The sequence below is a fragment of the Vidua chalybeata genome, chromosome 4 (genome assembly GCF_026979565.1).
Source record: "Vidua chalybeata isolate OUT-0048 chromosome 4, bVidCha1 merged haplotype, whole genome shotgun sequence".
NCBI classification, from domain to species: Eukaryota; Metazoa; Chordata; class Aves; order Passeriformes; family Viduidae; genus Vidua; species Vidua chalybeata.
This window is the reverse complement of record NC_071533.1, coordinates 29963290-30107468: the sequence shown is the minus strand read 5'-3', so window position 1 is coordinate 30107468 and position 144179 is coordinate 29963290. Positions and strand designations below refer to the sequence as shown.

At 40.8% G+C, this 144179-nt stretch overlaps 3 protein-coding genes across 9 annotated transcripts; all 3 read right to left on the bottom strand.

Annotated features, from left to right (window-relative positions):
• Positions 1 to 32546: 32546 nt before the first annotated feature.
• On the bottom strand, positions 32547 to 34898 carry LOC128786927 (toll-like receptor 2 type-2). Its single transcript, XM_053940667.1, has one exon. It carries the CDS (start codon positions 34896 to 34898, stop codon positions 32547 to 32549), a length of 2352 nt encoding a protein of 783 aa, XP_053796642.1.
• Positions 34899 to 39809: 4911 nt separating this feature from the next.
• On the bottom strand, positions 39810 to 59388 carry LOC128787432 (toll-like receptor 2 type-1). 2 transcript variants are annotated; one of them, XM_053941565.1, is made up of 4 exons: positions 59209 to 59388; positions 47849 to 48131; positions 45078 to 45147; positions 39810 to 42623 (listed from the first exon to the last, which is right to left on the bottom strand). In XM_053941565.1, exons 3-4 carry the CDS (start codon positions 45089 to 45091, stop codon positions 40238 to 40240), a joined length of 2400 nt encoding a protein of 799 aa, XP_053797540.1. In that variant the 5' UTR covers positions 45092 to 45147; positions 47849 to 48131; positions 59209 to 59388; the 3' UTR covers positions 39810 to 40237. The 2 variants fall into 2 exon arrangements, with proteins under 2 accessions (XP_053797540.1, XP_053797541.1); XM_053941566.1 differs by lacking the exon at positions 59209 to 59388 and adding an exon at positions 48271 to 48294.
• A 3898-nt stretch (positions 59389 to 63286) lies between these two features.
• TMEM131L (transmembrane 131 like) lies at positions 63287 to 142764 on the bottom strand. Of its 6 annotated transcripts, none has more exons than XM_053940143.1 (35): positions 142636 to 142764; positions 142253 to 142323; positions 135021 to 135064; positions 108436 to 108507; positions 107390 to 107513; positions 106226 to 106342; positions 104300 to 104410; positions 98461 to 98538; positions 96442 to 96595; positions 94527 to 94585; positions 94062 to 94170; positions 92990 to 93095; positions 92196 to 92349; positions 91402 to 91572; positions 91021 to 91090; positions 88945 to 89062; positions 88246 to 88387; positions 87157 to 87266; positions 85471 to 85543; positions 83300 to 83442; positions 82543 to 82685; positions 82030 to 82216; positions 80755 to 80940; positions 79737 to 79886; positions 78584 to 79197; positions 76339 to 76493; positions 74941 to 75065; positions 73227 to 73384; positions 72221 to 72406; positions 71087 to 71165; positions 69967 to 70052; positions 68510 to 68630; positions 66340 to 66428; positions 65376 to 65518; positions 63287 to 63699 (listed from the first exon to the last, which is right to left on the bottom strand). In XM_053940143.1, the coding sequence occupies exons 1-35, from the start codon at positions 142757 to 142759 to the stop codon at positions 63421 to 63423; spliced, it is 4851 nt and encodes a 1616-aa protein (XP_053796118.1). In that variant the 5' UTR covers positions 142760 to 142764; the 3' UTR covers positions 63287 to 63420. The 6 variants fall into 6 exon arrangements, with proteins under 6 accessions (XP_053796118.1, XP_053796119.1, XP_053796120.1 ...); XM_053940144.1 differs by having other exon boundaries at positions 69967 to 70049; XM_053940145.1 differs by having other exon boundaries at positions 88246 to 88384.
• Positions 142765 to 144179: the final 1415 nt, after the last annotated feature.

The following is a 144179-nucleotide window of genomic DNA, read 5'->3' as shown; positions in this document are numbered from 1 at the left end:
GTCATTCCACCCTAAGTGGCCAGTAGAAAAGCACAAGGAAGCCTCTAGTGCTGCAATCAGAAAATCTGTAGCGAACCTCGTTTCCCCAGAGATGAGTCCACAAGACACAGGACTGAGGTTCAGTCAGCTCATTTTAATATGTGTCTGTTGAGCTCTAGGAGATGAGGCTCCTTTTCTGTGGCTCCTTTGTTCAACTGCCTGCATTTTCTCGTCTTCTCAGAGGGCTTTCCTGACATGGAATTGCAATGAGACCACTGTCTTAAAAATTAAATCCATCTTTCCATTTCTTTAAAAAGACATATTAAGGAGAAAAATGTCATTTGCAACTTGCAATTCAGAATAATGGTAGAGCAAGGCATTTTTCTGTGTGTATGTACACTCACTATTCTTATTGAGAAAGAAAATAAAAGATACCTAATAGTATAACTAAATGAATGTTTTTCAGCATTTTTCTTAGAAATGTTTTGTGATGAAGAGTATTACCTGAATTTTATTGTACTTACCCTGAAAAACAGTCTTGCTTCCCAATGCTGTTACACATAGAAAATTCTTAGCTTCACTGACAGGATGAACAGTCCCATATTCCCAAGAACAACATTTTATATTAACTCTTCACTGACAGAATAAAAATACACCACTAGACTTTTCTGTAAAGTAAAAAAATCACATTATTTTCATAAATTTAGTGTTATTTTTCATCATCAGGATCAAAAGATGAAAAGGAAAGATCCAGCAGGTACATTGTTTCAGAAAAATTAGTTATTTGCTCTCTCCCACAGTCTTAATTCATTCACTACAGCTGGTGTAAACAGTGGTAGGATGCTGACCATGCAAGAAAAAAACAAACCTCATAAATGTCCTCAGAAGTACAAGATATTTTTAAAAATTTACAAACGGAAAAAAGTAACCAATCACTAAATAAAATCCCCATTTCAAACCGGCTCTTAATTATTTTGTGAAATGGTATCTGTATTTAAAGGCTAATACCTTGCTGAAATGTCATTAAAACCATTTTTCTGAATGAACCTGACTTACCAGGAAACAGATTTGACTCTTTTCATGTTATGGTGTAATTATTTTAACAGCAGCACTCTGTCCATCATCTCACAGAGCCATTTGCATTCAGGCGTTTTATCACTCTACCTATTCTGCTCAGCATATGATGTAATGCCTGTGCCTGAACAGCCTTGGGTTTAGAGGGAGCAAACTCACAGATACAGAGGAGCTGTCTGAAGATGAACCTGGGGAAAACAGGCATGTGAGCCCCATGGAGGAAAGCGCTTTGAAGAGGCGGTTGTTGCCATGCAGTCACTGGGGACTGAAAATGAACAGCCAGGACTGTTGCACACAGCCTGCCTTACAGATACTAAGTTGTCCTACAGCAGCCATAAAATTATCTTAATTGGGCTGTCCTAGAAGGCAGCAGTACTAAGGCTGATGAGGATAGGCAGGTCACAAGTTACTCGCTCTGGGGTCATGTTAAGGCCAAGACCATATAACAGACTTTTGCCAAATTACTTAAATGTATAAAGACGTACCACCTATGATCAACAGTGCCCTGTCTTAAAGAAAAACCTCATACCACATTCCCCTTCACAACATAAACACAGTTACACCAGCAAAATCCTGTTCATATCAGGACAAATTCAGGAGAAGAAAAACAAACGAAACTGGCAAACATTCAATTTCGCTAGTATAATCAGCGTCCTGGATGAAGAGCACCCTGCCATACAGATGCCCTACTGATAAAGCCTCCTGCATATGGCCCTTGGCTGAATCACTGGGACTGTCCACTCTCAAGGTGAATTGATAGGGGTAGGATTACCTTTCAGATAAACAGGATTTAGGCAAATGTGAAAAGTAATGGGATTCACCTTTTCACAAAGTTCCATTACCTTGTTCTAACACTATTGTATTTAAAGATGCGTCATATCCGCCTCACCAAGAAGTGACAATGTTTGTTGCACAGCTTCTAGTGGTGTAAAAACCAGACATTGCAAACTACTTAACTGAAAATTAGGATTTTAAAGTCACAGCCTGAGGAAACTTCACCTCTCATATACTGGCAAAGAAGTAAACACATAAATTTTTACTCTTACTTGCTCAAAAATAACTGAAAATCTTTGTGCCAGGTAAGCAGTGAGCTAAACATATAACAAAAATGATCAGTGCCTGTTACTTCTCATAACTGTGTCACATATACTTCAGAGTAACTTTATTACCTGGTATCGTCCACTCCTAACGAAGTTTTTTTTTTTTTGCAATTGATGAAAAAAGGCAACCCTTTTTTTGCTGCATTTTTTAGACACTTTTTGTCTTTTTCTAAATAAAACAACATTTTTATGCAGCCAATTATGTAGCTTCCATTGTATTTGCTTTCATAAAAACTATAAAAGCAGCTGACTACAATGGATTAGTTTCAGAACAATAATAATGACACTTGACATTTATACAGAAGTTTCCATTTAGTTTCTCAGACTGCCTTCACAAAAATAGGCGTTAATATCCTTTTGCAGATCAGGAAAATGAGGCACAGTGAAGTGAAATAACTCATTCAAAACCACCCAGCAAGTCTTTTACAGTCAAGAGAAACAGAGTATTTTTTTTCTCCAAGTTTTATGCTCTAATCACTTGCCTACAGCAATCAGAATGATGTATAATCAAGGCAGCACTTAGATTATAATTTGAAAGCATAACAGCAACCAAGTCTCCCTCCAACTTCTTCCCATCGCGTGTGTAAAAAAAAAGTCTGCCCAAATTCAAATTTAAAACCCATCAGCAATATTCCTCAGTATTTTCCTTTCTTTCTTATTGATAGTTCTCTTTATCCTTTAACTATTTCTTAATCCTTTGTTTTCTCCCTCACCTCATTCACTTCAGACACCCACAGAGAAGCCACCCAGCCCCTCTCTTACCCTCTCATACAGACCCTTTTGCCCTCAGAATGGTTTACTAAAGAACTCATGCAGTATTACTACACACAAGCCACAAAAATCCTAATGACCTTATGGCTCAAAACTTAAAAAGACCCATGCAGAAAATCCAGCAAGAGACATGTAAATTTAATTAATTATTTTCTCTGAGGACAGGAGGGCAGTTAGATGCCACAAGGAGCATCACAGACACATGCTGGTCAGTCAGGCCACTAGACCTATTCTGCAGCAGGAGAAAATAAAGATACTTAAGGAACATGTGAGCAAAAATGAAGAATAAACAGGTAGAACACACATTCCCTTGGTTCCAGGTCTCCACATCTCCCTGTTGTTATAACCCTTTGTTCTCCAATCTTGGGCCATGAAGCACCTCTCTCAGCCCTTTTTCAGATGTCTCTACCTCTCTTCAGCCATCAAGGGTATTAACCCAGAGCAGAGCCACCAAGACTCAGAAAAGGACCACCACATTGTCCCCTAGGTGCCTGCTAGGACAAGAACGGCCCCCACTGCAGCCAGCAGAGCAGCTTGGCTTTGGCTGCTTTGGCAGCCCACCGCTCTCCTCACCAAACCTACCATCTCTGACAGCCTTTGGGATGTAGTCACAGTTGGCAGTGCCACAGGAAGGGCGATGGATTGATTGCTACCAGAGCAGTAGGCAGCCTTCCTTAGGCTGGGCAGCCAGGCTTTTGTTATTGGAGCCAGAAGTTCTTTTTCTAGGCTTCAGAGACCTGCCTCTATGATTTATCTAGAAGTTACTTTCTTATCAGCAGATGTAGTTTTAGCACAGCCTGACTGTCTGGTGAAACAACCACAGGAATGGATCTTGTTTGCCTCTGTACGAAGAGAAGAGTGCAAGATATTCACATCACAGGAATCCAAGACCCCAAGCTCTCTTGCAAACATAAATTAGCCCCCACTATATCCCTTCGGGTGAGTTTAATAGAGTAACATTTTCCAAATGCATCAACTGCTTTCAGGGTGAGCCATGGGCTCCTAAATCACCTAGATGCCTTGGAAAATATTAGCAGCTATCCCCCACTGGAGTTAAAGCCAGTTGGCCGGGGTCAGCCAGCAAGCCTGTCACCCAGCCAGGAGGAACACCTCAGCAATCAGCCAGCCAGCCCATTGCTCTCACAACTGATCAAAATAACCAACCAACACAGAAAGCTGCACTGTGGAGCAGCTGATGGAGCAAATTTCAAAACCAATCACCACACACACAGAGCAGCTGTCCGGCCAGAAGGACCAGCACAAGTCAGAGGTATGCACAGTGTCTTACAGGACAGACACAAAAAAGAACTTATATACCTTCTAAGACTCACAATAAGGCAATACTATTCATGCAGCTCTTTTAAAATCCAGATGCTGCAGATCATCCTTTTGGAGTAATTTTCAGACCACAAAATGATGCTGGAGTTGTGGAGAATTTTCTGTTTGGACACAACAGATTGCCATTAGAGGCACAGCCAAAACTAGCAGCAACTGGCAGATTTAGGACTGATCTAAGAAGGCAGCAGAAATGCTAATTTAAGAACACTTTTAGCTTTCCAGATCTTTGTTTTCAGAGCTTAACCCTGACAGTCTTCATTAGACATAAAACCTTCAATATGGAGCTGCTATGGAAGAACAATTAAAAAGTTTTCCAGTGATACCTGTTTTTATCAGGCAAGAGATAACTAATCCTTCCCTTGCAATTTCCCTGCATTGTTAGTTAAATTCAAATCCCTAACATTGTCTAATTGCCTTTTTTGTTATGTGAATCTCCAGCCACGCACCATAGGGAACCCAGGCGGGTTACACACTGAGACAGGTGCTTTAGTGGCTGCAGGGCTCACATCATTAGGCACACACAGAGCTATTAATCATTTCAGTTTACTCTGAGGCACAAACCTGAATTAAGCCAGGCCACTTTCCTAAGAAAAACAATAGCTTAATTGTAACAGGTAAGGCAAAAGCGTTTTGAGAGGTAGAATTTCAGGAACTAGGGCAACTCCCCCAGAAAAAGAATCAGGAAATACAAGAAAATACACAGTATTTAAGAATTAGGAAGTTTAATCATTTGTTTTCAGCAAGGGAAGAAAAATAATTTGAAGATAATCTATTCGCCTCACACAGCCTGTTACCTTCAGATGTTGAATTCCTTGATATGGGAAAAGTTGTCACATTTACATTCTGTGATCTGTAGCACTGCAATCATCCCAGTGATATGAATGGCGGGTTGTTTGGGGTTTTTTTTCACACAATGAGGAGTTTTAAATAGAGATGGATTTTCAAAAGCATCTACTAAAGCACAAGTTCAAAGATTTCAAAAGTATTCTTAGGTTTTGATTTTTAAAGTAACACAACAGAGGGAGAAAAAAAAATAACTTTGTTGGAAACAACGTAAGAAGGCATTTAAAATCCTGTTAGATGCCTACAGATGCTTATCTGTTTTGTGAGGTACCCACATATATTTAAAAATCTGGCTGCAAGACATCCTTAGAGAGTTTAATGTACCCGGGACACCCAGAGATTTTGGAAATGGGACCTAGACTGCTGAAAATATTAGCAAGTAGTGGTATTATAATCTATCCAACACATGTGAAATGATAAATTTGTCTTTACTCTTTGGTTTCAACATTTGACTAGAATATGATATTTACTTGAAGAGCTGAAATAAGACATCTTTGCTTCCCCACAGAAACCGACTTTGTAAATTCATCAGGTACCTCTGGAATTCTAAAGCTAGCTCTGCCTTCACAAGAAAACACTGCATGGAAATCAGTCCCTCAATTCAGAACTAAGCTTTAGAAACCTTGCTAGAAAGATTAGCATCCTTCTCAACTTTGTACTGCTACATTAAGTAGATGAACAAGAAAAGATTTGTATTAAATACTTCTGTCTACAACACAATACAGCTGAAAGCTACGTTAACTGTTAAGACTTGCCTTGCAACTGCTACAACTCACTAGTACATAGCAAGGAGTAGTATAAAAGTCAGAAGTATAGTTAGGGTACACAGAATCACAGAATATTTTGAGTTGGAAGGGACCCACAAGGATCATCAATTCTGACTCTTAAGTGAATGCCTCATACAGGAATGAGACCAGTGAACTTGACATTATTAGCACCATGCTCCAACCAGCTGAGCTGATCTCAAAATGGATGAAAGAGATGCATTTCCTCGTATGTGAAACTCAAAAGGATCACCGGAGACATCTAGAACGTGGGTTACAATATAGCATATCTATGCTGGTAATGTGCCACAACCTACCTTAGGGTGAAGTTCACCCAGCAGCAATTGCACTTATTGTTTACATATTGTATCCAAATGTGAGCTGCTCCATAGAGCAAACATTTTCTGCACCCCACTGCCAACGGTGTGCTCCCACCATCTTCCTAGGTCACACAAGGCAGACAGTGTGTGGGCTCAGCTCTTTTACCCAGCCCCAGATGAGCCCTGAATGAAAACAGCTAGATACCGTGAGTGGCTTATGATGAGTTTGGCAGCTGAACAGGGGACCTACCTAGTTCCATAGCTGCACCATCTCCATGTCTGCATGGGGACCAAGCGATGCAGGCAGGTCACATAAAGTGCACCTCAAAAGCAGGCCCTCAGCCCAGACATTTGCAAAGAAACAAGAATATTACAGCAGGCTCAGTCTTGATTTGCTGCTGTGGCTTCCCCAGTACCAAGGTAAGTTGGTTAGGGCAGCTGAAGTATAATTTGCAGTATCAACTTCATCTTGGTATAGCCTGTCTCTGGAGCACATTAAAGGGTCCCCCAGGGACCTTCCCTTCATGACAAGGAGCCAGGGCTGGGGTGCTGTTCCAGCCCTTGAGCTCCCACAAACCAGGAGAGCAGCAGGCAGGAGATGCCAGTCGAATGACTATCTGCAGGGCAGGGCTCAGCACACCTGAGTCTTGGAGATGAAAAATATAGCTTTTCAGTCTTATGGTAGTCTTGATAAGGCTGAGCACCTCGAGGCCCAGGCTTGCAGCATTTGGCAGCTGAACTCTCCTCCTGCTTGTCTGTCTCTCACACTCATTCTATCTTTGATCCTCTCAAGGAGAAAAAGGATCTAGAAGAATTTGTGGAAAACTTTACACACAGCAGTACTCAAAAAAAAGAGATAAGAAGGAGGTGCTGGTGAATACTGTAATGGCATAATCTACTTCAGTGGGAGATTCTCGTCTGGCTGATGCATTTCATTTCTGACACATTATTGAAAGGATAGTGCAGAGACAGAGGTTTAAAAAAAAAAAAAAAGGGCAAAATTTGCCCAGGAATTTGGTACCAACACATATTCTAGGTGGACTTAATGAAGTGTGAAATGATGGCCTAGAGCTGGTCCTAGGGAAATAAGCAGTAAAATTCCATATACATTAATAGAAACAGAGGTACCAGCATTGACTATTTTGAAGTCTGACTGTTCAACAGCAAGAGAATCTATTTTCTAATTTTCGTGGTATGCATAAGTCAAGGACACCAAGGATTCAGAAGAGCCACTCCTACTCAAACTCCAAGTAGAAGAGAAGCATTGTGAGTAGATTTAATGGAGCCCTACTGAAACCACTGCTCTAATATAGCTGATAGCTAAAATGCAATAGCTCACTGAGTCTGAATAAAACATGTATTTATATACAAATGCAATAACAAAAGCTATTGGGAAGAAAAAACATCAACCCTGATTGTCATTGTGTGGGCATATAACGACGTGGAGAAGTAACTGTGGTCAGGATAAAGTCATTCTCATAGTATAGTGTCAGGCAACTGGCTAAGTGCAAAGCTGCCCTAAGTTCAGTGAAGTCAGCCTGGTGACATGTGGAGCAGATGCTGAAAGCCTGACAGCTGGAAATGTTGGAAGCACTTGTCATCAAAAGGTGGCAGGAAGCTTATGTCAGCTGGAAAAGAGCCTGGATGCTTGTTGCTAGGGCAGCAGAGAGGGTTTTGACAGATAAAAGTGTTGGTGAGCAACGACTAGAGATAAGAGTGCAGATCCCTGGGAAGGCGGAGGAGGGCTGGTTCTTCACGTTTATCTTTAGTGATAAGGATACAAAAGATCACTGCAAACCCCCAATTTGGGGCAAGGCCTTGCATGGTCCTCAAAGTCATCTGCCACTACCTTAACCCTAGAAGGGAATTGTTAGTGTGACATTTCATGCTCATTCTCAGTGTTGTGGTATAAACGCTACAGCTAGCAGGGAGGATGCAGATAGGAAAGAAAGCAAGGGGTGTGGGGAAGAAAGTATTCGTCTTTGGGAAGAGTTAGATTTGTTAGACTTGACCTTGAGAACCTGAATGACAAAAGTTCTGTCCGTGCCTGGCAAAGCGCCTTCTTTTTGTATTTTACTCTCCTCTAGACACATTCAGGGTAAAGCAACAAAGACATAGCAGACCTGTCCTCAAGTAAATCTTTTTTGGTCCTGTAAAAAATAGAGGAGAAAAAAGACATGAAAGTTCTTTACTGGCCTATCTAAATCACAAGTATGTTAAAGAACAGGAAGAAAACCCAAGGTCTATCAAAAAATGCTGGTTTCAGTCCAGATCCAGTAAAAAAAATAGAAAACAACAAAAAATAGAAATCCTTTTGCAAGTCTTTTTTAAACAAGTTTTCCCAAATGTACAGTATTGCTCAGAGATTTTCCAGAGCAAAAGCCTCTTCAAAAAACATAATAAAAGTTATAGTATTGATAGCAATTTCAGATGAATGGAGCACCCAAGGTCTTCATCAATTTTCACACTATGAGAAGTTTCATTAATCAAGTACAGCTGGCTGGACATTTTTTTCATTATATGGTTTACTGGTTTGGATGACTGAAATAAATTGGGGAAATTCGCCTAGTGCTGTTTCCCTTTCATTTTGAAGGTTGGCAGTGGACATTTCTGAAACTATATTCCAGTTTTGGTAACAGATGTGCACACTGTCATTAGCTATACTCATTCATGCACACCCAAAGAGATAAGGAAGACAAGATGGCAAACATTTGTCCAGGCTGTGGGAGACCCTGGTTCAAATCTGTCCTCTCTGCCCCTCTGTGTTCCTTGTTTCAGTTCACATTGAAACCTTAACCAGTAACCAGAGAATTTGGTAACTACACATTCAAATGGGGAGTATACTCCAAATTATATGAAATTATAGAACAAATTGGCTGTGTTACTCACTTTGCACAGCGGTGAGAGGACATGAAGTAGAAGGGTCAGAGCTCCTCTCTGATCCTTAGTCTCTCTCTTGCCCCTGTAGATGATGTGTTCTATGGTCTCACAACAGAGAAGATTCAGCACAAGAAACCTGACCCACAAATTCTGATTTACTTACTTGATCCATTTGGATTATTTTTTTAAATCTAGATATCCTAGGAAAGAAACAGAGCTCCACCTCAGAATACTTTATTTCCAGCATTAAGACTTTCATCCAAGTGTTAGGCAAACACTTTAGTAAAAAGTTTGAAGTGTTTTGGAGTCTTGAATTTAAGTTGTTAACATCCCAGGTAAATTGCCCTACTCGCTCAAGCAGCAGATAAAATGGGAGAGCTGGGACTACTTCCCTCTCATGTTTATGATCCAATCCTTTTCTTTTATTAAATGTACATGAAAACCAAATGAAACAGTTTGCCAGGTGTTAAAAAATGTTTCTATAACCTCAAATCAATCTTTGTGCTGTGCTAACAATTCTAAAGAAATTAAGTTTCCATTCAGTTCATAACATTTTCTTTGCAGCTCAGCTGCCAAAATACTTTAAATCCAGTAACTATTTGCACAGCCCTATAAATTAGGTTTACTAAAGGAAACAATTAGCAAGCCTGTAGCTTACAGGAATTTCAGTTGGTAGTGCTACAGTGCATTGTTTAAGTAATTAGAAAATTATTCCAACTATTGTAAGTATTTGCAGCACAAATCTGGTGTGCATAGATGCTGTCCTATTAATAATGGAAGTTATAAAAAGCTTGAAAAGCTAGTCTGCAGAGGAGGTCACATGCTTATTATTAGTCTAACCAGTGTATGCTTCTCATTGTTACTGAATACCAATATTAAAATAAAATAGGAGCGTACAGGGAAATGTGCTTCTGTGCTGCTAAATTTAAGAGAAATCTAAAGACATAGATGTGTCACTTATACTATTCAAGTTTAAACAGATGAGGATTTGGATAGAGATATGAACATAATAATTATTAGAGTTAAGGTGTACCACTGAACTAGAGTTCTGTACGAAATACTTAGCGGAGCTATAAAATCGGTAGCAAGATACCATGAAACCAAAATGACTTTCCAAGTGAATGCCTATTTCCAAATGGAAATAGCATCAATCATAAATGAGATGCTTTAACTACAATTTAATGCTCTCTACTATCTTGAAACGCAATTAATCTGCTAAAAGACAGTAATACTTCCAATAACGATTAGCAGCCTTAAAAAATCCTGCACCTCTGATTTAGCTATGAAGCTCTAGAGATGGGCTAGCAGCCAGATGTTTATAAACTCTTTTCAGGTTACAATTTAGTTACGGTTACGGGGTTAGACAATGTACTCTCATTTAGCCCTCCAACTGACTAGCTTAACCATTATCTGTCACTACACTGGGCATATGCACCCTGCTGGCTGCCACTGTCCAATGCCAAGTCATCTATTTCCCCGCTACTGCTCAGCTGAGGCTGCTCCATTCATCCCCTAGACAGCCTCCTTTCAGGGGAGCATTACAGGCTCAACAGACCTCTTTGTTGCAGTTCTATTTACACCACCATTTTTTGTTACTCGGATTGTGAAAGGAAACAACAGGAGATGGAGAGGAGACGGACTGCTAACACAGTGGACCAGAAGTCATCAACCTCAGCTCTTTGAAGTGATGTGCACAGTAAATACGGAAACTATACCAATATGTGAAATAACCTGGTGGTCTAAGTGCAGTTCCCAATAGACACGCGGATCTATATCCACAAGAAGTCAGCATCATAATCAGCAATAACTGGCAACCTTCCCCACTATTTATAAAGAGCTGCAGTGTAATTATTCACCCACGTCCCATTGATTATAATGGGATTTGGCTGGATAAATCCCCATGTGGCTCTTTGAAAATTTGGGAGCTTTAGGGCAGTTGCTGCTCCAAGGTGTAAAACCTTACACACGTTCAGATGGAATGTGCTCCCTTCTGAACACAGCTATAACGCAGCACTATGAGCCCTTGACTTGATTACTGCTGTCTGCAAGCTGTTGTGAGATAGAAATGCACCTCTCTGCAGCAGGACAGCACAATGACCGTGTGCCTCCAGGGCAAAGGAGTGCTGGAGCACATGCCAAACTTTGAAGATGTGTTTAATTCCCTTTGACTTCCACAGGACTAAAGCACACACATGACTGCTTTGTGGCATGGATTTCAGCATGTGACCCAGGACGTAAGGCATACAGCAGTGCTCCAGAGGCCTCGCAGCAGCTTCAGTTGTCAGGTTTTATTTGGGGAAGCTGTTCTGCACACAAACCAGGCTGCTCAGCAGCTGCCTCCCCGGTGAGCCATGGGCTGGCTGCTCCTTGTCCACACCACAAAGGCTTTTGCAGCCACATTGCTCCACTCTGTTGACTTCAGCAGGAGCCACACTGCATTTCAGTGAGCGCTGGCAGCACCAGGGCTTTATATACTGAAGTGACAGACACAGTGTGTTGAACCACCAGCTGAGCAGGCATAAAGGGCTTAGAGAACTAACTCTGTCCTTTCAGGCAGATCTCCTACACCAGATAGCAGGTCCATTAAGGGTACATGTGTATCACTCATTTCTTTGCCAAACTCTGACTTAAATACACCTGTTATTCCCCAGCCCTGTTATCTTCATTATTTAGTGCAGCACCTTATCATCCAGCTTCAGCTTTCTCCCTCCTCCTCCTTCCTGAGCTTCCCTGAATGGCAGCTCTGTGCCTCTTTGGTTACCAGATTTTAAGCTTGCAAGGCCATGGCACCCTGGTCCCACTGGCCATGATGTCCATTGGCCCTTCCAGCACTGTCCACTACCATCTTCCAATCCAGTGGTGCCTTAGACAAAATAAACACCACCAGACACAAAGTTAATGTTACTTCTCTGTGACAACCATCTCCTATTTCTATAGTGGGAGAGATGCCAAACAGTGGTGGTGTGGAAGATAAGTCTGCATGTGCTGCATTTACCATGGCCTACAACCAGTCTTCCAGAACATTTTACTGGTGCACACCCCCTGGGGTTCTGAGATAATGAATATCTCACCTGCTTTCACTTTATAAAATGCACATTTTTTGATTTCCTTTTTCAAACAAAAAAAAAAAAAAAAAAAAAAAAAAAAAAAAAAAAAAAAAAAAAAGAAGCCTCATATGTAAAAACTTTAAAAATACTAAGAGAAAGTATGTTGTTATTACAGAAAATTTTCTCTTCCTAAACCAGTCACATCACTGGGGAAACAAGGGACTGGTCCTTGAATTTTCATTATTTGAAGTAAAGAGGTTTGCTTCACTAACTTTTGCAGATTTGAGGAAAAAACACATTTTAATGTCCTGCTTTTTGGCAGATTAATTTACTATTTCTTGTCTGGTGTGTTTTGCTGCTTTTTAAGAACACCTTCACAAACTAGAAATGTTCTTCTTTTATCTGACACTATCCAGAAACTGGACATAAAATAGACAATGTACAGACCAGTGTGTTTGTGTGCATGTTTCAGTGCATGGAAATTTGCACTTTTAATTTTAACCAGTGCAAATGACAACTAAAAGCAATAGCCTTTCAACTTTTGCAAAAGAGTTCCCATTTTTGCATTTTATGGGGTAGTTAGAAAAACAAAATTTTATTGCCTGTAGAGGGGAACAATTTTCAGTAACTTGAGCTTATAGTGAAACCAGCTGATCTCCATCTTGCTTTGTCTGTATTGCTTTATTCTTTGATCATAAATTTATCCAATGAACATTTTTGTGCTATTTTATTTTTGTGGTAAATTGTTATGCATCATGAGATAAAAAAATATACTAGTTACTATTATTTTCCCAATGGCTTTTCCTTTCCAGTACAGTATTGTTTTGTAGGAATCACACAGAATTTGCCAAAGTTATCTGACAGACCCAGCCTAGAGCTTCAGCAATTCTGACATTCCTGCAAAAGTTCCAAGTACAAAAACAATCATTTTTTTTTTACTTCCTTGGAGCCCCAGAATCCAGCCTAGTCAGTCAGAAAAAGTTGTTGTCTTGTAAGGCTAGAGCAAGCCTTTGAAGCATATCAAGTTTCTAAGAACACAGACAAATCCAGAAAAGCATTTTTTTTAGGGAAAAGCTCAAAGAATAAAATTTAAAGTGTTTGTTGTGTTCTGTTGATTGGTGGGTTAAAGAAAACAACTTACAGAGCTGCCTGGTCATCAAGAGGTTGGGATGGAAAAACAGAGCCCGTGATGTTAATTGCACACAATTTAAATTTGGCTTAGACTATCTTACACAGCTCCTCGCTTTTGATTAGATTTCTGCCAAGTGTTCAGACTCTTTTGTTTGGTAAGTGCTACAAAGGTATGGCCTGCACAGACTGAGCTTGAATGCTGCTGGTTTATGCAGAAACATTCCTTTATCACCCAGTCCCATTTTGGCTGCTACTGTTTCTTAAAACACTGTAGAAAGAAAGGGAAAAAGTAGGATAACAACATATAACTTTTCCCTTGAACATTTCTATTTTGGTAAATTCTCTTTAGACCTCTATTTTTTTAAAAAAGAGATTCTGCTGATTCTTCTGCTTCTGATTCCAAAGAGCACTTAGAAATCTAAACCAACTACTATTATAACAGAAAAACATCTAATGTTTTAAGAGTATTGCAAAGATTTTGATTCATATTCTGGGTTAAATGCCCAGTATGGAAGCCATACACTGAAACTGCATTACATTATGACATACTGTATTGAAATATATACCTATTTTAAAAATATGTACTTCTAGGGAAATATCTAGAAAAAGTTCACCACGCCACAGTGATTAGGGACTTGTAAAGGGTGGCCATCTCTTCAAGATCCTCAGTAGTGGACTCAGAAGTGGTCAGATGACCACAGGCCACCACTATTTTGGTGTTTTATGCATCAGATAAAAAATTAAGTCATTACATGGCAATGGCAAACAATAATAAAGTTCAATTTGCTGCTGTCTTGGAAGGCTTTGAGGAGGCTGCTTCCCTACAGGTGCTCATCAGGCACATGAAGCAAACCCAGCAGGGAGAGTGATAAAGACACATGTCCTCCCTCATGTTTAGAGCAGAGAGTGGAAAGGCCAACAGAGGTGGTCTGGGCTGCACTGGGTCAGAGGGAACAGGGGCAGCCTTGTCCCTGGCTCTTGATGCCAGGCTGCCAGCACTGCCACCGAGACACTGCGGGCTTGGGTGGACACCTGGCAGTGGCACCTTCCTTCCTACCCACTGCAGGTGTGTGACTGCCCCCATAGCTGTGGCATGGTCCTGGAGGGAAGAAGAGGGCAAAGGGTGGCTGGAGAGAGGCTGGCCATGCCAGGAGGTGTGGGGCAGCTGTGGCCGAGTGGCTGGCTGCAGCCAAGTGCGTGCAGGCTGCATGGCTAAGAGGTGGTGTTGGCTCTGTGATGAGAAGCCACGTTTTCAACTCTAGTGTCCCACAGGCTGGGAGGGAGCACAGGTCTTGGGGGAGGCCAGATGTACCCCAGGCATCTGCAAGAAGAGGCAGAGACAAGCCTGCACCTCTAAAGAAAAACCCAGTGCTCCTGCTCCTAAAGAGACACTCATGCTTCTCAGCCCACTGGCTTGCCATCACCCATCCTTCCCAGCCCAGCAGGACTGGCCACTCTCTTATCAGCTCACTCCTGGGAACCAAGCCTGTCAGGCCCTCCTCTGCCTTTGTGCATTTTTCCTTTGCTCTTGAAGAATGGAGCCATCAAGAGATTTTCAACTATTTCCTGACCTAATACAGCTTTCACAGGATTTTACAGCAGCTGGCAAGGCTGAGTTGCTCTCTGTGCAACTCTATGCATTAATCATATGCATTATCATTCGTCATTACAACTGTAGTAGTATCAAAAAGCCCAGGCACAATTTTTGGGTAACGTTAATTCACACCTCATTAGCGAGTACTTTTTACCCAGCCACCAGAAGAGAGGCCCTGACTGCACCAGTGGTATCTAGTCTTTATCGGAGTCTGCTGCTGACAGACACTGTGTTTACAGGAGGGTTTAGCATTTACAGCAAATACGTTTTTTGCCAGATCAGTTTGCTGCTACTGAGCAGACACTGTTGAGGGTAAGTCATGCACATGGCCATACATTCACTGATCATCCGTTGCACACTGATGTTATAGATCCCTGCTGCATCCAGGGATCCATTCTTTTCCTGAAGGCCTAATAAAATTTTCACTGTCACATCTAAATTCTGGCACAGATAGAAGAAGAGAGATGCATATCAGAATGTGTAGGGTTAAAAAAAAAATCCCAACAAAACAACAAACAATAAAAAAGTCAGTATTTTCTATAACTTCCTCACTTTAATAAGCTGGAAACGAGTATACAATGCCATGAAATACTTGTAAATGGTCTGTGGTCTTTGACATACAACTAATTTTATTAAAACCCAGATAACAGGGTTAAGTTAACTCTCTACTGCGTTAACTTCTAGCTTGCTACAGAGTCAAATTATGGTGTGCAATGTTGAGTAAAGTGGGATCTAAACTATCCCAGGCAATTTCCAGTTTTATTGCACAGTGACAACAGACATCAGATTCAATTAGCAAGACATATATGAATTTTCAGAATCTGCAAGTTTTTTATCACTTGCTAGCTGGTAAACAAATAAATTATGCAGTGTGAATTGAAACACATCTCTACTTGGAGCTATATAATGTAATTGTTATAATTTAATTCAGCTCTAATGAGATTAGAGTTTGCGAATGTGTAATCCAGTATTTTTGTAAAGATACATTATCATACATTTGAACTACAAAAGCAAGTCTGCTTTATCATATTTGCTGACTTGTCAACACCTTTACTTGACTCTGCAAAAGTTTAGTGAGTGTTTTTTTTACCCTTGTTCCCCCAGTTTGATCCTCATGACCTTCAAAAGACAGGAGATCAGGAGCTTCTTGCCTTACTGTTTTTCTGACAGAAACAGGAAAAAGAGCTGAGAAAGCAGACTGGCTTTGAAGTTCCTGCTAGGTGAAGTTGTATCTTTCGATACTTAAATCCTTCTAAGAGTGTACATCTCTCCCCAAGTGTGTGGTGACTTGGATTCCCTGTTTCTCCCTTAGATGAGTAGAAAGTGCCATGCAGTCCTTTAAGGCAGATTGTAAAGGTGCAGCATATCTCTCAGTATTCAGGAGCAAAACTCAAGGGCACATCACCCAGAGGGCTAAGGTGTATATGGCAAAAAACAACATAAAGGGGCACACTTCAATTCCTATTAACCATAACAGCCACCACCACATACAGACATTTCAACTGAAAAAAAACCAAAACAAACCAAAAACCAATAAATATTTGTAAAAAATAAGAAAAAATTATCCCCTTCAGTTTTATAAGTTCTATAGAAAATTTAAAGACATTTAGAGAATTGAAATATTTGGGAGGAAAAACAAGAACCAAACACCATCTCTGATAATCACCTTCTCTAAGAGAACTCAGTTTGCAACCAGAAGTACTTCATTGAGTACTCAAACTCAGCTTTTCAGCCTCTTTCTGTGTGAGCTCTACCATAGGCTTTATAGTGTACCTGTACAGTTGCTGGATTAAAGCATCTGAAAGATCAGACCCACACCTTTTTGATTAAGCATAGTAGACACTTTGTTTAAACCTCAGCCTGCTAATTTTATTGCAAGTGATTTTGCCCCCATGTATTGAAGAAGTAAAAGAGAATTTGCTGCCACAGGAGGCCTGGAGAGGCAGTGAAATACCCATCCATGAAGATTTTAATAATTCAGCTGGACTCAGCCCTGATGTCCTTACTCTGTTTTGTGCTGGTCCAGATAACTGCCAAGGTCCCTTTTGGTGGAAGTCTCTAGACTTTTGGTGTCAGTCTCTAGAATACCCCATCATCCCAGCTGGTCAGTCATTCTGAAGGAATTGCATGACCACTATTCCTGATGTACTCCAAATTCCTAAGCACTTTCTGTGCAAGAGTGGCCGAAGGAACTTAGCAACATATCCAGCAACTCACAGGACACAGAGGATGGTGAGGGTGAAGGGAAGAAAACTCTCATCTGGCTGTAGTTCAAAGTGAAGTTATAGTATTTGTTTTGAGTGCATTTCAGGAAAGTGATTTATTATCAGCAGAGGAACAATGGAAGTAAGGTAATTTACATATTGCTTGCAAATATTTTGATAATAAAATTATATGTTTATGGCAATACCAGAAACATTTAACATTTTTTTTTCACAGAAGTATATTTAATAAGGAATTTTCTTTTCTCGAAAAACTGTACTGGAATTTCTATTATGTCAGTTTAATCAGTTCCTCAGAAAAACAAATTAGGGAGTGGCTTTACTGTGATCATTGTGGAGATTGCTGCTGTAGTACAATGCTTTCCTTAAGGTGCAATGAATGTAATGCTTCCTGTCCGTGCAAGTGTAACATAAAGAAATTATGCTTTAGCCGTCATCTTAAGATCTGCCTCTCCGGGGGACAGGTGGGAGAGGGTGGAGAGGAAAGCTTGTTACCTCCCTGTTTCCGCCTCACCTTTTCCTAGTTCCTTAATTACTTATTACCTTACTCACGCCATCTCCGGCGCTGGGCTTGCCGGTGCGCTCCCCAAAGGGGGCACCCTTGGTTGCATCCTGAGGGACCGCCACGGGCTGCTCCGAGCGGCTGCTGAGCGGCAGCGCGCTGCCGGCAGGGCAGGGCAGGGCAGGGCGTGCGGTGTCCCGCGGTACCCGCATGAAGCTGGGAAAGGACACGTTCAGCACTGGTGCCGCTACTCACTGCAGCGCTGCAATATCTAAGCTCAGCACCCATCGTCTAACCACTTCCCTCCAAATGGAAGAAAGTGTGGCTACCATTGCATTTTTTCTTCTGAAGAAGGAATGGGAAAGAGCCACGTGCTTAAAACTCACATCCAGATTTCTGCAAAGTCAAGAGTTTTAATAGGATGCAAACTTTGGCTAACACGAGATAGTAACTAATAGCAACAAAGAACAGTTTCTGGCTTTTGCCTGGTTGCTTCCTCAAGTCTGGATCTCAACTGGTTTAACACTGGCTGTGTCTGAACGAAGAAGCTGCTGTCCATGACACAAGCTCTGGATCTGCAACTCATCCAAGGCAGGCATCACACAGAATGTTGCAGCTCCCTTCCAGGAATGGAGATCGTGCATGTCAGTCTCTTTAGCTTGATTTCAGGTTGCAGTTGAGGTGCAGTCAATGCACACACAGATCTGTAAGCCAGGAGGTGCTGCTGACTCCTGAAACGTAGGCCCAGAAGACACCAGGTCAGAGGGAAATTAAGATCCAGGTTAATTTCAGTCGAGCTCAGATGAAGAACAAAATTCTTAACTACAAGAATATGAAACTGATCTAACACAGAAGCTTAGTGAGACTTAGATATGAAAATAGATGGATTTATAGCCCTAAGACTATCCCCCCATTCTTTAGGGGCTCAAGGAAACGTTCATTAACTCTAGAAGGAAGTGAAATACACCTTACACTTCTCACTTTATATAGAAGGAAGCAGAAACAGGGCTTTAAGCCCTCTTCTGAGTTTTCATTTACTATGGGTATTGCAGCCTTGCCTATTGCCCAGACTGTGATTTTTCTGTGGAAACAAAGCCACTGTTGGTCCTACAATTTGAATGGCTTGTCAGAAAGAGCCGTTTTGGAACTGTCTTGCTTAAGACAACATCCTTCTCAAGTTACAGGTGGAGTCACAACACAGTCCTCAGGGGTTACATCTAGCAAGACAACCGAGCCTCTGTGGAAAGCAGCAAGCCATGGCTTTTAGTCAGGTGGAGAATAGCTTTTATATAGGAAGAAAAAAATTAATTGCCTAGGAAAGCCTGGGGGGTTACAAAAAGCATGCACTTGGTGTTGCCTTGGCATTATCCTCCTCAGTAGTATTTAAAGTTAAGTAAAGTATGTGTACTACAGAGAATCAACCACTGTCAAAAAAAAAAAAAAAAAAAAAAAAAAAAAAGCCTATAGCTACAATTCTTACAGTTCTATTACTTGTGTAACTCAGTCTTCAGCAAATGAAGCTTCATTCCCAGCCATTAGTTTACAGGAGCCAGTCCCACCAACAAGGTGACATAAGCAATACAGGAAAAAAAATACGTTCTAAATAAGTTTAATCCAATTTAGGGAGGATCCCATACGACTATAACCATACAACACTAATAACATTTTATGATGATTTTCAGATTGCATTTAAAAATAAACAAAATATCTGCGCCAGAAACATCTTGGGGCCCCAATTTCCAGTGTGTAGCTGCATGACAGCATCAAAGGCTCCACCTCCAGTAAAAGAGGAACTGAAGCAGAGCCTTTTCAGTAAAAATAGCATCACCAAAAGCTGAAGTTCACTTTACACTGAGTTTTCACAGTTCTGCTTCATGGTCTGTTTAGCTGGGAGAGTAATGTCTTCTCACACCTACCTACCATCTATCTGTGAATGAAGTTACTTTACAATAGTGACCACTGGTCACCATGGGTCTCTGCCAGTAGAGGATTTACTGCATTTATTCCATGTTAAATAATTCAAGAGTCACCAAAACAGCTTTTAAGTTTGTGTGTTAAGTAGTAATTGCCCTAATGTTTCCTATCCAGATACTTTTGTATAGTTTTCTAACACACTGTTGATCTCTTTGCATGAGCTTACTTTCTTTAAAAGCATGTCATAAAGCAATGCCAAAGTTAAAAATTTCTACCTGTAAAGTAACTGCCAAAATCTGATCCCTATATGTCAAAGGCTAGCAACTAGGACAAACAGTGAGAAACAAAGTTGGATGATTAATGAGATAAATGAAAAATAACTAGCATACATTTTTGTATCAGATAAGAAAGCCTTCTGATTCAGGAGCAGAAACTGTAATGATGGTCGTATTTAGAATTTAAACAGCTTGGTTAATGCATACAGGAAATTGTCCATTTGAGATGAAAACAAACAGGAAAAAAAAATCCACGGCTCCCCTAAGTATAGACAGGTCTAGACTTCTGCATTGCTGTTCTTGCAGGTGGCAATTATTATTCTTGCATTCATGTGCATATAGTTTTAGTTTGATTTGGTGAGAAACATTGAAATAAGTCGAAATTTGAAAACCAACCATATACTCATTAGAAACAGCCCTCTGCTTCTGCTTGCTTACAGATTTTTTTATTTGCCACCCAGCCCTTGCCTACTTGGTTTATGCCTGTATGGTTCACATACAGATTACACAGCAGAGTGTCTAATACTGGAAGAGAAGACATCAAACACCTTCCTCTGCCCATAGCAACATTTGCATCTTTAGGAGTAAAACAAAACGCAAATCAGATGAAGGGGTAGAAGATGCTATTTTCAGTGGGAGGGGTAAACTTAGGGCTCCCTTTATCTGATCAAAAACTGCTTTCTTTTCCATTTTCTGTTCTAAGAGCCCAAACAAAGCAAGTAGCCAGCCCTCCATTGCATATCATGGTAGACAGCATCAGCTGGCAAAACTTTCTGTCTGAGTCTGAGGTCATGGTGGGTCTTTGCACATATACACATCCCTACTCTGGGCAGTCATGCTATTCTCAGACATAGTAAGAGCCCAGAAAGAATTGCACAGCCGCATTAGTAGAAATAAAGCAAAGGATTGCAATTATTGACTCCCACCCTTCCCTTCAAAGTGCTTTGCAAACATGTGAAAAAAGAAAAGCTTGGTTTCTTTTTGAAAGAAAAAGGAAATGAAGGTCAAAGGGAGCATAAAATCAGCCCTAAATGGAAAGGGCATTCATTAGGTTTCTCGAAAAGAACAAAAAATAAAAAGCAGCAACTACTTACTAGATGCAAGAGAAACAGCACCAGCCTGGACCTTCCAAAAGAGCCTTATCCAGGCTTATCGAGAATGTAAAACGTCTCCTGAAAAAAAGGCATGCTGGGGAAGGCTCCTATTTCAAAGAGGCCAGAGCAAAAAAACTTGCAGCAAAGCAACCAAGGTTCAGCTGTAGATAATTTTGGGCAAGAGGAAAGAGATTGCCCTTCACCAGATGGCCACATATAAAGTAGTACAAAGGAAGGGGGTAGGAAAAGAGGAAAAGGAAAAAAAAATAAAAGAAGAAGAAGAAGAGGAGGATTTGGGTTTTTTTTCTATTAAGTCTTGGTTTGAAATAAAATGTAGGCCATTCTGATACTTGTGGGTTTTTTTCTCCAGGTGGTAGCTGACAGTTTGGGGTTAACTTCCACATGAAAAGGAAGCAAATTAGAGAAAATGGTTGTTTCTCAGCTGCTTCTGAGAATTTTATTATTTCAGATTTTGCAAAATAAACATGGAGCCTGTGTTCTGCTAATTCACCTTGTTTTGCACTTAACAAGGTGCAGGCAACTGCTTGGACTGTATTATGTACTCTGGGATGTGGAGTGGCAACAAAGAATGTTAGAGAATTACCATCCTTGAAAAAACATTCTATCCTGTCCTAGACTAGCCTGTTTTTATCAACATAAAGGCAGAAGTCTAATATAGCAAATAGCAATAGAAAGGAAAAAGCTTATTAGTATTCTGACTCTGTGTTTTCCCAAAGGCAATTCAGACTATCAGGTACTCAGCTGACTCTTATAATGCAATTTGCTTGCTGTTGGAAGCTGTCCATTGGTGAAAATTAAATAAATATGATATATAGGAACAAAGTTCTTCTCCACTGGCATAAAATAATCTCAGATAGAAAGGCAGATCAAACACAAAAGCCTTGCACCCTGTGCCATAGGTGGCTGCCCATTTTAACTGATTATATAACTTGTATCATGTGGCAGTCACAGAATAAGAACTACTTGGGAATACAGTTGAAAAATGAAATGGCATAGTCATGACAGCATTGATTTCTGTACCTAAGTAATGAGGCAAATCTTGAAAAAATAAGGTTGGTTGATTTACTTAACATAGAAATTCCTGCCAATTTTCAAAGTGCTGTCAAACATAATCATATTAACTAAACCTTAAAAACCCCAAATAGCCTGATTTATTATTTCTTCAATGCATATGTTTTTGGGTATTTGAATATGCCTACATCAAAAGAAACTAGATTTTTAGGGAGTCAGTTAGCTTGTCTTGCCAAGTTAAAAGTTCTGGTAAGGTCAATCTCTTACAACAAATCTAATTATTACAACTTACTTTCTTTATGTCTACAGTTTTTACCTTATGCCATAAGACAGAAAGGATAGTGGGATAATGCTCTTAGGTTGAATTTCCTGGTGATAGTCATTCTTACTTCCTCAGAGTGGGGGAGGCCATTGTGAGAGAAGCAGAGGACAGATGGATGTTTTTCAGTTGGTTCTTGTATTTAATCTGCATAATTAGAAAATGGGAAAGTTATCTATGGTGCTGATGCTGACTTCACTTCTAGGTCTTTTTGAGCTCATTTAAAGTATGGTAATGAAAAAAACATTTTACCTTTGGGCAGCAATCTAATTTGTCAGGAAATTCCTCTTGCTATGATGAGTGGATGAGGAAAATTTGGAATAATATGATCCAGATGTTAAAGCTCCTATTTAACAGCAATGCAGATGTATTGTTTATGGAACTGCCCAGATGGTGACCTTCCAGTATTAATAATAAATCAATACTGGGGTTTGCATCTGTATGACTCGATTCCTATCTTTGCTCTCATTTACATGACAAAATACTCATGCATTTCATGTAGAGGCTAATAGTATTAAAATTAACAATCTGGAAGACATAGAAGTCAATAAGGAAATTGAAACAATTACTGCAAATAATATATACCAATTGATCTCATAACAGCATCACCCAAAAGAAGGCTATGCTACAGTTTTTAAATTGATTTGCTTTTAATTTTGCATCTAACATGATAACAAAATTCTGTTACAATTTTGTATTAGAAAGTAGCCAATTTTCTGAATATGTGCACTCAAGCAGTTTTGGCTTTGCCACTTAAATTCAAACTTTACTGGAAAACAAGAAAAGCAACCCACAATACATAAGCACAGCAGAGAAGATTCATATTAGACAGCAGGCAGGCAACAGAAACCTTTGGTGGCCTCTGGTGAAGGCTGGGAAACCTCAGGATCTGCAGTCAGGGATGAGCAGAGGCCACTGACATGTGGCATGTCAAAAGGGCAGCAGGGCATGGAAGTAGCTCAGTCACTTTTATGGTCACAGATAGCAGACTGAGCTCTCCTAAAGTCAGGGCTGCGGGGTAGAGAAAGGCCTAATTCTGATGTGATCTAGTGAGGATGTGCTGTTATCTTCTACAGGCATTTCTAGCTCTTAATTTAAACTTACATTGTAAAATACCAGTTTGATCAAGGGTTCCCTAGTTCCTTGGGCTTGTGTTGGGGAAGATGAAATAGCAAAGCCCTATACATATGATGGCCTGGCAAAAGAGTCAGAAAATACAGGTATTGAGATGAAAACAAGGTTTGAAATACCAAACCTTAATCACTGAGCATCTCGAAAACAATAATACAGCCAAGCTGAAAGCAATCCCCCTTTCTGATAAATCCAAAGGTCAAATGGAATGTTCTGTATCACCCCCCAATATGTTCATCCCATACCTGTAACCCTCCCCTGAAGTATCAGGTATCTGTAACCCCATTGGCCCAAGTCCTGTCCCAGCCCACCTTGAAGCCCCCTGATAAGGTGTGGCTGAGGGACCGGACGCTCTCTTGGACCTTCCTTCTGGGATGCCCACCTGGGATCCTCTCTCTCTCTCCCCCCCGCTCTCTCTCTCTCCCCCCGCTCTCCCTGGGCCTGCCACGAGTTGCAGCTAGCAACTCCAAGCAGGGCCCTTCATCCTTTACAATAAACCCTATGCTCTAAAGACCGGGCTTCAGAGATCCTTCACCACCACCCATCCAAACTGTCCTGGAGCCCAGCAGTCCTCACAGGCCTGGGGGGACTATTTTTAAGGGTTTCTCATTTTTTCCTTAGAGAAGAATTGAGTCCTCCTACAGCTGAAATCTGTGGCAAAGCTGTTTTAAATTTCACAAAGAGTAACACACATTCCTTCAGAATTCTACTTTTTGGATTAAGGAAAGAGATTAATTTTCCATAGAAGTATCCTTTTACTCTAGGTGAATTGTGCTTTTTGTTTGCTTTTAAAGAATCTCCCTGTACCAAACCAAACATAAATTTTAAAATTGTCTCCTCTCATAGTTTTTTTTTTAATTTTATTTTATTTTTAGCAACATTTCTGTAACAATCCAGGAGTTAACTCTACAAACAAGTATATACTAAAGTCAGTCTCGCTTTATCTTTGCCATCATCAGGCTTCCACAGTCCCAAATCCATGGTTTATTAACATGACTACAGAGAGAACTGACATTACAGGGCTTTTAACTCTTCAGTGGGTATTAAATATGTGCTTATTGGAAAAGAACTAGAATATTTCATCACTGTGGGCAGCTCAAGCTAATATATGTATTGAGTTTGATGAAATTTCATTTTGGAAAAAGCATTTTAAACTTTAAGCCACAGCACTTTGTGCTGAAGAAAGAGGTTTTAAGAAAATCCTAAATTGGTGTGGTTATGTGCCCAAGCACCACCCAGAGGGCTGCAATCAAATGTGCCTCTCTGAAAGTTCCTAAGAGCAGCTCTAAGGCTTAAAGGTCAAAGTGCCTCCACTGATTTCAGAAAACTTGCTCCCAAAGCTTTAACCTTGTGGTCACCATACCTAATTTGAGTTCTAAAGCAAACTTTAATGTTTTTTCCAGTAAAAATAATTCTATCTATAGACAATTTAGATTCCAAGCATATGATGTGAGGGGTCTGATGAATTGTATCTCATTGTAATAACCAATTACTACATTGGATTTACTAATTATTTACAAGATGCAAGGCAGACTAACAATCTAGAGTCAAAGGCACTCGTGGGTCAGATGCTGTACAAGTAACATTTTATTTCTAAGATTTAAAGTTTGACAGTCTGTTAATCAAACCTGACCACGCACACTGGCAACATGGGATGTCATTACTTTGAAATGACTGTCTCAATTTTGCTAACAGTCCCACTGCTGCTTATGTGGCTTGGTTCTTTTTATTTCACCATCAGCCTTTGCTGGTGGAAAACTCTGTCCATGTGAGGAATGCTCACTGTTATTACCCTTATATCACTTTCAGACCAACCTCTCTTAGTAAGAACATCAGAGAATGTTCCATTTTTTCAAGTTGTTTAGATAAATTTCATAGATAGCATGATGACTTGGCTATATCTAACTTACCTTAGTTATTTTCTACCTCTTCTAGTCCTGTTCCATCCTTTGTTTTCCTCCTTCACAATTCCAAACTGTTAGTTTTAATTATGTTAGCAATCTGTTCACATTTACCACTTTTTGTGAAGACTGAAGGAAAACAAACTGGGTTTCATGGGGGTTCGTTCCTTTATTTTTTCCTGTATTATACATTTGTATTCACCTTTAAGTAAGAGCAAAATACAGAAGCGTAAAACTTGTTGAATTTATATAAATACTTCAGTAGAAGCTACACATGCAGCATTCTGAGCCACTCTGCAAAATACACAAGGTCTTGAGCAGTCTTTCTTTCTTTTCTATCCATATGTTAGTGTACAATTTGTTCTTCATGATCCATACATGCAACTGAATTTTGGGTTTACCATGTTTGGATGTAATTAATTCCTTAGGTAGGTAACTTTAGGTAAAATTTGGATTGGCAAGTGTTAGAATTTTCTGTTTGATAGATTTTGCTTTGTATGTAGTGAAATTGCTCTAGGCTGGTTTCATCACCACCCACCTCTACGTATGAAACCCCTTTTGCATTGTGGAGCTGTAGCTCCTTATCTTGGGGTATTTTTGTTGCATAGCTGACCTGGCGTTTGATATTAATTCATTTCACTTGTGTTTGTGGTGTGAAGAGAGAAGGGGAAAACCCTTCAACTTTGTACAGCTACTGTGTTCACTCAGTTAATGCCCTAACTTCTGAGTTAATCCTCAGTTCTCCATTTATGCACCTGAAGGTGCATAAAGCGTTGACATAATGGATAAAAAGAAATAAGTGTATTCATATCAAAGCCACATTACAATTCTTTCTGATGATCATGATTTCCTACTCTACCACACTTAAATGTTGCTTGGAGATCTTCTCTATTTTGACTATTGCCAAAGGTTTTTACTCTAGTGAGTTACTGCTTCCTTCAAACTGCAGGCTAATTTTAGTTTTGTTTTGCAGCAGCAAACACCCTAACACTTAAAGTATGAATATGCTTGACAGCCAGCAATGTTGACAGCAGGTTATAAACTATTTTTGGAGTCACAGCTACTCAGCTTTGCTACAGGTAGGCCAAGCTGACACATTCTCTTATAGAAAGGGGCTTTAGTTAGAGTCTTATTATACAGAAAAATTAGATTCATTTCATTGTTTTGTAGAAGCAACAAGAGCAGCCAAATCCCAATAAGGTGTAACATGCCAGTCAAAGAAATGTTAAGAGCTGAAAGAGCCCACTGAATATAAATTCCCCAGAGCAAAATTTTTGCTAAAATGCAGCAAGTGGTATTTAATCTCCTACTCCCAAACATCCCAACCCAACAGAGTCTGCAAAAATGTTAATGTCTCCTGTCAACTCTCTGAGACTGTGTTATGTGTAACAAGTCTTCGGAGGCTGAAACCTGGCTACAAAATATAATGAAACTGGAGCTTCTCAGCATTAAAAAGGACTTGTCATTACTGCTCCTACAGGACACAACATAAAAGGCTTTAAAAAAAGAGTTGACAGTTTTTGTACCTGTATCTTAAAAATACACTGGTGGGGGAATTTAGCTAAAGTTAAAGAAAATACTTCAACAGAATAAAGCTTAACAGTATTGGTAACACAAGAACTGCTAAGTTTCTGCCAAGAATTTTCCATCAGAGCTACATACTTTTAGATTAATAAACTATACAATTTATGGGCAATAGTTCTGAGACTTAAAGGAACAGCTGATTAAAGGAACAGGGGCTGTAATATCTGCAACCCCTTCAAGGGGTGTTGGACTTACATCAGATACATTATGAGGCTGATCTACTTGTTCTTGAGGAATCCCTGGAATTCCTGGTCAGACAGCAGCTCAAACTGAGTCCAGCACAGTAGCTCTCAGTGGGATGCAGAAGTCCTGGACAAACATAAAGAAAATTCAAATTCTACCCTGGTTAAATTTCAAGGTGCATTAACTGGCGTTTTGGTGAAGAACAGACTGACACCAGTAATCTTTTGTTGCTTTTTTATGTAGTGTACTATGGGAGTGATGGGAAGAGACTTTGTGGGGATTTGTCTTGCCTACATGGCTTCCACCACTGCTGTACCTGCCAGGGTGTATCACCCCCAATACCACTGGCAAGGACCAGAAGTGAGCTCTCGAATCTCTTTTGCCCTGGGTTCATGAGAATATGGTCTACTGGATACTTCTGCAATAAAATAACCTCTCTTTTCCTTGAGAAGGGCTGTTCTTGTGGCATAGACAAATGATTGAAGTCCTTCATCAGTCTTATGATTAGGAGAACACTCTTAATGCAATAGCCACTGACATATGCCAGGCCTTTGGGGATTTGGACTTTCCAACAGGCAGATCCCTACATGCAAGAAACTACACAGTTTTCCTAATGGCCACAGGAAGGCAAATTTCTTTCTTCCCCAAAGTCTGTGCAAGACTCTTCTGGTCCTTTCCTTTTTATAGCTCATATCTTCCCCTTTCAAATAGGAGAATTATGCTGACATATCACCTTATGCCCAGTTACTTAACATCAAGCAGATGGTTGGTAAAATTCTTGCATCAGCAGTAAGATTTTAATTATTCTTTGCTATTCTTTGCTAACTGCATCCTGGCAGTAGTAAACCCTGACAATTGTAGTCATTTAGTACTGTCCTTATCTTTGATGGCAGCTGAAATGTGTTTATGCATCCTTGACACTAAGCAAATATTTTGTTGTACTTTGGCTTCTTTATTTCCTGTAAGCTTGATTTTGACAGTTTTACAACATCAGTGGCATACCAACAAGAAATTTGTCCAATGACATCTGTGCAGTCTGTGGACAGAAAATCTTTGGGGATATAAAAAATAAGGGATCATTGAAAATACCTAACAGCTGTCCTGTAATCATAGATATCCTTTCCATGTAATTATGAAACTGTTGTTTTCTCCTCTTTTATGCTGTATTAAAAAATAATTATGACAATCAATACCAAGAAAAAAAAGGAACTAAAACCACGTTCAGAAACAACATTGTGCAGAGGTTAAAGAAAAAGGAACACAAATTATTTTTCAGTCCTGTAACACAAGTTGAGGCCATGCAGATTTCTGGCTGACAAACTGATGCAAGAGTGGCGATAATCCTATAGCTCCAGGTTTAAATCCACCTTCCAGCTACTTGGTGCACAGCCTTTGTGGGTGTGCCTGGCAGGACATTATACCCGGCATGCTGACCCATCAGCCAGGTCTGCTAATTCAGCTAATTCCTGTGTATTGCAGAGGATTTCCTCCAGCTGTGCTTGGGGCTGTTTGCCAGGTAGTTTTAAGGCAGATGTGGAACCTTCTCAGCCAATGTCCTGTACCCTAGAGCTTGACAGAAGAGCCAATGACCCAGCGATGCCAAACAACTCCACATCTTGCATTCCAGAAACTCAAAATGAAAAGTCTTGAATATGTGCTGGGACAATGTTACTAATCACCCACTTCTGCACTTCATAAAAGTATCCTGGCTTCTTGTGAGCTGGAAAATATGAATACCAGTCTGGATGTTCAGGACGTTGGGTTCTGCTTTACAATAACTCCAAATAGTCCAAATATTTTAAGTAATTTGAAACTGCTTGGTTATAAAACCAGGCAAGGTCCACATTCAGTCATTAAAATTATCTGCTGATGGTTTGACCAGATTTGCAGATGTAAGCACTGAGTCCTTTTTGCATTTGAAAGATTCTTTAATGACACACCTGATAATAGGTTACATGAATCCTGCATCCACAGCTGGTTTATTATTGGCAAGAACCAAACTCGCCCAGACTCCCCAGAGAAAGCTGATTTGAAGGGGTTGTTATGCCATCCATACCATCTCTGTAACAAGTGTGCTTTTCATTTGGATTTTCTAAACCATAGCCTGATTACTTACTAATTCCTGTTTTGATCTGCAGTGGAGGGATGAGATGGCCACATTAAATGACTGGAAACCCTATAATTATTAAGGAAAAATTATATTTAGGGAAGATGATAGGTCTGTTTGCCTTTACCTTATCTAAGACCCCAAGCAAGCTAAGAAAAGATAAGTACATATATATTTTCCTTCTTGATTTCAAGACATCCAGAATTAATTTTTATAATGAGAGAAACACTTTAAATAATATAAATAATTTTATAAAGACCATACAGTGGATTTTGTTCTTTAACAAATTTTTTTTAAAAAAATATGCAATGCACATTCGGAACTTTTAAATTATGTAACGCACTTTTCCCTTTTAGTAGTTAGCAAACGAGATTTTTCCTTTAGCAATGAAAGAAATAGTTGAAGATGTGCTGCTGTAGAAAACTGCTTGAGTGAATGCAAAGTTTGGCTTTTTTTTTTTGAAGTCTATTTTAACCATAAGATACTTAATTTTAACATTACCTCTATTAAAAAAAAAAAAAAAAAAAAAAAAAAAAGTAAATTACAAGTGTTAAGGAAGTAAGTTCTGAACACTAAAAAAAAGTTATGTCAAAAATTTAACCCAATACTGTATCTTTGATTATGACTAAGAAAAATACCAAGATGTACCTATTGTTGCATTTTCTCTCCAATTTTCTTAGGAACAGATTGTGTGAGAACACCCAAATATTTTATGGACAACTTCTGGACTGTTTCTGCTATCTGGTGGTTTGGTAGTTGATTGTTAAGGGCATTATCCAAGGCATTGCATACTCACTGGCTCTGGAATAGGATGCAGATTACTGGTGAGAATTCAAAGTGTTGGACATTTACCTGCCTATGATAATATGCATATTCTGTACTTAATTTTAAAAGACTAGAGAAAATAGCAATTGGTGGAATTCTGGTATGCTAGAAACACTTCTGCCTCTTTTTGCATTACAACGAGGCTATGCAGCACACTGAAAAAAGCATGTTTTGGAAGATCATGCTAGAAAAACAACAGACTTCCTAAAATGAAGAAATAGATAGCAGAAGTAGCTTCTGAATTCAGATTAAACATTTTAAGAATCATTATTAGAAATCAGAGATACACTTACTTAACTTACACTTTAATATATATATAAGAATAAAGCAGATATTGTATGAAGCCATCTATAGGTGAAAAAAAGGCTTAGATACTAAAAATAGGAAACAAAGCACTTTAAAAAAACCAAAGTCAATGAAAGAAAGAGCAAATCTTGAATACATAGAAAGAAGGTGGCTTTTTTACCTTGGATGAAGTAACAAAGTTAGTAATTCTTATTATGTATTATGCCTGCATTAATAAATGCAAAAATGCATGTAAATAAGCTGTTAATTTTCATTGTGCTGGCAAAGTTGCCTGCTTGTGGGTGTAGTGGAAGCAGGGGCGTCCTCAGCCTTCTCAATGGCTAGCAAAGAACAGGGATCCTTTGCTCTCGCTGGCACTTTGGTTGTTCAGAGGACTTGCTAAAAGCAGTAACACAAGTGACCAGATGTGAGAGAAACTTCTAATGCAATCAACAATCAACAATCAGTTACAGTGAAGTGTTTGAAGAGGGTTTTTGTACCACATTAGATGCCCAAGATCAAAACAGCAACAAAAACACTAACTTAGACATGGTCTCATCACAGTTACAGCCAAATGTTGTAGGTGTTTCCATTTGAAAGCTTTTAAGACCTGCTTCTATATGTGCCTGGGAATGTCTTAAGCTGCACCTAAGCCCTGAAGTGATCCAGAAGTCCATAGTTCTTCTGGTCTATCAGAATCAAGCTATAAGAGTTCACCCCAAATTTTCGGTGGCTGCAAAAAAAAATATCACAAAGACATCACTTTCTTTTTACGTCAGCTCTGAAGGATGGGTCTGGTGCCAGTCTTCCATTTGTTCAATTTTTCAATAAGGACCCTTGTCTCAGTAACCTTCTCAAGAAAACACTACCCCACCTGACAGCGAAAACAATGTCCTATGTGGGATGTTCTCCACCCACTCTAGTTTTGTGGACTAAATTTAAAGAGAGAGCAAAAGGTAGGAAACACTCTTTTCATGCCTATGTTAAGGTTGCTGAACAAAGAGAGGAACGTGGTGTTGGATTCAAGGACTATATTTGTGTTTCCCACACTGTAGCTGAGAGCAGCTTAAACTCCACTTGTACAAGTCAGAAGAGTATTCAAACCCTATGCTGAAGCATCTATTGCAACATATAGTACAATGAAATTAGACAGAAATCATCCTCCATAGATGTCTTTCATAAACGAAATTATAGAAACTAAAAGCTACAACAGACAGAACTGCAGTGAGAAAGCACATTTCTACATCATGCCCCGCAGCCACGATTTTCAGGAGATCTGGGCATTTGATTTTCTGTGACAATGAAATACAGAGAATCGTCCTTAGATTCACTGACTAGGAGAGCTAGGACAAAATTATTTGCTGCAAAAACTGATTTTTATCGCATTTGATGAGAAGTGGTTTTTACAAAGAATGCAGAAAAACCCTTGGCTAGGCAGGTTCTCTCCTGAAACTTTTGCAAAGATGAAGACATATAAACTACATAGCTGTATATCTAAATAACTTTTCATCATTAAATCTTTAAATGAAACAGCTTTTGCTCATACTGCTGCTTAACATGTGTAGGTAAATACTGTTGTTTAACCTCAGAAGGCAGCTCAACACATCCACTCTCTCACTCTCTCCCCAGTGGAACAGGCGAGAAAATCTGAAGGGTAAAAGTGAGAAAACTTGGGAGTTCAGATTAAGGCAATTCAACAGGTAAAGTAAAACCTGTGTTCACAAGCAAAGCAGAAGAAAGAATTAATTTACTACTTTCCATCAACACGGAAATGTTTAGCCATTGCCATGAAAGCAGGACTCCATGACACAGAACTTTTACTTGGGAAGGCAAATATGGTAACTCCAAACATCCTCCCTTACTCTTTCTTTCCCACAACTTTTAGTGCTGATTATGTTGTCATGGGCCATGACATTATGTATGGGACATCCTTTTGGTCAGCTGGGATCAACTGTCCTCACTGTGTCCCCTCCCAAATTATGATGCACCCCCTGCCTGCTCGCTGGCAGGATGGTGTGAGACACAGAAAATACCTTGATGCTGTGCAAGCACTGTTGAGCAATAACTAAAAAGCCACTGTGTTATGGAAACTGTTTTGGGCACAAATACAAACCACAGAAGGAACTATGAAGAAAATTAACTCTATTCCAGCCCAAATCTGTACAATTATTCAGAACAGTACCTACCAAAAGTAATTATCTCATAGCAAGTGTTAAAATTTGCAATAGCCCAGCGTTCTGCTCTTGAGATGCAGATAAGTGATGGAACAAACAGGCAAGTGAAACAAATCCATAGTAAATTCACTACATATTTATTTCTTAATGTCCCTGTCTAGGATCTTAGAGCTATTTTCAAATTAAACCAAAACACCTGCTGCTGCTCTTCTTCAAGAGGCCACTCCAGGTAGGTCTTTGTGTTCATGATCTTCCGCAGCTTGCAGAACCTCTTGGGAATCGCTTTGCTCTGGATGGGCTCCAGGAGGACGAGAATCGCCGCATCGTTGTTCTCATCAAAGAGGCGGAAATGCGAGAAGTCCAGCTCGTATTTGCACCACTCGCTCTGCACAAAGTGCTCGGACAGCACAAAGAGCGTTTTGCGGCTCTTCTCAATGGAATCAATGATGTTGTCCACAATCCACTTCCCCGGCACAAAGTCCCGCTTGTGCAGGCAGAGCCGGAAGGGAGGGCAGGCCTGCTCCAGCTCCCGCACCATGGTGTTCTCCACCCAGTCGGAGTCGTTCTCGCTGTAGGAGACAAAAGCGTCGTAGCAGACGTCCTTTGGCGGGGCGCGCTTGGGCTTCCGCTTGGCCTGCAGCCATGCCCATGTCATCCGCAGGTACCAGACCATGTGGTACTTGTAGCCGACGGCCACCAGCAGCAGGATGACCAGGAACACCAGGACGCAGATCAACGACACCACCAGGGACCTGTGGCACTCCATCAGGGAGAGGTGCACAGCGCCAACCTGCGCCCCTCTCACCGCCAGTGGAGAGTCACACACGTACTTGTCCGGCCACCCCGCCAGCACTTGGGATATCCCAGCTTCATGGTGGATGAAGGAGAGGAACTCACAAGAGCAGATGAAGTTGTTGTCACTGGCATCCAGCAGCTTCATTCTCCTGAAGGACTCAAACTCCTCCTTGGAGAAACTGTTCAGCTTGTTTCTTCTGACGGACAAGGACACTAAGTTTGGAATGGGTGAGGCACCCGGCAGGGTCTTCAGCTGGTTTCTTGTGAGGTACAGCTCTTTCAGAAGTGGGAGCTGCAGTCCAAACTCCTTCAGGTTGTTTCCACTAACATCCAAAACTTCTAGCGTTCGAGGAATGCAGGTTGTTACTTTAGGAATTTGAGTGCTGGACAGGTTTAAATATTTCAGGAATTTTGGCCAGTCGCATGCATCTGGAATCTCACCAAAATTATTTTGGCTAATGTCTAAAACAATTAGGTTTCCTAGATGAGATAAACTTTTACTTGTCCTTTCTAAGTCACTCAGTGAATTCTGACTTAAATTTAGAGTTTGTAGTGATGGCCAGCCACCCTGACAGGCTGAATGTTCTAAACTCAAGTCTCCAAGCAAATTTGCACTAAGGTCAAGATATACTAATGACCGAAGATGTTGGGAAATTCTGCATGGTACCAAAAAAACCTTGGTGTTTTGAACTGTGACTCTTGTAAAAAGAGACAGTAGACCTTCCACAGGCTGAATATCTGTAAACAAGTAAAATTCTTCTATAGATAGTTTCTTTATTGTTAAAATTCTAAGTGTCTGTGATTTCTTTGCTTGAATTTCCATTTTCCATTGACCAGTTCCCAAGAGTCTACAGTCTACCAGCTCCAACTCCTCTAATTTTGGCATGTCTTCTAAAATGCTGACAATCTCAGGCACAGTAGCATCTGTTAGTAATGTATGTCTAAAAGAAATTTTCTTTGCAAAAGATGAAGACATGACTCTCAATACTTGCATTTCTGCAGCAATACTGAACGCTATTCTTCTCACTTCCAGCCAAGTGACAGAGTGCAGAAGGTCCCTAACAATTTCTGAGAATATATTACTATTTCTTAGGTTTAGGATCATGTGATTTATCTGCTTAATTGATTTCAAACTTCCCTGCTCATACTGACTGAGATTGCTACCATCAATCCACAACTTGTGCAGAAGCTCAATACCCTCAAAGTTCCCTTGCCTTATCACAGAGAACTGTGGGTTGCCCAGGTGGAGAGAGCTCAGGTTCTTCAGGCTAGAAAAGGGAGAGCTCTGCCCCAGGTCTCTGTAGGAATTGCCTTGAAGATGAAGGTGCTGGAGTGAAAAAAGCTGCCCAAACCACACAGGGGACAAGTGAGCCAAGCTGTTATTCGATAAGTCCAAGAGCTCCAGTTTTTCCAGGGACCAAAACGAGTCCTCATCTATGGAGCTGATTTCGTTGGACTGCAGCAGCAGGGCTCTCAGGTTCACAGCCTGCTGCAGGTCCTGAGATTGGATGCGCTTTATCCTGTTGTGGGTCAGGTTTAACACTGTGATTTTGGCCGTGAGCCCAGGGGGAATGAAGTCCAAATCCATGAAGGAGCAGTTGCAAAGCTGACTGGCATCGCATGAAGGACAAGCCTGCTTCAGTGCTTGTTGCTTGGAGAGGCTTGCAGCTAAGATCACATAGATGGCCAACACTTGCCAGATGTGTGCAGTCATTATATGGCTAAAATATGAAACACAGAGCAAATATAAGATGCATAGCTTGTTTTGGAGAAGCTACATTTTGGATATATCTAAAATATAAGTTTTGCTGTTTTGTCTTGTTGAAGGCACTGTTAAAATATTTGGCTTTAACACAGTTCAGAGTTGAAACAGATTAGTTTACTGCTCTGATCCTCCTCCTGTTTAGTAAGTGGCCTTCATATTTCAATCTTACCTCATGTCTTTTTCTTCTGAATCTGTGAATATTATTTTGTATATTCATTTTTTTTTACCACAGGGAGTCTCCTGTACATGTCTCAAATCCTGGTTACATCAAGAAGAGTCAGCATCTTACAGTAGATAGTAGCATTCAGGTTTAATACTAACCTCAAGCATACGTGTAATCTCTATTCTGACAATAGGGAGAAAAGAAATGCATTTGTTTCAGTCCATTTTTCATTTTATCTGCCTTTTCCTACCCTGATTGTAAATGTCCAGTGAGCAGGCAAACAAACACTTGCCTGAATGACTCTCATGTTGCCATCAGTCTGATACTTGCTCATGAAATTTAAGCTTGTAAAACTGACGATTGTTGCCTACTGCCTCAGCTCTTCCTTTTCACTGCCACATCCTTCTCCTCTGCTAATGCTTTTTCTGTTTTGGGAACCTGTGGCAGAGAGAAGATCAGGCCAAGCCACAAGGAAGAGCCAGGGGCTCAGATCCAGTCAGCTAACTGGACTAGATAGCTTTTTTCAGCCCCACAGCCTGTTTCTGGTCTTGTGGACTGAAATTATTCAAGAGAAGCCACACAGATGTGGGTCCTGTGTCACTCCACTTTCCTCTCACAGTTTTTATAACAATGATTTGGCATGGCTTTTTTTTTTTTTTTCAGAGTTTCCCGCAATATCTAGCTTGTCTTTACTCCTAACAGGATGCCTTTAGTTCCTCTATCCTTCAGAGGAGCTGGAAAAATAATTTTTGAAGCCTAAGAGTGGTCTTTTCCCTTTAAAACCTTTATTGCATATTGAAATATAACCTTTTGTGGCAAGGATCAAAGAGCATTTTTAAAATGTAGTTTTCCCCAGCATGCCACACCTACCTCAATAGTTATCTTACTGAGGGTGGAAAGAGTGAGCAATCCCCAAAGGGACCAGCCAATGAGTCCAGAAAATCATTGTCGGCTCTCTATCAGGTTAATCAGGTTAGATTGGCTCCTTGAGAACTGCTTTCTCCCTCAGTCATCCCACTGAGATTCTGTGCAGAAGATCTACTCTACTCTGGATTAATATTCTGATTTGTTTTACAGTAGCTGACCCATGTTTACAAGTTAATACAGAGAAGTCTCACCCTTCCAGCTGCGTTATTTTTAGTCATAACTGCTTAAGATTATCCAAAAGGGGCAAAATTGACTAAGATGGTTTGGGCATATGGGGAGGGGAGGAAAAGTTATGGATATTTTTTTCAGTCATTCCATCTCTTCCCACCTGGAGGACTATAAACATTTTGACCCCTTGTGTTACTTTCCTTTTATCTCTGTCTGGCTCTGATGTAGAGCTCTGGATCTTGAAGGACAAGGTTCTCTTCCCTGTCTTTAGATGCCCACAGCTGAACTGGTCATCCACCATGTCCTCCAAAGTCAATGGAGAGAAAGAACATCTTTTAGGAGCAATTAATATAGTGTGTCTTGGACACCCAGATTAAGATGTGATGACTTCAAGAGAAATTATCTGATTGCCTTAAAATGGGGTATCACAGTTTAGATACCTAGATATTTGTCCCCATGAACCCCAAACAAAAAATTGTGGTCAGTATTTAGACTCATCTGCTGTCCAAATGAGGCTCTTTTGCAGGGCTTTTTGGTCTCCCATGAGTAACTGGATAATGCAGGGCTGTAGGCTAAAGGAGTAAATCTAGGAGCAGTGTGAGTTTTACTAGCAACAGATTTAAGTGGTATTTTTACAGTTGTCATCAAAATACTTACTTTTAGAAAATGAAGCAACCAGGCAGCCTGATCAGTCAAAAGCTATCTATAGGCAGGTTATTTATAGGTGTAAAATTGGCAGCACACAACGGAACGGAGCAGGTACTGCACAGGAAATAACAGCAGAACCTAATGGCTCTCCACCTTACCAGCCTGAAACCATCCAGGTACTGCAGGACTGAACTGCATTTGGTGATTCAGGATGCTGACTTTCCAGTTTTTTTGCTCATCTGTAATCTGAACAGACACTCAGAGGAATCCCATTCCCATCCTCATTCACTTTCAGCCATTCTCTTCCCCTTCTGATTTCTGCCTAATGATTCTGCTTGAGACCCTGACTTACAAGGTCATTTCAGGCCTCTCCACACCCACTCAGACATACAGCCCCAGTCCATTATATCATTGCCCTATCAAGAAATCACTTCTCCCTGTTGTGCTGGGAATTAAAAAGCCACAGTAAGAAAATTAAACTGAAATGCAACTAAAAAGACATAAACTTGCACAGATGCCCTTATACCATAAGGTGCTGTGATGAACCAGGCATCCAAAATGTTTCTGGGTTATGGAAAAAGGGTCCAAGCCATCAGACATGCTCACGCTTATTTTCCCTGGCCCACACGAGTAGAAGTATTTGAGGAAATACACACGTTTTCTTAAACAAAACCATGACTGACAGCAGAACGAGGTTCTATAAATGCTCACAAATGGGGAAGGTTAATGTAAGACCTAAAATAAAGCATGCCAATGGTGTGCAAACTGATTCTAGCTTGGGGAGCACTACCCAGCTAAATGTGGGCTGGTAAATTTGAGCAGCGCTATGGAGCCTGCAGAGGAAGAGCCACTGGTTGGTGAAGAGGCCAAACCACAGGCAGACTGGGGAAGGCTGCTGCTCTCCACCTGGAAGTGTGTGGGTTATGCATGTCCTAGTTCTCAGCCCCCAGCACTGCCCTAACAGCACATATGCACAGCCACACATCCACACACACAGGGCCATGCCCCTGGCTTGTTTCTGACACAGAAGATGTGCAGCAGATAAGAGTTAGGTGAGGAGGCAGCTGATGTCCTGAGGCCATTGTTCAGTGAGCTCTTTTCTGATTGAATTCCTGAAACTGAGGCACCCCACCTTCACTCCCAGCCTTCCCTGGGCAGTTGGTATCAATACAGGCAAGGCAACATACAAATAGGACAATAGGACAAGACACCCTCCCACGAGGAAACTGTGCAGAAATGGCACAGTCTGACCCAATTTGTCTCTTTTTCATTTGCTGCTTTCCTCTGTCCTGTTTCCCAGAGGACATTGGTCTCATCAACATGTCACATCTCTCCAGGAGAACCTTCCTTTGCCCGCCATGCATCTCTGCCAGATGCCTGTGATTGGACCTCCCTGCTCTACTTTTGCTGGCAGCCAGAAATCCCTCCGAACCCCACACTCCTGCTCAGCAGCCCTGAACACCCTGAATCCCCCTTGCAGAGGAGGATTGGTGGCAGAGATTAGGTTGCCTCTTCCCAGGGCTCCCTGTTTGCTTCTTGCTCTGGCATTGCAGCTCCACTGTCTTTCCCTGCATGTCCAGCCTTCACCTACCTGAAAACTCACCTCTGTGCCAAAAAGATTCCCAGAGATGCCACCTGCAGCTCCAGTGCCTGCATGCCAGTTAACCTATGCTGTGTTTTGTCTCTCTCTTGATGATCATTCTTTGCCCAGCTTCCCCTCAGGCTGCTGTTCCGTTTCCACTTCACCACTCAACCTTGACAATATAAGCAGGGGAATTCCCAGCTGGGTGATCTGATTGCATAAGAGCAGTTACACTATCAGGCCCTTTAAATGTGCCAACACACGAAAGTCTGGATCTATGGTAGAGTGTACTGTGTGAAAACTAAGGCTTCTCCCACGTCTCTCTTTGACCCTCTCTTTGTTATGACTGGCAAGATTTTCCTTCTTACCTCTAGGCACACATTTCTCCTAATTTGTTTTATCAGCGCTCAGCGTTTGCTCTTGGATGATTCACTCATCACCTACCTGGAGTTCAGCCTTGATTAAACCAACAGCTATATTTCTCCAAGAGAGTTAACAGAAAAATTGCTTTCTAGCAGACTTCATAGCCCTGGGAGAGAACACTGTAATAGGAAAACAGAACTGAAAGTGGTGTTTGCAGGCTCCACCTACAGAAATTATCTTGTGTAGACACATGTACACATACACACACAGGAGTGTGAATAGATACACATTTATAAAAGCACATACAAACACATACCTGAAGATGTATAAGTATAGCAACAGAAAATATACACAAATTTTGCTGTTTTTCAAATATTTAGTCAGCCCATACACCAAGGCTTTAGTATTTCACCACAAAATAACTGCATGGCTAAAATTTGATCAAGATCTAGACTTTCACGTACTTAAACTCCAATAAAACAAGCAAGAGGGAACATGAAAAGGTTGAGTTAGAGAAACCATACCTAACTTAATCCCTTCAGAGACAATTTCAGGTCTCTGAATAATAAGAAACTGTAAAATACAAGAAATCCAAGCACTCAGTGTGGGACTGACTACCTTAATGTACACATCTGTATGTACCTTCTTGTCTAGACTCCCTTTGTAATCAGTGGAGAGCAATATAGTAATTCTAGGAGATACCTCACACTGAAGTACAGAGATGAACTGCCTCTTATCCCTGTGATTTTCTTCACCAACTACAAAGGAAGGTAAGTAGAGCAGTCAGACTTGCATGGCCCAGTGAATACGTAAATATGCTCTCAGAAGTAGAAGAGCAAAACTTAAAACTGAGCCAGTCTGCAACACCATCTAGCCCACACATTAGAAATACAGTCTCACATTCAAAAATAGAAGGCTTCAGCTATTTCTGCGGGTAGGTAGAAAGGAAAGTGGTGGTGATCATGAAGACAAAAACAAGCGTTTTCAGGAAGAAATGGACACGGGGAAATATTGATTGAAGCCCATGGCTTTTAATTTCATTTGAAAATTACAATGGCATTGTTAGAAACCTGTTGGGGATAGTGGTAACAGGAGTAAAAAGTAGAGAAATACCCTGCACTCAGCAAAATGTATTTAGAAAAGTATATCAAGTCCAACATGGTTTCCTAATATCACAGTTATTGGCAGGGACTTTTAAAGACAAGAGCATCAAATCACAGGAAAGCCTAAAACAGGCCTTTTCCAGTTGGTAAAATGATAGCTATCTCAATATAAAACAAAGGCAGTTGCAGTTACAAAGAAAAATAAGAAAGAACAATATAAAACAAAGGCAATTGCAGTTACAAAGAAAAATAAGAAAGTAAAGATTCTTAACAGTAAGACACAGTTGATATACAGCCTTTTGTGGAAATATGTTGAAATGGGGGCTGCTGACTTCTATGACTTTAAGGCACCTTTCAGGTTTTCCCAAAACACCTGCTGCTGCTGTTCACCAGCAGGCCACTCCAGGTAGGTCTTTGTGTTCATGATCTTCCGCAGCTTGCAGAACCTCTTGGGAATCGCTTTGCTCTGGATGGGCTCCAGGAGGACGAGAATCGCCGCATCGTTGTTCTCATCAAAGAGGCGGAAATGCGAGAAGTCCAGCTCGTATTTGCACCACTCGCTCTGCACAAAGTGCTCGGACAGCACAAAGAGCGTTTTGCGGCTCTTCTCAATGGAATCAATGATGTTGTCCACAATCCACTTCCCCGGCACAAAGTCCCGCTTGTGCAGGCAGAGCCGGAAGGGAGGGCAGGCCTGCTCCAGCTCCCGCACCATGGTGTTCTCCACCCAGTCGGAGTCGTTCTCGCTGTAGGAGACAAAAGCGTCGTAGCAGATGTCCTTTGGCGGGGCGCGCTTGGGCTTCCGCTTGGCCTGCAGCCATGCCCACGTCATCCGCAGGTACCAGACCATGTGGTACTTGTAGCCGACGGCCACCAGCAGCAGGATGACCAGGAACACCAGGACGCAGATCAACGACACCACCAGGGACCTGTGGCACTCCATCAGGGAGAGGTGCACAGCGCCAACCTGCGCCCCTCTCACCGCCAGTGGAGAGTCACACACGTACTTGTCCGGCCACCCCGCCAGCACTTGGGATATCCCAGCTTCGTGGTGGATGAAGGAGAGGAACTCACAAGAGCAGATGAAGTTGTTGTCACTGGCATCCAGCAGCTTCATTCTCCTGAAGGACTCAAACTCCTCCTTGGAGAAACTGTTCAGCTTGTTTCTTCTGACGGACAAGGACACTAAGTTTGGAATGGGTGCGGCACCCGGCAGGGTCTTCAGCTGGTTTCTTGTGAGGTACAGCTCTTTCAGAAGTGGGAGCTGCAGTCCAAACTCCTTCAGGTTGTTTCCACTAACATCCAAAACTTCTAGTGTTCGAGGAATGCAGGTCGTTACTTTAGGAATTTGAGTGCTGGACAGGTTTAAATATTTCAGGAATTTTGGCCAGTCACATGCATCTGGAATCTCACCAAAATTATTTTGGCTAATGTCAAGATTATTCAATTTGGGTAGACGAGATATATATTTTGCAGTCTGTTCCAGAGATTTTAGAGAGTTCTGACTTAAATTCAAAGTTTGCAATGAAGGCCAGGAATGTTCACAGATTGTCTCATCTAAACGCTTATTTACAAGCAAATTATCATGAAAGTCCAGATACAGAAGTGATGAAAAATGTCTTGCAAGTTTGCATGGTACCATGAAAACATTAGAGCTTGCGATAGTGAGTCTTTTTAGTTTGTTTATTTGTGACTCCATACCTTCCAGGTCAAAAAACAAATGAAAATTCTGAATCATTATCTTTACTACTGTTACTGTTTCAACAAAACTTTGTCCACTGCTTGCAATTTCTTTAGTGTTCCATATTCCCTTCCCCTCAAGAACACAATTGATTGCCTCTAACTCTTTTAAAGAGGTGATTTCCTTCAGTGACACTATTGTTCGGCTAATAGTTTGATCTGTGAAGAAAGCTTCTTTAAACGTAAGTTTTTGTATCGTAAAAGGACGTGTAGAATTCTGCACCAAGCTTTTTCTTTCAACTGGTAATTTGATTTCTGTCACTTCCAGCCAAGTGACAGAGTGCAGAAGGTCCCTAACAATTTCTGAGAATATATTACTATTTCTTAGGTTTAGGATCATGTGATTTATCTGCTTAATTGATTTCAAACTTCCCTGCTCATACTGACTGAGATTGCTACCATCAATCCACAACTTGTGCAGAAGCTCAATACCCTCAAAGTTCCCTTGCCTTATCACAGAGAACTGTGGGTTGCCCAGGTGGAGAGAGCTCAGGTTCTTCAGGCTAGAAAAGGGAGAGCTCTGCCCCAGGTCTCTGTAGGAATTGCCTTGAAGATGAAGGTGCTGGAGTGAAAAAAGCTGCCCAAACCACACAGGGGACAAGTGAGCCAAGCTGTTATTCGATAAGTCCAAGAGCTCCAGTTTTTCCAGGGACCAAAACGAGTCCTCATCTATGGAGCTGATTTCGTTGGACTGCAGCAGCAGGGCTCTCAGGTTCACAGCCTGCTGCAGGTCCTGAGATTGGATGCGCTTTATCCTGTTGTGGGTCAGGTTTAACACTGTGATTTTGGCCATGACCCCAGGGGGAATGAAGACCAAGCCCATGAAGGAGCAGTTGCAAAGCTGACTGGCATCGCATGAAGGACAAGCCTGCTTCAGTGCTTGTTGCTTGGAGAGGCTTGCAGCTAAGATCACGTAGATGGCCAACACTCGCCAGATGTGTGTAGTTCTTGATTTGTGTTTTGCTTGGATGGACATTTTGCTGTAGGAAACAGAAAAAAGAGAAGGTAGGACAGCATCTGAAATATCTTGAAATCCTGCACCATTTTTTTAGTAATCCCAGATAATTTTTTTTGTATGTTATCCTGTGATGTCAGTCTTCCTCTCCTACTTGACATTCTCAGCCCTGCAACCATGGTGCATTGCTCATCCCTGGAGTACAGCCATATCACTTGTCAAGAGCCATAAAGGACCATTCTTAGTATCCTGTTTTTCTATAGGCACATTGGCTATGGCTCTCACCTCTTTAATCTCTCACATTATGCTTCCTCTCAGCAAAGAAGCTACAGCTGGATGTTTCAGCTCTAAATAGGAGAAGATGGTTAGATCATCAGTGATCTGGATGAGGGGATCAACTGCACACTCACTTTGCAGACAACACCAAGTTGGGTGGGAGTGTTGATCTGCTGTAGGGTAAGGAGGCTCTGCAGAGGGATCTGGATTGGATGGATCCATGGCCTGAATCCTATTGTATGAGACTCAACAGAATGAAGTACCATGTGCTGCACTTGGGTCATAACAACCCCACATAGCACTAAATGCTGGGGTCAGAGTGGCTGGAAAGCTTCCCAGCAGAAAAGGATCTGGAGGCACTGGTCAACAGGCAGCTGAATATGATCCAGTACATGTCCAGGTGGCCAAGAAGGCCAATGGCATCCTGGCCTGTACCAGGAATAGTGTGACTAACAGGACCAGGGCAGTGATTGTCCCCATGTACTTGGCACTGGTGAAGTCACACCTCAAATCCTGTGTTCAGTTTTGGGCCTCTCACTTCAAGAAGGACATTGAGGTACTGGAGTGTGTGCAGAGCAGGGCAATGGAGCTGGGGAAGAGTCTAGAATGTAAGTCTTAAGAGAACCAGCTGTGGGAGCTATAGTTGTTTAGCCTGGAGAAAAAGGGAGGCTCAGAGGGGACTTTATCACTCTCTACAACTGCTTGAAATGAGTCTGTAGTCAGTGGGGGAGTGTAGTGAGTGGGGGTCAGTCTCTCCTCCCAGGTAACAAGTGATAGAGAGGAAATGGCTTCAAGTTGCACCAAGGGAAGTTTGGACTATATATTAGGAAAAAAAAAAAAATCACAGAAAGGGCAGTCAAGCACTGGCACAGACTGCCCAGGGAAGTGGTGGAGTCACCATCCCTGGAGGTATTTAAAAGACATGCAGATATGGTGCTTAGGGACATAGTTTAGTGGTAGGCTTGGCAATATTTGGTTAATGGTTTGACTCAATAGTCTTAAGGGTGTTTTTAAACCAAAGTGATTCTGTGATTCTCTGATTACAAACACTCACAGCCCGTGCAGTGTCAGCCTGCCCATTCTGTATGGCTACATGGCAGGCAGAAGCCCAAACAGAGCCTGCTCTCCCTCTCAGCCCTTCCAGTGGGCTGAGGTTTGCAACATTACAAACTTTCCTGGAAGAGATCTGGGGGTCCCCTTCATGGAGTCTCACCAGCCTCAGGGCTTCTAAAAGCAGAGTTCTTGCCACACCCTTTTGCACACTGTGTAAGCAATTCACATTCTTTACTGGAAAGGCAGAACAACCTGATATGAAATGAAGGCTATCAGACCTCTGTAAAGCAACACCAGTAATAGATGGGATATGGATGTTACTGCCACCCTATAAACAGTGGATGTAATTAGAACAATACTGATTTTAATGTAAAGAAGGGCTGTGTTTCCTGCCACAGGTGCCAAAGAACATTTCACCGAGTTTGAACTGCAAACAGTTCCAGTAGTGCAGATGAACACTACCCGTAAACCCTGAATAAGCAGAGGTTAAGTACTGTCCTAGGGTGACGGTATGGTGTTTGTATCCCAAATCATGTGTTCTGTTTATGCCTGATATTATGTTCTGTGCCTTCAGGACTGACTCTGAAAGTGAAGGATTGTTTTGTCTTGTTATCAGCCAGCTCACCTCCCCCCATGGTCTGTGTCTAGGAGGCTTGGCTGGCTTGGGCTTGCTTGCTTGCTTTTGCTTTTGCTTATTAGTTAGTTTAGCTAGGCAGTCCAATTTTTACCCTGGACTGTTTCTTTTTTTCCTTCCCTTTCCTTTTCCTGAATATCATCTGAACCTGCTCTGGACCTGGACCTGGGAAACATTAAGAAACACCGAGAGTCTGCATTTTGTGACCTGCAGCAGCCATCCCCAGTGCCGGAGACTGATAGCTGGGCGACCACTCCCAGGAGAGACTTTCTGAATTTGTCATCTCTTCAGAACGGTGAAAGGGTTTTGTCATCTGGTGTTTTTTTTTTTTTTTTTTTTTTTTTTTTTGTATTGGGGAGTGTTTTTACTTGTTAAATAAACAGGTTTTTTTCCATTTCTCTCTGAGGAAATCTTTCCCGAACCAGGTGAGGGAGGGGCCGTGGGGAGTTTGCTTTCTGGGGGCTCCTTCCGGAGGTCTTCTCTCAAATTTTGCCCTAAACTAGGACAAGTACTTACCTTGTGTACTGCATGCTGTGTTTCAATCTCCTCGTGTGCTGGTCAAGGCATCTGAATGGTCACCTTATACCTGCAAACACAACGAAAGCTGGAAATTTTTGGCAGGTCTGATGAGGTGACAGTCCCGAAGTGAGAAAATCTTTCAGCCTCAAAATAATCGTTCTCTCCAAACAAAACTTCATGTTCCCAGTTTCCCACTGTCCTTTAACTACGCAGTCAGTGAATCATATGAGTTTGCATCTCTTCTCTCTAGTGGTGGCTCCCCTGAGGAAACCATGGCTTCTGAAGAGTCCAGGGTTGTCCAGCACGTATGGCTCACCCTTCAAACTCACATTTCAACAAATTCTACCATTGCTGCTGAGTGGGGACGCAAAAAATGAGAACAGATTGTAGTTGAATGCTCTTCTTTGGAAGATAAAATTTAGTGTCAGTCTCTTCTTTTTGTCAGTCAACTCCCATTGCTGGAAAGGCTGATGCAACCATTTTGTGCAAGCCATTCTTTCACAATCACTTCCTCCACTATTAAGTGAAGTAATAGTTCCCAGGCAGAACTGCATTCACCTCCCTGTATCTCTACTTTCGATACTTTTTGTCTGGTAGGCACTGGGAGTTGTTCACTGTGCTGAGAAAACAGAACATCTCAGCACAACCAAGTTATGTAAGTTCTGTAAAATATTATCTATATATAGTGATGCATGTATTATATTAAGTGTTGGAGTCAAAATGTTTAGTCAAAGGACAGTACTATAGAAACACTCAGCATCCTTTAATTGCCTAGGACATTACAGTCATATGTTGTCAACAGAAAATGAATAAGAACAGGAATGATATTCTGTCTGAAGCACAAGACACGGTCTGAAGCAAAGTAGCTCTCTATAAACATCAAAGGCAATTTTGAGAGAGGAGGTTTGATGGCATTCATTTTAACCTGACTGAAGCAATACATGGTTGGTCAAATAGCCAAGTATGCTGTTTGCATAAAGGGGTAGGGAGTCGTCCTAGCAGCTCTGAAAAGGAAGTCCATTAAATTAAACACTAACATTCCTATTGCATTTACCATTTTTTTTTCTGTGTTCAAAAATTGTCACCTTTTGCTGACCTCTTGCACCAAGAGGTACCTGCCTGAGAGCAGACAGATGGACGGATTCCTGCCACTTGTTAGAGGGCCCACAGCAGCAGTGTGATCAAGGGTGGCAAAGCCCACAGAGTGCCCAAATGCACCTCATAGCAACCTTCAGTTCCACTGCACTGACATTAGCGTTGCACATTAGGTTAAGATAAAAGAAATTGGAAGACTGAGATACCCTTGTATTTTCTGTCTATTACAGAGGATAGATGATAAGCATAACATTGTAAAATAGAGGCAAACCAGCTGTGGGGCAGAGAGGAGAAGGAAAATAGTCTTTTAGTGGAAGGATGTCATCAACTTCCCCAAAGCTACCTCTTCCCTCTAGCAGCTGAAATGCTTCTTGTTCTTCAATAGGGAAGACTTCCATTTTCAAAATATTAACTGTGGGTTCAATGAGACTTGTTACTGTATATTTTTGTCTTCAAAATTGCACCTCTCTGATGCAGGAAAAAGAATTTAGTTAATTTGGGAAGAGTTTTGGAGAAGAAGACCATGTACATAAGTCAGTGTGAAATGGGCACACTCTTCTATCTGTTACAGCTTCATCACCACACATTTGTGGAGAATTGAGGTAGGCACCAGCTGATTTTTCAGAAGCCACTTTCTCCTAACATCCAGGCTCAGCCAGCTCTCATCACAGATGGATCTACACTGGGCCAGGTTTCTAGTTTCTCTCAGAAAGAGAGGACTGGTGTGACTGTGCCACAGCTCACATACCAAGCAGTCCATTTCAGCAAGCTGCTTAAAATGACAAGAATTGTGGGCAATTGTCGGGGTTTATCACATTATCCAGACTTAGGAAGGTTTGAGGATGTGCAAAAATGCTCTCCACAAGCTGCCCCACACACACGGACAAGGTACCAGCCACTTGCCTCCCAGAGCATTAGTTTTCAAATTGAGGTGCAGCATGGCTCAAAACAACTTATTTTGAAATCAAAGACTCTAAAGTAGGAGAAAGCTGCTGTCTTTTAAGATGAGCATACTCTTCAACTGCTTTTTCTCCAGAGTAACTGCATGTTTAGCATTGAACAACGATGCACCTTGTAGGTGCTTTCTCTCCTCTTCCAAATTTAAGCTACTATTAACCTTCCTCTTTAATACTGTTTAAAACAAGTCGCATGCCTTCACCTACACTACATTTTCCTAAGATAAGTACATGGTTCTGCAACAAAGCTGTGCTTTTGTAACTGCAGATGTTCCAAGCAGAGACACTGTACAAGCCTTTACCAGCAGCAGATGGCGATTAGATAGAGATGTGGTCATTATTTTTGAAGCTGCCTTCCTTTAAATGTTCCCGTTTATCCAACAGCAGCACAAGCAGAAGTGAGCATGATGCACTCTTTAAGCACTTCCCGTTCCCAGTCTCACACGAAAGGATCCTGCATTCCCCCACCCCCTTCCTCTCTTTCCTTCTCTATGTCAGTGTCCACATTGAGAGCTGCCTGTTGCTTTTCTGCTGAGAAAGGACAAGTGAGCAGTGCAGAAGGGACCTAACCCAGGTCCCAGATCCCTGCCTCAAAGAAAAAGCAGAAGCAGTAGAAAAGGGAGGGAGGAATGAAACTACTGACCAGCCTGTGATGCAAGCAGAAAGCACACTTTCCAAATCTTTGTAAACAGCACAAAACTGCTTCCTCATACTTACCACTGGTAACCAGGATGTGCCAGTATGTCAGCTTGGCTGCAGCAGTGTCAAGCAGGCTGAATCTGGCATGCTCTTACCCTAAGTGCCCCAGAAAAGGATGGCAAGGAAAAGCCAAAAGTCAAATCTGTCCTTGCAGTCTTTGGAGTAGGAGGTATAACACTCATGTAATTGAAAGCAGAATGGCTTGGCATCCTTTCATGGTCTTGGGAATAGATTCTTTGTGTGCACTGCTGGTGCCCGTGCTTTAATCTGTCTTGCAGAGCTTCAGGTATTCATCTTCAAGCTACAACAAAAAGGTACATGATAACAAAAAATAAACCATTTTAACTTTGTTGTGTTCTGTATCAGGCCTACCCTGCCAGCTGCTCAATCCCCTGGTTAGATCTTCAGACTGGAAGTTTAAATGCAAAGGACCCAATTACCTTTGTTTTTCTTCTGGGCAATCCTTACCCTGCAGTTGTGGCAGAGCACGATAATGATATAACTGGTTAGTCATTCAGCAGCTAGCCTACAGCACTGCCTCTGCCAAGGAAGCAGAGTTGTGGATTTATTTTTGTCATATCCTTCCTGAAAGCGTTCAGTCAGAAAAACACAACACTGATTTTCTACCTTAACTGAGGAGCATCTTGCAGGGAAGTTTGCACACTAAGACACCAAAGCTTATCTTAATGATATGGAAAGTTTCATTTTTCTAGAGCAGTTGTAACAGCATGACTCAACAAGAGAAAACATGTAATTTCTACAAAAATATTTCTGGTGAATTCTTGACTCGCAAGGAAACAACCTACATGCAAGGCAAAGCTGTACAACAGAGTTCCTTTCTTACTTTGCCCTTTAGGTACATTGAAAAAATTTGTTTCTTATAGGATATACAGTAAATACATATTTTCCAGTAATATACAGTGGAAAAAAAGGCAAGTTTTGACACCCTATTCTGAAGACCACTGTGACAAACATACAAAATCCTGTTTTCACCACACAGATTTGTTTCTCCAAGCCGAGAACTCTGAGGCAACTCACATGGTACTGGAAGCTCAGCATTCAGCCCAAATCTACTTGGGCAGGTAGACTCCCAGCTTGCTGCTGCTGGGGATCCATCCCCTAAAAACAGACATAATCTGGAAATCATATTTTCTGCCATTTTCATAATGTTGATTGGTACAACATTATCAACATACAAAGCTTGTTCTTAAGTTTTTTTAGAGATCTTCAGGAAATACTTCTGTGTAGCTTACTCAAGTACCACTCACCCAGTGTTTAGAACTAACTTCTTCTTTGCTCTACATCCATCTATCTATCTATCTATCTATCTATCTATCTATCTATCTATCTATCTCACTCTTTTGTGTTTTCAGTTTGCTTTGCTGTATCCTAGGCTGTTTGGCCTAAAGGTCATCTAATATGGGCTGCCCAGAATGGTGTTTGGACACCTAACCCCTTATTTCCAGTTTTTTAAAAAAGAGGTGCCATTCCTGTTTCCAAAGATTTTGCAGGATTTTGGACAGAGCCGCAAACACTTATGGCTACGGGCTCCCAGCACAAGCTGCAATACCAGGGGGGCAGGGTTGGGAAAAGAGAGGAATGGGATCTCTTATGCTCACTGTTTGGACAGCTTCTGCTTCATTTCATCTCACCAGGAGAGAAAGTACCCTGTCACAGCCCACCGGGTGCAAGTCATCACTGGCAGCCTGTTCTGAGGAAGTTAGGGTTTAACATCCTGGCACCGGAATTTCCCATAAGGAGGAAAAAATCTTTGCTCAGCTCCAAGTAAAAGCTCCTTCAAGAGAGGCTGGGCAAAGGGACATGCATGTTGGTGCATTCCAGTGTGGGAAGGTCCAGCAAACCTAGTCTTGCCCCATTCAGAGGAATGCATGAACATATTTTGTGCTTACACCTAACTAGTGCTAATAGGCTGGGAAAAGTGGTTTTTTTTTTTTCCTGTTTTGATTTGGGATTTTTGTTTCTTGGGGTTTTTTTTAATGGAAGGGAAACATTCCTGGGAATGGGACCAAGTCATTGCAAAACCAGTTAGAGTTTGTTTCCTGTACGGAGGTGGAAAGCACTTTGCTCACTTTGCTGGGATGCAGAGATACATATTTAAGTGCTTGTTATACAATAGAAAAAAAATTGTGTTTAACAGTTGGGCAAGAATCTGAGCAGGAAATGAAGCAGATCATTATCATCTACCATAAAAATATAAAGATTTTTGTATTTGTTCCAAAAAAGATAATGCCAGGATGTATTTTGCACAGGTAGTTCAAGCTTTCCATTCAGCTGCTGACTCCCCCTGTATCTGATGCCATGGAATATTTTAGACATGACAGCGGATTTCAGAAAGAGAAAACTAGGCAGTTCCAAATCTTTTTTTCTCAGCTATTCAAGACTTCAGAAGTTCTTTCTTCAGTGTATCTACTTTTCTGGATTTATAGCCTATCAGTATGCCACATTTCTTAAAAATAGGAAAATATCTAAGGTACTACTTCCTAGGGTTTTTTCACTCACTGGAAAAACAACATGTTTTGTGAGTCTCTTGCAGGGATTGTTTCTATTGCCTTCTTTTGCAATTGTATAATTTTTAAACAAACTTTTTAGAAGCTTGACTTCAACTGAGTTGTAAACATGCATGAAAACATAGTTTTTACTGAAAATGAAAAGCCTGATCATAAAAAGATGTCAGTAAGTATTTTAAATGTGTGTGTGGTTTCTGATAGGGCCACCAAATCATCTTCAAATAGTAAGTTATTTCCAATATTGGACCACTCTCTGACTTTCTGAATTTGAGTATGATTGAAAACAGACAGTCCAAGCTGACTTTCAAGCACACACTTAGCTATTTTAATCATTCCTTATAAATTATCTTCAGAATGCATTTCTTGCTCTTCTGTAAGTTTTCTTGACTGTAACAGTACCAGCTAAGTAATGACAGATTCAGAAAAGACCATGTCATTTGTGCCTGTGCTGCCAGATGCCTTTTTGTCTTTATCACAGTATCTACAGAAAGAAACACACCATATCAAAACCAAAGCATTTTCTACTGCTGTGAAATACCTATATTTACAAACTTTTAGCTGAATGCCTCTCTAACAACCCGAGTATGTTACATGGATGTGGCAGGAAGAGCATGGCAGTGCTGTGGCAATGCAAGAGAGGGTTGTAGCAATGCCAAAAAGACTTGTGTATATCTCAGTAAGTATGGAAAGCATGGTAACTCATGCTTTCAAGTAATTTTCTCTGCAATTAACAGCTTTCAGACAGAAGAGTTGTCAAAGAAGAGGAATCAGAGAAAATATAGGCAAAAAACCAGCAAACAACAACCAAATTCCATCTCCATAGCTGAAACTACATAGCTCCATAGCAAGATCTCCATAGCTCCAAACTACAGGACCAGAATAAATTGGTTGAGAGACAGCCGTAAGGTAATAGAATTTGTCTACCTTACATCTGCTTTACCATGGGAAAGAACATCAAATTAGATGCACTCTCCTACCTTGTATCAATTCCAGTTATAGTCCTTTGACGCTTAACTCACCCTGCAGTTTGCACCTGTGGGCACAAGAAGATCTTTGGATCTTATTATCCAATGTCTACCCAACAGACTGGCCACCTGGTTTGTTTTCAGCTTATAACTTACACTAGTGTCAGTATAAATATTCTTTTCTATTTATAGAAATTATGTTACATTTACACTTCTTTCATGTGCTATTTTTATGACATCATTTAAAATTAATTTCCTGAATGTTCCATGATTAATAGTGTCAACAAATTTTTCTAAAATACGTTCTTCGGAGTACTTTATTTCTCTGGGGTTCATTCCTTGAACTCTTTGTTCCCAGCTCACATCTGGGACTGAAAGGTCAGGCAGAACATACTGAGATGTACAACACTCTGTTAAGAGGCATCTTTCTTGGTGATCTCTCTGGTGCCTCCATGTTTGCCTCTAACAGTGTCCTCTCTGATATTTGCAGGGCCTTCCAGCTGAAAAGAATTTTTCAAGAGTCACTAACAAAAATGCAATGAGTAATGGGAGAAGGGATGGATAAAGTAAAGGTTGGCTGGACTCTTCTCCCCTACTGTTCAGTGGTCTAAACTTTTCTGTAAAAAAAGTACTTCTCATACTTCTCATGATGAAGCGCAGCCTGTGAATGAATTTGGCGTGTTCCCTGTTTCTGCAGGTGGAGAAATCCTGCCTCCCGGCTGGGCAGCCCTTTCCTTTTCAGGGGGAACTCAGCAAGGAGCTGGCAAGCTGGTTTGCTGGACAAGAAATCTGTGAGCTCATAAATTCTCACTGAGTAACAGGACAACATTGATACCAGAAACTCAGTCAGGGTGAGTCAGGTCTGCAACTGGATTAAGGGAGAAGGGAACGTTTCCATCCGTTTTGGCTCCTCATGTTGAAACCGTTTGCCATCTGTGAAGGAGCTGCTTTGTGCTCCCCTCTGCTTTTTACTCCTTGAAGGAAGGCCCCAGATAAATGCCCCATCCCCCAGGAATGCCACCAATCATAAAATAATCCCTCTCCAATTGCTCTCCCTAACTCTGCTGGCACAATGACGACTGCACACTCTGCCAGAGTTAACAAGCAGGCACATTAATCCCCCCTCTTGCTAGAGAGTCTTTCCAGACCTGCCTCAGCTTTCTGTCAGTTGCTGTGCATGGAGGCAGGTTTATTCCAGGATGATTCCTTGCAGGCATATTTGCAGGAGAATGCCAAGTGTGCACCTAATCTGAAACGACTGAAGCCCTTGGAGGCATGGGACCAGCTGTGCCGTGCGGCTGGCTCTTTCATTTGCAATTTTTCATTCGTGTGGTTTACTTTGGCTGCTCGTCTTTGGTAAACATTGTACAACACTGAAACCAGGAAATACCCAAAATAAATAAAGAAATCGACGATGATTAATAGACCTTGCTTTGTCTTTCTAAGGATCTGCCTTACTCAGGCCAAATTCTTGCCATCCAAAGAAGAGTAAAACCTCCTTGGGAACCTACCAGGAGTGAAGGACACCTCTAGCAGGGAAGGAAGGAAAGGATGGGGAAGCTGCTGGTGTCGTGCAATCACACTTGTACTGGCTCAGCAAGCCTTTGGAAATCACAGGCAGAACAAGAGCCTCACCCAGTTGCCCTGGAGGCATGGGGAAATGGGAAACTCATCATGGTGCCTCAGAGCTGGTTTGTCCTAAAAAGCCTTGCACTTCCCACTCCAAAGTTCAGCCAGGGGTTTTCCTTCTACTCCAACCTTTGCTTTTTCCTATGACTTCTGGTGTGCAAGAAAACAACTTTGTAGATAAAGCCACACCTTTACCAGTGCAGGTACTCTGCAATTAGATGAACCCTTAATGTAATTTAAAGGGAAAATCAGATAGTGAACCTACTGAGGCACTGCAGGGCTGCCTGTCCGGGAGTGGGGCATGCTTGCTCCCTCTCTTCCAGGGTGGGAAGTCAGAAGGGCAACAAGATCATCTAACTCCCAGCCCCCACCAGCAGGGAAGCAGCTGAGAGCTGGGTCCCTACAATTGCATACATCCAATCTACCCTATACATTTGCAGGCAGCAGGACAAGACTGCTCCTGCACACAGAGGGACTGGCTTTGCCTGGCTCTGGGAAGCTGTAACCTTTTCAAGAGGCCTGTGGCAGGAGGAAATCACCAAGACAAGCTGTCACCACTGCTCCTTTTCCTGCAATAAGCAGGACAATAAGGAAATTCAGGGAAGATATACCATGATTTCTCCAGTTTCAGAACAGAGAGAGGGAATTTTTTTATGGGTTCCCTAAACCTCTGTAAATGCAGCTACAGCTGAGACACAGAACACAAGGAGGTTGTTCTTCTGGACAAGCTTTCTGAAGGACCCAGGTGATTAGGAACTGGATTAAGCCTTGCTGAAAATGTGGGCGAAGAAGATACGAGTGAGCGCTTAACCACAGGATACTGTCAGAGATGGATGACACTGTCTCAGCTGTGCTGAGACATCTTGAGCATACTCAGAAGCAGACATAGAAATCCAACAGGAATTATGGTATCCAAATTCCAGGGTGTCCAGATACCACTGTCAGTTGAATATGGGACATCCAAGATCTAAATGCTAAATGCTTGTGCTCTAAAGAGGCAGCAGGATCTCAAATTTTGACCAAGTCTCTCTCTTGCTTGTCACTATGGTAGGACTGTTTTCTAATTCTTAAAGTTCTACACAAATGTCACTAACTGTGACTTGCTGATCTCTGCTATAACCTACACCTACCTACCAAAAGAGTGCTGACATTTTTTCCTTCTTTTTGTGTTTCAGGAGATACATAAAGTCTAATGGGTAAGATGAAATTCAAAGAAAAAAATCCCTGCTACAGGCTTTTTGCATATTTTTTGAGGTGACATTGACATTCAGCTTCATACATAGAGCTTCTAGAAACTCAATTCCAGGGTGTTTTGATGGGGAATGCAGGGGATGGGTACTATTACCAGATCCAGAGATTTCTCCAGTGTGCTTATATTTCAATCTCCACTGCCAAAAATACACTTTTCAATCAAGCTAAGTAAAAGGTTATAGTTTTAAAAAACAACCATTCACATAACACACAAACCAGGGATATAAAAGAGAAGCCCATGTCCTGGGAAAACAGTAAGGTAAAAGGGGCCAAGAGTCCTGGCACACACAGCAGCATTCCCCTCCCCTGGCACAGGGTTTGGCTCTCAGAGCAGAGCAGCAAGGCACCAGAGAGAGACAGACTGTAAAGCAGTGTGCAGTGTTTGCAGAAAGCAGAAGCAGCTGTTGTGCAGACAAACTAATCAAAGGCAGCAAAAGGGCAAGCATTAGCTCAAGTGTAACTCCACACAGTGTGGACTCCAAAAGGTTTATTCCAGCTTGTGACAAATGGCCTCCTCTGCCATCAGAATAAATTGTACAAATGGAAAACAGTTTTCAGAATAAACTGTACAGCTGAGGCTAGTTTTTGGAGTTTGCAGCAGCTGGCACACAGCATTTCCACCTGCTGCTAGGCAGTGCTGCAATTCCCATGGATTCAGTCATCTTACTCATCCTACACACAACCTGTCTGAGAGACTGTGCTGCAGCGCAGAGCCTGCTTATGCAAATCTATGTTGGGCATGCTATGGTCTGTCTTCTGCCTGTATTTTTCTAGGAATTAATACAGATACTCTTGAGTAAGCAGACTGATCTAAACAGCAGTAGATGCTGGCATACTTAGACACTTAAGGAGATCTGGGAGGCTCCAGAGGCTTCCTACTCCTTCCTCTCAGGAAATGCTTCCTTACCCAGGTTCTCTCTTGGATCCCAGGCTTGCAGACTTCTCTTAATACCTGCAGCATGTTTGAGGCAACACTGGGTCCACAGTAGTAGTAATAAAAATAATAATAAAAAAACCCCAACCAGAGCAGTCATTAGGCATTATTCCCTGCAGGAGTACAGAGGGGAATTTGAAATTGGCAAGTTCAGTCCCATTACTGTAAGGATACATTCGATCTGTCATCTATTGGAACACATGGCTGTGTATGCCTGGCAAGTGCCTTAAAGTTGTTATTTTGATCTTTGCTAAGATAAAACTATAATATTTTGTAGGCATTTGAGAATGTTAGTTACTGGACTAGTTAAAAACCACTTCACCACTTGGAATTGATGCCATCTGTTTCCTATTTTTATTCATAGAAATCAATACTTAGTTTTTTGAGGACTTCTCTAGCAAACTTTCTATATGAAATATGAGTGATGCTCTGGCCAAGACAGCTGAACTTCTGCTTAACAGGTTCACTGTTCAATTGATATAGGACTACTCAGACAAGAGGAAGCAAGGAGAAGGACAGAACAAAGGCCATGTCCTTAAACTCATCCCTCAAATTAGCTCTTCAGAAAGAATAATACTGTCTTGGTTAGATTTCAGGTTTCTCTATTAAAGGAAATGGCACATGAGGTTCTTGCAACCAAAATCAAACCTGCAGCTTACTAAGCATCAGTCGTGTCAGCCATTCTGGAAGATTCACCCAGGCTAACATTTTACTAAGGAAACTAACAAATAAAAAAAAAAAAAAAAAGCACCAAAACATATTCACTTAAGGATTGTGAAGCATTTGTATAAGCCATTATTTGGTCCTCAACTAATTGTAATTTATCAGTACTTAAACAAAATTGTTATTAAAAACCTTTCAAGTAAATAGAAACATTACTTTCTTAAAACAAATCCAAACAAACCCTCCACCAAACATACGCAGGTCATCTATAAAAGCCACAAAGATATCTCTCCTTAATGCTATTGTGAATTGTGGGCAATCACAAGTTGCACATTGCTGTAGGATATCAAACTGGGTCATGAAGTTTCAGCTACTACAAGAGAAACTCATGATCTTGCCTGTGAACCTCATTCAGAAGGCAGAAGTACTTTCAGACAGGAAAAGTTAGTCTCACTGTGAGCTTAGCAGTCTGTCCACCCCTGGGCATTTCCATCAGGTCTTTGTGTCCCGGGTTTCTGCTTACCATCAGCAGCATCCCACCCTGCAAGCCACAGATGGCTCACGCCAGGCCATGCCAAGCTGTGATGTTCCAGACTGCAATCAAAAGCAAAAGCAAATCCTGCAAGCTGGGAGAGGGAGACCAGCTGCACTTGGTGTGATGTGTTGAGTGGTGAAAGTGATAGCAAAGTGTCAGGAGAAAATTGCTCAACTACATCTGTGCTCACCAGAGGGCCGGTGTGGGAAAATTAGACAGCTGAACCTTGATTAAGCAAAAGATACCTATGGTCTGATTTCTAGCAGCCCTGGAAAGTGCAGTGTATGCCAAGGACATACAGATGGGGAAAACTGAAACTTGGTATGCTAAGTCATTTGGCAAATGCATGAACTGTACACAGTGCTAACAGGGAGAGCCTGAAATCAAGCACAGTGAACGCCCCATGTCCTTAGCCAACAGGAGGGACTGGAAGGTGCCTAATTGAAGGATAATAACCAAAGGAGGAAGACAGCCTGGGATTAAGCAGAGGCTTTTACCAGCAGAAGTAGGGCTGGCATCTCCTCTGGTTAACAGCTGCTTGCTTGTCTGCAGAGGGACTGATTGACCTGCAGGCAGCTCTGGAAAGAACTGATCAGTATGAAACTGCCACTGAGCTCCAGAAGCCATTCACACCACAGACCGTGGGTTGTGTGCCTGAGAAGTGTGGGGGAAGGCAAGGTGCAGCAAGGGCTTTCCATTCTGGTTTGGAAACAGGGCAGCAATGAGGTCATTTTCCATTCCCTCACAAGTGCCATGTGCCCTGTCCAGGACGTACCTGTGCCATTGTGAGATGGGCTGGAGCCAGAGTGAACTAGCGTGCCTGCAAGCAGCTGGAGGAACACTGCTGGTGTGCTGCCTTTCTCATATGAATGCAGCTGATAAGAGAGCAATAAGTTCCCCTGTCTCACAGGTCTGAGGAGAGTGGTGGGAATGGTACAGCATTTTCTGACATTTCTGCAAGCTTCCCTTATCATCTTCAACATCTGGATTGCACTGTTCAGCATTTCCTACACCTCACTGCAAATCACCTTTCAAGGTGTGTTCAGCAAATGAAGTGAAATATTTTTCTTACTAAATCAGAACCAGCCATGGCAGCAGATTCTTGTACGGCACTGTGCTCTGCTGCAGCACCGCAGCATTGCATGAAAAGGAGGTTATTTCCAATTTTGAAACAGCCCTGCACTGTTCTGGAATATTATTTCTAATACTGAAATAGCACCTGCTGTTGCCCAGCCTAGGGAAGGCAGCCCACCTTCCATGTTGTTGTCTCTGAGAGCTGGAGCAGGGTCCTGGCATAGGCTCCCTACACATCTGTGCTAACAAAGACATGTGAAAGCATTAGCTTCCCTTCACAAGTTGTACATCCAGTCAAAATTAAAACCAAATGGCTCCTAGCAAATGGAGCATTTTTCCAAGGTGGTTGGAGAAGAGTTCTAGCACAGCCTGTCAGCCCATGGGTACACCAGTCAAAACCCAGAGCATGGCAGGGACAGTCAATGGTATGATCTGTTGTCTTCTCAAAAGCCCTGCACAAGAGCTGAATTCACTGAAGAGGATGGGGCCTTTTTGGTCACTCGTGAGGCTGATGTCCTTCCAAGAGACGCGTACACTTGCGCACAGTTGCAAGCCAAGCCTGGCTGCTGGCAATTTAGCTGACAGTGACTAAATCACCAGTTCATGCTAGATGAGAAGCCAGTCCACAACAGCCAGAGAAGTTCATCTGGCACTAGTTTGTACACTGGGCAGGTCCTGCATTTCAAGCCAGCATGGTCCCTGTGCGTGCAGGTTGCTGGCAGCCTCCAAGCAATAAAATCAGCAGAGAGGTGCAGGGGGCCATGTGGAGTCACCCAGAGCTCCACCACCTCTAAACAAGGCTGCTAAAAACCCAAATAGGCCAGGGAGTAACACATATAGCCAGGGGAAAAATCCTTCAGAGTAACCCCCAGGGGTAGAAGAGGTTTGAGGGATTGTGTTGCTGTTGTTGCTGAAGAACTCACTAGGAAATGAAGCAGAGCAGAAAAAGCGAGCTGCACAGTGTGTGGCCCACTGTTACAAAGGAAGTGTTTTTGTCAAGCTGGCACAGACATATTTTGCAGGGAAACCCACCCGAGAGATGGAGGGAGGAACAGCAAGATTCAGTTTGCAGCAGGCCAGGAGTGCCTATGTCCACACATTAGTAATGAGCTGCAGAGTTGGGTGCAAGCCCCCAGGACCTCAGTTGCAAGACCACCTTGTAGGGCTGGGACAACAAATCCTCTCCCCTACTCTGTTCTGTCACTTGCTCACGTTGGGCAGAGCAGAGCCGACCCACTGTCTTCCACTCCTCCACACCTTCAGCTTGCAGAGACAGGAAGCATCACTGGGACTTGCCCAGCAAAACCTCTACCAATGCAGTACTAGGCAACTGCTCCAAGCAACACCAGGGACCTCCTTTTCCTGCTGGAACACCAACCTCTGCCAGAAAGGCAGGGTGAGTGTTGCACTGACATAGGGACAGAGTAGTGCCAGGCAGCACAGCAGTCCTGGGGAGACAGTGAGCCTTCACTCCACCCAAGCGTGTTGCAAAAGAGGACGTGATAAGCCCTGCCCTGAGCCTTTTTCTCCATAGAAGTGGTCAGAGAGACTGAACAACAGGACGGGGTAATCAAAGGCAGAAGCAAAACACACCCATGGTGACAGGGTAGTGCCACTGTGCACATTTTCCAGTAACAGCTGAAAGCAAAGCAAGTATGTGAAAAGGGCAAAAGCAGATGGAGGTGACTCAGTGACTAGGAAAAATAAACAATGGGTGTTTCACAAGAATGACAGGGAAGAAAACAAATACCATAAAGTAACACCCAACCTAACACTGTAAATATCAGCCAGGAGCTCACCTGGTAGGACGGCTCTGCAGGAACCTGTGGTGCTGCGAAGGTCACGACTTCCCAGGAGTCATCAAGGATTTTCCAGAGGCAGAAAGAAGTTGGGTGGTGGAGCTGCAGGCACTGCCAGCACTAGTGTAGGTGGTGGAAACCTCCCTTGCTTCCTGCTCTTCACTCTCTTCAGAAGATTTAAGTTAACAGCTCTCCAATGAGCTCACCTGCCCCCAGAGCTCGTAGGCTCATTCTGCCAGCATCCCGCGTCCTGTTTGCTGGTCATTGCTTCTTCGAGCAGCTGGAACAGTCCTGCATGCCCAGCTCCAGCTGCAGGAGCTGTAGCATAGATGTGCCAATTGCCACCGTGCTTGTGACATACTCAGATGAGCAAGCAATGCCGGTGCTCCCCGTCGGGGCCTGCCTTGGGGACAGCCCTGTCCCCGCAGCTGGTACTTGCAGCTCAGCCTAGCCCATCTGCTGCTCCCATGGAGTTCAATCCAGGCTCCCAGGCCGGACTGGTGGCAGCCAAGCTGCTGGGCTCTCCAAATCCCTTCCTGCAGGAGCAAGCTCAGCATTGTACCAGCCCCACCCAGCAACAAACAGGGCACTGCCCCTCTCCTCCAGGGAAGCTGATTTGGATGCTCCCTTTCTGGCAGCTCTGCTGGGGCAGGAAAACACCCTGCTAGAGATTCTGGCTTTGTCCAAGTGCCGCCTCTCAGTACCGACAAACCTCCAGGAAATATGCCAGAAATATTCTCTGGCTCCATAATGGAAATACTGGCCCAACCAGGCAGGCGTGGCCAATATAGCCTGTGAAAATCAAGGACAATGATAACGTGGTATCCCTAGTTCTCAATACCCATATAAGAAGCCATAAACCTGCTGGGAGCAGAAAGCAGGGGTGGCTGTCACTTCTTCCCAGTTCTTGGGAAAGCAGTGAATGCCCAGAGACTATGTAGTGCTCACATAGTGACAGAAGTCAATATGGAATGCTTGGAACTGCATCCATGGGGATTTTTTCCCCCCACTCCATCATCAGCCCTACTAGTGAACTGTGCAAGCTACTGCTCTTTTATACTGGTATTTTTGGTATTCCATTTCCAATTTTAAGCATTTCTTTGGTTAGCTAAAACAACTTTTGCTGAAGTCTCTTAAAATGGTACCAGTTTCAGAGAGATCAGTGAAACTCCCAATGCTGCTATAGGCACAAGGCAAGAAGTTAGAAATTACTTTGCTCATGACAATGAGATGTCTTTAGAGCAGCCTCTGCAGTTCACTCCAGCAGAACTATAATCACTTTGGTACAAAGCAATTATTTATTTCATCTTTCCCTTTACTGTAGGAGGAATGACTTTTAACTGAGCCCAAACCCACTTGCATTCAAGTGGATTGCTAATTAAGCTACAGATGTCTCCTGATGGCAGCAATTATTTCTAGTAACCTTAATGAGCTTGTTACATTCTTTAGTTATTGTTATGAAAAGTTATAAGAAAAACTTTGCCTAATACTACACAGCTCCTGGGGGAACAACTTCTTGATCTGTTCTGGTTTGATTAAAGGGAATGATTGTTTCCTTTCTTAGCAATATTTCTTAAGCTCTTTGTGGCTCATTCCCCTTGTCTTTTGTTGGCACTTTAAACAAGTCTGATAGAATTTTTCACACAGGTCTTCTTTTCCAAACATTTCTATCTGGTTTTGCTCCCCCTAAATTCTCCAGTGCTATTGCTTGGTTTATTGCATACTTTTCCCTCTCTTTTCCAGTGATTGACTCTGTTTAGAGCACGCACTTTACTTAAAACAGGGATTCAGTGCCTGTCGGAACTCTGTGAGGTTTTGAGGTTGTTGTTACAGTTTGTTGCAGATATAAGAAATCCATGTCCTTGGAACTTGAGGAAAAGCCTCCCTTCAGTGCACAGAAAGTAAGGATATCCTTGAAACATTGAATGGAATTAACAGAATAAACTAAGACAACTAAGCACTTCTTTTCATGTCCTCTCTCCTGTGCCTTTTTATCCAAAATCCATGCATGCTATACAACAAGCAATATTATCCAGGGAATAAAGAAGTTCATTCCATTTCAAACCAAAGGATCACTTTTTTTTTTTTAAATCTGTATTTATTGGGTTTATACTCCCACTCTATTCCTCCTGAAGTCTCTTACCATAGGCAAGAGGTGCACAGAAAGCATGTCAGTGGTTATGACTACTTCTCATGGCTTAGTACCATTTTCAGGAGCATCAAAGTTCATTGGAACATGTGAACTTTCCTTCAGAATCACAAGCAATTACGATTAAACTGGAGTCAAACAGATTCCTGCCCAGCACAACACATCAATATGAAAGCAGCCGTAACCCCGGGTGCTAATTCCTGATCAAGCAATTAAAACACCACAGTTCAGAGAAGCATTCAGTGACAATCCCATTTTGCTGACATTGAAACCAAAGGAAGGCTTTGGAGCACCTTCCACATGAGCAGTTAAGAGCAGGTAAATGTAGGAATTTTTGAGTTTCCCAACCAGTCCCTGACCACCTTCTGAGCTAACCCAAACACACGTGAAAGCATAGCTGGCAAGGTGACTTTCAACAAAGCTTATTTTTCAGGAACTGCTGATTTACTGCAACAAACCTTTTGCGGAAATGGGCTGTTTCTGCTAAAATATTTCAAGCCCTGGGATGGCATTTCTGGATGAAACCAGCAAGATAAAGGAGCTGGTCTGATAGCTCAGCAATGTGGTGAGACTAGCAGGGCCAGAATTTAGGTCTGAGAGCTCAGATTACTGAGTAGCCTTGCATGCAGGCTGTGAACTATTTTGCAGTGCCTTTTCTGCTCCGCCTTTGAATAAAAACAAATAAAAAAGCCTTGATTTCTTATTGTCAAACAGAGCTCTTGTCTTCCAGTCACTCTGTGAGCAAAAGGCAAGATGAAATTAAGTAGCAAAAAGTAAGGAACTTGCTCAAGGCTCCCAAAATCCTCAAAATAGTGTCTGGACCCTGATGGTCTCCAGTCTGATCTCCCATGAGGAAAAGGACTGCCACCGCCAGTACAGCAAGTCACATGTGGCTTCATTCAGCCACACCATGAACATGAAGCAGAGATCTGTTCACCTGTTGAGGTACCTTTCTCCTGCAGCATCACCCTCCAAGGGACATCATTCTTCCTCATTTTCAACCTCCCACGTGGCAATCCATGACCATGACCACTTGCTGTAATGCCTGTGGCCACCACAACACAGAATTTGGTTCTGCCACCTCTATGGCTCTTCTTTAAGCAGTTGTACAAAACTGCTACCGGATCCACTCTCTCTTCAGGCCTAACAAGTGCCCTTGTGCCAAAGACATCTCTGAATCTGAGGGATGTCTCCACATCCTTTTGATATCTAGAAACACTCTATAGCAAGGTAACTCTACTGCAAAGGTAAGCAGAGACATCTTGCATGACAGACTGAGTCCTGGCATAGGTGGCAGCACTTCCTCAGCTACACAGTTTTAGTCTCCTAACATAAGCCAGCACAATATCACTCTGTTTGGGAGAGTGATTTGAACTCTGCTCTCAAAGAAACATTTCTTTGCACTGAAAATGCTACTGCAACACGAAGGCTAAAAATTACAACACAACATGCCAGGAGTCACTCACAAGAAAACTTCCTGGAAGAGATGCCCACTCATCCACACTGCACAAGCTTAACATCGTCCAAGTGACGGCTTGCAACTTGAAGCCAGATAAACAAGCCACAATTCAGCCTTTTTCCTGCTGCCAGAAGTCTGCATTCACTAACAACTGTATCAGCACTAGAAGTGGCACCATTTGGAAACTCTCTGATCTGCATCAACAGGTGGGTCCCCAGTTGCTATTTGGTACACATGCAATTACTTATGGGTGTAAGTTTGTACCAACAACTGCTAAACCACTCATAGTTTATAGCACAGAATGTAAACTTCAGAAGAAACATGTGCAGTACAGGTTCATGGATGGTCTTAAAAACTAATACTGTCCTTAATGATGATAAAAAATTTGAATTTTAAATTTATAGCCTTCACCTGACAATAACAGCATCCTGAATATGCTGTGTATTTTAAAATGCACTGAATGCTCAGACTTCAGTAAAAAAAATTTATTTTCAATATAAAAGTGCCAAAATATTCACCAACATTGTAATCTATTCAGCAACCAGCTTACTCTAGTAATCAAAATTGCAAGCATCTTTATTCACATTTTTAAATCAAATTCCTTTCACACGTTTCCACAATAACCCGAGTCCCTCGAAAGTGGGAAATTTGCATTTCGATTGGCTGCTGTAGTCCATATGTCCAAGTTCATGTAGGCACGGAAAGGGTTAAACCTTGGATAGTATTCCTGCTTACACATAACTGCCTGGTTCTCCACATGGGTTGAATGTTGAGTCGTGGCACTGACAGGGCAGCAGCTTTCATAAACATCACTCTGAGGTGCCCAGATGGAACCAAAAAGTCCAGACATTGGAGACAAGCTTCGGGTGCTTGAGAGGTAGGGCTGCAGAGTAAGATAAATCCAGCATGGGAAACTGCAACATGGACCATTTGCCAAAGAAAATCTGGAAATGCTAAGTACTAAATGTGAGGGAGGAAGCAGCATTTATGCAGAAATTTAAGAAATCCACAAGTAGAAAATTACACAGGAGTTTACAAAGAAATATAGCTGCCAAAGATATTACAGCAGCATTAATTCTTGTGTGTGTGTGTTTAAAGGCCCTCCACTGAATGAAGTCACATGAGCTCCTGCCAGCACGGCACAGATACTACTCTAACAACAATATACTACTCAGTTATGGTCAGACTGTTGAGGAAAATACAGGAGAAATGGAAGACACACAAAGATCACCATGCATACTTTGAGAGTTAAAATTAAAAGAGAAAGGTGCCTAGAAATGACAAGAAAAGGAGTGAAGTATGTGTCACTTCAGAAAGACTGTGCATGCTGGGAGCAGAAAGGGATATTCAGTGTGGAAAATGAGACTGTAATTGGGAGCTAGGGAATTTAGTTAGAAAATTTTGAAAGCTTATAAAGAACCTCCTGGAGGGCAAGATGTATTAGTCTGCAAGGAAGTCTCTCAGCGAAGGTCATGGAAGTCTTGGGACTTTTAAAACTGAATGAAACATTGAAATGTATTGTGGAGAAAAGCTCGCCAGGGAAATGAACTGAATTATCTAATGCATTTTCCAATCTCTACCTTCTGTGTTTCCTGACATTCCTGAATAAAATATGAAATAAAGCCATGTTTATTTTAGGAAAAACTCTTCTACCAGTTTTGCCACTTTTTAATGCAGAAGAAGAATTTTCGTTTTTACAGTTGAAAATATTTCTTGCTTTATTTAGTTAGTTTCATTCAAAATAAACCTACATTGAATTTAAAAAAAAATTCTAAAATAGAGGATTTTGAAATATGAGCAGAAGAGAAGATAGTTACAACTAAAGACCACCTTGAACTGAAGTTACTACACTACACTATGGGATGATATAAACATGGCTAGTCTGGAGTATAACAGATCAAAGTCAGGATTCTAAAATCTGCACAAATCCAGCTTAATAGCTTTAATTTCCTACCAAAAAAAATGCCAAACAAACAAACCAAACAAACAAAAAAAAAAAAAACAACAAAAAAAAACAAAAAACCCCCCCCAAAAAAAACCCAAAAACAAACAAACAAACAAAACAAAAAAAAAAAAAAACAAAAAAAAAAAAAAAAAAAAAAAAAAAAAAAAAAAAAAAAAACAAAACAAAACAAAACAAAAAAAAAAACCAAAAAAACCCTGTCAAAGTCACTGAGAGCAGCTGTCCATTCAGCTCTTCAATTTTCAAATCTCTGGGTTTTTCTGTCAGCACTTTTTGTGTTTTAGCCTCAACTGGACACATTGATTTTGATAGAAAAAAGTCTCAATAGATTACCTAAGCCCAAAATATTTTTCCATATGTAAGCTGATTTTACTAAATTTTCAGGCAAAAGGATCATCTTAAAATTTTGCAGACAAGATCAGTAACATCCTTGACAAATAGCAGGGAAAAACCAATGCCAGTATTAAACACATACATCAGGCTACTCAGAAGATTCATGAAGAACATGCAAGCAACAGATAGGGAAAAGACAGGAATACACAAGGAAGGCTTTGAAGGAGCATGCAAAGGTAGCTCCTCACAGTGACAATACTCACTGTGGAGTTGACATAACTGGCAGGCTCCCAGGCAGGTGGCATGTTGGGAGGAGCATTCCAGGTGGAGGGACAGTTCTGGTCAATGAAGGCTGTATTCTGCATTGTTGCAGTACCTGGGAAGCCACTGGGGTAGTTCATGTTTTCTGCAATTTATAAAATCAAGAAGACAAACTAAGGCTTTTGCAATATAAAACACTACTAACATTTCTGTGGAGGAACACTGAATCTTCTTGAGAGTAAGCCAGGCTGGGACTGACCTAATCCTTCAGTGATTCCATGCAGCATCAGGGTAGCACAGCAGCAAAGTGTTATCAATTTCTATCAACAGGACCACCACTCTGTATTAAGGACCCACTAACAAATTGTTATCAGGAGGACAGGATAAAGACTTGGCTGTCCCTCTACTGGAGAACAGAGTCTTTATTAGACAGAATGTGCACTGCAGAACCTCCCCAGCCCTCACCACCAACATGTCTCAGCTCTAAGCACCCAAGGGATCAGTGTATTGCCTGGGATACTGCAGTCTGACCTTTCATTATTACTTAGGCAGGTAATGCTAAAGAATTCTAGATTGCTGCCAGTGTGTTTCCCAAGCCAAGAAACTCTAGCCTGGAAAGATAATTGGTCACAAGAGGCCTTGTATTTCACACACTGGAAGGCTGAAGCCTGCCAGAGGGGAAACAAAGAAGACTGTGCAAAAAGATATGTGTAATACTGTAGGCACAAGCATTTCTCTCAATTCCCTCTGGAAGTCCTGCATACTGCCTTTTCAGGCTCTATACAATGGCAAATCTTCTCATCCACCACATGCAGTCATTGTTTATTACTACAGAGCACTCAGCTGGAAAACATAAAGTTGAAAGCAATGAACACCCGTGTATAGACCAGCTCAGCCTTTTGTTCTATAAAAGGTGAGAGGAAAACAACCATGCTGTGATAATTAATAAGCTTTATTTCATCTTACCTTCTGGGAAAGCACCATATTCATTCATCTCTAGTGGACAATACATGTTGGAAAACTGGCTGTCACAAGCTGCATTCCAGTCAATGAAGCTGTCTCAAGAAAAAAAAAATCTGCAGTCATAAACAATTTGCAGAATTTCTGAAAATTAGTTAGAAATACTTATTTATTATAAAGCTCTTGGATGCAGTATGCCTGTAACTGATCATGAGGCTTTTCACATTCCACTTGTCAATTTTGCCAGTATCTACTCTGCACCACTACGTAATCACAGCAATCTCTCTCACAGAGCTCTTTTTCCTCTGGGAAAATGAACAACCTGTAATGACGCTACCAGAATCCTGCCATGCCTAACTGGGTTCAACTTTCTTCCCTGTAAAAAGAAAATAACTGTACTTCTTCCCCATAATCCTGGATAATATGATTTGAGGTGGCAGAAGAAGACATAATACATTTGAATGCTTGAGAATAGCAATTAAAATGGAGATTTCTATTTTCCTAACCAAATGTGCTGAAGTCCTGTTAAACAGTGCATTTCCCAAGTTATACATAGATTTCTAGGGGTTATACTTCTTTAATTAAAATAATTTCAGAATTTCAAGAAGACTTTTTCAAAAGTAATTCCTAGAGACATGGCCCTGCTGTACAGCAGGTTTGAAGTAGTCAAACTCTGGATCCAGCCTGCACAAGGTAGGCATATAAAAGGATTTTATAAGAAGCTGCCCTACTTCAATTTTACTATTCAGCCTACTAAATTATCAATGAATAATTGCATGGATGTGCATGTATTTTTTGCATATGAAGTCCAAATCGAGATAGGTGTATGAAAGCAGTCACAGAATGGGTAAGGCTGGAAGGGACCACAGTGGGTCATATGGTCCAGCCTCCCTGCTCAAGCAGGGCCATCCCAGAGCACATGGCACAGGATTGTGTCCAGCGGGCTCTTGAATATCTCCAATGAAGGAAACTCCACAACCTCTCTGGACCATCCATTCTGGTGTAGTAAAGAAGTTTACTGTACATTCTGCACAGTAAAGAAGTTCTTCCTCATGTTCAGGTGGAACTTCCTGTGCATCACGTTCTGCCCACTGCCTCTTGTCCTGTTGCTTGGCACCACTGAGCAGAGCCTGGCTCCATCCTCTTGACACCCTCCCTGCAGATACTGACAGACACTGATGAGGTCCCCTCTCAGTCTTCCTGAGGTTGAACAGGCCCAGCTCCCTCAGCCTTTCTTTGTAAGAGAGAGGGTACTGACCCTTAAACAACTTTGTAGATTTTTTTCTGGATGTGCTCTAGGAGCTCCTGATCTCTGTTGCACTGACTATGGAGTCCAGAACTGGGCACCACTCCAGATGTGGCCTCACCAGGGCTGAGCAGAGGGGCAGGATCACCTCCCTTGCCCTGCTGGCATTGCTCTTCCTGATGCACCCCAGGCTACCACTGACCTTCCTGGCCACAAGGACACTGCTGGCTCAGGGGCAGCTTGTTGTGCACCAGAACTCTTAGGTCCTTCTCCTGTCATTTTGGATGGCAGGATACAACTTGAAGAATTGGCCATATTTCACTGCTATGTGGTGGCAGAGTATTTCTGCTCACTAGTTTGTGACACATCTTTCATTACTAAAATTTGCTGTGTGAGCAGTGTAAAATACAAGAATTAATCAAGTTCATTAATACAGGAAGATCAACCAAAATATACACAGAGCCTGAAACATACCAACTTGTATCCCTAAACCACCTTTATACTGGAATATTTGTCTTTATAACAATGTCTGTTCCTGCCATTTAACACAAGTACACACTGCATAATACACCATGTTGCATACACAAGCTGTCCATTTAGCAAGAGGGCAATAGATTTCAAAGCCAGGCACCCTGCCTGCAAAACAAGTGAAAGGAATTAATAGCTTTCCAAAAGTATTTAATTAAACTTTTAAAAAGTTCTAGAATATCTATACATGAACAGGGACAGCAGTGAATTTGTATTAGTAAAATTAATTGTGATGTACTCATAGAAGAGCATTAACAACTAGAACTAAGACTGAAGTGGCAGAAGGTCTTTTATTTTAACTATCATCTGCCTTTACAAAAATAATGAGTAAACTACAGCCCTCTGCATTATAGAAGCCTGAATAAAGCATTATCTGTACTTTTTACACAAAACATAACTTGCCTGTTGTGGACAGAGGGGGTTTCTTGGATCATGCATGGTATATTATTCTCAAGGTTGTAGTTCAAACTATTTGTCACACAGACTGGTTGGGCAGGCCACAAGTCTCCTGTTGGGTAAAGACCTAAAAAAGGAAAGGGGAATGAAATGCAGAGTAACAGGAAGGAGACTTCTCAGATTCTGTCACACTGACACTTTATTCTCAGATCCCCAGTAAAGACTGTCTGCTATAGAAAAAAATCCAGAGTTACTCAGCAATTTTTTTTTTTTGTGATGAAGGCCCATCTTTAAACACATCTCAAAATTTCTATTTTTTAAAAAGGATATATGTAAGACTTGAAGTGAGAAACTAGAATTCAACAAAACAGGGCAAGAAGCTCCTACTGAGGGTCCTTAAGTGTTCAAATGCCAGTGCCAAGGTGGCACACTTCCACACAGAACAGACAGCAGGGCTGCAATCCCCACTGGCCTCTTTGTGCCCACCCCTCAGTCACTAACCACCTCTGAAGTCCAACTACACAAATACAGCAGGAACAGGGTCAGGTTTCTAACTGGAGCCATTCCCAACCAACCAGACAATTTGTGTACTCATTAAATGTTGTATTTAGCCTCTAGCACAGATACTCATTGTGCTGCTCTTCATGGACTGCATGTCCTGACTGCCCACAGATACTTGTTTCCTAAAACTCTATGAGAACTGGCAGCTGGAGAAATGAAAAAATCAAATTAGCAATTTCCATGAGACAATGCTTACAAAGTTGGATCTATTTCATTATTTCATATGATACATATTAATATTGCTACCATGGAAGAAGGTTAATCAGCATTTGTATCCTACAGACAGGTTAAACCTACAGCACAAGGGCAGGGAGTGCTGCTGCCCAAAGAACCACATGTCCTGACCAGCTTTCAAACTCCACTTCACAATGTAGCATGATGCCTTTATGAATCCCACTCAAAAAGCTAATGTTACTTCCCTCTGAGATACAAACAATGAAAACTCAAGAATTTTAACAGTGCTATACAACCTCGCTCATTATTGCTTTCAAAGACAGCAAGTCCCAACTGTGGAAATTTAGAGAGAAAAACAGTCATGTTTGATTTGATGCCAAGCTTCACTTTAACACAACAAGCAGTGCTCTTGATCTCCCAGCTGCATTGCTTCTGGACATTAATCTGTGCATAGCAAGAAGATGAAAAAAAGAAAGAATACCTAGAACATGAGCTGAAAGCTAAATGCTGTCTTCACACAGAGAAGATGCAGCAAAAATCATCAAGGTTATAAACAAAAACTGTCAAGGTTTCAAGCCTTCATTTGCTAACTTTTCACCTAACTTGCTTAGAAGCAAGTCAAGTTCTAGTAACGATCTGTCTGTCAAGTTGGTGCATGTGTTATTAGCAACATCACTAAAACTGCTTGGCAAAGTGTGAGAAAAACAGCTTCAGTTGTTAATACTGACCTTTATTTTTGTCAGGATCTGCAGCCATGTCAGTGAAATTGGGACATAAGGTTTCAGGATATTGGGGGATGCTGTTCATGTCTCTGCTGAATGAAAAGAAAATTTAATTTCTTAAGTCTCATAATCCAAACTATTTCAAAGGAAATATACAGAGATGTAGAAAACATTCTTATGACCATCGTGACTGCTATTGCTTTTCCGCTGTCCTGATTTTTCCTATTTCAGAATTACCACTGTGCAATATTTAGAAGTTTTTTTTTCCAATTAAAAGCCACCTACTTATCACACATGCAAAATGAATAAAATTAATCCACCTTAATTACCCCATTTTTATTATCTAGGTATCAACCTACTGCAAATTAATTCAACAGCTCTTCTCTGAAACTGGAAAGCAAGCTGTAGTTCATGAAGATCAGTAGAACCTCTTATAATGTTTGAACAACTTTTAGGTAAGTTTACTTTTATGTCCATGAAGACACATAAAGACACATGAGCATGAATTTGGTATTTATCAAAACCATCCCATCAAAGGAACTAGTCAAAATGAATAAAAGAAAACATTTTCAAGCACCAGAATCCCAAAGGAAAAGGATTGGATTATTTCTCCTAGTGAAAATAGAGAGTGGTGAATGAGAAATGGAATAAGGATTCATAGTAATAAAAACTGTAGATGCTATCTCTACTACAGTAAAGACGGAGAAAAGAATGTGGGGGAGGGAGGAATCAGTTTTCATGCTGTATATCCTAGGAGAACATTATTCCCATTAAAAGAAGAGCATCAACTTGAAAGTCTTATTCCCACCTTTTTTAAAAAAATACAACTAAGCAGTAATGGAAATGTAGTAAGTTGGTAGGAGCTGGAAGAAGGGGAAGTGGAAAACCAATTTCCATTTTTTTTCCATGTGGAAGCTTTTATTGTACTTATGCAGCACAAACAATTTTGCTTATATCTTTTCATGTACTGAAGAAGATTCTTCTTCCAACTAGTAAGTACAATCAGATGATCATAAAAAATTACAAGATAACAGGTGCCAACAGGTATTAATTAGCAAACTGAGACAAGACTTCAAGTTGGTGTTGTTTCTTTAATGCCTTACAGGTGTAGATTCAATTTTTTTACCTGGTATTGCAGATGTTATGAGACAGATTTAGAGTGATAGGAGTTTCAGATGGAAAATCATTTTGTGAAATATTCTCTCCTAAAGAAAAGAATGACTGTGAAAATCAAAGATCTTTAAAAAAGAAGTATGCACAGAATATGCATACACACAAACAGAATCATCAATGGTGTTAATCAAGTTTTCTCTCACACTGGATTATCACTAACTGCATCAGTTTCAAGACGTGCTACCTAAGTCCATAGTCTTAACATGTATTTTATAATTTAGAAGTGATTACCACAGTCTTGAAGGAGAGGTTCCTTGTTACTATCAAATTAAGTCTGAATTTAGAATTACTTCTTTTCTTTTTTCTTAAGAGGCATTATAATTTGAACAAACAGGAAAGTCACATACACATTTGTTATCTATTAGATCACAGGTTCAGACAGATCACACACTGTCATTAAGAAATGTAAAGTTTTATGCATACACAAATACACATGAAGTTTCTGCATATTTTTAAATAATTCAAACCATCTTTTTGCAGGTACCCAAAGCTGGGTTTGCTGGTGTCACTTCAGCATTTTAAAATTTACTTCTAGTGCCACATCACTCTGAATAACTATGGCAATGACTTTCAACGCCTTTAGTGATATTCAGGTATTCAAGAATTGCAGCAATGAACCACAGCTCCCATTTCTCATACTAGTTAAGTGGCTCAGGTGTTCTAGCTATTTACATCTCAAATACACCTATCCAAACCCAGCCTCCTCAGATCTGAACTGCTTTCACACATTCCTCATTTGTGCATTACTTAAATAGTTTTAATGTTAAAAAAAAACAAATAATGTGATGAAACAAATTCAAAGGCAGAAATTGCTTTGGCTATTCTGAGTGACTCTCAGTTCTCCCATCCTTCCATGACAACTATCTGTGCATATTGCTCATTGAGGAGCCTGACAGTGATCTTCATCTCCATGAAACGTGTGGTACTTCTTGTCAAGTACAAAGTTCTTTATAACTCTCCATGTGTGTCTAAGAGGTGCTCTACAAAAGACAAGTCATGTGCCCCATGCTGTGATAGGCCTTTCCATTCAGCAGGAAGGCTAAAACTCTGTGCACTACTATGAAGAGGTGCTGTTTGCACAACTTACTGGATGGAAGAAAATGCCTGGTAGTAATCATTGGCTTTTTATCTCCATCTGAACTGCTGGTACTGCTCCAGCTACCCCAGCTCCCACGACTTGCACGAACGCTTCCTGACGAACTTCCACAGTCTGAGCTTGAATCAGAACAAAACTTCTCCAAACACTTCTTTTTGGACCGCTGATAAAAGTTTTCTAAAGAAGTTGGGAAAAACAAAAAAAAAAAAACCCAATCAAAAAAACAACACAACATTTAAGAAAGTCTTGTCAGGGAAAAGTAATCTGAATCATGAGTTTACATGAATTCTCTGAATTTACCGATGAAAGAGGAAAAAATATTTACTGATAGATTCAGTAACTAAACCAGCCCCTAACACAAGGAGTTTCTGACCTACATGATGGTAAATGAAGGCAAGTAAAATGAAGGCAAGTGAGGATACAGTACTGCTACAGGTAATAGGTTCAAAGAGGAAGTGCATATTGTCCTTTGAAATATACACTTAATACTTCAAACATGAAACATATCCTGGCTGTAGGAACATGCATATGAAGAGCAACGACAAAATGTTGCAAGTAATGAATTAATAAGTGATAGATTCTCTTTTCTTATTATCTCATCAGAGATGCAAAGGACAATCCTATAGAAATTGATAACTTTCTTCAGATCTCCTCTTCCCTGAAGTCAGGGAAAACAGATTATTAAAATCCTGATGGAAAGGCAGGAAGTAGGTACCCAAGCTTTCTTTTGAACACAAAACCAGACTACCAGTCTGTCTCCTTCACCAAGAACTGATCGATCATTGCTTCAGAGTGATTCATTTTCTGTTTTGCACCATGAACCAACCCCATGGAGAGGCATGCAGAGCCCTTCAGAAGTGAGCAGCTATGTCCTGTCATCTTCACGTCAGGGTTCAAAAGGGAGAAAAGCACAGATCTCTCAAGTAAGGAATGCTCTACTGCCACAAAATTCACATTGTGTTTCTCTCCCCATTTTAAGACAATTAAGACTGCGTACCTGTTTCTCCCTGTATGGACAAGCTCCCAGCTTTTTGGTCTGCTTTACAATTTTCCCCATTATTCTGAGGACACCAGGCTCTTATTCCAATATTCGCTCTCAGATCCGGCCTTTCAAATTCACTACACATATGCTTCAACTCACTCTGCTCAGGGACCCTAATAGACCCACAGCCCAAAAAAAAAAAAAAAAAAAGTTTGCATTTTACATTTCATCTGCATTTTTCCTTTCCAGGCATTAAACACTTCTACTCACACAGCTATCAAGGCAAAGTGCAGGGGAAGCAGTAGGTTTGGAAGTCTTATTTCCCAACTTTACAGAAACCTAAAAAACCTTCCCCAAAATGAAATATCCTACCACACAGACTACTACTTCTGAGAAGGGGGAGAGGCAAAATTACATGTGCATATTTAACTCCATTCTCTAATGCTCTTGGCAAAAAGGCAATCAGATGTTGCAGATAAGCACAGTTTAGCAGTGTACAAAAATCTAGATGCAAAGAAAAATGTGCCCTGTGTTCATTTCACTGGCACAATTATAACTAGAGTAAAATCACAATATTAAGCAATCTTAACTTTTTGCTAGTAAAGGTGAAATGAAATGTCTGCATCCAATATCATAATCAGAGTATTAAGGAAAAATGTTTAAAAGTCAGCTGTCAAATTTCTGCAGAAATGGAATGGTTCCATCTTAACTCAGAAAGCAGCAACTGCTGAATTGGTTCACGGAACAGACACTAAACTTCAGCATTTCACTGTTCATTTTTTATCCTTCCTATCTACAAAGGTGTGCATCCAGCAAAGATTTACACATGTACTGACTTCCCACAAAATGAACAGAAATTTGTGTATGATGAGTTACAACAGCCTTTTCAGATTTACAATCTCCTTTTAAAGTCCACTGACCTCAACAGAATCATTTGCAATAAAAATTAAGTCTGTGAAAGCTTTGTAGGATTGTGACTTTAATTCAGAGGGCTGGGGGAGGGGAAGTAGGATTTTCTCCACAGAAGTGTTTCTATTCTAAAAGCAATTTGTAACTAGTATTTTTTTAATAATCCAAACAACTTAAATTTAAAATACATTAAAAAATAATTAAAAGTAATTTACAACTGACTTTAAAATGCACTAAAACAATTCACAGGGGGAAAAAAAAAGTAACTTTCCACAGTGCTCACTCAATATTCTTTACAATCTAGTGCTGCTCTAGTTGTTTTAATCATTACAGCAAAAATGCAAGCCACTCTCATTTCTACACATTTCTCTTCCAAAATTGGTAGAGGACAACATCCCCCCAGTTATTCAATATAGCAGATGACTCTCCTGAAGGTGGAATCATTTCAAAAATTTTATTTTCCTTTTTTCAGTGAAGAGAATACATGACTAGAGCCTCTCCACACAATACACAAGGGGAAGGAAGCTAACCATCCAAACTTCAGAGACAGCACATTCTTGACTCTAACAGAGAGCTACCACTGCTATGCAAAATGGACTGCATCTATCTACATGTAGATTTACAAATGGAATATTTTAAAATTTTTTTGTTTTGCTGGTGATACTTAGTAGTGCACATTCCTAGAAGTAAATGCTCAGGCCAGGATTAATGTCTGTTTACTTAAATAGATAAAGAAATCCTGCCTAATGTATTATGCAAAACCTGCAGAAACATAACAGCAACTCTGGGTTTCTTCATGATTTGGTCAGGCAATACATACCTTGTGGATATATTTACATTCTTCTTTTTATTTTTCCTAGATGTTCTATTTCTATTCCAATTCATATTTGGCACATTTCCTTCCTTTTTCTCCTGAGGTTTCTTCTTTCTATACACATCTTCTTGCTAAAGGCAAAAATACAAGCTGAGACATTATAAAATGAACTTAACTTAGTCAATGAACTCCACTGGATTTTTTCTAGCTAAATTTCTCTGGACAAAATGACCTGACACAAATGCATAGTTACTTCATGATTTAGTGGCTTTCCACAGCAGATCCTCTTTCCAGCACCATCAATTTAACCAGCTTTTCCAAGACTCTGTCCATCAAGACAGCAAGAGATGATGAGAGAGAAATTTCTGAATTCCCAAACTTAGCATTTTCCCTTTCACAGCATCTAGCTCTGACTTTCAGGGAAATAAAAAAATGGAGGGAGAAAAAGTAAAGCAGTCAATAAAGTTCCCAATGTGCTAAAAACAAAAAACATCTGCCAGATTTATGATCAGCTGGTGTGCAAGTTCAGCAGCAATAAATCCTCCCTTTCCTCAGCAACTGGGGGGGTGGGGGAAGGCATTCATTTGAATTACAGCTGAGGAAATTATGGAGTAAGTTACCAGCAAATACTAGTCATTTCAAGAAATGCAAGAAATAAACTGAGCACCTTCAGCCACACTGGCAAAGAAGTTTGTAATGACAATTCCCAAAGCAAGACTAGACCATGTCTTTTCACACATGTTCCCCAAGCAATGTAAGCAATTCTTCCTTACACCATTTTGCCATGGGATTTATATCCAGTAGACAGAATACAAACATAATCCAGATTCTCAGGTCTACTAATTGCCTGATGAAGTTCTTTTAGTGTTTTATGCTGCCTGCAACAAAGGTACAGTCTCATGTGTTTATCATACTCAGAAACCAGGGGTGAAGAATGATCCTTCTCAGCAACTGCACAGTCTTCTAAAGGGCTTCTGCCTGCTGTACTCTCAAATGCAAGTTTCTGATGCAAAGCCCTGGGTTTGGAGATCAGGTCTGCAAGTGAAGGCCAATATGCCCACCTCCTCTGCAGAGAATGTTCCCACATCATTAGTGTGGCTGACAGCTAGCATTAGATTCCAGTATGCTTGTGCCTGCTCTAACAGCAACAATCTCTGGCTGTGATATGGCTGTTTTGATTTTTACCCAAACTGTTCACCATTCCATAAAGCAGCATTAATACACAACAGATGTGGGACAGCACATCTGCACTCTTCCTCATTCAACTGATTTACAGATTTTTCAGATCTGTGACTCTACAGAATAGTCCCACATACACATACGTGCCTGTATGTGTATGTATACGTACATAAACTATAAAAAGATAATTTCAAATTCGAAAAGGAGAAAGATTACAATACAAACCTCAGAAGAAGCTATCTCCTCTTTTGCACAGCATGGAGTCTCTTCCTTGGGTCCCTTACTAATCTTTTTCTCTGTGGAAGGCTTTAGGTTGATCTGCTTTTTTGAAGTCTCGCAGTTTTCTGTTTCGTTCCTGAGAGGCACTTGCTGGCTATTCCCTACAATTAAACAATAACAACTGTTTACATGGGAAGAGAAGGGGCTCTCAGTCATAACCACATACACCTTTCTTTAAAAACAGCCTTGTGTTGCTTTCCAAAACATAGGAGACTAATGTCTAGGCTGATTATACTGGAAAATTTTAAAACCAAAAGCTAATGCAGTGTAAAAATTCTTACAGCAGTTGCAAAAAGTAGCTTTGTGTTGGTTCATGATCATGAGCACACCACTCCCAGTGCATGCATAGATTACACAAGTTCTGCTCATCTCATCTGAATTTGAGCTATTTGGGGCTCAGCCATGGGTCTGTAAGGTAGAATTTGAAGCTAGAGAACACTGGGTTAAAAAAACAAAGAGAAAGAACACCTGCAAGCTGAGTGGGGAGAAAGGTGCTTGACACCTCTGAAGTGTCCTCTGCATTCACGATGAAGATGAAGGGAAGTCATCCTTTCTTTAGCATGGGTTCCACACTAAAAGTTCTGTTATTTGAGAGGCTTGTGAGGAAGAAGAATTATTTTGATCTAAGAGTCCAAAAGATGAAAGCTTCAAGAGGAAGCCTGCCTCAACAACTAGATGAGCTGCTCAGCTGAGTCACATTCCTCTGCCTGGGCCAGGACAGGACAGGACAGAATTAACTTTGCCTCTGATCGATTCTAGGTATCTCAGAGAACTGCACTACATCCACAGTGATCTGCTACTGAAGCTCTCAGCTGCTCTGTGTGAGAAATGTTATCACTTACTGAACTGAACTGGCCTTCTCAACTGGGAAAGGCACGCCCAAACATTTTTACATTTTCCTGCCAACCAACTACAACATCCCAGCTCTGAGTCAGACGCTGGCTCCCCGCTGGAGCAGGCAGCCATGAGGACTGAAAAAGGAGCACATGTGAATCAAACACCAGGCAAGGGAGACTGCCAGAGCTCTAAAGAATACTCTGTTGCTCTCCAGCATACAGATATTTGAGTACCCGAGGTCCTGAACTCCCTGTTTGCACAAAACCAGGTCTGTAACTATCATCAAGATACAAACACAGCAACATGGTACATTTTAGACTTAACATATGCTACTAAATGTCTTGAAACACAGAAAAATGCCTGATAATAGACAAGGGAGATTACCTTTAGCACTTTACTACTGAATACACTGAATGATCTCCTAATTCAAAGCAAAGAATAAGCAAGAGTACATTTTAGGTGAAAATACCTTGCCTTCACCAGAGACTGCACATGTGTACCTGCTATGGCTCACAGATACCAACACAAGAAGCAACAAGCCTGTGGTTGCAACTATGCAAGACAGCAGGGCCTGAAATCCCTCTCTGATGGCTCACTCCCTAAATAAACTGCCACAGCTACAGCAATTTCACGGATTTTACAGTTTTCACCATTCAATTACTTTGCCAACTGCCTCAGTAAAGCCAAGCTTCCAGAGGATACATTCTCCTATCCCGCTTTTGATTTCTCCCAGGTGTTCTTCTGCTGTTCTTTAAAATTTTGAATTGTGAAGCTAAGAGGTAAGACTTCCCAGGCAGCTTAGCCCCACAATTTCAAAAAAAGAAAAACAAGATTAAAAATATAGCTATGCAATTACTGTGGAAAACACCGATTTACAGATTCCTACACAATAGAAGTTCACATTATCCTGATGTCAGGTTTTTCTTATTTTGGGTGGTTTTATCAGAGGAGTGCTGAATATCTGCTTCTGAATGTGCTTGCTTGGTGATTCAAGCATCATATTTTCAGTGGGCCTGAAAACAGCAAACTGGGATCCTTCTGAATATCTGACAAGGGCAATTTGTGTCTTATAAGCAGATCTATGACATCAATTATTTTAACAGTTAAAATGCTATGGCAACAAGCTTGAAATCTGTAAACCAAGCAAATTTATGATTTATGAAACAACTTTAAATGTAAGCTGCTTCCTTAGGAATGTAAACAGACAAATCACAGTGAACACATAAGAAACACCACATTCCCCTGTCCCACACAAAAGACAAAATCCTGATCACAGTGAACTCATCAGAAGATTTCACGTAGTAGTAGTAGTAGTAGTAGTAATTTAGTCTGACAGAATTTAAGAAAAAATTACCACTAATTTTCTTAATTTCTTGCAGTTCCGGCTGTTGTTGAGGTGAATTTCTGGACAAGTGACTTTCAGGCAGCTTCTTGGACATCTTCACAGAACAGAACTCCTGTTCTTTGAGCTCAGCTAGATTTTCTGAAGTTTTAAGGTTAGTTTCCTTAGGAAACATACATGTTTGAAGATCTTCCTTCAGATCACACTCTGAAGAAGTATTTTTAATGAGAACTGTATTTTTCAGTGTACTTTCTTCTTTACCCAGAAAGTCTTCTGGAAGAGTTAAATTCTTGTTAACGTTTATGCCATTTGCATATTTCAGAGTTACCCAGTTCTCACTGACAACATCAGTGCAAATGTCCTCTTTTGGTGCTGAGATTTGGTTCTCTGCAATCTGATTCTGCTTCTCATCAGCAGCTGCAATGGCACTGCCAGCTGCTGTGTTTGGTTTCTGCTTACTGTAGTAAACTGAACATTTGTGTTTCTTCTGAGAGTGGCTGTAGGTTGCAGGACTTCTCTTTGCCGCACTCTGACTTCGGCTGGAAGAAGGGCCTACAGACAGGAAGCCCTTCCCTTTACCTTTATCTGAGGAACTATAGGAATCCATAAATGTCTTGCAGCTTCCCCTGGAGGAAAAAAAAAAATTGGGGTTTGTTTTTCTTTACAAAGTCATCAGGAATTATTTTATGCGATATTGTTGTAAGAAAAGAAAGGGGGGCATATTCACAAGCCATGAAATTGCTTTAGGTCTTTACCATACTAGCTAAGCACATTCTGATTTCAGTGAGAGTTGACCAAGACTCTAAGCATTTGCTCAGACTTCCAACACACTTAACATGCTTCAGTGAATAAGTGCCTAACTGACCACTCAAGAGGATCAGATTGAGAACCATTAATGTGTTTTCCATTCTTTCCATGGCTGCCACACATGGTGTATCCTTTACTTTCATCACACAATTTTTACCTTATGTATTACTGGCAATATTCAAGATAATAAACCCCTGAGTTCCTCCATTTCTCCAGGGTTGAGGTGGAAGTTCTCTAAAAGAGGCTGCTTGGAACACTGTCTCCTTTAAACCAGCACACAGCAATAAAGTAAGAATCAGACAGAAAACACCACTCCACAATAAACAGGGTAGAAAAGAAGAAAAAAAAATTTTTTTACTTGTAGGAATCAGAGCTGATTACGTCAACAGAGTTGCTGTTCTGCTGTGGTGAAGGACTAGGATTTGGCCTCTGTCTTGATTTCATGAACTCTGCTAGAATATACTGGGCTTGCTGGAAGGCTATCAGAATCACTCCAAGCAGGGACAAACTGCCAAAGAAAACAATAGATACTGGAGGAACTTTCAGGAATATTCAGTGAAAGAGTTAAAAAGCTTCTAACAAGATACACTTCTCAATTTTTTTTTCAGTAAATTCTAAGTAAAAAGACAGAAAATAAACTCAAAATACAGCCTTAAAACTCATAGTTGCAATAGTATTTTCTTTTCCTTTTTTTCCTTATAGGCCTTACTAGTTATTAGCTCAAAAAAATAACTCAGTCACAAACTTTAAAAGAAAAAAATAGAACAAAGCAAAAGTTCATTCCAAAAGAGATAATCCTTGATGGTAATGTAGAAGTAACTGTGTTGTAGTCTTACATCATATCATAATATTATGTAAGACATCATATCATAATATGACCTATCAGCCTGCTGTTCATTTGATAGCAATCAGCATTGATACCATCTCTCTCTTTTCCTAGAGAAAATGCTGGCATAAAATGAGCTACAAATGCCATCATGCTTCTGAACTAAAAATGTAGATGCAAAATATCCTCTCTCCATGGTGTTTTAATTGCATCAAACATATATGGATCAAAAAAAAAAATCTTTCTAATTCATCAAACCACCTTCTCAATCATTCAGTGTAAATTTCGTTAGCAAGAAAACAGAATGAAAAATTCCTAGTTTTTCAGATCCCTGTAGTCTTCTCCTGTTGCATCTAGAACCAGGCAAAGTGGTCACCACTGTTACTTCATTTGTGTTCTCACTGTTTCCAGTGTCCAAACTGTGCTAGCAGCATCACAGTGAGCATGGAAATCTCAGTTCAGGATGCATCAGCACATGTGTGTTATCACCACGACATTCACACACACTGCATCTTGTAGGAACTCTGAGGTGCTGTGAGGAAAGCCTTACCTTACAAAGAGAACAGTGAGCCTCCAGAAAGACTCTTCCCAGCTGGGTCCTGGCACCACATCTGCACACAGCGGTAACAAATGGTGAGGGAGAGTCACGTTGAGCGTGAAGTGGAACTCCAAATCAGCAGCAGTCACCAGTGTGAGCTCACGAATTACCCAGGAAGATGTAAAGTCAGGAGTGAATCTGTCAGGAAAAACAGAGCTGGGGTTACTTTTCCATTGTTGGGCTGAAGTTTACTTTCTGAAGTCACACTGATAACAAAAATACAAATAATATGATGACAATAACAACGATAATAATAACAATAAATAAGAAAACTAATTTAATAATATTTACCAATAACTTAATAGTATTCTTAAAATTACTAAAATATTGCCTCATTGAATTTTAACTCAAAATATGAATTATTAATTTATTCATCTAATAACAGTTTAGTTGTATGAAATATGATTTAATAATATTTTTTAAAGCACAGTTAAATGAAGTGTCCACTATCTGCTTAGACTGTGCAAGTGGCATCTTAAATTGGCAAAATATGTGGGTTTATTGTGACTCTTCACAATACTCTTATTACTGTGACATTTTTTCCTTTTATCAAGGAAATGCACATAATCAATTCAGATTAATCAACAAACACACAGCTGTCTAGCATACAGCCAGCATGATTTCAGAAAGGGCCACGTACTAGGGTACAAAGCTGGAAAGACACAGAAAGCAGAAGAAACACCAGATTTATCTCTTCTTCCACTTCCCTGACCCATCTCAGTATTCTACTTGATTGCTAGAAGGTATATCTTGCCTTTCCAATCAGTAGAGGTGAGACTTGTTGCATGGGAAACCACAATTACTTTAATACAGTAACATTAACTTTACTTTTGCTTAAGCCACTGTATCTTTCACTCAAGGATAGTTTAAAAAGAATCAGTTTTAGACTATGTGCAATGTTGGGAAAACATGACTAGATTGTGGTCAGGCTACTTGGAACAAGCTTAGAGAATAACAAGTAAATAAAAAATTGTGGCAACTCTTTTGTTTTAATTTATTACTTCATAATGCACTGATAAAAGCATGTATGCTGCTTCTTAAAAATAATGGGTCATATAAAGAACCAGTGTTATATAATCCGTTTGTTAGTGTTATCCTGAGGGAAATTCTTACTAAATTTCTATTCACAATTTTGTGTGTGGTATGTTATTGGAGTGTCTGCTTCTGAAATTAATTATTTCAAATTTCCACTACAGTTATTTTGTCAACAAATTTGTCAGTGCTTACACAATGCTGATTTCTCGTGATGAGTTTTGAGCTAGGAAAAATTCCCGACAGTCTAACACTTCAAATCCATATCCTTGGCAACTGTAACCATTGATTTTCATTGATGAAATTGTTATAGGAAGAGGCCCAATATTCTCTACTTTAAAGTTCTTCGTAATGGATAGAATTTGCTTGCTGTCTTTCAGTTCTTAAAGGAAAAAAAAGAGAGCAATTATTTTACAGTGCATAAAATGATTTTCTTACATTCATAAATAAATTGCTATTTTTACTTACAATTGAACAAAAAAACCCCATAAGTGACCAAGATCTAATACAGACTATTCTGCAGAAGTGTATTTCTAAAACTTTTAACTATTTTCAGTCAGAGTTTTGACAAAACAGAATCTACGCTTCTCACGGCCAAGCTCTTCAGCTTTTACCATTCTGTTTATGTAACATTAATGTTTTCTATCAGTACCAGTGCAGAGCAAAGCAGCCAGCTGCTCAACCAGAGACCTGTGTCTCCTTACTCACGTCGTCTGCAGTCCATTAGTGTAGCTTCTGGCACCTTAAATCGAAGGGATCCTCCTGCACCAGGGAGTCTTCCCCCTACTTTAAGCAATTCTTTGGCTCCAAAGCCTTCTACATTGACCACATCCAGAACAGTTAAGTTGTTCCTGCCATAAAATAAACATCAAGCAATCAGCCACTAAAGCACAAATTAAGTTTGCAACATCATGGCTTTGCTCTCTAGTTGCCAAACCAACAGTGTTTCAGTAACAGAATCAGTGGCAAAACCTAGACAGGTTTCCCCTAAACAGAGACAGGATCAGTCCAGAACCAGCCACTAGTGAATTTCACATAATGAAGGAGCAAGTTTAGCAACCAGTGCCAATAGATAACAACTGTGCCACCTAGTAAATATGGTTGCTTCTTCAGTAAACTCTCTTTTCCTACAAAGGTAACCAAAGTTTGGCTGCATAAAAGACTCACTGGATCCATAGCTCCTATAATTATTAAGTAAGGTTGAAAACAGCAAAGCCACACAATGTGTTTCTCTCTTAAATCAAAACTGCCTCAGTAAAGTCACATGCATTTTATAACCCTCTGACCACAAATCAAGAAAATTAATGACTAAGACAAAAGGCACAAGCACGCTTTAAGCAATTTTTATTAAACCAGAGGTATTCTGACTTTCAAATTTTGACCATTTGTCTACATGCCAGGACTTTGCAAATTCATTTTTACATCGAGTTGCTTGATTCTCATTTACAACTAAAATTTGGCTTACCTGATTAAAATAAGGGAAGTTACTCTTTTGTAGTCAAGAGGTGTAAAAATTACACCAACTTTTCTGGTTTCCAGTGGCTGTAAACTTAAACAAAGCATCTCAGAACTGCATTTCTTGCTGATGAGGTCCTCTTGATGTGCATTCTGTTAAACAAAAAATGCACTTCTTACTCACAGAGAACGTGTGTTTAAATATGTCAATAAAGAAAGCACTATAACACCACATAGAATATTTCTGGCAAGGTGCAGAAACTGCTAACTAATTTGTTATACCAAAGTCTTTCCTTTTGACAACATAAAACATCAGATAAGACTGCTTATTTGAGAAAAAGCTCATATTACTGCACTTACTATGAGGAATGTATTACTTCATTATTTAAATCAGCTTTTATTTGCTCAGATGGAAAAGAGATTATATAGTGTCTTTCATATTCAAGAAATCCTGAAACACTTCACAACACAAGAACTGACAGTGTACTGATTGCACAGGGAAATGTGGCAACCATTATACCCTCAGTGCATGACTTACAACTTGATAGAAGTGAGAAAGGAACTGCTGGTAAATATGCTGATCATTTGAGTCTCTGGAAAGAAGCCAAAGAGAATTCTCTGCTATATTAATTGAAAGCCAGAACTACCAGTACTTAGTCTGGAAATAATGTAAATTTTTTTTAATACTGTTGTCTATTCTTTCTGCCTTTGAAAAATGCAAATAGCCTGATAACTTACTCTTCCAGAACTGGGGCGTCCCCTCTTAGAAAGGGGTGATCAGATACCTACAGCTGTCAAAAAAACCATAAAGATTCCAAAATGGGCTCTCACTTGGTTGTTTCTCAGTTTATGGGTGTTGTACTAACAGCTTTCCTGATCTTTTTCAGCTCAAAATGTTTTTATTCTTAGTCTGTTTTATGAAAAATAACACACAAAAACTACCAGAACCTGCATTTAATAATCATTATTTATTAAAAGCAAGCCTTGTATGGCAATTGCAAACTTCCCCATGTCATTCCCTACGAAGACAAGCCTAACAATTCACTGTACATAAACTGACTTGGGAAATGATGCCAAACACAAAAATTTAAATATTAACAACTATTGATTTGGTTAACAAGGCAAAATCTGTCTCATATGTGCTGAAAATCTATCTAACCATGCATGTTCCACATAGCTCTTCAAATCTAATGAAAAACATGTATTGCACACAATGATGTGAAGATCTACAGCTATTTTTCCATTTGGCCAAGAGTATGGTGTGTGGGACTGTGGAAGCTCACTCCTACCCCTACACTACCTTCCCTTTTACAGAGTGTGCCTACAGGCTAGGATTTATGAACTGCTGTCTCCTCTCTTTTACAACAACTCTTACAACTGTTGCCAGAAAGGAAAGGTCAGCTTTGATTAGCTTAGCAAACATACTCTCTTCTTTTTACAAGGTACAAATATTTCATTAAGATCTTAAAGCGTATATGCAGAAACATGTATCTACACAGGACATTAAAGATGAAGCTGCAGCATGTCCAAACAGCGAGGAAAATACATTAATTCTGGGCTTTTGTACAAACCAGAAGTCCTAAGAAATTCTGTAGGTATTCTGGATAGTACTCTGGTCACCAGAATTGCCAGCATCCCTGATACAGCATTTTCTCTGTCATCCATGACTCGATACCTCAAGGTTTAAGCACAGCTCAGCACTGGTGTGCCACAGTCAAGTGTTACCACACTCATGCAAAAATTAGGCAATGGGAACCAGAAAGAACCATGACATTCCAAACCTGAATCCAGAAGTTGCAATGGCATGAAGCTGAGATGTAGAAATCCTGGCTCCTCCTCCCCTGAACTACCTGACACTGCTTCCCTCTACTGAGAGGACAACCAGCCAGCTCCTGACATTGCCAGCTGCACAGCATGACACTTCATGGCCAGCCTGGAGCCAAGGGTGAAGTCCCAACAACACATCCACAAACATGCAGGCATGCGCACACTTCCTCCCTGTATTCAAAACTGACTCAAATGCTGAAGATAACTAACTGCAAAGACACAAACCTGATGAAGAATCAAGAAAAAACTGTGAAACTGCATTGAATTGCACTTGGGAAGAACCCAGAAGTAGCATAGCTAGAAAAATCCTTCTCTAGTGTGTCAGACCACTTCTACCAAAATTAGCCATCTTACCCTGTGAGAACATTCATCCATTAGCCTGAATTCGGTGGTTGTGAAATTAATAGCTTGCACATTTATGCCAAACCTAAATAAACCAAAACAAAAAGTTAAGCACTTGAACCACGGCCTGTCAGAACTGCATTGACTTATTTGTACATACTGGCATCTATTCTTAAATAGAAACTACTTTCACAATTGCATATTGGCAGTGTGAAATATGGTGGAAATGTGGGTCTGCATTTCAACAGAATACACTGCAAATCAGTTCTATGTGGATTCCACACATTTGGAAAACAGACAAATGGCTGGGCATTTTAGGTCTGTCAGTGTAGAATATTGTAAAAGATAACAGTCAAGAAATAGAATTCCTAAGCCACACAAACACAAATTCCCCAAAGCTCTTTCTGCTCACAGAACTGTTAAGAAATAATCATTATTAAATCTCATATAATTTATTCACATATCTCTCTTTCTGCTCATGATTTGTTTGGGATAAATTCCTATTTTCCATCACATAATTTGCAAATCAAATTCACTTAAAGCAATTGATTTGTTTGTCCAAATGCAAATTATAAGCATTTGACATTAGGTATTAAAAAGTGACATAAGTAAACCAACACGTAAAATGTAGATTATGGATGAATGGACCTCCAGCCACTGAACTGAAAACTCATTTGTCATAACTGTCTATGACATTAGCTTAAAAAGAACCAGTTAATGGATGTGATTTCTGGTGAACTTAGAAGATCTGCAGAAACAAAAGTGTGCAAATACAGAGAAAATGTAATTGCAAACCACTAGAAAGAGTCTGTGTGGAAATCATATTTAGTATGCAAACAGATGTAGTTATTAATGTGCATATATATACACAGACATATATATGCACAGGCATGGACCTATGTAAAGAAATGAAGTTAAGGAAGCAATTACACAGGGATTGGGACCCCAAATAAGCAAGTTGTACCTAAGCACAGGAGTAATCCCACTGTCTCTAACCACACACTCCTACCAACTATAACGTTTTTTTCAAAGATAAGTGTGACCAGGGCTTATTCTGGTGGACTTCAGCTCACTCACTGGGTCCCTTTATTGTTCATCTAACTCTTCTCTAGATTTCTTATTAGATCATCTCAAATCTAAAACAATTTACTTAGCTGACCCTAAACATTTATGTTGAGGTCCCTCCCTCTGGACCTGCATTTTTCTTCCCAGTTCCTGTTTCCTCTTTGACCAGAGTTATTACCTAAGAAAAGGCTAAGAAGAAAACTCTACCTGGTGGAAAACTCTTCCTGGTTCAGATGCCTTCTTTGCACTGATCTGTCTACAGACCCTACAGATACCAACTAGCACTGTGAGGGGATGCACAAGCCCAACTCTGTAAGCTGTTCACCTCACCCAGGCAGCTTGCACTAAGGCTCAGACACTAGAAGATGACCAACTATAATATATATCTGGCAGACACAAACTTGCTTAAAACACGTTCAAGTTGTGTTTTATCAGTGATGAGGTACATTACAAAGGCATGCACCATACAGGGAGCTGCCTCGAACATGGCTCTATCTTCCAAAATGGGTCAGAACGTAATCCCCACCTAAGTTACACTTTGAAAAACTAAATAAAACCCAATAAGTTACAATCATAAGGCATAGCAAATAAGTTATTTTAAAAGGGAAAACAGTATCCTGAGATAGTTATTACCATTTGTTCAGCAGATTCAGTGAAGCTTGGGGATCAGGGTAGTAAGAAAGAGGCAGAAGCTGCAACGTAACTGGGAAGGATGAAGGGTTTCTTAGTACGAAATATTTTACCTAAATAGTTTGGAGGGGAAAAGAAAGAGTTAAAAACTACACATTTGAGAACTGGTTGGTAAAATAATTCAGCACTGGCAATACAATCTGCATTTTCAAGGGATTTCAATCTGGCATCTGTGTCAATGCATTATAATCAATCACGCACATGACACCACAATGTCATAATTTGCAAAATCAGCTAAGAGTGCATTTTGAACCATGTGTATGAAAATACAGACCACCCCCACTGCCCCAACAACCCTTTCATTTGGATTTTGATTTATGCAGACAGATGTGAACAAAGCTCTTGCACAGAAGAAAGTGAAGTTAGTGAGGTGCCACCCCTTCTTAGAGAAGTCTGAATGCAAGCAGGTTATAAAAAATTTTGTAATGACTAACAATTAAATTGGACAAATGGAATATTAAGGTAATTCACAATATGTGCATATGAAAACTATTTCCATATGACTGGTTCTGGCTTAGGCTAGGTTAGTCGAGACCTAAATCTAACAAACAAGAAAGAAATAACTGTCAGTGTGGCTGCAAGATACATTGCTCCGCAAGTGTTGTATCTCTCATAAATGTTTTACACACTTCTGTTAGACATGACAGTGGCATGAGGAAGGCTATCCTGTACAGCCTTACATGCATCACTAATGACAACACATCCTATCCCTAGTCCCATGTTCAATTATTTTACCACAAACATGTATCTTACACAATGACCGCCAGGAAAGTTTAACAGCTACAAAAAATTGACAGTTAAAATTGACACTGCTTTACTCCTCTCCTTGTACTAAAGTATTACAACTAGCAAGCTAGAAAACTTATCAAAGAGCCAAAGGGATACAAATTTAGTGTCTTAACTGAGATCAAAACACCAGTTCATAAGCAGTAGGAAAATACTAAGCAGCACCAAATAATAACCACAGACTTTGTTGTTTAAACAACCTAACAGACATCAACTCAGAAAAAACATTGTAACAACCATCCTCACCATACTACTTTTAACAGCTGTGGCGTTAAAGTTGAGTGTAAGGCCAGGCTCTGTAGTCAGCCGTGGCAAGAAAAAGGCAAAGGGTTCCTCTTCAGAGTTCTTCTGCTGAGTAAAGTGAGCCGATCCCAAAATACTTCTCCTGCTTTATTGACAAAAGCAGAAAACTTAGTTGCTTTTTTTCTTCTTTCAAACAAAGAACTACAACAAAAGATGATTTGCCAGGACCTGTAATTGCATCAGCTTATCTTTTTTGAAAATGGTCTCTACAAAATAAAGTCCATAAAGCTGTAGCCTAACAGCTACCTTCTACTTATGTAGGCCAGAGACTAAAAACCTTGAAATCCATTCAAGATCCTGAGAAGACTAGAAGGTTGCTATGCAACCTGATGATGAAGGACTCATGCAACTCCATAAATGAGCTTGTAAAACATGCTTGGACTACTTTCATGCCAGATAGCTCTGGTTAGATAACTATAGTCACAATATTATTTACATTCTAGCTGAAAAGCTTACTTGTGGCTGGCAGTGCCTTGAAATGAAAGCTGGGGGTGTCTGAAACTCCATGAGCTTCAAGAGAACTAACTTAAGTATAGAAAATGGTCCAGAATGTTTTGTTCTCATTAAGGATACTTCAGAACAGAAATATCCTTTCTTACAACACTGTATTGGCTTAAGAACCTCAACAGATTCTGTACAGACCTGCACGCTTCCCCACGTCTTATTTTTTGCCATCTTTCATAAAGGTCACTTGCAAGCTCGGAATCCACATCCCAGACAGAACGGTCCAGAGAGAGACTCTTCTGCCAAAGCAGATTTGCTAAAAGGATAATAGATTTTTCAGATTTTACAGAGATAATTATTTGCTCCTTCCATCAATCTACTTCTGAACACAAGTAATCAGTATCTGCAAAGCATCCAGACCCAAAACAAAAAAGGCAACCCACTTTTCCCCTTCAAAGTGAGAATATACAAGGGTATATATATTATTTTCCATATCAGATCTGTTTAAAGAAATACATCTGCAAAACCAAAGTAACTGTACAATCAAACAAGAGAATGGGTATTGCACTGGCTATGTATGCTTTAGTAAGCCCTTTTTACTGCTGCTATTCCTCATAGATGCCACTATGAGGAATAGAGTAACCATGTTATCAGTGGTCTACACAGGACTCTTCACTGATGGCAGTAAAGTACCAAGATAATATGCTACACAGTGGTACAAAAATATCGTAGCATGGCACAGCAGGGAACAGAACAATTCCCACAGTTGGGCAAAAACAGTCTTTTCATTTTAGCTTCTTTTCTAGATGCTGATAATTTTCTCAAATTCTTCTTAAGATGAATTGCAAAGTTTTACATCAGTCTAAAGATTTTTGCATTTTAGAAAGTTACACTCATATTGCTTCAAGCATTTTCACACAGCAGAAAGTAGTTTGAAAAGTAAGCTTCTTTAGAAAGAAAACAAAAAATACTTATTTTGAAAGTGCATGTACTTTATTTTACAATCCTTAATGTTTAAAGTAATTAATTGAGATTGGTGATTACTTAAATAATCCCACTACAATTTCTTTAGGTCAGTATTTTCAGGCATTACACATTTCTGTTTAACAAATACTAGTATCTTAAAGCAGAAGGCAGAACACCTGTAAGTACAGATCTCATGATGTGCATTATTAGGATGAAAATAAAGTAAGCAACAAGGATTTGGTTGTATCAGCCATATTCCTTCTTTGAGATTTAAAACAAAAAAAAAAAAAAAGAAAAGCAAACATTTGTTTCTAAGATACAGACCTTAGCATGCAAGTGTCTCAGTAAGTGTTCTAAGTGACATGTTTCTCTATGTCACCTCAATTCTCCTTTTCACATCTGACTGACTACTACTGCCTTCCTCATATCCTCACACAAAGATACATTTTAGAAAACGGTCATCTTGAAAACATTTCCAGGAGAGTGCTCAAACATTTAAAGCCTACGATACCAGCTGCCTTCTGAAAATCCTTACTGCACAGAGAATAAAAAACACTATTCTGAATCAGCTTTTAACAGGTTCAACATTCTTTAGGCAGTATCATGCCATGTTATACCTATTGCTGTATTTTGGTAAATGCCAGCCAGGTACTTAAAACAGCTCCCAGCATTACAAGCTATCTGGAGATAGATTCTTCAGTTCCAGATAAAATGAGACCCCTTCTTTCTGTTTGATATGATACAGTGTTAAGGATGCTGTTTTATAAGCCCGATAAACCATATTTGCTGAAATCTATGGAATTATTGCCGTGGGAAAGAGATAAAGAGAAAGCCTTCAAGTTTAACTCTAGATACAGGCAGATATTGGTCAATGTTTTTGTTTTTCATAAAAGAATTCCCAGGATCTGGACCCAGGTTATATACATTTTCTAATAACTTTGAGTTAGTGGACAGTTTTACCATTCTACCTCAACATCTCTCAAGAGAACATGTATGAAGAAAGAAAAGGGCAATACATCACCAATGAGAATTCATAGGAGAGTCTTAAATACTAAAATTTAAAATATTTCAAGACAGAACAATAGCTTAGTACGTGCTATGGAACCAGATGTCTGAAATACTGCACCATATACTCAGTACTCTCAGCCATTTATATACTCCCAGAAAAGTGGATGTTTTTAAACAAATGTAAAACTAAGTACTTGCATTAACAATTTCAATATTCTCATTACAAGTCCTGCTATATAAAATGAATTTTCTACAATAAAACTACTGTCAGATAACAGAAAAAGCCTTAGACAAGCCTACCTGAATCAGACTTTCCCAAGTAGCACTGAATATCACAGTGGGCAATTGCTTCAAAATTAAGATCTCCCTGCTGAAAAAACAAAACAAGAATATGAAAAAACAAGAGAACAAATTTCAGTTTCTCAGTGCATAATTTCATAGAGTCAAATAAGAGAATTAAGGCCTTGAATTAAGAGAATTAAGTGCCAAGAGAACTATAATTCCATCGCTATTCAACTCTGGGGACTTAACCTCTCAATCTTCAGAATGGTCTAACAAAGTGGTCTGGTACTGAGCTTTTCTTTCAGGACTAAGAAGAGATTTCTGACCTGAGAGAGACGCTGCTGTCGTTGGGTTTGCAGTGCCTAACAATAATTCAACACACACAACCAAACACAATACCTTGGACACAGTCGAATATATCTGCAGAGGTATTTCAAACATCACTCCCACATTTGTGGACAAACAAATACTAGAGAGCACATTCGTTACAGTGTCTTTCACACTGAGCTTCAAAGAAAAAACATTCCAGCAGCCTGGAGGTAGAGTCAGAGGTTCAGCAAAGTTCAGAATCTGAAAAGAATCAAACGACAGCTGAATTAAAATTGGTGCAGCACTTTCTGATGCAGATGGTACCTTGAAAAATGCAAACTTTCATTGTGTTTTTGCTGCTACTACATGGACATAGGTGCTCATACCTGATCCATACAGTGCACTTATGCAAATCTCAATATCAAAACATAAGAAGAGCCATTTAGATGCCTACATCATGTGCTTATTCATAAACCAGATTTGCCTGATTTGAACCAAGGAGTTGTGCCAGTAAATTATCGGCTTTAAAGGTCATCTATGCACTAAAGGCTTACTCTATGAAGAAATGCTGAATCCTAGAGAGCACAAACACACACATTCAACAATTCTGAGAACAGAGCAATGGTCTGCAATTTGATGCATTTGTAGCTGCAACACAAATGAAAGAACAGTGGTCAATAAAACAATACAAAAGTAAGCTGGACAGTGAATAATGCCTCTTGAGACAGTAACCTAATAGTTACAGTTGTACATAAACCTTTATTTTTAACCGATTCCAACCAGTTCTAAGAACACTGAGTTCTTCAAAGAACCTATTTTGTATGTCAGTGGTCCATATCTCTAATCAAATACAAAACATTATACATAGAAGAAATAAAGCTTACCCTTACTATGTTCTTTGTTTCTCTGGCTATGAAGACCTCATTCAATTCAATGCTGAAGTAAAAATTGTTTGTAAACCATATGGACCAATATCCTGAAGTATTATGATGTGGTTCTATATGAAACAGTGCTGCAGAAGGATCTACATCAAAATACCTATAAGTAAACACAGAAAAAATATACATACACCTACTATTGTCCTTGAGTACACAACAAGTGGTCTATAGAAGACAAGATACTTGTCTGATGAGGCTCTTCTAAGTTTTCCCAGAGAAGAACAAAATTATTTATTTGGGAATAATTACATATGAGAGTAAAAATTCACAAGAACCGTGTAAAAGAAATAGGCAAAGTATCTACTCTCTTGTGATGCTATATTACAACATTGTGTATTGTTTTATGATACAGCAGGCTGGAGGAAATTAGCAAAAGATGTCTGAAGCAAGAGAAGACTTCACATTTTTTCTAAGATTATCCAGCTTCTGCCTTGCATTAACAAGGGTGCTGGAAATTTTATCATAGACTAAGCAACATTTATATGGTATGAGCTGCTAAAGCACATCTTTTTACTGGTTCCTAAAATTCTTCTTGGGATAAAATACAGAATTATTTCTTTAAATGTGACAGGTCCATTTTGGCAAATGACACAGCAACAATAGGAAGAAGCCTCTTAACTTCCTTTGTCACTCTGTGATTCCAAGGTCAGTTAACTTCATCTCTTAAAAGTAAAGTATAGTATTTTCATTATAGCGTCAGTGAATGTTAACAAACAAACAAAAATCCACTGCCAACCTACCCTTCCATCACAGGACAGAAAAGACAGGCTTTGAGCGTTGTAGTGCCTTTCAAAAGATAGTTCTTGTTGTGATCAGAGTAAAGACTTTCACTGACACAGGTTGCAGCTGGGAAAGAGCAGACACATGGAATACATCAGCCAGAAGCATACCCAAAATTATTTTCATGGGAATATTTGCAAGAACACTAAAAAGGGGAACCTTTGCTGGTGCAATCCTCACACAGGTGAGTCGAGTATCTAATTGTTTGAGCCCTAAGACTCAATCTTTTCAGAGGTTTCAAACTTTGCCTTAAGGAGTATTCATGAATGCTAAACACCTTCAAAAATACACACCCAATAAGTCTGTGAAGAGCAACCTGAGCAATTTTAACCACCTGTCATTAGCATAGCATTCTTACTAACCAGAGCATGCTGCCTCCTTTTAACAAATGAAAAACTGCTCTGAAAAAGAGAATCACTTAACATAATAGTCCCTTCTTCCTTCTTATTCATCCATGTTTTCCCTCGGAAAAGCATGTCCCAATGTCATTATGAAAGCAGCCTGTCTCATTAATGTTTAAAGTCTGTACACTGCAGTCTAGTGGTCAGAACAGGAAACAGGCTAGAGTCAGGAATGCTTAAATGCCAATCTCTGCTCTTCCACAAACACGTCTGGTTTCAGGCAAGCCTCTTCAATGGTCCTGCCAAGCAATGTCATAGAAAATGACCACCCAAGCACAATAGCCTTTTAGAAAACATATTCAAAACAGAAAAAAAAACATAAACTATAAAAGGATGTTGAAAAAGCATATTCAAGAATTATGCTTATTGTAAAATCAGCTAACATTTTAGCAACTGTTTTTTTCCCCTTTTTCAAGCATGTATAGCTTAGAGCCTTCAACCAGCATAAGAGGAACCACATACACACAAAAAGGGTGGAAACTATTAGCAAGAAGAATTCATCCTCTTTCTCAATAAAGTCTAGACAAGTTGATTTTGAGATGTTTCAGGGTCTCTGCTGAAAAAAACTACCATTTTTTCAGCAATCCAATCCTATTTAATCATATTATCTCCAAATATGTGTAACCTGTACCTTTACAAGAAATAGAAGCAACTTTTGTGAAGTTAGTAGATGATGAGGATAGCAGTACTGGCTCAAACTCCACAGCTGATGTGTCTTTTTGTGACAACTGCTGTATTTCCTGCAAGAAGACAAGACAAATTATTTTTATAGCAGTACTATCCTTATTAGTGTTGCAGCTCCTGTATTAGTCTATCTTCTTGTCAAATTTGCATGCCACCATCTGCCATTTTCTCCTATCTTCTAAATCAACAGATGAATTTTTATTCAAGTTAACAGCTCTTATGTATTAAAAAAAAAAAATCCATCACTGAACTACAACATGTCATCTTAAGGATCTATTAGACATTTGGGCACACTTTAAAAACTTAGAAGTGTGACATTTGCCACCAGCAAAATCAATCTGCTATTAGAGAAAGCTAATTGCCTAATCAAATTCACCACCCTAAATTATGACTTCCTGAAGCCCACGATTACCTGTATATGCACCAGGCTGTTTCCAGAATGCATGATGTACACATCTACTGATGAATGACCTGTCCAAAAGAATAAACACCAAGGTAAGACCACCAAGGACAGAAACATTTGTTTTGTCAGACACTCACAGGAGAAGCAATCCCAATTTAAATTTTAAAATCTTTGTGTGATAGATACCCTTGTAAAAAGGAGGAACTATTCACATCTTGAGCTGGCAAACATTTGAGAGAGGAGTAGAAATGCTTTTAAATGCAAGCTTTAAAATGCAAGCATTCCCTGGAAATAATATGAAGCTGGATTCACCACTTTGGGCTCAAATCAGGAATGATCGTATCACCCAGTAGGTAGCAAACTATTGCCTAAAGCAACAGGAGACAGAGGTAACACAGCTTTCACCTGCTGGTAAGGTGGTGAACAGCTATGTTGGGGAACCACCCTTGGTCACTGGCAAAGCTATGTTTCCATTCACAGGACAGTAGGAAGATGTAGAGGACCAAAAGAAGGGCAGCAGAACAGAATAAGAGATGACCATCATTCTACAGTCCTTCCACAAAGAAAGTAACTTGAGTTTTTGCCCTTGCTTATACTTGTATTAAATCAGTGTATGCAGGCTGACATGAAAGGACATTCTCCCACCTGACCAGCCACAATTTCTAATAATGTGCGTGCTTTGCTCAGCTGCTTGAAAGCAAGACTGCAAGTGCCAGCTTCCAAAAGAGGGTTTGAGGCTGATTACGTGCTCCACATACCCCACAGCTGTTTAAAGCACATACTCCTCTGCAGCCTTTCCAGCTGGTTAGCTCCCCTGTGCAGACCCTGCCTACCTGCTGTCCCACTCTAGGTGCTAACTTCCCACCAACAGCTAATCCAGAAGGCTTATAGGACCAACCTCTAGCACAGACAGGACTTGTAATTGCACTATATTTAACAGAAAACAGCCCTAAAAGATACTTCTAGTACTTTATGTTAACAGTGTTAACAATGTTAACAGTTAGCACCCTTGACAGAACAGATGGGAATAATTTTCTACCAGCATTGGAATAAATGTATACCCACAACTCAACATAACAAAGCCCTGGCATCTCATTGGCAGGAAAACTAGGTTTACAGTGGGTATTTCAGTTTCAGCTCTGTGAGATACCACATCACAGAACAGGCAGAAGGGAAACAGTACATATTGTAGATATTGTTTTGTGTAGATTGTATCTATTGTTTTGTGACTAGATTTTGCAATGCATTTCTCTAAAGACAGAAAGACCATGTTCCTTTTCAACGAGTTTCTTTAAAAAATATTATTTTAATCTGGATTCTTAAGCAGTTTCTTCTTCTCCAATCAGAAAGGAAAACTGGCAGAAATGTCTAAAAAAAGCTATTCTAATAGACTGTAAGGCTCTAGAAATAATTTTAAATCCCTTGGATTTAGAGGATTTGCAGCATAAAGAAACTGCAATGAGTTGATTGTTTTGCCTGTAGAATTCTAGCTTACAAGAACAAATGATGTGCACATCTGTATTACCTCATTATCCTAATTTCCATAATGGCCACTATCCCCAGTACTGTATAAACCACACTGCCTACACGATCCCATTATGGTCAATTTAATTAATGGAAAACTAGAAATGCAGTTGTAGAATTCAAAGGACCATGTCATCATTCCACACTATTTAAGCGTGGAGGACTAAAGAATTAAAGAGATCTAGTTTACAACTTTACAATTGTTACCTTTATGAAGAAAACTGCTTATGATAACGCTGCCCAACACAAATTCTCTACAAGCAGTGTTTAACTGAGCTTACTTGGTTTCCCTTACTTTGAAATGATGCTGTCACTGAATTTGATTCCATTTAGCATGTCAAATTACAAATTATGTATAAAACCAAGCTGAATTACACTAACAGGTAGATTTAGGACTTACCTGAGGTCTTTGTTCTTTCCATTGCTACATAAACTATAAAAAGATTCTCCAGTAAGTATTGTCTGTGCTCCACAAAATCTTGCTGGGCATTTTCCACTCTCACTGTTAAGCTCATTTCTAGCAGCATTGGGTCATCAGACATAAAACAGCAACTCTGGAGTGAGACAAAGGAATATGGTGTGTGTGTGTGATGGGGAAAAGAACAGAAAAAATTCATTACACTAAGGAACTTTGAGAAATTAATCAAAGGTATTATCTAAGAGACAAGGTTTCCAGCACCAAAGTGCTGGCAAAACAAAAGTAATTAGGACCTTTGCTAAAACCTCAGCAGAAACCAAACACAATGCAGGTACAGAAAGCACAGCAAAAAAAAAGACAAAAACAACTAAAAAAGACACTGAACCTTGAGAGAATGCAAATTTATAAACTGTCTTAGTCAGTCTCACCTCAGGGACTGTAAAACAGTTTCCTTTGTTAAATCCTCTGCCTTCAATAAAATGTGCCATAAACAGACTGATGCATGTGTCTTAATGGTAGGAAGACAGTTCATGTTCACTGGTCTGTTTATAGTTAATTTTTCCAAATCCTGTGTTTTTGTCTCCATTTCTCACTGAAGTAATTTTAAAAAAACAAACATACATGTACAATTCTTAATAGAAAACACTGTTGTCTAGCTAGAATACTTCAGAAAAATACAAATAGGATCTTATTTCCATCTGTAAGTAGAGGCTGCTGTTAACAGGGCTAAGTCAGAGCAACTACAAAGACATGAACACAATTTCACAAAAAAAAATTAAAGCCAACAAAGCAAAATAGAACTAGACAACCAACAGTGAGCAACATAAATTAGTCCTGCATCAAACCACAAAGGTCACTAAATTCAGGCTCTGATGCCCTATCAGGAGGACTAATTTGCTCAGGATGGAGGATTAGGAGGAGAAAACTGGCACAGGAAGTGCTCTCAGAAGTGCAGCAAAACACTTCCAGCTAATCTCAAGTGGCGCAAGCAAGTATAGCAAGAGTGGGGAAGCACCTGCGGATGGGATGCCAGCTCACAGCTCACACAGCATCAGAGACCCTCAGCACTTGAAATGGCTGCCAAGAGCAGGAGAAGGGGCTGCCATGGAGACTGGAGCACAGGCATGGCGTGCCCTTGGGAAGCTCAGACCAAAGGGCAGACAGCCACACTCCACGCAGCCTCCAGCGCTCAGGTGCACCTCAATACACTGTGCACCGCAAGAACCAAACGGGGAAGCGAAGCAGCTCAGGAACGCCGCCATGTGCAACACGTATTCCATACAGGAATACAGCTGCAGAGCCCGGGCCTTGTCACTCCTGGGGAAAGAGGTGCCACCTGCCACAACGCGGTCTGAGCCTGAGCCAGCACCTCACCCGTGGTGTGGGCGCTGAGCAGCACCCAACCGCCCTGTAAGGACATGGAGAGATGGGAAGCGAACCCGAGTGGCACTGCCCAGGACAAGGAGATAACCTCCTGTCCTGAAGGCTCAGTGCTTTTGGAGGGGCATCTCTGCTAAAACACTGGTCCCTCCTCAGCTCTGCCCAGCACCATGGCTGCCCTCATGCTCCACTGAGAAACAGCCCAGGCTTCAGCCTGTCAGCTCACTGATCATTTCTCACTGCGAACCAGACACTTGTGAAAAGTTTCTGCAGAAAAGAAATTACAGAAATCTAATAATTTTTGTGCCCCACATCAGCAGTACAACATCTACAGATCAGAATGATTAACCTGTCGGACTGGTTTTGGTTTGTATATTTGGGAGGTTTATGGGGCAGAGGGTATCTTTTTTCATCTTCTTCTCCCCTAAAGATTTTAGTGTGATATGCGTGACACTTAATTTGTATCAGGGGATACAATTTTATAAAAGCACAATTCCTCTTTAAACTGAGACACTGAAAACTGCATTTTTGCTAAAACTTCTAGAGCTGTGGAAAGCATCCCTCTAGGCTTGGCACAAAATAAGAAGATTTACATAGATATAAAATAATAATAAAACATACCTTAACTAGCTGATATGTGTCATTAGGTAAACTGCATTCAAGGTGAACCCGTAATAGACTAGCATTCATAGTTTCTGTCTGTAAGAAAGAAAAGTGAGGAAAACATCAAACACATTTCTTCAAATGTTATATAAATCAAATTTGTGTACCATAACTTATAAAGATAATAGGACTGCTTCCTCATATATACAACACAGCAACATAAGGAATTTTTTTAATGAATATAGTTACTCTGTACAGTAGTCCAGTAATGAGTCTCCAAATCTCAGGACTCCATCAATATCTACCTACTTATCAAACTGTTATTACACATGATTATTAAATATTTATACAGCATCTGCATGAGAACTCTTACAAATTTTCTTACGCCAAAAAAACTGTGTTCAACAGGGCCTTTGTGTGCAATATAAAAGCTTATTTCCTTGTTTTCTGTGTATTTTCTTTGCTGACTGGATACTGAAATGCAGTATCTAGGCCAAGAACATAATGCTTCTTGGACATGGTCTGATACATAGGCTTCATGCCAAAATGGACAGACAGAAAATACTTGTTTTGCCTTTTTATTCACTAGAATGGGAAAAGAAAAAATAAAATATGACATTGACTGTGCCAGCTTGTAAAGCACTCATAAATCTAATGGGGCAACAGCACTGACAAAGCCAAGTATAGTTCATGAAAGCTATCTGGAAATCTGCACAGCCAAATTACTGGCATAAACTGCGCAGCCAGTATACCTCGATTCTGAATTAAATTTTAAAAAAACCAAAACAACAAAAAAGCCAGAATCAGAATGGCAGACCTGTTACTCTGTCAGTGCCCTTCTTACAGCCAAATTTCATGCTAATTTTGAGGCTAATGTGGAACCCCCACCCTCTCTTTCTCTTGTGATACTGATATATCTGAGTAGGGTTCAGGTTTTAGAAGGTGTTGATGAAACTGACTTTAAACAATTTCAATAATTTGATGCTGAAAAGCAAAACTGAAGAAATTTTTGAAGGTATCTAGCACCCTATTTTGTACCTTTTTAGTACAGAAAAATAGGACAGGCACATAGGGGCACATGAGTAGAGAGATTTAGCACATGTGGCATTTCATGGGGTCCAGTTTTATAAAAGCACTGCCAAAAGGAAGCCAATATTTGCATTCCTAAGTCAACAGAATTTCATACCAAAATGACTGAGGCTTCACACAAGAGGGCGACATAGCCCCTACAAAGGTTGTTAGTGGCAACTCAAACACTGTCCCCAACACAGCTTTCTGGGGGACTCAACCCCCTGTAAAGTCTTTTCTTTTTTTTTACATGTTTTTGTCTGTACCAAATTGTGAGAGCAGGAAAAAAAAAAAAAACACATGGCTGCTAGTGGAGTTTTAACAAGGCAGTAAGATTACAACTTGAGAGGTCATTTTCTGATCAGATAAAACTTGATGCTTAGAGTTCCCTTCTCAATGCTTCTTAAAAAAACACTACTGCTTTCATGGTCCTAAAATAAGGATTTGTTAGTCCTTATTTAATGCCATTGCCTTTTAAAGTAACTTAAGACCCCACATCCCTATTTAAAAAATCAGCTACATCATATTTTTTCAGCCTTTGTTTTTCTTGACCTGGCATAGATCTAACATGGGAACAGCTGCCACCTTAAAATTGAATCTTGAAATGTACAGAAGGGGAAAAAATGCTACTGGGGTGTATTTGCTGTTGATCTGTTTTCTAGCAGAATTTTTTATTTCTTTTATATCTTCAGGGCAGGAAACAGATTTGCATTTCTCTAAGGCAGACAATAACACATAACTGTCATGCCCAATATCTTACAGCACCAACAGGATGGCTCTGAGTTAACCCTAAAGAGAAGATAATGCATCTGAGAAGGAAACACTGTCAGAGGCAGAGTTTCCAACCAGACAAATCCAGGACCATCTCCAGCAGTGCAAGCACTCGTTTATACTGTAAATATCACTGCTAGTGAATCAGAGCAGAGAGCTAAATTATGCAGCCAATGTTTGTACCACAGGCAAATTGAAAAGGAGAGGCACAGCAGGGAAATGCCAGAGAGAGCTCTGCAAAAGACTGCCGCTTAATTACCTGGTGCCTCTATTTTGTATTAAGTACTCAGGCATACATACTTCAATGTACACACATTCAGCACCCACAAATCCTTTATGAACAAAAACAACTGATAGAAGCCACACAAATTCTCTCAAAGATTTCTGGATATATTCTTGCATCATTACCAGGACCGTAGAGTTCAAATCACTTCCTGGAGGTTTGGCTACAGTATCATTGAAAAAGAACAACACTGAAAAAGCCTCCTCTTCTTCCTGTAGGCTGATCCCTCAAAGTTCCTGTCCTGCACAGTCCCTGGCCCTAAAGTGGTATTTCCATTCTGAATGGTGTTAATTAGCTGTCCCTGTAATAATGATTCAGCAAAGTTTCATCAGTTTTTTGCAGACAGTTATCAGGATAGCACACAAAGAAAGCTCTACTGTCTCCCTTCCTTCCCTCTCCACACCCAAGCACCACACTTGGACATGTTTGCTTCTATGATCCTCTGCCCACCAGTGCAAAACATAGCTTAAGGAGTGTTACATTTCTGCCAGTACTTGCAATATTTCCCAAGCTGTCAGTTCATAAACTTTGAACTCCTCTGGGAAGTCAGCAAAGCATTATCTGTGTCTTCTACAAGAAGACCCTCCACCCTGCATGCCACTCCTCCTCTGACATTTCCACCATCCTGAACACAGCGAGGCAGTGATGTAGCTGCCCTCTTAGCGCTGTCCAAGTACTAAACAATGCCAAAAACCAGGCAACTATAGTGAAGACTACACCCAGAAGCTGGGTAAACAAAGATGACCTATATGGGCTCCACCATCTGTTACGGCTTAGTGGTAACTAGCCACTGCTGAGTGGCCACGTGGACATACAATGAATTCACAGTGTGGGACACCGCTCTTCTTTCCTCCCAAGGAGTGAGCCATGAGCCCGGAAATCCTGGGATCCAGGAGCACAGACAGAGCATGCCAATCTCAACCCTTCAAAAGCTGAAACATTGAAAAGGGTAACAGAAAGATGGAGACAAGAAAGGCAAGTTTGCCTTTTTCTTATTAAGCACACAAGTTTCTGCTTAAAAACACGTGGGAACGAAGAAGAAAAATGAAAAGGCCTTTGTGCTTTGCCCATTAAAAGACAAAAACAACACACGAAGTCCATGGGAGTTCATTTTCAACAAAAAATTCAAACACAAACCTGTCGCATATTGTATTTCCAATGGAAACACTACTGTAAACTTCCATCTGTAATCCCCTGGTATATGTTACATTTCCAACACAAATAGCTTACAGTGGCAGAATTTTACCCATGTCCCTATTTACAATTCTGTCCTTGACCTTCAAAATAATTTTTTTCAAATTGAAGAAGCTACAAAAGGGGTGGTCAATTTGGTGAAGAAATAGACAGCTCATTACCAAAGACACTACAGAGCACGGACACTTCAGCTTGGCAAAGTGAAAGTTGAAAGTTCTGATGCCACCTACAAATGCTTCTGGGTATAAGTGTCAGAAGCAGGAAGAGTTACATAAATTAAATGTGCATCTCAATAAATAAACTGGCCACAAAGCAATTTAAATTTGAAGTCAGGTGTAGGTTTCCAACCATCAAAGTAGTAAGTATTTGGAGTAACAAGGCCTCCAGCAATCCTGGTAAGTCACTTTCCTAGCACAATGATGGGACGAAATGATGTCAAAGCTTTTTTGGCCTTGTTGACCAAGGATGTCAGTATTACTGAACAATTTAAACACAACCAACTTTAAAACAGAAGGCAAAAAATAGACACACAGCATGGAGCTCTCTGAGGTTTCCAAGCAGTATCAGTGGGACTTCAGAGGTAAAGACACCTTCCGTGTTTCAAACTAAATGCTGTTGCCCAAGGTTAAAACTCAATCATCCCAAGGTGAAAGGGATGTGCAAATGAGGCTTATGCTATCCTGAATTTATTAAAATAGGTATTTTGTGTCAGTTAAAAATAAACAGGGGAAAAGAAATGTGCACAGCTAAGTGAGTATGACTGGTATGTTTTAAATACTTTTTCACTACAAGACTCCATTCTATGTGTAATAGTTATGTATCCTTCAGTTTGCCCTTGTGTAGTCACTCAAACCTCATTCCACGTCTTCCGAGCTTAAAATATAAACTGGACAAAACAGAATGATGCCATATTTTTAATGAGATCTGGATCAGAACGTAAGGAAGATGAATTGAAGAAGGCACTTCTGGAGAGGACAGCTAGCTGTAGAGAAACATTCTTCTAAGAGGAACCCAAATTCAAGCCATAAACTCCTCTCCAATATTTAGATCTTGTCTATCATCTTCAACAGCTGAGGAGCCCATCCCACTGCTGCAGCATTTCTGCTCAAATTGATAACATGCAGTGAAGCGTGTTACCTCAATTACAACACAGCACAGAGAAACTACACCCGGAGCTTGGAGAATTGAATCAACACTCTTTCCCACCTCATGTCCTACAAGATTAGTGCCGGGTGGTACCATGCTGCACTGCTAAACATGACCTCAAATTTGTACTCCATACAAATAAAACATAGGATAATGTTTGTCACTCTACAGTGAGGAAAATGTCAAATGTACCCCAAAGCTTCTCCACTCAGGAATTTAGAATGAACTGTAAAAAAGCATGTATGCAACTTTCAGATTCAACCTGACAACAATCCATTGAGCTAGATACAAAGATGCAGACACTAGCAGCATCAAAAAAACCCTTCTCAGTTCTACCTCTAGTACCCCAAATTACAAAACCTGAAGATTTTTCCTTCCTTTCCGAGAGTCTGCCTTTGTACATCCACAAGCAAGGGCAACCTTGTGACTACAGGGAAGAGACTGGTATGGAGGAAAAGAAACAGAGAGAAGGAAATTATGCATTAATGTTGGAGAGAGGTAAGATTGACCTAATATACATACCAAACCGAAAAATATCATCTATGCTGGTAATTTTTCTCAGGTAGCACAGAAGGCATCACAAAGGCAATTAATGCAGCTTACATTTAGATGAAGTATTAAATATTGTTATGTGCTAAGGTATTCTGAGTATGTTTTTGGAAAAACAATGTCTGTGTATAATACAATAGGAAATCTGAAAGATCAGTTTTTCAAATTATTTATTCACTTAAGAGGTTCTGTATGGACTGGAACTAGATCTGCAACTGCAACCAAATGACAGAAATCACTAAGCTTCTTTCACCTCCAGTATTTACACCTCATAAATTCAGTTGGCTGTGTTCTCCAGAGCTCCTTGTGAAGATGCAGTAAGCAAAGCTGGTATCTTCAGCACTGACAGGGGCAGGAGGGGATGCTGCAGCCTGACTCCCAGCTCCCAGTCTCATCCATGCAGCATGCCATGCTTTTTAACTGTGGCTAATTGTTGGTGCAGCCCTGCTGTAAACTCGCATGGGGAACTGGCCAGAAGTAAAAAACAAAACAAACCAATACAGCTTCCCACCCTTCTGAATTTTATGGTATAAAGTTTATTTTTTTGTTTAGGGCAGACCAATTCTCCAGTTCAGCCAAGCAGAGCCTCACAAATAGTTTTGCCAGCACAACTTAGACAGCACCCCACCACAGGGGCACGAAGAAGAACAAGTGTGAATAGTTTAAATGCAAAAGACCGTCTCATAAAAGCAGCTGATCACAGTAACCCTGTATCTTGCAATCTCTCTCCTGCAGTCACTGGTACTCGGATTTTTTGTTAATGTTCCTTGTATCCCAACAAACTGATGTCAAAACCTTCTGTGGTTAAACAGACTTATGTTTCTCCCCTTGAAATGTATACTGTACCAGTGTGTGTGATGCCTGGATGTTCTGGATGTGTGGAAGCAGTAAGTAGGCATTTGCTAGCTGCACTTTAGGTTCTTCTGGAGAAGACATCAGACTTCCTGTTCCAAAAACCTGGTGTTAAAAAAAGGTCATTACATCAACATCTAGAGTTTCAGTTATAACAGCAACATCCAAAATTACATTGCTAATAACAACAATCTTCCCAAAAAATTGTTTTTCACATTTAATTCTTTTAAAAGACAATAAACAGAAGTTCCAATGTAGAAAGTTATCATAGACATAAATGGCACTTAAGAATTGTCACTCATTCAGGCACTATTACAAAGACAAAACAAAGCACTCACCAGCAGAGCATCAGGTTATCTCAAAAACAAAGTATCTACATTCTCCTACTATTCTCCCGGCAATTACAATACATGTATCACCATTTAGGAGAACAGTAATTTCTGAGAAAACTTTGTCACTAGTCTCACTGAATACTGAATTCAATGGCTCTGCCTTAAAAATTGAGTAAAATATTTTCTCATTATTTTGGTTTTTAAAGTCTGCAGTTTTCAGAACACTGTAAGATTTATAATTTGGATGGTTCTACTGCATTTGTATTTTGCTCCACCAAGATTAGTTTATTGACAATGAGATGCACAATAACTGAGGGGTGTGGAGCCTGGAGGGATCAAATAGGCAGGGGATCATCAGAGGCTAACTAAAATCACTTTGGGCTTTTCATTTGTATGCAAAGATTTACTGTTTTCTAACAGGAAAATCCTGTTAGAGGAGCCCCAAGAGGGCTTTGGGTCCCTCAGAAGCACTGTGACTGTTTATCAAACACTCAAGTCCTGCCTCCTTTTGAAACTCTTAAACCTAATGTGAGCTGAAAACGTGGACAGCTACTTCCTCTGCCTCAGGTGGCTGGTGAAAATGTCCATGCTGCTACTGATTTTTGCAGCACTCCAACAGGAAACAAACTGATTTTGAGGTGGCACTGACAACTGCTTCCCTGCAACTTGTTGATAAAAGGCTGAGTTGACTGGGCAATAAATTAAGGGTGCAGGGAAGGGTGAGATGTCAAAAAGAAAAGGTCAATCACTCTATAATGCATTTTTCCCTCATTCTTGATGAAACGTTCCTGCCAAATGTGGCATTACTTCTAATAAATACTAGATAAATGCAACATTTGTATTAAAATCCCATATATTTCAACTGAACTTATCTAAGCTTTTATTTAAAGAACTTTGTTTTCCAGCACAAGATCAAAGTATAGGAATGAAATCATTTGATGATTGATTAAAGCTGTCACTCTTTTTAAATCACTACATTCAGAGTTAAGGTTTTCCTTTGTCAAAATAATAAAAGCCAAGAATTTGGAGTATATAGTGTCCCTTATAAAATTTTTTAAAAGCTAAAGACCTGTTAAATTCACCAGTTATTCAGAAAACAGACAGCTTTAAGGCACAACCATTACTTCAACAATGTTTTAAGGGCCTAAACCTCTCACCCTGTGCTACATCCCCAATGTGTTTACATAAAATCCTGCAGAGTAGCTGAAAACCACCTAAAATATTTCCTAGTGGGTTTTTCCCCAACAAATGCATTCCAGCACAATGCAGTCTAGACTACACTAATATATGAAATTAATTAGACCATGATCTTTTAAGTACACACATACAAATACACTTGGTTTTACTACCACAAATAGCCTCACTAATAGCAGTAATTTTAACCATATAGATGTATGTGATCATGACACTAGAATGATCTTGTAAAAGGGATGAATTGGTAACATGACCCCACCTGATCTGTACCAGGAATTCAATGAACTTTCAAAGTCCCTAAAATTATGAAAATCAATTTTTAAAACACAAGTAAATCCAAAACCCAAGCTAAAAATAAGAGTGGTTCCCCGATATGAAAAACAAGAGCAGTTACCTGATATGAAAGTACTCCATGAGATGAGGTATTTATAAATAATGAGCTTTCAATACTGCCTTCTTCTGTGGGCAGGAAGAGTACTCTGAACGACACCTTTCCCATCGCTGGAATCACCTGCAGAGACCACAGAGAAGCTTTCTGGCTTGGTGCCATCACACACTCCCCACTAAGTCACAGGGCCCAGAGGACACTTCCACATGTACATCCCTATCTGTAAATCCCACTAAGCAGAACCTCAGCACTGAGAAGTTTCATCTGTGCACAACTCTCAACTCTTACTACAAAGGACTGAGATCACACAGCAGCTTGCCAAGTTATGGCTGGAGTTTCTCAGCTAGCATGGGGCCTCACCAAGCAAGGCTTCTTTTTGCATAAGTTCTTAACCATGCAGCACCAACAGCCTGTGAGTGCACAGAAGCTCTTCCCCACACAGAGAGAGATGGCTACTGCAAAGTGAATCAGTGCCCCTGCAATATATAGGCAAATCAGCCAAGCTGAACTTAGGCAACACTCTCAGTAACTAGATAGTCTGGCTGGAAAAAAACAATGACATTTATGTCATTTATACCCTTTCAGCTATGGTAAAACCAAAAATCAGATGAAAACATAATAAAACCCCTTTGCACATCAGGGGAGGATAAAAACTGAGCTTCATCCAACTGAGAGCACAGCAATTCATTCTTAACATGCATTATATTGTTTAAAGAATCAGAGTTAAAATAATGATCTTAGATCATAAAGCCAATTGTGCCCATAATTGCAATACAAAATACATAAAACATTTCACTGCAGCTTTTTCTGACGAATATGCAAGACCATTCAAAAGACTAAAAATTCAGGGCTGTAGAACACCCACATGCCTGTGGATTACTGCATAATGCTGCTTAAAGCAGAATTTGATTTAAACAGCCTCTCTAACACCGAAAAATTCTTCTCTTCCTCTGTTACTGTCAAACACATTTCCTGCTGTAGGTTTTGGATGGCTTCTCCCAAACAAGTTTAAGTAGAAGTGAACAAAAAAAACCCACTAGTAAAACAGAAAAAGAGTTGGAGGTCCTACAAAAAAGCACAAAAACACAGAATGAAGAGCTTATGCCAAAGGAAGCAGGAAGGCTTGGCACTTGGCCACTACATACTTTCCAAAAGTACATCAACACTCACCCGGCTATGAGCAGGAGACACATGAAACTGTCTAGTAGCTGTAAACACTGAATTGACTACAACATCTCTATCTCTACTCGGGTTGTAGGCATGCAGCATTTTAGCTCTGGGTAACCCCAGTAACCTAAAGCAGGGGTAAAAAAAAAGAGAAATAAATTATTCACTTTATAAGCACAGGCAACGCACAAAAGAAGCAACACAAATCACTCTAAAACATGTTCATCTGCAACAATTACCAACATGTAATTAATTGTCTGGAAACACACCAAACATATATTGCCTTTAGTATACAAAGGCAAATATGTAAAACTGGGATGTGAGGTACACTTGGCCAAAACTCACTGGAGTAATTAGGAGTTAAAGAATAAAATAACCCTTACAAAGCACAAAGTTTTGGATAAAAATGTTTAAATAACTGAAGCCTTGTTTTGGCAGCTAAAGCAATGATTCTCTTAAGGCTTTTGCTTTAGCTAGTACACCCCAAACTCCAACATCTTAGACATTCCTCCAGTGCATCCTCTGAAATATTCCTTTAACTCACAAGGAGACTGTGTTTCTTTTTGGTTACTGATAGATCAAAGGCTCATTATCACTTAAAAATAATTTTTAAAGTTTTCTTAAAAGAGAGCTAAGAAAAATATCATTTATTCTACCAGTATGTTTTCATTGGGACTGTCTGGATTTTGTTATCAGAATTCAAAGGAAACAACAAGCCCTTCCTCCACTAGAAAGGCAATCTTTCAAAAATGAACTATCAGCATGAAGCAATTATTTGACATCCATGCAGAATCACCTGAAATGTACACCCAGAATGCATTATATTCCCTATTAGCTTTTCCTCCTTCTCAGAACTATGTTGATTTTAACTTACAAAACATTGCAAGACAAGAAATGCACTTCCAGCTCTGTGGCAATTACTTACTACTTGTCTATTTTTCGGATGATGGCATGATCCCAGCTAATGCTTTTTACCAAAATGGAGCCCAGTGTAGCTGTTCCTCCACACTTCATTATTAACCAAAATAACAATCATGTAAGATACTCACTGCATTCCAAAATGCAGAACTGATGGGTGAAAATGTAAGGCCTTCCCATTTGGAGGCATCTTTGCTGAGAAGCTGAAAAGAAGGGAAAAGAAGCCACAATTAATATTTACTGGGCATGATGCTACAATCTACAGGGAAGGATACAGATACATTACAGGCTTTTGACTCTTTCTATTCTGAACCTCCCTTCCTTGCGCAGGTCTCCAGTCATGCTGGCACATCTTTTTATGGGGCTGTGCAGAAGGAAAACAACTGTGAAGAGTGCTGAGGAACGAAACCCACGTCAGCATGGAGCAGATCCCCAGTCTCACCAGTTAGATATCTATGCAAGCACTGGCAAGAGCACACCTGAGATGCAGAGGTAGAGAAGTAAATAGCAGCTTGGGCAAAAGCAGAGGTCAAAGGAAGTGCTTGTATAGCTGTGACTTTAATACAAAATCCAGCTCATTTCTTCTGTGCAGAAGGGAGAAAGAAATACTGTGAAGCACATACATCATCATCATCTTTCCTTTGCCCTACAAAAAGTCACAATAAAGTTCCTATCAGTTCTAGCACATTTTTAGCTTACTTCAACAATACTTAATACCCTATAACATAGAAATTCCACGATATCTTCATCATTTTCTCAATTAAAATTTGTACTCCACAAGTCCCAAAAAACACAGTGGTAAAAAACAAGCCCGGCATTTGTTTATTTTACCTGCATACCCAGTGCCACTCTTTTAAAAGCTTCCCCAGAAGCAGTCTGCACATTGAATAGCCAGAACCAGTTTAATCTTTACTGGATGATGCTAATAAGCGTCCTAGCAAGGATGAGTCCGAGAAGGGAGAGATGGACTGTGGTCTCATTAGGTATCCAGCTGCTTTGCATAATTTGTGGTAGTACAGTCAATTGGTTCCCAATTTTAAAATGTATTTCTGTGGCATTACAACTTTAATATATCTTACTATGTACATAATCCTGCTGTTATATTCCAAAGCAACAGACATCATAATTTATTACTAGTCAGGAAAAATAACACTTATTAATATGAAAACCCACAACTTTTATGAAAACCTAGAATCACAGAAGGGAGAGAATTCTCTCACTACTATAGCAGGCAGAATGCAATATATCCAGGTAGCATTCCTGAGGAGTTGCTAGTGACAGCCTCCTTCCAACCGCCTTGTCTCTGCATCAGCCAGCTCTTGCTCCATTCCTAGAAACACTGCAGCAATCAGGCCCTTCTTCCCTTTCCAAAATCAGCCTCAGATACGTATCCAGAAGTTAAGTCTGAGTACTCTTGTAACACATACAAATTAAAATTACTACTATAGTAAAAGCCACAGATATTTGAGGAAGACATGTTTCTTAAAGGCCCTCAGATCCTTTTATTGTATGCAGACACATAAACAGCAGAATAAAGGTTAAGCCACTGGTTAATGCACTATAGTATGACCTTGAACCTCACCACTGCTTAAGTTTCTAGCATCTTATAGGTACTGCTAAAATACCTTTTCTCACCAGAAAAATCTTTGCTGACAATAGCAAGAAGCTGAGTGCCTCTCTGACAATTCATGCAATTGGCAGTAGCTCTCCAAGACTTACCCTCCTTCTGAGAAATTCTAGCAGAATCAGCTCTTTTCCTCTCAATTCTTGCTTTTTGCAATAGGTACCAAATACACCAGCTGGGTGCAAATTCAGCAGTGGATGTAGGTGACTGCATTTAATTTGGTCTAGGTGAACACAGCCATGCTGTAGCACTGGCTCTTAAAATGCACTGTATTGCTGTTCACCCAACCCTCTACCAGTCAAAAAATGGGAAAAGCCCTATAAGAGTAGCAGCAGGAGGATCCCAGGGGTTTATTCCTTCCTGTTTATTCCTTCCTGTTTATTCCTTCAGGAGAAGGCAGATTGGAATTTGCATGGCTGAAGCCAAGACTCAGTTAATGACCTGTGCAGGCACTGAGCGAGCTCCTGAGCATGGAGATCACTTTGGAGCATCCCTGCACACCACTTCACCAGGAATGGTCCTGTGATTACATGACATCCAGCTTCTGCTCTGCACCCCACAAAAGTTGCCAAATCACTTCAAGCTCCAGCCTGGCCCCGAAAGCAGAACAGCCACATTCCTGTGGCACTGTGCCCATCACCCAGCCCACCATCCAGCTCCAGGGCATCTGCACCACTTATCAGTGGCCCCGAAACAGTGCCCAAACATAACCTGAGAGCTGAGCTTCTTCAACAACAGAACTGGTGGAAAGAAAACTACCACTGCTTTGGCTTGGTTTTTGTTTTTTTTCCCTCAAGGGAAAAGATGACAGGTTGGAATAATGGGAACGGGCAGGAGAACATTCTGCTCATGACAATCGAACAACTAGGACGTGCTTTGAAGTGCACTGCTGTACAGGAAAAGAGACAGGCCCATCTACATTAGAAGTGCACTTCTCCAGTTAGTGTCTCTAAAAGGCAGCTGGAAGCTGGCAGAAGCTGGCAGAACACCATTCTGCATCCCCGCACTCCAAACACAATTCAGATCTCTGTGGGGAATCTGACACTGAAATAAACACCAAGGCAATTTACTGAGACATTTAAAATTTGAAGTCACTTTTAACAAGAAAACCTACTTTTTTCTTTAAGAACATCATCTCACCAATAGATTCACCTCAAATTATGCCCAAAATTGCTCTTTTAGCTACAGACGATATGTCCAAAAAAGTACATGGATCCTTTCACGAGAATGTCACAGGCTTGGGAAAGACAGAAATATCTGCCTAAGAATGGAAGTCTTGAAACAACAAATGTGGAGAAACAGGCCTCTTCACAACAGAAAAGGCCTGGTTTCCAGGTTTTACTCTTTCATTGCTTTTAAAATCTGCTAGCATCCCATTAAGCATGCCATCTAACAAAGCCGGACCCCATGCTCCATGGCATTTTTTTTGGCAGACCAGTTGAACAGCAGATTTTGATACAGCAGCTCAATTCCAACATTTCAGAGGATACTTTTAAGCACAACTGAACTGGAGGAGAAGAAATAGAAGAGGGGAAGGAAATTCTTGGCAATTACTTCGAACACTCAGATGCATCAAAAACCTAGTTTAAATGGTGCTGTTATCACTTTCCAGCCCAACAATTTGATGCCCTTCCTCCTCTCCATCCATGCAATATATTTAAAACCCTGACACCCTGAACCATCCATTTCCAGGAAAAAAGAGTAAGAAAAACTGAAACAGTGAGGAGGTTGGGGAGGGCACCACATGGTCACCCGGAGCACCAGGAGGATTTGGGGACAGGTTCTGGCAGGAAAGATGAGAGTGAGCCCATGAAAACTTCAGCTCATCACCCTCACTTGCAGAAAACATCCAGAAGAGAGAGACAAATCCCGAGTGTGCACACAACCATCAGGAATGCCCACTGGGGAGAAAGGTGGATGTGGAGCTTAAAAAAGTGGGCTGGAGGGGAGGTGGGGTAAGGAAGAGGGGTGACACCAGGGGAAAGAGCAGGATGGAGAAATGCTAGCACCACTGATCACTTGTGCAAGCAGAGGAACATGTAACTCTAGGAAAGCATTTTTAGGGGATTTTATTGTTTTTTAAAAGGTGCATAAACTGTAAAATGTTAAGCTACCATATTCCCTCCACTTAGAAGCCCCAGAGGTGCTTGAACATGGAGAAGCTCCAGCCTTTCACGATGTTTCCTGCTTCAGGAAAGAATGTTTTGGTGTCCTGCTGATGTGGGACTAATGAAAGGAGATGCTAATACAGGGATGCTGAGAGCACTGTTAAATATAGCATTGATATTGTTTTGCCCTTGCTTCTTTCAGCTCTGTTAGGCTGTGATGTATTAAGAAAATATAGGTAAACAACCAGGTCAATATTTACAGTCCCAAACCCTAATATTTTTATGCAATGTATATTACAAACATTTTGAAATAAGCAAAAGCCTTATGCTTCCCCTAAAGTCCAACAGAAACAGGTCGTTTTTCACAGGAGATTTGTTCCTACCTCACTGGTCAAAATCACAAGAGAAATATTTCTCCTAAAAATCTAAACAAAAGAGCAGATCCATTCTGAATAAATTGCTGGAGATTGCATTGGTCTTTTTTGTTTGCTTTGCCATTTTTTTAATAATGAAATTTTAAAACTGAGTTAATTCATCTGATTATACACATAAAACACTCAGTCTGCAGAATAAGCTGCATTTGACCAGAAGTGAAGGACATTTCCTGGAAGGAAGTTTATCCCAATGTTGCTTTTTCTTCTATTAGCCCCTTTAAGTCTTCCTTGTATCTTTATTTCTTCACTTGAATTGATTACTTCATACTATCTTAGCATGCATATTATCCGACGATTCAGATAGCAACGTCTGTAGTTGAAAATAATCACAAATGCTATTTGGCTCCCTTTCTTCTTCCTTCCTTTTTGTACGCTTTGTTCACAGCACATGCTGAAAAAAGCAAGTCGGGGAAAGGCATTTTATTGTTAGGTCTTTTGCTTTATGGCTGCAGGGTTTTCTTGGAAGCAGTAGGCAAAAAGAACTGGATTCTTGAACATACAAGAGGTCCTTTTTGAGTGCATCTGTTTAGGCAGTACTGTTTTATTTCTCAGTATATTGATAAAAGTAAAAATTTACTTATGTTGAGCATTTTAGCACTTTGCATCACCAGTGCAATGATGTTAATGAACCTACAAGATGAGGTTTTGAGATATGAAAGCATGAATGCATTGTACAGGAAAGTACATTTTTTGTGCAAACTGAAATAGAGAAAAGGAAATAAAACCTCTCACTTACTGACTAATTTTAGATTCACTCCTCTAAACTACACCTGATAAAGAAAATGCAGAATGGAACACAGAGGGAAACAACCAAACACAGATACTTTTAATCATGCTGATTGCAGGTGATGCAAAGAAATTACTCTGACAAATGAAAACAGGTAATTAAGAGGTAATAGACATAGAAATAGAAAAAGGAGCTGAATCAAAGTCTTATGCGGAGCTAATACAAAGCTTTGGTTCATCATATCCCTAGTCCCTCTCTTCTCTCAACTTCCCCTTTACCAAAGGCAGTAAAAGCAGCAACCAGTATTAGGAACATTAAAGTGCAGCTACTGAAAGACACGCATGGCCTTTGAAAGAGATTAGGAAATTGTTTGGAAATACAAAATTAAAACTTGAGTTGAGTTGAGTTTACTAACAAGGCAACTCTGCCAAAACCAGAAACAGGAACAGTTTTAGATTACTTTTTTTTTTGGTAACCTTAACTTCCTTCCTAGAGACAGAAAGAGTCCTCAGAAACTAGGAAATTGTCCAGCTTGCAATAACCCTGCACTGCTCATGGGCAAGCTATACATGGTGTGTCCCTGTGGGGCTCTGGCATCTGGAGAAGAGCAGTCACACTTGCTACCTCAGCTCCAGAGACTTACAGGACTTCTCTTGAACCCTGTACTGGGCTGTGGCAATACATGAATCATTCAGTCTTTCTATATTTTTTTTTTTTTCTTTTTAAAGAAAAAGAATGAGCAACACATAAAAGAACACAAATGAGAATTCTGAACACTGGAAACCTAGAAGTCTCAAAAGCTCCCTTATTTTTCACATTTTTTAGTAAAGAGAGGGAGGACTGACTCACTGCTTCTGAATGTCTGGGATTTGTAACCCATGATTAGGAATTCACTTACATACTTTACCAGAGAGCTGTGCTTCTTCTGGAAGAAATTTTTTTTTTTTTTTTTTTTTTTTTTTTTTTTTTTTTTTTTTTTTTTTTTTTTTTTTCTGAGGGTAATGAAGCACTGTAACATGTTGCCCAGGGGAAGTTGTGGGTGACCCATCCCTAGAAGTGTTAAAGGCCAGGTTGGACAGGGGCTCTGAGCAAACCAGTCTAGTGCAAGTGTGGGATGGGAGGGGCATTTGAATTAGACTGAGGTCCCTTTTGATCCATTCTATAATTCTGTAAGAAGGATGGTTGTCTTTATTTCCTCTGAAGCACACTACGAACATCAAGGACTGAATCCCAGACTGTGGAAAGCAGGAAAGGTCAAAACAGTGTTACCTAGCAACTAACATGTGCATGCATACCTGCTATGTTGCATGTTTGGGCTACAGGAAAATAGGCAAGGGCAGCTAAACCAGAAGAAACCAGTGAAATGGATGAGACAAGCTCTCTAAAACAAATCCCATACTTTATGGCATAATTTAAGGAAGAAAGCAAGTCTATCAACATTTTCTTTCTTTTTTATTTCTTAAACTACTGAAATTGGAAAAGCAACATATAGCTAAGACCTGTCCACAAAAGTTTTGATGAGCTGATGACTTATTTACAAAGGCAGTGAAGTAAAGGGGTAGGTAAGCCTAGCCTGTGTAAAGCAGAAACCATTCTGTTACTTCCACCTGGTCCCTCCTGCATTGCTCTGCTCCATACTCTAGCCCTGGTGTTTCCACGGCCACAGGTCACCTTCCTGGGCAACCTTCTCTCCTCTCACTGCCTGTGGTCCTCCCCTTTTCTACCAAGTTCTGCAATAGCATTTACACAAACCATTTGCACAGCATTTACCTTAGCCAGCTTCATTCAGTTGCATTCATTACAAAACAACAACAAAAACTGCAATGATCAAACTTAAGAGTATCTCACCCTATAGGCCTTAAAGCCACATTTCTCAATGGGGTGTAAATGGAAGGACGCAGATTAAAAAACCCTGGCTTTTCTCTCAACCCTCACAACCGACTCCAAAGAAGTTAAATGCAGACCACAATAAAACTGAGATTAAGACTCATAAAGAAATCTAGGAGAGATGATGATCAGTGAGAGACAAAGTGCTACAGTGCACATCTTGGTGAAAAGAAAAGACTTTCTTCCCCAGCTGTGCCTGTGGTTTGCATTTTAGTAGCAGGAGCAGCACAATAAAGCATGTTTAAGAGCACAATGGTATTACTCCCCCACATAAATCAGTCCCCAACTTCTGAAATAACCAAAATCTGTAGTAAATTAAGACATTAATTCCCAATTACTTGAATTCATTTGAAATTATTTCCTGAGACCGCTTCTTTGAACTCCTTTACTCACCCGAATTTCAAGCAACAACCAGCACTCTCTAAAGATGTTCCAGGGGGACCATGTATATTTTAGGCATCTTAGACAGACAGTAACTAAGTTACTTGTTTTGGATGACTGTCCAGGGCCCACTAGTTCAAAATGCATATCAAACACATTTTCCTCTGAAGCACCTCTACTGCTGCCAGCAAATCCCAAATATCCTGCCAGGCAGAACATGTACCTCCATTTTATTTTTGGCTTCATATAATCCAACAACTGCCTTTACATTCTGCAATATTTCATGAGGTAAACTTTGATAACTGCTCTCAAATAAAACCTTTAGCTTGCCTTTCTTTTTCAAGCTTCTTTACAATTTATCTTTTTCAAAGAAATAAGTAATCTTCCATTAAAACTAAAATTGCAGAAACAATACAATTTACTCTTTTCTTAAGTTCTTTTCATGAAAAATTAAAAGAGCCACTTGCCCAACACAAACACACAGTTTTGGCTCCATCAGGAGCCTTGGTATTCTTGACGTTTTGTCTTTACCAGGTCCTGAACTTGTGGGGTTTTAAGAAAATACTGCATTTTCATGTCTCTTTGAAGACTGCTTCTAGCCCATGAGTTTGCAAAATAAAACCAAAAATCGCAAAGGCAGCTCATGCTATTTTTTTTAGCTTTTTAAACATCGAAATTTTTTAGCCAAATTCACTTTTTTGCATAATTTGCTTACCCTCTAGTTGCCAAACCCTCAAAAAAATCCCTCAGAACATTTAGACTGCTTACATAATACAAGTTTGTTCTTCAAAAACTGCCACTAAGATCACAAATAATTGCTGAGATGTTAATTTTTGCCTATCTTACTCGATTAACTAGAATGAATAAAGACAGTAAAAGCTGAAGCACCCTGGCCTATTTAATACCTGTACTTTTTGAAGAGCACTGCCCAACTCCCACAACTCAAAACCCCTACAAGAGAAGCTATGAGTCTCCACACCTCTGAAAGATCAGGTCCTCCAGCCGCACTCCTGCCCAGCATCTCTGAACTGAAAATAAAACATTTTCAAGTGAGATGTGCTGCTCAGAGCCTTTTTCAGACACTCTGAAAACATGAACCCTAGGGAAGGGTGCACAGGGAAGTACCTAGAGAAAAGGCTTCCACGGTGTCACCATGCTGCCTTCTCTGGCTAAAAACAAAGCACTAATGTAAGCCTTGAGCTGAAATACCATGAAATTTAAATTACTGTTCCCCACCCACAGTTTTCAAAGCCTTTTATTGAAAGCAGTCAAAATTCACAGCACAGCCAGTGAAAGAGGCAGGATAAAAGAACCTTTAAAAAGTCAGAAGATAGGCCACAAACCCACCTGCCTTTTACCTAAGAACACAATTCTTTTTGCTTACTGTTAGCAAAGCTTTTATTTCTGTCATTGCCATGGCAAAATGACAAGAGAAAATTTTAGTGGAAAGGGCAGTTTTTAAGCACAGTCCTGCACTAACACAATTACAAAGAGAACAAAACAAGAAGTAGGTATTTCAGAAGAAACAAATTCTATCACACCTGCCTCAATTAAATTAATTCCCACAAAAGTAACAATGAACGTATTTGCTTTTCCTGCAGTGTGCCTACAGAACAATTACCAGTAAAGAAGGAAAAGATCCAAGTGACCTCACCAAGACCTCACCTTTTTAAACGCACCAACAGCAATTCGGTTTTTAACAGTAAAAATAAACATTCCTTTCATCAAGCACACCAAGTTTTACTCAAAAACTCTTCCCAAGCTGAAGAGCAAAGGGCCAACTTCTGTCAAGTAAGTATCAAGCCTTCCTCCTTCAAGTGTTTCACTTCCACATGCCAGGGAATCTAGTTTTCCTCCAGCTCTGAGAATCTGGCTCCTGCCTCCAGAAAGGCAGGACGCATTGACAGGAAGCATTGTGGGGCTGCAAAGCTCACAGCAATAGGAAGTCACATTCTTGTCAAATTTCACTGCACCCAACCATTTCCTTTTTCTACATCAGGCACAGCCAAAAATTTCTATCTTGACAGAAATGATTTTAAGTTACAGCAGTTCAGCAAAATGCATGAAAGAGCTCTGAGGTCACTGATAAGCTTGACCTGCTTAATAATTAAGAGTGATAATCTTCCTAAAGTAATTAAGAGTGATAATCTTCCTATGGGAGCTGCCTTTTGCCGTTTCTACATTAATCCAACCAAGCCTTTTCGTTTCTCTTTTATAATGAAAGGCCCATAGGACGGCATGTATTTGCCTACTGGATCTCAACTGGCCATGGGAAACCTGTACACTGAACCCATTAAGTGCCAAAAATCCCACTATCCTTCCCCGTGCCTTGCTCCTCCCCAGGAAAAGAAAAAAAGAACACTAACTAAAAAGGAAACTAAGCAAATACAAGAAAACTCAGACCTAGGACTTTAAAAAGTATTAACTTCTGCTTTTAATTTAATCCTGTTGATCTGAACAGTTCACCTGATACTAGTTTCCCTGAAAAGAAGTTACAGAAAAGTCACTAAGATCACGTCTCAAAGCTATAAAAAATACCCAATAGTGGAAAATATCAATCTCGACTTTGAATTTTTTCTTCTTTTGTGAATTTCAACCCAAATTTTTAAAAACAAAGTATAATCTTTGAGCATCAACCTTTAAGAATAGTAATTTATCCAGGAACATTCAATACCATGCTTTGTTTAAGCCAGTGTATGAAGACAGAAAACCTAAATAAGCTCAGTATGGAAAACCATACAAGTTATCTCCACTTTAACAGGCAGTCTCAAATGCTACAAATGAAAAAAAAAAAAAAAAAAAAAAAAAAAAAAAAAAAAAAAACACAAAGACTCCAATATACAGTTTCACTGCATTGGCAGTAATTTATTTTAGAAACTGATAACATGCTGGGGAAGTCCCACAAAACCTTAAAACGATGCACCACCTGCAAAATCCTTTTACCAAACACTTGCTTGAGTAATAGACCAAGACCAGCTTTCTCAGGGCTATGTTTCAGTTTTATAAGGACAGACGTTATTGCCACTATTGATTACCAAATTTATTAAAAACTTAATTATCTCCTCCAGAAGATGAAACTTCATACAAGACTTTCTGAAGCATCTCCAAATGCTTCAAATTTGTTACCTCAAATTTATACTACGTAAGTTTCCTAAAAAATACATAGTTTTTCATGTAATGGAAAGCATTTTCACAAGCTGTACTGTATGAATGAAAATGTGATGCAAATAAAAATATATGGAGAAGAAGCAAGGCTACACTTTTCTTAAAGGTACTGTAAGCATGGTGCTGCAGGGGGAAGCTGTGGTCACACAGACATCCTATGCACAGGAGGGAAACTAAGCTGCTCCCCCACAACCCAGGAGCCATTACCAATGTTCAGGATGAAAAGTTAAAGTCACTAGCCAAATACCAACAGTGAAAAAGTAGCTTCAACCCCAAACCACCACCACTATCTCACAGGAGCATCACTCTCTTGTTCTTGTTTTCCACCCCTCCCAGTTGGGATGTATTACATCTTCTTTAGACCCCCTCCAAATGTTTCGGCATCCTTTGATGAAGCTTGCTGTTCTGGTGCACTAATTCATTGAATCTACACCATATGTGATGTGTGGCATTTTTTTTAGGCAGGATACAAAATACAGAACCTTATGAAGAACCTCTTAAAAACAGCAATTTTAAAAAATTGCAGACTATTTCTATTAACTGGCATTTATTAACTGACAGCACTGTGCATTTTCATCATCATCTCTATGCTTCAATAGCAGAGTCATATAAACCTACTCTCAAATAAAGAGCTTTTCTCTTCTAGCTTCCCATACAAAACTCTGATTATACTTCCAAGTACATGCCCTCCTGCAGTCAGAAAAAGAAAGGGGAATCCTCCACAGCATCAGATCATTTCTACTTTTCCACCTAAAGCCAGTAAACCCCCAAGGTGACAGGACACCACTGCAAACAGCCTGCAAAATTTCCCTGGCTGCCCCTTTTGAAAAGTGCAGATTGTTGATCTCTCCTGTCTTGTGTCACTCGTCACTCTGGGTTGTGGTGTGCAAAATGGAAAAACACCATGACTTAGAGCTATTAATAAAAACAAGCATGCTCATGGTCTGTTTGTGACCTACTCCTAAGTACCATTGTGTATTTATGGTTCACTGGATTACATTGTTAAAGGAAACACTCAGATATAAAAAAAATTATACCAGAAAATTCAAACAGGCAAAGAAACAACAACAAAAAAAATTGGCATTACCAGGATTAGTAGTTGCAAAACTTATCGCATAAACCACCAGGTCCTTACAAAACATCTGGGATCTGTTGAAGCCAGTGCATAGCACATGCTCTCAGCCAATTTCTTCAGATGTACAAAATGCTGCAGCCTTCTGCTATTATACAATGCAGAACTATATGAAACACAGCCTGCTTCACAGGTTTATTAACAAAATGTCTACCACCAAAGAAACCTCAGGTATGTTATGGCTCTGAATTCCAGCAAGGGGCACCTAAAGTCCACTAGTTAACATTTGCTTCCTTCAGCAGGATGGCTGTGAGGAAAGGAAAAGGAGGAAAATTATGAGAAAAAAACAGCAGGAAGTCAGCTTTTGATTATTTTATATCCGCTAAAAAAAGTACTTGCAATCAAGTACAGTATCAAAAATCTACCTCCCCTAGACTCTTGCATTTCCTCCTTTATTTCAAAGCTAGGAAGCTAATCAGAGTTCACCAACCGGAAATGTTCACCTGTGAAACCAAAGACAAAGCATCACTAAAGCTATTTTTAATTTCTTGACAAGCCTCTAAGCAGCCATCTGCTTCCAGTGCAATAAAGGATGCACTTTCTTCTGAATGCAGAAGAAGTATGGGGTTTCTCAAGCCGCCCACGAGAGGAAAAGCTCCTCCAGACACGATAAAGATCCCTCTGCAGCCCAAAGGTATATTTAACTGGTCTTGACCATACATCTCTTGATGCTTCTTGCTCTTCAAGATAAGCAAATTAGTGCCATGGTCCTGCATGGGAACCCACACAAAGGTCCCACTGAAGCCAGAGGGGCTTCTCATAGGCAGAGGGGCAGCTGAGGTAGACTGAGGAGCAGGACTCACACACAGCACTTTGCCCCTTCTTATGGGAGCATTGGATGGACATACAAGAGCAAGACAAAGATCAGCAAAGTGTGTCCAACCTCTGAAGAGGCTTCTTCTGTCACTTCATGGCAATAATTTACACTAAAAAAGGAGCTAAATGGCTTTGTAAGGCAGATCTTCAATCATGTCAAAACGGAAGCTGTGGCTTTTGGCATGAATATGGCAAAAACACAGAGGAAATAAAGAAACTTAAGGTGCTGCCCCAAACCACGGCCAGCAGTAGGCAACATGGATTTGCAGTTACCACGAAGTCACATTTTTGACACCTGCTCTTACCTTTCCACACCTTGCAAGCTTTCAGTGGGTAAAGGGGAAAGGAAGAAGATCTGAGTGTTCAAACCAAACGTCATTGTCCCCAAACCAGTACGCATACCCAGAATGACTTAACCTCCAAGTCAGGCAGCATAGGAAAGTCACAGATGACATGGGAAAAAACCTGAAGTTTTCCAAGTCCCAAACAAGCTTCCTCAGCTTGGAGCAAAGGCAAAAGTTCTCATCTTAAAATCTAGAAGCATGCACTCTATATGGCTGGGCACTGCCCTGCCCTCCCTGCACAGCAAACATTTCAGTAATCGTTTCAGGAACAACAAAACACAGCCCATAGCTTCAATGACCAAAAAGCATGAATAATTGTTTTTATTTACAAGGAGAGAAAAAAAAAAAATCCAAGCAAGACTGAAAGCATGGGGACCAGGGCAGGGGTGTGTGTTTGTTTTAAAGCGACTACCCGCATCTGTGCGATCAGCCACATTATCCCAGCAACACTGAGAATGCTCACAAAGGCCAGAAATGTCCCCTTTTCAAAAGGGCAGTTTAAACGCTGCAGAAACTGGGTCAGCGACAGGCCACAGAAATACCTAAGCAGGCAGCAGGCACCTCGGGAGCTGCAGGCAGCAGGCTTGCAGCAAAGGCCTCGAATAAAAGACAGAACACACCAAGACAGAAATCAGACAATAGCTATTGAAGAAAAGCAGTTAATAGCAACAAAGCACGTAAAGCACGGGTCAAGGAGTCGGTCAAGTACAGGCCCTTCAGCTCTCTACCCTTCTTCAGTTGCCAGGAATGAAGATTTAGACACAAACCAGAGATGTACATGGCCCACAGCACCAGCAGGCAGGCACAAAAACTGAGCAAGCATGTTAAATCCACAACACGGTAAAGAATTGCAAAACCTATTCTACAATATTACAGGGCTGCTCGTTTGCAAGGGCAGCACAGTGCTTCTTGTTCTTCCAGTTTCATTTTTAAAAAAAGCCCAAAAAAACCCCCAGGAATTACACCATTTTTCCTTATACCTGGTTAGTGTATTTATCATCACTGTGTTCAGGTCTTTACTGTTGTACATTTATTGATGTGCAGACACCTTAACTTTAAAATGCTAACCCACAACTGTAATCGATAGGACAATGTAATTTATGTAATTACAAAGGCAAAATCTAAGAGGTGACCTAGAATGTCACTGGTGAGGTCTGACTCGCTGACTGCATAATAGCTGACACCAAGTGAGTGTGCAGCAGGACTGTTGCACACATCTGCCAGCCACAGTCAAGAGACTTGATTGTGTTTTGCACAGACCTTATAATCATTTGACGTGAACGGAGGTGGTGGTTACCCAGGGTGCAAGCAATTATGAATCAGTCATTCCCTTCTTTCTTTCATTTCACTTCCCTTTTGTTATTGTGTATCTTTCTCTTCATTGTTAAGACTGAAATCTGCAGTTGTCCCTTATCAGTTTTGCCAATCACTTGAAATGAGCAAACTCTCATTTATTCCCTACCTACCAGTATCTTTGTTCACTTGGTATTTTTATCAGGGCATGGCTTTTTACCTTTCTTTGTTCTGTTCACAATCTCTAGAATTTTTTCACTTGTTACCATACTTTGCCCCTGCCTTTGCCTTTCCAGCAATTACACCCCATCCTTCCCCTGCTGCCAAATTCTAGCCCAGACATGTTCAGCATCACATCCAAGCAGTTTCCAGTGCCATGTGCAACTTGCTGGCTGCCCAGCCTCTCTCCCCACAGCCAGGCAACCATGCATGGATCGTGGCATCCTGTTTCAGCTGAGTTTTGTCTTACCCAACACACTGCTCTGAGCTTTGGTAAGAGGCATCAGTCTAAAGAGGAGAGCCCTGTGCACCAAAGCAGATGTGATCCGTAAGCAGCACTCCCAAAGAAAGGTCTGGTGGTTGCAGAGTGCCTTTTGTTTCTGCAGCAAAAAGTCCAGTGAGACCCAAGGTGCAGCCACAGTCTCTGCCCCCAAAGAACACAAACTGATGAGCCCAGAAGGGATGAAAAGGGGAACAAACTGCACTCAGTGCAACCTCACAGCGTAGTTTGCTGCAAGCCAAACACTGACAAGCACCTAGCCAGACAGTGGGAACTTAATGAGGGGAAACAAAACCACCCCTCTACTCCTGCCACATCCCACAGCAAAACCCCACTGCCCCTCCACTCAGAGATTTAATATCAGGACACCAGTGTAACCATCACACTGGGCAGCACTTGTGTACAGTAATAGCATCACTACTCCAAAATGCTCAGCATTTGAGGCTACTGCCTGGTGCAGGAGCTGACCTGCTATGGCATTACTTCAGCCAGGATCTGGTGCTCGATGCCCAGACTGCACCAAAACCATGAGTGTCCAGCTCTGTGCATGATGACAGACACTTGTCAATAACTTTGGTAGAGTTCTAATGTAAAAAGACAAACCTTTTATATTTCAATTTTGAACCCTTTTAAAAATCCTTGTTAGATTTTTAGCAGAGAGCAAACAACTTCACACAATAATTTCTGCATTATTAACTACTGCAAAGGCAACCAAATCTTTCAGGAGGACACCTAGGACCTACAACTGTGACATTTCATGCAAGGTACATCTTCATACTCTAAGCAGTAGTCAAGTAATTACTTTAAACTTGAAAATTACAGTTTTTATTTTCTACCAAATGTAACCAACTGTATTATTAATGAATCACTGTGATTTATTCTCCAAGAAAATTAAACAACTGTATTGTCAGATAATTCAGTAGAATTCAACTAGTTTAGCTTTTTATCATACAACTCTCTCAGGATTCAGCTGTGTTGTGCAATGACAACAGCTAGCACTAAAGTGTAAGTGAAGATGATGGGTTTTAAAGGAGGGAAATGTCCCCACAGACCACACCTGTTTATAAAACAGCCAGCCTGGAACAGAGGAGTAACTGACAGGTTTTACATATTGCCACCCAGAAAAGCCTTGAGAACACGGTGCACTTTGGCACACTGACACAAGCGACGAGGAAGTCCGAGAGCCTAAAAAATCCGGTGCACGTGCGATTTCAATTGCTTGTGTAAACTGCACCTCTCGTCCAAGTGCACTACAGCCGTGGAGTTAAAAGGCATCACAACATGCAGGAACCTCAAGACCTTGGAAGCCATTCAAAGGATCCTCCTCACAAATAATAAAAAAAAAAACAAGCATGCATCTGTTTTTTCTCTCTCCAGTGCTAAGCACATCGTACCGAGACTGCTGGCTCAGAGTCAAAGAAGTCTCCAAAGTCCCACTTTGTTCCAAGTGTATTCCCAATTGGCAGCACAACACATTGCTCCAACAAATGCCAGGAGGTGGCATTAAAGTGCATGGCTGCTGAACCTGTTCCTGTCCTCACTGATAAGAAACCTGCAGCTGAAGGACTGCAAAGAGTTGCCTCATGTCACCAACCCCACATGCTGCCCACGGAGGAACACTTTGGAAACACTCACCAGAAAAAGAATACCAGCAGGAAGCAGGATACCAGATGATCTTTTCTTTTCAATTTGCTTTTGATAATAACCAGAAATCACAGAAATAATTGAAGCAGCTTCACAAGAAAGGTCAGACCTCAGTGCACCAACAAACTGTAAGAAGTGTTAAGTATTAACATTTGGATTCACTGCTTGACAACCACTGTCTGCTCTGAAAGAAGTGTGCAGGAGTCAACAGGAGCACTCACAGTGACTCAAAGCCAGTCTCTAGAACTCCTAGAAATCTGAGTATCTATAATAATTCCCTTTTGGATCCTCTCCTGGGACCCGCAAAAGCTTTTCAATCAAGCCCTCCTTAATTCAGGAGGGGAAACGGTAAGAACATGGCAAAATTCAGCGGTCTCAGAGTACAACAAAGAACAGTAAAAAAAGAGAGATTATTAACTTTCTACTAGATCAGATATGAGCGTTCATATGTTTTTAAAAAGCTGGGAAATTCTGCTCAGGAGATAAATGTAAATGTGCTACCAACAAGGCAGATAGTCATCACTTATCTCTATCTACTTTGTAAAGCTGAGACTTTTAATTCAAAGTTAACTTTTTGTTTTGAAAGATGCATATGAATGTAACAACAGAATTACACTTCACTGTCTCAAAGAAAATAAAGAGGATCCAGAGAGAAACATTAAAATAATGAATAGCAATTTTAAAAATTCAAGAGCAATAATGTATAATGTTTTATACATGCAAAAAAGTTATCAAAAATCTATGCCAGAACAATTTGGGCTTAAGGTCACTGTTTTTTCATATACACACATACACATATATTTTTAAAATTCAGGCTTCTGAAAGTCTTCCCAAGGATTTTCATGTGTGTCAAATTATCATGCTATTGATGTGCAAGTGTCTCCAAAGACCAGACCAGTCTCAAGTCTTAGTATTACAAAGGAAGCGAGTTCTTTCATTATGCAAGTGTAACTATGTTACTGCTTTTGGCACATCACATTGGCCAAAAAAACAGTTTTAGGCTTAATAAATACTGAGTTGTTTTCTGCATTTCTCATATTTCCTCACGGAACATCCTGTTGCAAACAAACATTTAAACAGAACTTTTTCATTCTCAAAAAATCCAACTCGGAAACACAACAAAACCAGGAATCAGAGTCAACACAGCCCATGCTTTTGACAGCACTGAACAGGACACACCATCTTAATTTTCTCTTTTTTATTTCCAAGTCTTTACAGCTTCTTCATGTGTCTTCACAAAGTTTTAAAGCTGAAGTTGGTTTTTATCAGGCAGCAACTAAAAGCATTATTTTGCACTTCAAATCTCTTGATTTTGCCATCTGCAGAGTTGCAGTATGCAGGTGGGTCAGATGGTAAACAAGTAACTAGAGCTCTGCAAGAGTATCTTGAAGCACACATGGAAGATGAGAACTTCAGTAAAAATAAGAACAGAGGCCTACTTCACATCTTCCTCTAAGAAATTATTTTTCCTTCTTTTCCTCATAATTCTGAGCAAAAAAATCTTCTTCATTGTGTGTGAAAAATTCCTGTATTTATATAAAGTCCAATTGTTCTACAGAAAGGTCTGTTTTGTACACACACAGAATATCCTGAGTTATCCTTGTCTAATTGTATTTCCATTGCTATTTCTAAAAGTTACTAAGACAGCACACACACCAAAAAAAAAAAAAAAAAAAAAAAAAAAGAAAAAAAAAAGAAAACCTCAGCTTTATTTGTATACCACTTTGGGGCCAGGAGGTGGAGAAGAAGATAAGGCGACAATTAACACCACCAGCTTTGCCCTCTATCTTCCTTATCTCAGTTGGCAGCCTGGACATAACATAGAATGGTGGACCCCTGAGACAACAAGCAGACACCTAAATTATTCATAATGATCACAAGTTTCTCCCAGGTGACTAGCTTATTTGATGAAAGCAAGTTCTTCTATAAATACAAAGCAAATATTTGCGGTGAGTACTCAGAACTCTGCTAAAGAGTTAACACATCATCACATGCAAGTATAATATTTGATATATACTGTTCCCCACCCTGAAGTGGATGGGGCTTTTCTGTCCTGATGAAGAAGGGAGTTGGTGATTTTGCAATAACCACCAAAAAGAAAAAAGTCTCTACCCAAAGCACATACTGAAGAAAGTGCATAAAGAATGATGTTTAAGACAATGTTACTAAGATGTTTCTTAAAACTCAGGTTTGAAGTTATAACTATTTATAACTATACTATGGCAAACACCTAAACTACTGAAAAGGCTCCTTCACCTACTTGCCCACAAGTCATGCAGTCAGAGCCACTGCCAGCTTTCCCAGAGGACCTTTTTTCACCAAATAAAAATATGTGAGTCATTAAAAGCTAGGTTTGTGTCACCCTTGAGTATCTACATTAGATAGATTTCAGGACTCTTCATGCTCTACTTATAATAATCAAATGAGCGTACTGGGGTTGGTCATTCAGAAGCAGATTCCACACAAGTTCCTACAACTGTTGTTTAGGCTTTCTTCTGTCACAATATGCCCATCTGCAAAAGTGGAAAAATTGTGAAGCTAAATTCTTACACTGTGTCAATTTTCAGACTGCTGACACTGGTCTACAATTCCAGATGTTTATTGTTTAACTGCAAAATTGTAAAATTTCTGCAAATTAAGTCCTCTAATAAGCAACTAAGAAACAGCTATTATGGAGGTGAAAATAATTTATTAATAATAAACGCACATAGCAAACGCTAAATCCTTTGTGGCCCACTGCCCACAAATCAGAAGGATTAGCCTGAGATTAACAGACATCAGAAATCCATTACCAATGTATTACAATGTAAAAGTAGAAGCATAAGAAGAAAGTTCCTCTTCTAAACTACTTATGTTACAGAAGCAGCAAGTACAGGCTACAGGGACACAAAGTTTACAAATAAACATGAACAAACATGCCATAGCAGCTGTTTACTTTTGCTTTTCTTTCTCTTTTCTCTAAACACACAAAATGTGTCCCAACATCCCGTTTTTCAAAACAAGGCAGGTTAAGTTTAACAAGACAAATGCCATGTTCCCAAGCAGACTTGCAGAGCTCTTGCAGCATGCGACTGGCCTGGCATTAAAAGCTCACCTTCCCCATGTGTTTGCTGAATGACTACACCAACAGGCTGCGCCATGAGATCTGCAACCACTACTGAACCAAACACAATGGGAAATAAGACACCATATGCCCTTGTCCCACCTGCTCAGACCAGGTTTGTCCTAATTCTAAAGGGCATGCATTCTGGGTGGGCTCTGTCCCAAAGCACAGGCTATGGGGAGCTTACCAAGTGGAAAAAAAAAAAAAAAAAACAACAAAAAAAAACACCCACACACAACAACCAAAAAAAAAAAAAAAAAAAAAAAAAAAAAAACAAAAAAAACCAACCAAAAAAACCATGCACTGTGTGATTCGCCACACCATCCACCCAAAACCCAGGAGCTGTCCCCCAGGCTATCCGTCATCCCAGTGCAAATGCTTTATCCCACTCCTACCCCACAGCCACTGACTCGATGGCATTACTGCTAACACACAAGAGGCTGTCCATCTCAGCCCTACACTTCTGAGGACTGGCCAGCTCATCTATCTCACCAACAGTGAACAGAACAGCAGATCTAGCTGGGCTCCTCCCCAGCTCCTCCTGCACTGCAGGTAAGGGAGCAGGGTCAGCCCTGGCACAGGTACCACCACACCCACTCCCACAGCAGCCCAAAAGGCAGGGGCAGCAAGAGGCAGGTCTGAAGAGGAGGAAAGAGCAAAAAGATGCCACAAGATATGGACCAGTGCCACACCAGCACAGTTGGGGCCCCCTGTGCCCCACTGCAACGTGAGACAAGCAGAACAGAGATGACATCCTGCAGGTGACACAGGGCACCCCTGCCACACAACAGGCTGTAGACACTGAGGGAGAACTTCCATGCACGTTTTCAGCTGATGCTGCCAGAGCACAACAGGGAAACCAACCAGAGAATGATCACAAGTAAATGTTAACCTGGCAATAAAACAAGTTCTTCTAATCCAGAGAACTTGTAGGGTTGCACAAGGCAGGGGACAGCACCAGGCAACAGAGTGCAAGACATCCTCTTCCTCTGGCAGTACAGAAACTACAACCATTTCAGGCATGACCCAGACAGAAGCTAAAAAAAAAGTAGAGATGCTGTAAGACAGTATGCAAGAGATCTGCAGAAGATACAGAGAACAGAAAGTGAAGACATTATTAAGAGGAAGACAAAGAAATAACTATATAGGGCACCAAGATGTAAAGCATAGTTTATTTGTCCTTTTAGAAAGATCATTACAAGTGAGAAAGTTTCCTCCAGTAGCACACATCCAAAAACATAACTTCTCCATACACACTAATTCCTGTGCAAACAATGACCTCACAGCCCCAGCCTGCTATTTTTACCAATACAGAAACTGGTGTTTCCATAGAAGCCTGGATGGCTTTTCAAGGCACCATGAGCCATATGAATGCAGAAGGGCCAACTGGCAACTACCATACCAAGATTGCCTTCATTTCTCAAAGTCAAGTTATCACCCACAGATGAGAAAGTCCATTTTAGGTAGCATATGAGCTGACACAGATCAAAGAGTCTCTGGTCCAGCCATGAACATCCTCCAGCCCAAGAGAGTACACAAAAGTGAGAGAAATATAGATGACATTCCAGCAGAGTTTGTTCAATGTAAACAGACAAGATTTTGATGATGAGTGAGACTGCAACAGCAAGTGTAAGAGTAATTACATGTGGCCACATATCACCTTTAAAGTATTGCCATCAAGGTCAAGCAGGACCTACACTGGGGACAGAAGTTAGACATCTCTTTGCAAACAAGTGCAAGACTGTCATTTGCCATTATCTCATGATCACAGAAAGCCACAAAGTCACCTCCTCAGTTTGGTATGAAACACTGTACAGCTGGCCTAGGCAACTTCTCTCATTTATGAAATGTCTGAAAACAATTTACAAATAAAGAAACAAACAACAGCTGAAACAATTGTTAGCACACAGCACTGCCATGCAATGTCCCAGGGAAAAAAACAAAACACATTATTTACCTCCTGTATCATCAGGCAAGCAACATAATTTTGTAAAAGGACCAGTATTTTGGAAGAAGCAATGCACACAGGGGAAGAGCTGTTCCTAACAGCATCTAATACAAAGTTCAGCAAGGCAAAGTTCATCAGTGAATCAACTGCCACATAAAACAGAGATAAACAATTAAAGCAGCAGGAGTTCAGCCTGCCACCCTAGCTGTGCCTGGCAGAGGTATAAGGAAGGAGAGGAAGAGTAACATTGATTATTTTGGAAGGAACTATCTGTTTCTTCATATACTAGAGAACCTCCAATTTCATTGTCGTCTTGCAATTCTTTTCAGTAAACTGCTTTTAGTCCAGTTTCACAATATCCTGTGTTCCCTACAGGTGTTTCCTTAGGGATTTTCACCCAAGTGTTATAGGTGGGTGTGTCCATCTCAATTCTCCTCCTTTACTTCTAAGGATTATGTAAAAAAAAATTAATTTCTTTAGGCATCTAATTAAACTTAAAATTAGTAGTCCCTTGATGATCTAGAAAAAGTGGAAGTGGGGCACAACAGCCATGATTTATCAATTAAAAACAAGTTAGCCAATACTGAAGAAGGTTTTAGTGCTAACCACTAAAAACATATATTCTGTGCATACTGCAGAAATTGCTACGTTATGCAATGTACCTTATGCAAGTACAGTAATGGGACTAAAAAGCTTTTTCCCAAGAAACCCAGCTTTTTATTTTCTTTTTTAATACACACATGGATTGTTGTTTGTTTTGTAAAACAAAAATTTTAAAAACACTAAAACCTTAATAAAAGTAGCTTTCACTATTACAAGCTAAGACCAAGCATATATTCTGGGAATAGTCTCCATGTAGTTAAGATTTATGTTTGTATTTGTATAATGACAATCTAAATGATCAGTGGAACTCCATACGAGTGTAGGCTGAAAATATTACGGCGGTTCCTTTCAGACAGCTTAAGCACTCACTGACACTCTCAGAGCTACTTTTTAGCTTTTCATTTTGAAACACTTTCTCAATGGATTTGCACTTTGATTTTAATAAAAGATATTTAAAAAATAAATACAACAAACTTTTTTTTAATATTCAGACATTTCAGCTGGCACAAGATCAATTTTTATTCATTTCAGTAAAAAAAGAAGAAGGAAAAAGAAAATCTTGTTGATCCTAATCTGTTTTTCAATCTTTCTTTTCCTGCTATAGCCACCACCCAAGCTAGTTATCTGATACACAGGCATACCACTAATCCCATGCCACTACTTTCTAATTGGGACTGTCAAAAATTATGGCACTAAGACCACAGGCTTTTTGGAAGGATGAGTCACCTCTGAAGCGTCTTAATACTCCATCCACAGCACCAGAGCTCATTTGTGCCTCTTCACTAGAGACAAAGCTGTGGCCAGGGAGGAATTGCAATGTACAGTCTCACAACACGCAGGAGGCTCATTCTCCCACTGCCACTCTGGATTCTTCCTGAAGCAAACATTGTAATTCCATCTCTAAAGTATTCCCTAAACCCTCTAGCAATTCTGCAGTCTGTGCACCTCGACTGCTTTGCTCTCTCTCAGGCAGCTAGTAAGCTACTCCCTTGCTACCTCTACCTTCAATTTCTCCTCCACATCTGGAGCACTATTTCACAGACACAGCAAAAACAACAGGATTAGGAGTAATTCCACCAAGCAATCAGGAGAGGTCAAAGTGCTGGGCATCAGCTGTCACTCCCAGGCTGCACTGACACCCTAGCAGGAGCCCACTGGGAGCTGATACCACCTCCTGCCCCAAGCAGCTCCAGCCCACAGGGTCAAATGGCTCTCCAGAGATCAAAGGCAAAGGTTCAATAGAAATGAATCACTCTCCGAATTTTCCTGGCAGTTGATACCTATGTACTCTAAGCAAAATATGCCCTGCCATAGGGAAAGGCTGGAAAATGTCTTCTTCCAGGCTAATTTCATTCCATACTTCTAGTATTTTATGGATTTCCCTTCTCATGGACAATCATTGTGCATCACATGTTAAGGATGCATGCTTCACATCCTGAGTAGAGCAGTTTATTCTGGTGCAAATGTTCCTTAACGTGCCAGCTGCAAAACTGCATCCTCAAAGACCCTTCTCCAGAAGTCCTCAAAACCCAAGTACTAACAAGGTCATACAGATGAAATTAGAAATTTTTTGTAATCCAAGTCTACCTCCTTGAAGTAGAAAGCTAAACATCTTGATAGCATCATTTGTGCACATCATATGACAGTACTGTCTCTTTATTTGTGCCAGACTTCTGCATTTCACAGAATATCCTGAGTTGGAAGGGATCCACAAAGATCATCAAGTCCAACTCATGGCCTTGCACAGAACCATCCCCAAGAGTCACACCCTGTGCCTGAGGGCATTGTCCAAACTTCTTGAACTCTGTCAGGCTTGGAGGTCTGACCACTTCCCTGGGGAGCCTGTTTCAGTGCCCAGCAAGAAAAGGTGAAAAACCTTTTTTCTAATATCCAACCTAAACCTCCTGTCACAACTTCAGGCCATTCCCTTGGGTGCTGACTCATTATGCTGCTTCAGCAAGCACCTAAACCTGCAAATTTTGTTACTGCTAGTTGTGGCAACCAAAATCACCAGGATGAAGGGGTGGGAGTACAAAAAAAAAAAACCCCAAACACAAAAAAAAAAAAAAAAAACAAAAAAAAAAAAAAAAAACAAACAAACAAAAAAAAAAAAACAAAAAAAAAAAAAAAACAACCACCAAACCCTCCAAACACAGTAACAAAATATTTTCTTGTCAACACCTGTCATTGACTGTTATGAAAGGCATCTTTTTACTCCTGGCTTTCAAATGTAAGAAAAGGTTTTTAAGAAAACTGGAAGCTCCTTAATAGGCTAGTCTAAATACACATGATTTTAATTCTGTCAAAGTCTGTGGCCTGAAGCAGTACTCAAGTGTCTACTGTGTTGCATTTCTTATTTCAGAATCTGATCCAGAGAGACACAAAACAGCATGAAGCAACTTGTGGAAGCATCCAAGCAATCAGAATAGCTGGAATTGTAGGGTGGAAATTAAGGAGTTGATAATGATCTTCTCCTCACTCAGGGCAGCTGCAAACCTATGGACCTAATCAACCATTTCTCATTCACCTCTGAAATAGCTCTTCACAAAAATTACTGTTTTGACAATGTCTTTTACCTCCATGCAAATTTCTCTATTTGTTAAAGCTACACCTAAGGCAGAAACTATAAGACCACATCCATCTCCCTTGTGCACTTGCCACAAGAGCAGCAAACCAAGAAGACCACCCCAAAAGGAAGATCTTATGATGCACATGCACAGGAAATCCGTTAAAAAAAGACTGTTAATACTGCTTTTGTTGTGTTTGGTTTTTTCAAAGTAGGTTAGCAAGTTCCCAGGGAACCCACTAACCTAGAATTAAAAACTGAATAAAACAATGTTTTGGAGAGAGACTTTCTCTTTTATGCCCCAAGATGATGAACTCCCCGTATTTCCCTCATCTCTGGGTAAATTTCTGATTTCTCTATCTCCTTTAACTTCTGCTTATTCCCTACATTAAGGTGCTTTGCTTCTTGGGGCTTCACATCAAATTACAGTAGCTTCAGCTGATTTCCCCAGGGCATGCAGTCAGACAATGAGATTAAGATGCTGCAAGCTTCAGGTTTTGCTGCTACAGGAAAAGGAAATCCCCATGATTTCACCATATAGTAATGTAAGCCAAGGGAATGAAAATTAATCCGGAAATAAACTAATAAATTCTAATCTTTCCAGTGTACCTTTGCTGGCTCTTCTTCATGAAATCTACACTATAACATTCCTTCAGTATATAGAGCACACACAGGTCTATGTATGTGTTTACATACAGCAGCAAACCAAAATAGTTTAGAAGATGCACACAAGCTAGGATCTGCTCAGGGAAGTTTCCTGAAGCATTTCAGTAGAAGGATGTTTCCACCATGCAAGTGAACCTCTACAAACTTTACTCCCAAAAAGCAAATTCATTTCTGAAAACTAATAATTACTAGAAAAAAATGTAAGCACCTGAATGACCTAAAAAAACCTCCAGTCAAATCGCTTTTTCCTCTCCAAGTCTCAAGAACTAATTATTTTCAATAATATTTTTATTATTGCCATAGTAGCCAATTACTCTGTCCACCTCCAGAGAAAAAAAGGCAAGTAGAGAATTTTTTTCTACCTAAATTACATCTCTCTGACTACTAAGAAAACAAACAGAAACAATCTTAAGCACAGCATTAGACTAAGACTACTGCCTTCTGACTACCTCTCAATAAAGAAAGCATGCAGGTAATAAAGTTACGCAGTAAAAATTCTGCATCCAAAACATAATAGCTCCCAGATGAAAAAATCAGAAACTTCTGTATTTGTGCAGGGAAATGCAACTTTCAGTAGTTTACCCTTCTTTTCATAAGAGGAGGCAGAAAAAAAAAATCCCCTCTACAGGTAGGAATTGGGGCACTTAGGCAAGCACAAGTAATCAGTACCAGCTGTCAGCAGCCACAGTAATTCTCACATCCTGTTTCCAAACCACCTTTGTAATTCCCACGGAGATGAGGCACAGGAGCCTTAATGTGATGCTGGGTTCAGATGAGAAGGCTCCCAATGGGGCAGCAAGGGGAAAAGCCATGTGAAGAAGCGTTGCAGTGCAGGACAGACCCATCATAAGCATCCCATTCCTGCCCCCCAGGCTTACTCCTCCTGCCAGCTCCCAAGGGTTGTGTTTTATCAGATCTGTTTGCTCTCAAACCTAAGCTAAGGGCAAAGACTGGAGATAAATGAGAAAAGGATTTGTGGCTAACTGCTGCCATCAGAAAACGGTGCTGTTCCACATGTTTATTTTAAGTCTTGTGATCTTTCTGGCTGGCATGGCACTGAAAGCTGTAACCACATTAACACATACCAAAGGAAGGAAGTGTTTCACTGGTAGATGTCCAAGCATTTTAACCTGGACACTCAGAGGAAACAAAATGCGTATTTAAAAAATAATCTGCTATGCTATTTACCCAACCCTTCAAAACAGAAGGCCTGATATTAACAGAAACCACAGAGTTGTGGCTATAGTTTTGAAGAGCTTCATTATTTATCTGATTTCAAGACATAAGGGCAGAATATTTATTGTTCCATAGCAACACATTAATAAAACTTTGGCTTTAAATCTCCCTCACCTCTTTCCTTGCTTTGGTGCAAATTAACACTCCAAGACTACTTATATTTACAAATTTTGTAATGGAAAACTGTCCCCTGCCTTAAAAAAAATAATTACAAAACATACAACAAAACAATTAAGAAACATTTAATTTTTTGTGTGAAAGCAATGAGAAGTAAATTCATCTTAGAGACAGGATTAGGAGAAAGAGATGCAAGAAGGTATTTTGTACTTGCATAGGCTGAGCACAGGTTTTTTGGTTTTGATAATAAATCAATATTAACATTAAGCTGAGAAAATTGTAAGCCACAAGTAATAAAAAACTATTTAACATGCAGGAAAAAAAAGTAATTTTTAATAGTCTGCCCAATTACACTTTGATATTTCCTAAAGCAAAAACCAAAATGAACCTCAACACTCTTGCTTCCATTTGAGTTTCGCTTACCTTTGCTCTTGTGGATGCTCTTCCACATCCTCCTCCGAATCAGCCTGACAAACAGAGAAAATACTGTGTAAGAATCTCAGAACTGCAACATGCTACACTGGACATACATACCACTTTAACTCCATCACAGATGGATTCTTATGTGACTTGTTCACAAAACAAATTCAGAAATCTAAAATTCCTACAACTCCTTTACGAGTCAAGTAAGGTGGTTGATGGACATCCCATTTGAGGTTTCAGCTCATCTTGCAGAAGATAAATGGTGACTTAAGCTGGCTACTCTGCTGCTTCTTCCCAAATGCTGAGTGAACCGACTCATTTTCCATATATGCAAGTGTATCTATACAAAACCCTCTCACACACAGAATTCCAATCTAAAGCCATCAATTGCCCTCAAACTACAGGAAGACTATTTCCTCCACTTTCAAATTTTCTGCCTCCTCAGTAAATTTCAATAGCCTGTACCTGAGGAAATAGGATGCAGAATGCCTTGAAATGCAGATCACTGGTCAATGCCAAAGGCAAAGTATCACATTCCAACTGGCATGGTGAGGTCCCAAACCCGTATCTTATCACTGATTTAGCAGCATGTACAGAAAGCAGAGAGAGCAGAAGCTCTGAACACATCATCTTAGCTCAGTTGCTACACTCAGGTAATTTTCAAGACATGCAGCTGAATTGTGTCAGCTTGCAGTTCACCACAAACCACTTTGAGCTGTCTACAAAAATGAATTCAAGTGTTGGTTCAATGAGCTCCCTGCAGGAAATCCATTTAAAACAAGGAGGTAGCTACTCTGAAATGGCCAAGATCTCCAGGAAAGCTTTAGGTACAACTCAAAATGAAGTGTGTTACAGCCACTCAACCCCTGCTGATGAAACCAGGGACAACTTTAGGGCAATTAACATTTTTCAGGAGGAGGTCACAGTCATCCTGCCAGGAGCAGCTGGTGAGTTTTCCCAGCTTCTGCAGGTGATGGCTCTGCAAGACATGAACTAGAGACCTTAGCAATGAAAAGGTAGGGGGAAAAAATATTTTAAAATTAAAAGACTGTACTTTCCACCACCCCTCCTACATGTTTCCCACATAAGCATATCACGGAACAAGCCCCAAGCCCCAGCTTTGACTTTACCTATTTTCACTACATACTGGAAAAAAAAAAAAAAACAAAACTATAAATATGAAACATCTTTGTAAAGGCTTCAGATGCTTAAGCAGATCAGGTAGCCCTACCTGCCTAGTGAATGGGACAGACAACAGGATTTCTGAAGATCTGAGCTTCATGAAGTGAGGAAAAACGACAATCACACTATGGCAGCAAATATGCTTAATGCTAACATTAATGCTAATAATTATTGTGTCTAAAATAATGACCTTATTAATAAGGTCTTATTACTAATACTTATTAATACTAATACTTATTAATACTAATACAGATCTTGCCAAAAGCTACCAGACACATCTGAACTTCCATCTTTTGTCACAAGCAGCTCACACAAGAGAAGCAGCACAGCCTCCACCATAACATAACCAAATCTGGAACAAGACTGACAGGGAAGTACAAGTTAATTTGAGGACTTGACAATCTTTCTGTACGCCTGCCCAGAGGTTGGAGACACCATTCTAATTGTCCAGGATCTGCAGTACACAACAAAGCTCTTCAGCTCACATCTACCTCATCTGGCCCCCATGAACACCCAGCCATCTCCTCTAGAGACCTTGCAAAGCCTTGCTGTTAGACTTCACCAGGATGGCATGATACAAACCCATCATGTTTTCTAGCTTCTCCAAGCTCCTTTTGCACTCCTAGGACCTCAGTACAATACCAAACAGAACTAGAGGACTCTTTATCCACCTTCTCCAGAAACAGCTCCTCTGCCACAGCCAGATAGCAAGCTATCCTCATTTTAAATGGCTCAGTTCCTCCTTTAAATGGCTTAGCATCTGCCAGGCATCAGAAACCTGGGTCATTCACTGTGCTCACCCTTAACACTAGCCACCTTACCATTTCTCCTCCTCACTTTTCACCAAGTAAAAATGAAGCAAACTTCCCAATCTACAGTGCAGCCACAGCAGATCTCAACTGTGCAAGGAAAAAAAAAATTAAAAATCACCCCCAACTCTGATTACACACAGACCCCCAGGTCCAACTTTCTCCTGTCTTCACTCCTCTGTGTGATCCAGCCTACATGTACATGTAGGTTTACATTGAGGATTTACAAAAAAGGAAAAAACTAGTATTCTCAAACTACAGGGCTGCAGGGGGAAAGGAAGGGAAGACCTCCTGAAAGTTAAAATGGAATTCCCAGCAGTCTACCTATGAGAAGAGAAAAATCCCCTTCCTCCAAACATTATCCTGAATATGGGGCAGGTGCTTATCTTGTGTTGGAAAGCCCCTGAAAGCACCCCTCTTCTGTCACACAAGTCTCAAGAGCCTGAGCTGACAGCTACTGCATAATCTGCATGGCCATCCAGCCCCAAGTCCTATCAGCACCATCCAGAAGCTCAGCTGGGAGTCTGGAGAAGCCTTTTAAAAGCCCAAAAAGGAACACAATTCCCACTTCAACCCTGTCTCAGACTTTCACACAAATTGTGTATCTTCAGACAAACCCTGCCTTGAAGTAGGTGACTCCGTACATTTAATTTGTGCACAGCCAATGGGATCGTTAATGACACACTGCAGTGCCGCGTGTCTCTGATGAATATATGTAAGATCAAGGTCTTCATCAGCTTTCAAAACCAGTAGAACAATTAACCTTACTAGCCCCTGAGCTGCACTGAAGAACAGAAACTGAAGACAAGCTGCTACTACTTGCGAAAAGAAAAAAAAAAAAAAATCTTTCAGACCTGAGCAGAGCCTTTTAAGTGAAAACTCAGGCAGCAGCTCTGTATTTGTCCAGTGTCTATAACAACCATGATACAACAAACATTGCATTATCTTTCTCTAAAATTCAAGCACCTGAAACAGTGTCACAGTAAAGTGAAACAAGAAGTTATTGTAATCTCCTTGGTATATGCAACCAAACTGAAACATTCACAAGGCATTCCTCTAAGGAAACATCTCTCTCATCTCCTGCATGTGACACACAGGAACAGTAGAAAACCCATCACATCAGTCAAGCACTGCACTAAGACCAAAATAAAGTTTGGTACACACTGACTTTGATGATTTACTGTCATTTTCAGTTGTGATAACAAGAACTACAACTTAACCTTCATTATGTCATTTTAAGGTAGTTCCTCCCTCTGAACTGAAGGGGCCAAAGGGAAAGTGTTCTGCAGGTACTCAACCCGCCTGCCCCTGCCTTCAGATGCTCCCAGCAACCACCTACATGGTTTCTGACAGACAGGAACATCCAACTATGACTCTCTGATACCTCTTTTAAGTGGTGGAGGCCATGAACAATTGTCATTTGTGTTTCTTTCCTACACTTGTATGTGTATGTTATGTTTAAAACATAACTAACTGCCTTTCAGCTTTGCACTGAAGTGCTACAACCTGGCTGTCAATATCTGCAGCTTTTTCAGCCTTTAGTGGTGAATGTCTTGGATGTCAAGTCTTACATAACAGAGCTTTTCTCTCAAGCATTTCACTTGAGTAAGTATTAACAAGTTGCAAACAAACATGCAAAACCACAAAATTATAAGGGGTCTATAAAAACCACAACTGCTCTAATCAAGTCTCTCACACTCAAGATTTTCCATGTCAAAATCCCTCTGGTTTTCAAAGAAAAATCCAGCTGCCCATCCCATTTATAAAAGGGATGTTAAGAGCAAGGAGAAGGAGAGAGAGGTCAGTGGGTGCTCCATGGTTACCCCACACTTCACACCACCTTCAACAAGAAAGAAAAAATGGGCACAAGGGAATACAGCCACCGCATCTGACTGGGAAAACCAGCTGGTCTCAGAGCTAAAACAGGAATCCAGGAAGAAACACTGAAATGCTGAAGGAAGCAGCAGACCAGTGGAAGACAGTCATCAGGCTAGATACAGCCAGCTCCCCCTCAGCCCCGGTGCACGAGCCCACGCACACCGTCACCAACTGCAGTGCTCCGGGCACCCTTCGGGCTCGGCTGCAGAGCACGAGCAGTAGGTGAGCTATCCCCAAAGAGCTCTGCAGGCTTCAGAGGAAGCTGGAATCAAAAGCCCACGAGCACTAGGGGAGGGGAAGAAAGGAAAAACACAAATATGTATAAGAGGGAAGCTGGGAGGGGGCACACAAGAAGCACAAACAATGAAAGGGAAGCAAGAGGAAACAGAAGGTAGAACAACCAAGTGGGGTGGAGGCATGGGGGCCCTGGGCGGCTACACTCCAGCATGCAAATTCTTGCAGTTCACGTAGACAAAGCAATGCTGTGAAAGGCCAAGGAAGCAACTACAAGTATTAAAATGCTTTGTTTCCCCTCCCTCACCCCTTAACATGATGTCTTTATTCACTATATGCTCCTGGAACAAAAGCATGTGCAGGCAACAGGATGGCTGAATGGGTTACCAATCCACCCAACTTTCATCCTCAAATTCTGCAGGCAGCAAGGAATGCTCAAAACTGCTCTGTCACAGACCGGCGGTTGATGATGCATGGAAAATAAGATAATAGTGTAAAGCCATGACAGAAAGAGAAAAACATCCATCAGACAGCATTGGTAACCTGCCAGAAACAGGCTAAAGGGCTGGCAGACAGGGCAACCTAATCCATTTTCCTGCTGAGAGCAGTTGGAGGGAGGTGCTTTGGCAGAGGAATATGCATAGTTCCTTCCCTGGATTTTTCACTTCTGCAGGTGAAATCCTCATTGGTGCCACACTCCCTCCAAAAAGAAGCAGGAAAAACAAAATCAAGGGCCAGAACAATCCTATTCCCAAAGCCTTCATCAAGACCCATCTTCAAACACGGGAATGCAGCAACTCTTGGATATTCCCTACCAAACAACCCACTCAAAAGCAAGGAAGTTCTTCCTGTTACTACACCCTCACCATCACATCACCACTGCTGTGATACATGAACACTGGGCAACAACCCTCATCAAGGGTTTAACCCAGAAAGTCTATTCTTGCAAGAAAGAGAACATGGAAAACCTCCTTGTAACAGCAGTAGGTCAGACCACTTTTTTAAGTGAAATGTGATCAACAAGCAATAAACCTCTTTCAAGTTTAAGCATCTCTCTAACAAAGGGCAGTCAGATGTTAACAGATGTAGCGATTTTCCCGATCTCAGGAACTAATGCTGGCTTCTCCACTGATGCCCCTCACCATCCCAGCAGTCACCCTGGAGGGCAACGATGCTGACATGTCTTTAGGACCTCACAAACACCACAGAGGATCACAGCTGGATTGGCAATCCTCGATTCTTTGGGCATCTAGGGAAAAGCCATGACCAGCCACTGCACACCAGTGCTACCACTCTATAAAAGAGGTGCTGAGAGGGTCCCTCACCATATCCGCAGGGACTCAGGGAAGCCTCTTTTCCTCTTCACCATAACAAATGGAAAAGGTGGTTTCAATTGTGGCCACAGCGCCAAAGCCCAACAAGGGCTAGGTAAAGCCCAAGTTCACATGGAAACAAAAGAGCAAGCATCAGGGTCAGGCCTGTGACCAAATTTTGGTCTTAAAACCTATTTGAGGAACCCAATCCTTCTGTTCAGCTTGAGTAGTCACTCAAGCATCAGATGCTGCTGCAGTCCTCAAGCTCAGAGGGGAAAAACCATGCAAACCAGTCAATGCACCACTAGTACTCAGAGACGAGCTCATCCAACTTTTAACCTCTTAAATCAGCAAGCCTATTGTGATTTACTTCTCCCTCTGTCACAACTGAAGCCAGAAGACTTCTTTCTTTCCTGCATACCTGAAGTAGCCTCTACAGAAATGATGGAGGAACAGCAGCCTCAGCTTTGTTTTCACTCCTGCAAGGACTGAGCAAGACCATATGCTCAACTATGCCAAATTCATGGGTCATTCATGCCTGGTTTTTCTTTAGCCAAGCTAAAGCATATTTTTATGAGGATGCTCAAGAACAAAGTGTTTTCCAAGAGAACCTAATCTCCTCAGGAAGTAAACATCACGTCATCATCACTCAATTGCAGCTTCGCTATGAGAAGCAACTATAAATGACTACATTACACAGTTCTACATCTAATGCATCTTAATATCTTCACTGTAAAGAATGCAGATGCAAAAGGCTGAGCTCCTCAAGCATCTCTGCACAGCAACTCTACACCTCCCTTAGCTACTACCACACCTGCAACAGGCAAAATCTCAATAGCACAACAAATGTATCTTATAAAATTATTTGGACATACAATAGATAACACTTTCATAACACCACAGTACAAAATGCTGGGTCCTGGGAAGCAGCATCAATTGTTAGCTAGCTAAGAAACAGCACTTCTGCTATTTTTCCTTACATTAATGGGTGTCAGTGGCTGAGCACTAAACAGAGAATGATATACGGGCTTAAGACAAATAAATTACCCGCTTTTGCCCCTCATATAAGATGATGCCCCTAAGGACTGCTTCTTCCCGTTTATGAGCCTGGTGCCTCGAAGTCTAGAAGGCCGAGCTCAACATATGGCAGAGTCCGTCAGTGCGAGTTAAATGACTGCCTCAAATGCCATAAACTCCAGACCCCACTTCCAGCGCCCCTCCTCGCTTACCGGCCCCGCCGGGCATTGTACCATATTGGTTCCTCTCGCCAACACAGAATTTATCACATCTTGTTACTGCCCAAAGCAAGCGGCTAAGCAATACAAAAACAAAAAACAAAACAAAACAAAAAAAAAAAAAAAAAAAAAAAAAAAAAAAAAAAAAAAAAAAAAAAAAAACCAAACCGCTATAACGAGAGGAACGGCACCATAAATGATGTGTCATTTGAGGGGGGGGAAAATGGCTTCACCTGAGCAGGCCTGAGCTATAAATATATGCATATTCATGACAGACACAGAGATATAAATATATGCACATTCATGACTACTGCGCTCCGACCACAAATGCATTCGTTTAAAAAAATAAATAAATAAATGGGGAGGGGGGAAAACCCCCAAACAGAAAATAAATGAAGCCGAACAACCACGCCGCTGGCGCAGGCTGGGGGGGCCGCGGGGCTGGGGCTGCGCCGTGACAGCAGCGGGCGAGGCCGCCCCCGCCCCCCCGGCCCCGCGCCCGCCCCCCGGGCCCCAACACACCCGCACACCCCGCAATGGCCCCGGCCCCTCCGCCGCCCCCACCCCCCGCGCCCCCTCACCTGGGCGGGCAGCAGGAGCTCCCCCTCCTCGGCTTGCCACAGCTCCACCACGCCGGGGATGGGCTCGATGGCTGCGGGGGCAGAGAGAGAGAAAGCGCGGATGGGCAGGGGGCGGGCGGCCGGAGCCCGCAGGCGGCGGCCCGGGGCTCCCCGCGCCGCGCCGGGCCGGCAGAGACGCGTGGCCCGGCGGGTACCGCGGGGCCGGGAGGAAGGGAACCGGAGTCGGCGGGAGAGGTGAGCCGCGTCCCGGCTCCCTTTGTGTCCCCGGGCTGCCACCGCGGCAGCCGCCCGAGGGACGGCGACGGGGGCGGCGGCTCCGCTCTCGAGCCCGGAGCGGGCAGTGCCGGCATCCCCGCCCCGCTTCGCCCCGCCGGTGCCCTCACCTTGTCCCTGCGCCTCCCCGGGTCGAAAGCAGGGCAGGAGGACGTGGAAGACGCCGAGCAGGAGGTTCATGGCCGCGGCCCCGCGGCAGTAGCTGCCGTGCTGCGGGAAGCGCAGCCCCGCCATGCCGAGCCGCGCCGAGCTGCGGCTGGGGCGGGGCGGGCGGCGGCGGGGGCGGCTCCGCGGGCACCGGGCACCGCCCCCGCCCGCAGCGCGGCTGCGCCCGCCACGCCCCGCAGCGCCGCGCACATGGCCGGGCAGCAGCGCTGCCGCCCCGCCGCTCCCGGAGGCGCCCGAGCCAAGTCCCCGCAAAGCAAGAGGGAGGCAAGGGAGGCGTTGTGGGAAAGCCGAGTCGGTTTTGTGCACCTCGGCCGTGCGGTCGGACCGCGAGCTGCCCTACACCCTGCCCGCCCTTACGCCCGTGTGGGATGTCACCGCGCCGGGGCCCGGGGCTTCCCGGTGATTTTTAGAAACAAAAAAGCATGAAAAGTGCGAAGGGAAGAAACCAGGATGCCGCGCGAAGGGGGAGGGGAGAGCGCAGCGAGGAAGGCGGGGGCGCGTGGTAGCGGGGAAGAGAATCAAAGTCCCCCCGATCTGGTGGTCCTATTGCAGATCACACAGGATCGTTAGGGCGGAAGGAATCTCTGCTCTGCACATCATCGAGTCGACCCCCTGCCAAGGCAGGGTCATCTGGAGCAGGTGACACAGGAACTCCTCCAGATGTGTTTTGAAGGTCTGTAGAGAGGAGGACTCCCCGATCTCCCTGGGCAGCCTCTTCCAGTGCCACCAATCCGGTTAATTTGCCTCAGTATTCCTTTACTGCTTGGCAGCACTGTATGTTGAGGATCGCTCAACAGCACGGATCTCAACAGCATGGATCTGCTGTTCAGATCCATTTTGGTCTTAAGCAACTCTTCAGGTGCCTGTTGGATCTCTCAAGGAATTACATGGTGTTTGCAAAACAGAAGTGTAGAGCAGAGCCCAGAGATAGTTGTGAGGGTCACACGGTTTTAACATGTATGTATGTATCTCATATACCCTTCTAATTGCATTTTAAAGTGCTTTTTTAAAAGTCCCTTCTGCTAAAAAAAAAAATAAAAAGCCCCCTCAGATGCCTTAATTACAGGAAAAAACAGTTGTTAAACTAGTTCTGCAAACCTCAAGGAGAAAAATAAAGTAAATACTCTGCTAACAAGGTTTGCGCAGGCCCCAGATTGCATCTGGTTCTCCCCTTAACAATCACACATAGTAACTCACACAAACACTGGCAGCACGGAACTTGGTCAGCAAAGGCTCATAAATAAAGCCAAAGAAACGACAAAATCCATTTTTAGCCCTGCACTGAGACAACACATGAGGACATTTGGGACCTTAGTCCCCAGCAGCAGTGGGTCACCTGCCCAATGCCCTTTCTGCTCAGCGCTTGGAAAAGCTTTTCCCACCGGAGGCCATTCAGGTTTAACTGGAGGTGCAGGTGGGTCTCCACAAAAGAAGTGTTGACTCCCTTCCTAAAGGAGAAGACTTTGGCATTTGATGTTGCACAACT

Coding starts and splice junctions, on each gene's coding strand:
- LOC128786927 (XM_053940667.1), bottom strand. CDS start 34,898: ATGACTGCACACATCTGGCAAGTGTTGGCCATCTATGTGATCTTAGCT.
- TMEM131L (XM_053940143.1), bottom strand. CDS start 142,759: ATGGCGGGGCTGCGCTTCCCGCAGCACGGCAGCTACTGCCGCGGGGCC. Junction 87,267..88,245: donor CAGCTGTTAAAAGTAGTATG/GTGAGGATGGTT, acceptor CAAACTATTTAG/GTAAAATATTTCGTACTAAG. Junction 85,544..87,156: donor CTGAATCTGCTGAACAAATG/GTAATAACTATC, acceptor TGGTTTATTTAG/GTTTGGCATAAATGTGCAAG.